This window comes from Delphinus delphis, chromosome 3 (assembly GCF_949987515.2).
Source record: "Delphinus delphis chromosome 3, mDelDel1.2, whole genome shotgun sequence".
In the NCBI taxonomy this organism is placed as follows: domain Eukaryota; kingdom Metazoa; phylum Chordata; class Mammalia; order Artiodactyla; family Delphinidae; genus Delphinus; species Delphinus delphis.
Window position 1 is genome coordinate 22618757 of NC_082685.1, and position 144179 is coordinate 22762935.

The following is a 144179-nucleotide window of genomic DNA, read 5'->3' on the forward strand; positions in this document are numbered from 1 at the left end:
GCGTTCCAGAACTGCGGAATCAAACTGTCTATGTGGGGGCCAAGGACTCTGCATTTCAGCAGCCTCCGCAGGGAATTCTGACACTGCGGTTTGGAAGTGACACCATTATGTCAGTCAGCCCTGCCGTTCGGAGCGGGGCCAGGGGTCTGTCCAGGGAAGGCAGGGAGTCAGTAGGAGCTCTTTTATCAGGAGGCTGCTGGCCCTTGCAGGGCTCTCTATCAAAGGCACTCTGAGGCCACCAGGACATCTTCCACCCTCACGGCTAACCCTGGGCTGCATGGAGGGTTCTTCTCTTAATTGTCTGTTTCACTGAGGAGCGGGGAGGGAGAGGGACAGACGGGAAGCCTAGAGAAGAGAATGGTCACATCAGATTCCCCTCCTCCCTCCACCCTGGGCCCGGTTCACTCTTTGAGGCTGTTTCCTCCCCTTTATGTGGGCAATCATTAGTGTAATGGCTGATAGCTGTTTCATGCTATCTAAATGCTATCAGTTTTTACTTATCTATCCACCCCTTCTGCTAACATCACTTTCCTTTCCTGCGGGAGACTTCCCCATGCGCGGTGTACCAGGATGGGTCAGTGAGAGCCCGAGTTAGAACTTGAGTGGAAACCACGGGGAAGAAGGACATTCCCCTTCCTGACTGGGAACTGTGGCGATGTAGGCTGTGCCAACTTGTCCCCTCAAAGGGCAGTTCTGCCTTGGAAGGAAGCCAGAGTGAGGGAAAGCAGGGCTGAGAGAAGAGAGGCCAAGAAAGCATCAGATGACATCCTGTAAGGCCCTGCCTCAAAGCTAGGCCCACTTCAGTATTGATGTGCCAGTGGATTCCTGTTTTCTGCTAAAGTTCACTTGAGTTGGTTTTCTATTGCCGAGGGAGTGACAGAAGGCCCCAGTAGCTACCAAATCTGATATAACCTGTGTTTGCTGTTAAGTATTGCATGGCTGCTATGCAGTCACTGCTTGGGCACTATTTTGCATCTTCTTTGGCTTCTTATAATTTGTGCTAGATATTTGTTCTTTTTCCCTTTATTATTTCACTCCTTACTGCTTGACCCATGGTAACAGCTGGTAGAGTTAAATGTGTATGCAGGAAAAAGCTTTCATGTAAGTGACAACTCTTTCCCAATTGGCTGCCTGGAGGGCTGGGTTAAGAAATCAGTGGGAAACAATGCAGGGCTTGATTAGCAATGTCTGCCATGGGAGCTGCAATCTAGCGTGGGTGTGCATATTATATTCTTGCCAGTGTGAATTATTCTTTTATTGGTGTTAATTGTTCCAAATCAATAAAAGGGAATTTTAGTGGCTGTGTGCTCCATGATTTCCCAAGTTGGGGCCACTTCTCAACCCAATTCAGAAACTGGAGAATGGGAAGATTTGTGGCCAGAGGTGAGTGAGGGAATTTGCAAAGGACTTGGGGCAGTGGCCAGAAGCCACATTTAGTGCCTGCCACTTGCTGGGTGATGCTGAGCAATCACTTTCCCTCCCTCAGCACCAGTGACTGAATCTGCAGTGAGAGGGATTTGAACCAGGAAGACTGGAGGAGGCCCTGTGACTTGTGTGCAAGAGGCATTGCCTGTGCTGTCCTGCCTCTGGTCTTAATGCTCTGGTGACATTGACCTATGTGTCATTCTCCGAACAAATTGTTTTGTCTCTGTCCCTTTGAGGACGTTTGTCTCCCTGTGAGATGCCACCCTCACGCACTCCTCATAATTCCTCAGCACCCTGCTCAAATATCCCCTCTTCCTCCTCGGACAGAAAGGCTCAGAGCCTCTACTTGGCTTGTTGTTTGTGCTGTGAGCTGCAGGCAGGTACAGGTCGGATTCAGCTTGTGCCCCAGAGCTTGGCCTGTGACCTGGCACAGAGCAAGTGTTCAGACAAGCTTTGTTGAACTCATTAGTAAATGACCGCTTTTCAGAGGCATGAGGCTGCCGAGAAATTGAGAGAAAGGCAAAAATTCCAAGAAGTCTTTTTTGTATTTTTTCTCTGTATTTTTTTCCCCGCCCTCCCCTCCCTTCTTTCATCTCCCTTAAAATTTCCAAGAAGAAAGGGCTTGTGAGATCCCTGTCACCACCTTTGGAGGGGAAACCCCTGACTCATGGGACTGGCCTGGGCTGGCAGGGCTAGACAGGGTGGGAAGGTTCTGAGATTCCTGATCTGCTCTGACCTCCAAAGGCTGTGCAGCCAGGACTCTCCAAAGACTCAATCAGAGCCACTGTTTACATGCTAAAGCCTGTTTCTCTCTGAACTGCCTGCAAATTGGACTGAATGTGCTAAATACATAATGAATCTGCTAAACTGTTTAATGCACTTCCAGTACTTATTGATTTCCTCGTTGATGACATATAATTTGCCGAACTGATTTGGCTGTGTGACTTGAAAGACATTTGGGAGAGATCTCTGCAATTTGTCGCTCAGCTCGCCCTGGACTTTAAAATGAATACAGAATGATACATTAAAAGAAATCTCGGGGCTGCGATCCCAATTACCTTCAGCTGATGGTGCCACATTCAGTGCAGCAATTTTTTAAACTGAGTTCTGATGATATGCCAGGCCCTGTGTGAGCTGCTGGGGTTTCACTGATGGATAGGAGTGCGTTTCTGACCTTGGTGTGCTTACAGTCTATGGGGTGGGGGGTTGGGGGGGGGTAGATGGATAGGCCCACAGGTACTTACCATTCAGAGAGTGGGAGCACAGAGGAGGAGCATATAAACTCATTTGTGAAGGTCAAGGAAATCTTCGGAGAGAATTTGACCTTTGACCTATCTCTTGAAAGATGTGCAGGAGTTTCCAGGCAGGCCAGGTGGAGAAGACGGCCGCTGCTCTTGCCTTCCCAGCTTCCTTCCTCCCTTCACTGAAGACAGCATGCAGGTTTTCTCTGAGAAATCGCCTCCTGCATTCCATATCCCATGAGGTACTAGAGAAACCAGGTGTACCCCACCTCCATCCCACAGCCAAGATATGGGTCCTTCAGACCTTATTCCTGGGACTCTCCATTTGCCAAGGTGTCTTAAAGGGACAGAAGGCAGCTGGAACCAAGACATCCCAAGATGGTCCTTGAATTTCTGCTGTTGAGATTCAGCCCTGTCTGGATTATTTCCTTCTTGAATCTCAGTCTCTGAGATGCTCAGTAGCCAGGGTTGATTTCTGTGGCTCATAGTCAAAAGGCCCTGAGTGACACACTAGGTGTCAAGGGACTTCCCCTCCTTCACTCACTCTGGGGAAGAATTGCTCCTTCCCTTCTGGTGAGACCATGAGCCCACAGCTATGCCTCTATCAGGGCCACGCGCCCATGACTCACATTTATATCTCCATCCTTGTGTTCTCCACTGAGCTGGGAATTTGTATATCCAACTGCTCTACTAACACGGTCACTCGGATACCTAATACACATCCAGAACATCAATCCCTCAATCCCCACTCCCCTTGCCCCCCAAACAATCACCTCCTCCCCATCTAAGTAAATGACATCACTATCCACCTCTGAGCTCAAGCTAGTTGTTATCTGTCTACTTGGTTCTCTACCTGCCCAATCCCATCCACCTGCCAGTCCTGTTGGTTCTACTCTCCTTCCCCTACAAGTTCCATTTTGAACGCATCGTTTTCTTTCTTTCTTTCTTTTAAATTAATTAATTTATTTATTTTTGGCTGCGTTGGGTCTTCGTTGCTGCATGCAGGCTTTCTCTAGCTGCGGTGCACGGGCTTCTCATTGTGGTGGCTTCTCTTGATGCGGAGCATGGGCTCGAGGTGTGCGGGCCCTCGAGGTGCATAGTTGTGGCGCACGGTCTCAGTTGCTCCGTGGCATGTGGGACCTGCCCGGACCAGGGCTCGAACCTGTGTCCCCTGCAATAGCAGGCAGATTCTTAACCACTGTGCCACCAGGGAAGCCCCCTTTTCTTTCTATGTTGACTCCACACCCCTAGACAAAGTCACCCTCTCTCCTGGATCCTGTATTAGCTTCTTAAATCCAATCTTAGACTCCTCAATCCTATATGCCCCTCTGCTTAAAACCCTTCCAAGTCACCTTATTGCAGTTGAGATACAATTCACATTTCCTACTGTGGTCTTCTGGCACATCCTGCCCCATATAGCCCTTTCCCACATTCCTGTCCTCACGTCCTACGCCTCTTCCCTTGTATCCAACCCTCAGCCGACCAGCCTACCTGTTCCTGGCTCTCTCTGTCTGGGTGTGCTTCTCCCCCATCTTTACCTGGTGGCGCCTCCTCATCGTTTTGCATCAGGGTCTCCACTCAAAGGTCTTCGCCTTAGTGAAGTCCATGTTGATCACGCCAGGCACCTCTCTCCCCCACTCCAAGCAGATCTATCCAGTTTTGTTGTTCTCATCGCACATATTGCTGTCAGACATTGTCGGGTTCCTTTGTTCACTTGTGAGGTGTCTGTCTTCCTCACTGGAATGAGGGCTCCAGCAGAGCAGGCGCTTGTCTCTTTGGCTACTGCTGCATTGCTGCAACTCTGCACATAGAGTGTGCTTAAATATCTGTGTTGTGCAAACACATGAGTGAGTGAATGGACAAAAGAATTGAATAACACATATCTGAGTGTTTTGCACGTGCCTTCTCTCCTGCTACTCTGAGCTCCTTGAGGACAAGTACTGGGTCTGTTTTTAATCTCAGTATCCCCAGCACCCTCTAGATAGCTGGCACACAGTAGATATTCAATGAATGTGTGTTAAAAGCATGCAGAAGTAAATGGCATTTGTAGCAGAGGGAACAGGATAGGGAAAAATGCAGAAGCTTAATTTATGTTAAGCAGATTTACATACTCTGTTCTTGGAGAAGCAGTGAGCACAGCTATTTATGGTACAGGAGTGTGCATGTACACACGTGCAGTATTTCGGGGAACAGGTGAGGCAATGGAATTCCATCTGATGAAACCTTTAACGTGAACCCTCCCCTCCCATCTAAAGCAGTCCAATAGAAATGATTTCCAAGGATCAGAGTTCCCAGGGAAAAAAGATAGGAGTCAGGAATTCCCCTGTGAAGGGAAGTGGGGGGAGGGATGTTGAGACTTTGAGAACCATCCAGACTTTGTAAGATTGCGGGGTGAAAAGGGGTTTGATATTCTTCTAGACCAGAAGTTCTCAAACGTTAGCAAACATTAGAATGCAGATTTTTTTTTTTGGTAATAGCTAAATTTCTTTCTTTCTTTTCTTTTCTCTCTTTCTTTCTTTCATTGAAGTATAGTTGATTTACAATGTTGTGTTAGTTTCAGGTGATTCAGCAAAGTGATTCAGCTATACATATATACACACATATATATAAGATTCTTTTCCATTATAGGTTATTGCAAGATATTAAATATAGTTCCCTGTGCCATACAGTATGTCCTTGTTGCTTGTCTATTTTATATATGGTAGTGTGCATCTGTTAATCCCAAACTTCTAATTTATCCCTCCCCCACTTTGGCAAGCATAAGTTTGTTTTCTATGTCTGTGAGTCTATTTCTGTTTTGTAAATAAGTTCATTTGTATCATTTTTTTTAGATTACACATATGATTGATATCATATGATATTTGTCTTTCTCTGTTAGACTAACTTCACTCAGTATTATAATCTCTAGGTCCAACCATGTTGCTGCAAATGTCATTATTTCATCTTTTTATATATATACAATAGAATATTACTCAGCCATGTAGATAGGTAGATAGACAGACAGTTAGATACCGTATCTTCCTTATCCCTAGAATAGAGATCTTGAGAAAGGGGAAGATTCCTGGGGCCCATCCCCAGAGATTCTGGTTCTGTAGGTCTGGGCTAAAGTTTTGATCTGTGAATCTATATTTTGATAATCACCCCCTGGTGACTTTGACATAGGTAAGTCATCAACCCCCAGACTGGAGAAATCCTGAACTGAAGCAAACCCTATCTGTTGTCTTGAATCCTCCCTGTAACATCCCCTCTGAATGCCCTTCTTTCTGCCTGTGATACCCTGTGATGGAAACTCACTGTCTTTGGACATCTAAGACTGTTAGGAAGTTTTATTCTGTGTGCATGTCTGCGTGTAAAGAATGCCATTTGAAGCAGAAGGTACAACATATACAAAAGCTTTTAAGAAGAAGGAAAATTGGGCTTCCCTGGTGGCGCAGTGGTTGAGAGTCCGCCTGCCGATGCAGGGGACACGGGTTCGTGCCCCGGTCCGGGAGGATCCCACATGCTGCAGAGCGGCTGGGCCCGTGAGCCATGGCCGCTGAGCCTGCGCGTCGGAGCCTGTGCTCCGCAACGGGAGAGGTCACAACAGTGAGGGGCCTGCGTACAACAACAAAAAAAAAAAAGAAGAAGGAAAATTGCTGGTTTGTTGCTGAAGGGTGAGTGGTGTAAAGCAGACGGAACATTGGATGACAGGGAGAAGTGCAGAGCCTGGAAGCTGGAATTGCAGATTGGGACCTGCTAAAGAGTTTTTAGCAGAGAACATCTTACCTAAACCAGCACAGATGGGGTATGATTACTGGTGGGCATGACTTGATCTGGTACCCAGTTTCTTTCTCTCCCCTTCTCTTGGCTATGCTTTATTACCAGGCCTCATATCATAAGAAGGCTACAGCAGTTCCAGCTCTTCCACCTTCTCTCCAATTCCTCTCTAGGCAGGAAGAGCCACAGCATATTTCTTAAGTTCACAGAAATGGGCTAAGGGCATCTCATTGGCTCTAAGTTGATCAGGTGTCCATCTCTGACCTAATCACCATGATTAAGGGAATATGACATTCTGATTGGCCTGGCTTAAGTCACATGTCTATGGAAGGGGTAGAGTCAACTCTACTGGAAACAAAGTGATTGCCTGTGGAGGATGGGTGGTCCCCCAGAAGGAGATGTGATGAGTCAATTTAGAATGATTTATTCGATGAGTACAGAGAACTGCTCCACTCTTAGCAGTGTGTTGGGTGGAGAAGTGTGTTTCCCCTCTGTGGCTCAGGGAACCAGGTCCAGGGAACAGGAGGGTGTGAGGTGGAGACAGTGGAGTGGCAAAGGAGGAAAGTTTTGGAGGAGACAGACCGGAGTGCATGACACTTAGCAGGTCAAGTCCTGGCTCAGCCATTTACTTCCTGGGTGGCCTTGGACATATTATGCGTTTCTCTGAGCCTCATTCTTCATTGCTAAAGTATTACATGAAATGTTTCCCTTAGAGAGCTGCTGTAGGGAGCTGATGAACTTATGTATAGTCCCTGGCACAAAATAACTGCTCAAATAACAATCAGCAATTACAGTATTTTCTTGGTTCTATGGAAGCAGTGATTATAGATGAATCATTGATTTAATAGGCTTTTGGAGAGAAAAAAGCTGCCATATCAATGGTATGAAATTTCAGAAATGTTGAAATTTGAAAAAAGAAGTGTCTTTGAATTGAAGAAATGGACAGCAATGATGGTGATGGTGATAATGATGGCAATGATGATGATGACAGTGATGATGATTTTTGGGGGGCAGGTGATCAATAGGTAAGAGCACAGATCTGGAGCACAGAAACCCTGGTTTGGGCCCCCACTAGCTGCCTGATGTTGAGATATGTAAACCATAAAAAAGGACTCAGCAAGCGGTAACTTCCTCTCCTTGCCCACTCGGTGCCTCAGTTTCCCTTTTCACTCTCCTGTCCCATGACACCAAACTTCATGATTTTTATCTTCCTTATACATAGTTGTATTCACCTACTTTTCTACAATTTTTAAAAAAATAATCAAATTGTTTTGATAATTTAGGAAAATTTCTTCTAGAAAATTACAAAGAAAAAATCATCCTATTTCATTCCTGCCCCCTGAAGATGGCTCTTTACTATTTTATTGGATTCCCTTCTATGGTATTTTTCTGAGTATAAGGTTTTGTTGTTGTCAAACTCATAATCATCCTGTAATTTCAATTTTGTATCCTATTCCCCTCCCGGTTATTACCATCTCTCCCTAAATAGAATTTTAATGACCATAATATTTTTCATCATGTGTCTGGAATTGGTTGACTTAATCATTTCTATATTTGAATGCTAAGTAGTTTCCAAGTTTTCACTGGTGTTGATGACATAGGGATGAACAATTTTCTGCAAATATTTATTTCATATTTCTGACATCATGAGGAAACAATCCTGGGTGTAGAAATATTGGGTAAAAGTTGGGACATGTTTTCAGTTCTTGGGTGCCAACATGTTTTTCAAGATAATTTCAACACTATATGATCTGGTAGCTATCTGAAAGGCCTGTTTCAAATGCTTGGTGTGTACACAAATGTGAATGCATGCAGAAAAACACACGTGTGCACACATGTTTAGCATTTGCCATGAGTCACCCGAGGACTAGGAACAGTGGGTCTATGCAGCCAGAGAAACAGCCCTTCAAAACCTTGCCACCCCCCCACTCAGTGTTAAAAGAACCCAGAGAGGCTGACATAGGAGCAGGTTGGCAGCGGCCATTTCTCTTTCCAATTCTGGCTCAGACACTAGGTTTTTGCCATAACTCTGGGGCTTCTCCCTTAAATAAGGCTGAAACCTTCTTTCCCCCCTCCCTACGTAGGGCAAAGTCCCCAGGGTAATTCCTTAGGGCTTAAGTGATTACGTTCCCCCCTATGCTTTCTTGTCCCGGAAATTCTCTGCTGGGCTCTAGGCAGCTACCCTCACCAGGGAAATTTGCTCTCACAGAGTGCAGGAAAGTACACTGGGATGTGAGAATCAACATTAGAAGTTCTCATATTTTTAAAACTTTTTTGTGTTGAAAAATAATACATGTTCAGAAAGGTACATGCAATACAAATGTACAGTTTAGTGAATTGTTCTAAAACCAACATCCATGTAGCCACCACCCAGGCCAAGAAACGAAAACTGGTCAGTGCCGCAGAAGCCCACCCCTTTCCCATCCAAGTACTAACCAGGCCCAACCTTGCTTAGCTTCTGAGATCAGACAAGATCGGGTGCTTTCAGGGTGATATGGCCGTAGACCCTACCCTTTTCAATTACACACCCTTCCATCCCTGCCAAACGTAACCATTGTCCTGCCTTTTATGGTAAGAGCTACATAAATGTTCTTCATACTTCTGTTATTTAGTTATGCATTCTTAAACACTCCAGCTTAATGCCTGCTTTTGAGTTTTCTATAAATAGAATGAAAAATATGTGTCCTCTTATATCTGACTTCTTTTGCTCAAAAATACCTTCTTAAGGTTCATCCATGTTGTTCTGTAACTTTTTTGTTGGAAAGTATTATTCCATTGTATGAATATACTACAATTTATATGATCATTCAACCAGGGGTCTGCAAGCTACTGCCCATGGGGCCAAATCCAACTGAATGCCTGTAGTTTATAAATAAAGTTTTATTAGAACACAGCCCAGCCCATTCATTTACATATTGTCTATGACTGTGTTCACTCTCCGAAGGAGAGTTGATTAGTTGCGGCAGGGAATGTATGGCCCACAGAACCTAAATATTTACTATTTAGCCTTTTGCAGAAAAAGTTTGCTAACCCCTCCCTTCTGCAGTTGAGGTACAGTTGTTTGCCAGTTTGGGGTTATCACAATTATTTTATGCACATTTTTCCTGGTAGGTAGGTGCCCAAGATTTTCTGGGGTATATACTTAAGAGCAGAATTGTTGGTTCACGTGATATATGTATGTTCAAATTTTCTAGATAATGCCAAACTGTTCCAAATTAGTTGTATTAATTTATACCCCTCACTCGTGTATAAGAGCTCTGGTTGTTTCACATCTTCTGAACACTTGTATGGTCAGACTTTTTTTTTTTTTAACGCAACATGAGAAGTTATTAATTATTATTACTGCTGCTCTTAAGGACCTTGCAGTCTAATGGGGAAAGGCCATTGAACAATTATTGCTAGGTTTGCAGAAAATACATGTTATTTTTCCTTAAGTGTTACCTTTCCTGCCACCCTGACTCTTGTCTAACTTTGGTATTCATTTGGGAAATTACAAATACAGCTTATGTTGATCAGATCTAGTGTCTCTGGAGTTTAGATGATGGAGGGAAAGTGCTCTCAGGCAACTATGGGTAAGTTCCTCTTGAGAACGTAAGAAAAGATCACATCCTTCTTGTAGACAAAGGTGCCATTAGCTAGTTGCTCATTTTGGTTCCAGATTCCTTCCTATGTTGCCTCTGTTGCATTTATTCAGCAAGAACACCTCTGGGTTTGGCCTCTGTTTTGCTTGGAAACAGTAGAGGAAGACTCAGTTTTTAGCTTGTTTTTGTCACTACCTGTGACTAGAGGTGTTTCAAAATAAATTGACGGGTCAGATATGCCTTTACAATCTTACTCATGGTTGATAACCTCACTGTTTTACTCCAACTTTATCATGCTAAGGTGGTCAGACTTTTTAAATTTTGCCAATCTAACAGGTGTGAATTAGTATTTTGTAACTTAGTATTTACATCTCCCCGATAACTAATGAAGTCAGGCATTTTTTCGTTTGTGTTTTGGCCCTTTTATTTTCCTCTTCTGTGAATTTCTTGGTCATTTTGCCCATTTTTCATACAGTTGTCTGCTTTTTTTCTTCTTGATTTATAGGAATTCTTTATACTATTCTGTATATCAATCTTTTGTTGGTTATGTATTGCTAATACTTTTTCCCTGCCTTTGACTAATCAATTTCACTTTCTTGTTGGCCATTTTCGCTCAGAAGTTTTACATTTTAGTCAAATCAACTCCTTTCCCTTGTGCTTTGTGCTTTTTTTGTATATTATCCAAAAAAGGTTTTTCCTATTCCACTATTGATGACAATTTTCCTATAATAGTTCTAAACTTTTGTCTGTGGGAGTCAGTATATACAGCATCTTAGTCCTTTAGACAGTTCTGTGGACTGGAGCTTTATGTCCCCAATTTAAATGAGGAAAGAGGTTCAGAGAGGTCAATGACCTGTCCGCTGTGGCACACCTGATAAAAGCCAAAATGGTGTCTGATCTAGGCCTGCCTGCCACTCTCCAGGACACAGCCTCCAGAGTCCTCCCAGAACATCAAATCTTTCCTCCTCAACCGACTGGAGACAGAACACTCTGTTCAATTCCATTGCCCTGGAGGAAGAAGTTGAAGCTCCGAAAGGGAAAGTACATTCAGTGCTTTGTCCAGGGCGGTGAAAAGCATTGTATTTTTATGGGGCAGGCGGCACCAGGGTGCAGACCACAGAAGCACCCCAGTGGCCTGCTTCCAGTGGGTCTCAGAACAGCTGGCCTGAATGCCAGCCCAGGCCAGCTTCCCGGGTGGCAGGGCTGTTTTTAGGCCCCAGTCAGATGTGGCCTGGTCTTGGGGCTCCCTGGGGCTCAGCTGCAGACAACATGCCCATCGCTTTCCCACGATGGGCCTTCAAAGGTGGATGCCTTCCAAAAGGTCCTCTACTTTTCCCAAAAGTGGGAGCCCTGCTTCCCAATCTGCCTGTTCCAGGCAAGAAAGCTCACAGCAAGGTGTTGGGTATGTTTCAAGGACCCACTTCATAGGTCGTAACCACTTCTGCAGGAGGATCCATTTTTGGGTGGCCATTGGGGTCACGGTCCTGAGGATGCGGAATCTGGGTCTGTCTCTCAGTGGTACCACCGGGACACAGAGGTGAATCAGACGTGTTTCCCACCTTGGACCCCTCTCTCCATGGGTTGTGAGTTGTGATGTAACCCCAAGTCCATAAGCGGTCTGGCCCCTTCATGGGGTTGCCTTTGATGATGGGGACCTAAATGCAAAATTTACTCTGGGGTCCAGTATTCACATATTCCCCTCAAACCACAAAAGACGTCCCTCCTACTTGGGCATTTGACCCCATGAGTAAAGAAGTTACGCTTTGGGTTTTCTGTGCATCATCTCACTGAGTTCCCATAACTGGTCCTATGAGGTCCCATTCTACAGATTAAGAAACAGAGGCTTGGGACAGTCAGGCACCTTGACAACAAGGGCACACCCCTGGTAAGCGGCAGATGCACGACAATTTGTTTATTCATTCAACACATACAATTGAGATCTTACTACATGCCAGGTACCGTGCTAGATTCATGCAGAGATCTGTGGGAACAGGAATCTTGACAGAGAGAATAGCCAGCTAAAGGCCTCAAAATAGGAACAAGCCTGGGGCTTGAGGAGCACAGAGAAGGCCAGTGTGTCCAGAGCATGGTGATGAGGGGGAAGAGGAGTGAGGGTGAGGTCAAGGCAGGCAGGGGAAAAAAATCACGCAGGGTCCTGTAGGCCACAGGAAGACTAGATTTGATTCCAATGCAATGAGAGCGCTTTACCTAGGGCAGGGACAAGACGTTATTTGCACTTTAAAAGTAGCACTCTGGGTGCCCAGTGGGGCAAGAGAGGGCTAGTCCCAGGGCCACAACTTCAATTCAGGGTGGAGCTGGCATTAGAGTGTGGGCACAGGAAGTATAGACAGGCCAGGGCAGAGAGAGAACCCTGTATCTCCCAGGGTTCTTTTTTTAAAATTAAGATATAATTTGCATCCCATAAAATTTACCCTTTATGAGTGTACAGTTCAGTGGTTTTTAGTAGATTCACAAGGTTGTGCGACCATCACCACTATCTAATTCCAGAACCTTTCATCATCCCCAAAATGTGTCCCATTCCCATTAGCGGTCACTCCCCATTTCCTCCTTCCCCACCACCTGGAAGTGAGTAATCTCTAGCAATCGGTCTAGTCTGGACACTTCATACAAATGAAATCATATAGTAAATGATCTTTTGTGTCTGGCTTCTTTCACTTACCATAAAGTTTTTAATTCACCCATATTGTACCATAAATCAGAACTTCATTTCTTCTTATTGCCACATAATGTCCCATTGTATGGATATACCACATTTTGTTTATCCATCAATCAGTTGATGGACTTTTGGATTGTTTCCACTTCTTAGCTACTATGCATAAGTTATTCCTATGAACCTGTATGTTCAAGTGTTTGTGTGGACGTATGTTTTCAATTCTCCTGAGTATATTCCTAGGAGTGGAATTTCTGGGTCATGTGGTGACTCTATATTTAACTTTTGGAGAAACTGCCAGATTGTTTGCCAAAGCAGCTGCACCATTTTACGTTTTTATCAACAGTGCTATGAGAGTTCCAAGCTTCCACCTCCTCATGAGCCAACACTTACTGTCCATCTTTTTTTTTTTTTTTTTTTTTTTTTTTTTTTTTTTGCGGTACGCGGGCCTCTCACTGTTGTGGCCTCTCCCGTTGCAGAGCACAGGCTCCGGACGCGCAGGCTCAGTAGCCATGGCTCACGGGCCCAGCCGCTCCGCGGCATGTGGGATCCTCCCGGACCGGGGCACGAACCCGTGTCCCCTGCATTGGCAGGTGGACTCTCAACCACTGCGCCACCAGGGAAGCCCTGTCCATCTTTTTTATTCTAGCCAACCTAGTGGTTGTGAAGTGGTATCTCATTGTGATTTTGACTTACATTCTGTGATAACTAATGATGTTGAGCATCCTTTCATGTGCTTATTGGCCACTTGTATATCTTCTTTGAACGAATGTCTAAAGTTCTTTGCCCATTTTTTAATTGGGTTATTCATATTTTTATTACTGAGTTGTAAGTGTTCTTTATATATTCTAGATATAAGTCCTTTATCAGATATAAGATCTGCAAATAGTTAATCCTATTCTGTGGGTTGTCTTTTCACTTTCTTGATAGTGTTCTTTGAAGCACAAAAGTTTATAATTTTGATAAAGTCCAATTTATCTATTTTTGTTATCGTCATTGTCTGTGCCTTTAGTGTCATGCCTAAGACATCTCTGGCTAGTACAAGATCACAAATATTTACCCCTATGTAAATATAAGAGTTCTATAGTTCTATCACTTATATGTAGGTCTTTGGTGCATTTTGAGTTAATTTTTCTATATGGGGTGACGTAGGGGTCCAACTTCATTCCTTTCCATGTGGATATCTAGTTGTCCCAGCAAAATCTGTTGAAAAGACTATTCTTTCCCCATATCCCAGGGTCCTTGAGAGGACTTGATGAAAAACAAGAGGGGAAAATGCTGCACAGATGAAGTTTTCCCCACAATAACCTATCCATGAAATTCCATCTAGTCCTGGGCTCTCCATGTCTCCCTCAGTTCCTGGGGAGAGAGCACAGTTGACTAGAGAAATGAGCTCAGAATTCAATGGACAGTTCCTTGATGCCTCACAGACTCAGTATGATGTCCCCAGAGGCTGGGACGGGAAGATCTGCTGAGTCCAACAGGCTCACTTTGCTGAGGAAGCATCCAAAGCTTAGAGAGAGGTGACTTGCCCAGGGTCACAGCCAGGTAGCTGTAGCTGGGCCCAGAGCAACCTCAGCACCCTCAGGATGTGATCTCTAAGTGAGTACAGAAAAGGCCCTTCCTCCCCTGCAGGCCTGGAGAGTCCTCAGGGCACAGGGCTACCTTTGAGGACTCTGGGGGAATGAGCTGCATTTTTGGCATAGACTCAGCAGAAAATAAAATAATTATCACTAATTGCAGCATGGAAAAATAATTATGGCTTTTAAAAATGCAAATGTTGAAGTCCTCTCTCTCTAGAAGGAATGTCTGCACTGCTGGTGCTACTGGGCCATCACAAGCAATCCTCCAGGTGGGGGAGATACCAATGGTGGGTGGGAGCAAAGGTTTCTTAGAAGAGAGGGCTTGGGAGGGGGCCTTCAAGGACAAGTCTGTCCTCGCCTGGAGGATATAGTGTCAGGGAGAAGTAGGCACGTCAGTGGAAAGAATAGCAAGGGGGAAGGCAGAGATGGTTCTTCGGTGACATCATTCAGCAGAGACTCAGTTTCCTCTTCTGTAAAATGAGGTGTGTCCATTGAGATGCTTTTGGCTGTGTGAACAAAATACCTAACAAAAGTGGCTAAACATTGGGGTTTTTTTCATGTCCTCGTTTGACAGGAAATCTGGAGGTTGACAGTTCCAGGCTGGATGCCCCAGCTCTGTTTGTCAGGACTTCCAGGCGGCCTCTCTGAGAATCTCTTTCCTTCTCATGCTTGCAATATGGAAGACCTGGTTCTCCAGTCTAGTAGGGCAAGACAGGTCATGATCTATCAATAAAATGCAAGCACATGCATGAATGTGACATGTGATAAGTGCCATGAAAATGGACAGGCCATGGTGGCAGAGAATAACAGGCGGGCTCGACATATATAGGGTGTCAGAGGAGAAGCCTCTGAACGCTCATACTTAGGCTAAGACCCAAAGTAAGAGAAGGATCTAGATGCCAGAATGACTCAGGGAAGAGAGATCCAGGCAAGGGCCCCGATCCAGGCAGAACTCAGCTTCTCACCTTCTTAGCTTGTGACAACTAAAGTGGTACCCCTGGGGGCCATCATGGACAACACACAATCAGGAGCTCTGAAGTTTGGTGCAGGTACCCAGTTCTAAACGGGTCATCCAGGGCCTTCGGAATACACTGGCATTCACTTCCCAGTGATAATAACCACAGACATTTTTAGAGTGCAATAAACAGTCCAGGTGAGAGCAAGGAATCTCTGAGAATAGGGTCTCATGGAAATGCTAGTTCACTGATCTCCTTGTTTCTTGTCCTCCTACAGTTTATTCTCCAACCAGAAACCAGAGAGATATGACATAAATGTCCATTGAGATAATGTCATCCCTTTGCCCAAGGCCCTCCAATGGCCTCCAACTGCACTAGAACTAAACCCAGAGCCTTTCCCATGACTGCTAAGATCCTACAGCATCCAACTCCTTGCCACTTCTCTAATCCCTTCTCTCACCATCCCCTCTCACTCACTCAGTTCCAGCCTTCCTGGCCTGCTTTCGGTTCACTGCTGCCTCGGGGCCTTTGTACGTGCTGTTTCCTCTGCCTGGAATCCTCTTCCCCAAATATCCACACGGCTGACTCCCCACTTCGTCCAGGGGTCTGCTCCAAAGTCACCTGCTCAAAGTCACTCTCTATCACCTTGCCCTGCTAATGTATCATGGAGTTGTCTTTATATTGTCAGCTGCATCAGAGCAAAGTCTTGTTCTCATGTCTCCAGTGCCCAGACAGTGCCTGGCACATGGTAGGCATTCAATAAGTGTTTGTTAAATGACTAAATGAAAAAAACATAGACCCACATTTGAAATCATACAGGTATTTGATATCCCAAGTTATGGTTTCTGAGCATGGCAGCGCTGTTCACAGCGACTGCAGGAGAGGGGAGTAGCAGGGAAAGAAAGATGGTGTGCCTGGTCGGAACACTGTGTGGTTGAGATGTCACTGAGGCGTCTTGGAAGATTATCAGGAGGGTGGGCTGGAGAGGGGGACTTAGGAGTCATGGGAATGATGAGGGTAACGCAAATCACAGGGCCTGCCCATGGGAGTGTGCAAGACGAAATTGGAGCCCCATCTTGTGTGGACTGGGGGGACAAAGAGGAGGGAGGAAAGAGCATTAAAAGGGGGATGAGGAAAGGCAAAAGAAATAAAAGCAAAAGTAAACAAATGAGACCTAATCAAACATGTAAACTCTTGCACAGCAAAGGAAACCATAAACAAAATGGAAAGACAACGTATGGACTGGGAGAAAATATTTGCAAATGATGCAACCAACAAGAGTCCATCGTTTTGCATTTGTAATTTCCAAAATATACAAATAGCTCATATAGCTCAATCTCAAAAAACAAAACAACCCAATCAAAAGATGAGTCAAAGACCTAAATAGACATTTCTCCAAAGAAGACACACAGATGGCCAACAGGCACATGAAAAGATGTTCAACATCACTAATTATTAGATTATGCCAATCAAAACTACAATGAGGTACTACCTCACACTGGTCAGAATGACCATCAACAAAAAGTCTACAAATAATAAATCCTGGAGACGGTGTGGAGAAAAGGGAACCCTCTTGCACCATTGGTGGGAATGTAAATTGGAGCAGCATTATGGAGAACACTATGGAGGTTCCTTAAAAAACTAAAAATAGAGCTACCATATAATCCAGCAATCCCACTCCTGGGCATATATTTAGAGAAAACTCTAATTTGAAAAGATATATGCACCCCAGTGTTCATAGCCAAGCAAGCTAAGTGCCCATCAACAGATGAATGGAGAAAGAAGATGTGGTATATATTCAATGGAATATTACTCAGCCATAAAAAAGAATGAAATACTGCCATTTGCAGCAACATGGATGGATCCAGAGATTGCCATACTGAGTGAAGTAAGTCCAACAGAGAAAGACAAATATATGATATCACTTATACGTAGAATCTAATCAAAATGATACAAATGAACTTATTTACAAAACAGAAATAGACTCAGAGACATAGAAAACAAACTTAGAGTTTTAAAGAGGAAAGTGGTGGCGGGGAGGGAGGGACAAAGTAGGAGTTTGGGATTAACAGATACACACTACTATATATAAAATAAATAAACAACAAGGTCCTACTGTATAGCACAGGGAACTATATTCAATACCTTGTAATAACCTATAATGGAAAAGAATATGAAAAACATATATGTATAACTGAATTACTTTGCTGTACACATGAAACTAACATAACGTTGTAAATTAACTATACTTCAATTAAAAAAAAAGTGGCGGGGTGGTGATGGGGGTGGAGGAGAGCCAAGGAGGCCCAGGGGACAGCGGCAGTGTCACAGGGAAATTGGGACAGGGAGGACTGAGCAGCGGTAGTGCTTTCAGGCACAGTGGGAAAATGAGACCTGGAAATGCATTTTTAAGATCAATTGTTTCAGTTGGCCTTTGGAAAATAAAGTGACATTTCAAAAATAACCATGAGGTTTAAAACTAAAAGCAGACAAGTTATTCCCAGTGTGGAAAGGACTACTTTTAATCAGAGCAATGAGGTTTGGTTTTTTTCCCTAAGTCCCAGATGAAGGGCTCACAAGTTACACTGGATCCACAATGAGACTGTTCAGGGATCTTTAAAAATGCAGAATTTGCTGCTAACACTTAAAAATTGGGAGAGTTTCCATAAAAACCCAATTTCAAGCTTTTTGAAAAATGAGAATATTTGAAAGCACTGGCCTCTAATTCCCATGAAGTATCAGTTAGCTGTCCTCTTTATTTTATATTTAGTTTTGAATGTCTCAGTTAAGCAAATAACAACTTAAAAAAAGACCTTTTTATTATGAAAGCTTTCTAACATACTAAGAAGTAGAGATGAGAATAATATAAGGGCACCTCCCTGTATCATCACACAAATTGACAATTTTTAACATCTGCTTTTCTTGTTTCCTCAATTTCTTTTTTTTTAAATATTTTTTTATAATTTATTTTTATTATTTATTTAGTTAGTTTTGGGTGCGTTGGGTCTTCGTTGCTGCATGTGGGCTTTCTCTAGTTGCCATGAGCAGAGGCCACTCCTTGTTGCGGTGCGCGGGCTTCTCACTGCGGTGGCTTCTCTTGTTGTGGAGCACGGGCTCTAGGTGCATAGACTTCAGTAGTTGTGGCATGCGGGCTTCAGTATTTGTGGCGTGCGGGCTTCAGTAGTTGTGGTGTGTGGGCTCTAGAGCACAGGCTCAGTAGTTGTGGCACACGGGCTTAGTTGCTCCGAGGCATGTGGGATCTTCCCGGACCAGGGCTTGAACCCGTGTCCCCTGCATTGGCAGGTAGACTCTTAACCACTGGACCACTAGGGAAGTTCCATGTTTCCTCAATTTATATCCCAAGCTTTCTTTTTTTTTGGCAGGGGGATGGGAGGGCTGAAATAGTTTAAGTCAAATTCAAGACATCATATGATTCCACCCATAAATACAATAGTATTACTTTCTAAGAGATGAAGACCTTTAAAAATCATAACCACAATGCATTATGACACTCAACAAAATTAGTAACAATTCCTTAATATCATCTAATGTCTAAATTGTGCTCAATAAGACCCACATACTGCATTTGGTTGACATGTCTCCTATATTTCTTTATCTACAAGAGTTCCTTTTCCCTCTTTTCTTTTTCATATTTTCCATTTATTGAAGAAACTGGGTCATTTCTCCTGTAAAACTTTGCATATTCTAGGTTTAACTGTTTCCGCCTGCTGTATTTAACATGCTTGTCTATCTTTGTATTTCCTCTAAACCAGTTAGAGTTAAAGGCTTGGTTAGAATCAAATTTATTCTTTTCTTTTTGTTTGCAAGTGTTACTCATTGGTAGTGCTGTTTATTTCCTATTGCTTTGTGTCATGTCTACTGTTCAACGCTTTTAAGAATGATTAGCAAGTTCAGATGGAACGTGTCGGTGGATCTCACTGCAGTAAAGTTCACCATCATACCATCGATGATTATTGTCTAGACCACGCATTCTTAGTGGGGTGATGATGCAAAATATTGTCCTTGGATGGGGTTAGAAAAAATCTTGTTTTTTCCTATGCATACAGCATAGGAGAACATATACTACATAGGTAGGTATACAGTATATTTGTGGTATTAAAATTTCATGGGAGTAGGGTGTGATTAGGGAGAAAAAAAGTCTAAAAAGACTCCTTAGAGAGGTGATAATGAAAAGTAAGTTGAGAAACACTGACATGGATATGCTATTTCATTAGGGACTGCAAATTCGTGAACTTCTAATGCTATCATTCCTTCGCTATGATTCTTTTATATAGAAGAAATTTTCCATGCTATTTTATTTCCCTGAAATCTAATCCATGCAGGTAAGGCAAGTAAATGCTTAAATCTTATTCTTTATTAGTTTTCAGCATAATGAGTTGAAGGAAACCAATGAGATTTTTATCATTTTGAACTTAGAGATGTCATATATTTTGTGTGATTTCTTTCAATCTATTTCAGTGAATATTCTTACTGCTCAAATTAATCTTGCTTTGGCCAATGAGAGCCCCTCCAGATAGGCTCTTATGTCCATTGACATGCTCCCAATAGTCTGATAGATTCTTGATTTCACAGTCATGACACGATGCCCCAGATTTGTCTTTGACATTTCTTTTGCCAGATCTTCAAATACCTATTTCTCTGAGGAGCACTGGTTCATTTTAGAGAGAAATAATATTTAGAGACCACAGTGAGTGCTAAGGATGCTCATTGCTACTTGGTTGTCAGGGCTTCAGTAGTTGTGGCTTGTGGGCTCTAGAGCGCAGGCTCTGTAGTTGTGGTGCACGGGCTTAGTTGCTCCGCAGCATGTGGGATCTTCCCGGACCAGGGATCAAACCCATGTCCGCTGCACTGGCAGGCAGATTCTTTTTTTTTTTGTTACTTCTTTTTTTTTCTTAAACATCTTTATTGGAATATAATTGCTTTACAATGGTGTGTTAGTTTCTGCTTTATAAAAAAGTGAATCAGTTATACATATACATATGTCCCCATATCTCTTCCCTCTTGCGTCTTCTTCCCTCCCACCCTCCCTATCCCATCCCTCTAGGTGGTCACAAAGCACCAAGCTCATCTCCCTGTGCTATGCGGCTGCTTCCCACTAGCTGTCTATTTTACATTTGGTAGTGTATATATGGCCATGCCACTCTTTCACTTTGTCCAGCTTACCCTTCCCCCTCCCTGTATCCTCAAGTCCATTCTCTAGTAGGTCTGTGTCTTTATTCCCATCTTGCCCCTAGGTTCTTCATGACCATTTTCTTTTTTTTAGATTCCATATATATGTGTTAGCATACGGTATTTGTTTTTCTCTTTCTGACTTACTTCACTCTGTATGACACTCTCTAAGTCCATCCACCTCACTACAAATAAATCAATTTCGTTTCTTTTTATGGCTGAGTAATATTCCATTGTATATATGTGCCACATCTTCTTTATCCATTCACCTGTTGATGGAAACTTAGGTTGCTTCGATGTCCTGGCTATTGTAAATAGAGCTGCAATGAACATTTTGGTACATGACTCCTTTTGAATTATGGTTTTCTCAGGGTATATGCCCAGTAGTGGGATTGGTGGGTCATATGGTAGTTCTATTTTTAGTCTTTTAAAGAACCTCCATACTGTTCTCCATAGTGGCTGTATCAATTTACATTCCCACCAACAATGCAAAAGGATTCCCTTTTCTCCACACCCTCTCCAGCATTTATTGTTTGTAGATTTTTTGATGATGGCCATTTTGACAAGTGTGAGATGATATCTCATTATAGCTTTGATTTGCATTTCTCTAATGATTAATGATGTTGAGCATTCTTTCATGTGTTTGTTGGCAATCTGTATATCTTCTTTGGAGAAATGTCTATTTGGGTCTTCTGCCCAATTTGGGGTTGGGTTGTTTGTTTTTTTGATATTGAGCTGCCTGAGCTGCTGGTAAATTTTGGAGATGAATCCTTTGTCAGTTGCTTCATTTGCAAATATTTTCTCCCATTCTGAGGGTTGTCTTTTCATCTTGTTTATGGTTTCCTTTGCTGTGCAAAAGCTTTTAAGTTTCATTAGGTCCCATTTGTTTATTTTTGTTTTTATTTCCATTTCTCTAGGAGGTGGGTCAAAAAGAATCTTGCTGTGATTTATGTCATAGAGTGTTCTGCCTTTGTTTTCCTCGAAGAGTTTGATAGTGTCTGGCCTTACATTTAGGTCTTTAATCCATTTTGAGTTTATTTTTGTATATGGTATTAGGGAGTGTTCTAATTTCATTCCTTTGCATATAGCTGTCTAGTTTTCCCAGCACCACTTATTGAAGAGGCTGTCTTTTCTCCACTGTATATTCTTGTCTCCTTTATCAAAGATAAGGTAAACCATATGTGCGTGGGTTTATCTCTGGGATTTGTATCCTGTTCCATTGATCTATATTTCTGTTTTTGTGCCAGTACCATACTGTCTAGATTGCTGTAGCTTTGTAGTATAGTCTGAAGTCAGGGCGCCTGATTCCTCCAGCTCCATTTTTCTTTCTCAAGATTGCTTTGGCTATTCGGGGTCTTTTGTGTTTCCATACAAATTGTGAAATTTTTTGTTCTAGTTCTGTGAAAAATGCCATTGGTAATTTGATAGAGATTGCATTGAATCTGTAGATTGCTTTGGGTAGTATAGTCATTTTCACAATGTTGTATCTTCCAATCCAAGAACATAGTATATCTCTCCATCTATTTGCATCATCTTTACTTTCTTTCATCAGTGTCTTATAATTTTCTGCATAGAGGTCTTTTGTCTCCTTAGGTAGATTTATTCCTGGATATTTTATTCTTTTTGTTGCAATGGTAAATGGGAGTGTTTTCTTAATTTCCCTTTCAGATTTTTCATCATTAATGTATAGGAATGAAAGAGATTTCTGTGCATTAATTTTGTATCCTGCTACTTTACCAAATTCATTAATTAGCTCTAGTAGTTTTCTGGTAGAGTCTTTAGGATTCTCTATGTATAGTATAATGTCATGTGCAAACAGAGACACCTTTACTTCTTCTTTTCCAATTTGGATTCCTTTTATTTCTTTTTCTTCTCTGATTGCTGTGGCTAAAACTTCCAAAACTATGTTGAATAAGAGTGGTGAGAGTGGGCAACCTTGTCTTGTTCCTGATCTTAGTGGGAATGGTTTCAGTTTTTCACCATTGAGGATGATGTTGGCTATGGGTTTGTCATATATGGCCTTTATTATGTTGTGGAAAGTTCCCTCTATGCCTACTTTCTAGACGGTTTTTATCATAAATGGGCATTGAATTTTGTCGAAAGCTTTCTCCGCATCTATTGAGATGATCATATGGTTTTTCTCCTTCAATATGTTAATATGGTGTATCACATTGATTGATTTGCATATATTGAAGAATCCTTGCATTCCTGGGATAAACCCCACTTGATCATGGTGTATGATCCTTTTAACGTGCTGTTGCATTCTGTTTGCTGGTATTTTGTTGAGGATTTTTGCATCTATGCATCTATGTTCATCAGTGATATTGGCCTGTAGTATTCTTTCTTTGTGACATCTTTGTCTGGTGTTGGTATCAGGGTGATGGTGGCCTCGTAGAATGGGTTTGGGAGTGTTCCTCCCTCTGTTATATTTTGGAAGAGTTTGAGAAGGATAGGTGTTAACTATTCTCTAAATGTTTGATAGAATTCACCTGTGAAGCCATCTGGTCCTGGGCTTTTGTTTGTTGGAAGAGTTTTAATCACAGTTTCAATTTCATTGCTTGTGATTGGTCTGTTCATATTTTCTATTTCTTCCTGGTTCAGTCTCGGAGGGTTGTGCATTACTAAGAATTTGTCCATTTCTTCCAGTTTGTCCATTTTATTGCTATAGAGTTGCTTGTGGTAATCTTTCATGATCCTTTGTATTTCTGCAGTGTCAGTTATTACTTCTCCTTTTTCATTTCTAAGTCTATTGATTTGAGTCTTCTCCTTTTTTTTCTTGTTGAGTCTGGCTAATAGTTTATCAATTTTATTTATCTTCTCAAAGAACCAGGTTTTAGTTTTATTGATCTTTGCTATCATTTCCTTCATTTCTTTTTCATTTATTTCTGATCTGATCTTTATGATTTCTTTCCTTCTGCTAACTTTGGGGTATTTTTGTTCTTCTTTCTCTAATTGCTTTAGGTGTAAGATTAGGTTGTTTATTTGAGATGTTTCTTGTTTCTTAAGGTAGGATTCTATTGCTATAAACTTCCCTCTTAGAACTAATTTTGCTGCATCCCAAAGGTTTTGGGTGGTTGTGTTTTCATTCTCATTTGTTTCTAGGTATTTTTTGATTTCCTCTTTGATTTCTTCAGTGATCTCTTGGTTATTAAGTAATGTATTATTTAGCCTCCATGTGTTTGTAGTTTTTATGGATTTTTTCCTGTAATTGGTATCTAGTCTCATAGTGTTGTGGTCAGAAAAGATACTTGATATGATTTCAATTTTATCAGATTTACCAAGGCTTGATTTGTGACCCAAGATATGATCGATCCTGGAGAATCTTCCATGAGCACTTGAGAATAAAGTGTATTCTGTTGTTTTTGGATGGAATGTCCTAAATATCAATTAAGTCCATCTTGTTTAATGTGTCATTTAAAGCTTGTGTTTCCTTATTTATTTTCATTTTGGATGATCTTTCTATTGTTGAAAGTGGGGTGTTAAAGTCCCCTACTATGAATGTGTTACTGCTAATTTCCCCTTTTATGGCTGTTAGCATTTGCCTTATGTATTGAGGTGCTCCCATGTTGGGTGTATAAATATTGACAATTGTTATATCTTCTTCCTGGATTGATCCCTTGATCATTATGTAGTGTCCTTCTTTGTCCCTTGTAATAGTCTGCGCTTTAAAGTTTATTTTGTCTGATATGAGAATCAACTTTCTTTTGATTTCCATTTGCATGGAATATCTTTTTCCATCCCCTCACTTTCAGTCTGTATGTGTCCCTAGGTCTGAAGTTTGTCTCTTGTATACAGCATATATATGGGTCTTGTTTTCGTATCCATTCAGCAAGTCTATGTCTTTTGGTTGGAGCATTTAATCCATTTACATTTAAAGTAATTATTGATATGTATGTTCCTATTACCATTTTCTTGATTGTTTGGGTTTGTTATTGTAGGTCTTTTCCTTCACTTGTGTTTCCTGCCTAGAGAAGTTCCTTTAGCATTTGTTGTAAAGCTGGTTTGGTGGTGCTGAATTTTCTTAGCTTTTGCTTGTCTGTAAAGGTTTTAATTTTTCCATCAAATCTGAATGAGATCCTTACTGGGTAGAATAATCTTTGTTGTAGGTTTTTCTCCTTCATTACTTTAAATATGTCCAGCCACTCCCTTCTGGCTTGCACAGTTTCTGCTGAAAGATCAGCTGTTAACCTTATGGGGATTCCCTTGTGTGTTTTTTCTTTTTCTTTTCCCTTGCTGCTTTTAATATGTTTTCTTTGTATTTAATTTTTGACAGTTTGATTAATATGTGTCTTCGAGTGTTTCTTCTTGGATTTATCCTGTATGGGCCTCTCTGTGCTTCCTGGACTTGATTAACTATTTCCTTTCCCATATTAGGGAAGTTTTCAACTATAATCTCTTCAAATATTTTCTCAGTCCCTTTCTTTTCCTCTTCTTCTTCTGGGAACCCTGTAATTCGAATGTTGTTGTGTTTAATGTTGTCCCAGCAGTCTCTGAGACTGTCTTCAATTCTTTTCATTCTTTTTTCTTTATTCTGCTCTGCAGTAGTTATTTTCACTATTTTATCTTCCAGGTCACTTATCCGTTCTTCTGCCTCAGTTATTCTGCTATTGATCCCTTCTAGAGAATTTTTAATTTTATTTATTGTGTTGTTCATCACTGTTTGTTTGCTCTTTAGTTCTTCTACGTCCTTGTTAAACGTTTCTTATATTTTCTCCATTCTATTTCCAGGATTCTGGATCATCTTTGCTATCATTATTCTGAATTCTTTTTCAGGTAGACTGCCTATTTCCTCTTCATTTGTTAGGTCTGGTGGGTTTTTGCCTTGCTCCTTCATCTGCTGTGTGTTTCTCTGTCTTCTCATTTTACTTAACTTACTGTGTTTGGGGGTCTCCTTTTCACAGGCTGCAGGTTCGTAGTTCCCATTGTTTTTTGTGTCTGTCCCAGTGGCTAAGGTTGGTTCAGTGGGTTGTGTAGGTTTCCTGGTGGAGGGGACTAGTGGCAGGCAGATTCTTAACCACTGTGCCACCAGGGAAGTCACAAATCTTTTCTTTTAACTTCCTCATTTCTCTTTCATTGTTTTTCTTTTTTTTTCTCTTTTCACTCTATACTTCTCTAACGGTAATTTTCTATTGTGCCTATTAATTTTATCTCTAATTCATTCTTGGGATTGTCTAATTCTGTTTTATACCATTCTTTCTTAACTGCTATTTTTTTTTTTCAGTTTTCTAGCTCATTTTGAAATATTAGGTAATAGTTTTCCTCTCCCTGGGACTACATATTTCTAATGTGTTATTGCTTTTCATAGATATATTACTCTGATAATTATCTGGTTTTTCTTATTCTTTGACCACAATCTTCCTCTGTTTACTCATATTTAAGCAGGATGGGTTTTCATACATTTTGGAGGAAGTTCTGATGTTAAAAGATGATTTTCAGAAACAGGTAATATCATGACTCTCATGCAGATGTAAATATGAACACACGTTAAAAATTTTAATCTATTTGTTAATCAACAAGGGAACCAGGTGGATGTTATAACCCATTCAAAGAAAAACTCAGAAAAGCACTAATGTATGTGGAGTAAAGGAGTGTTGAAATGAATTGCAAATGAAGACAAACATTTTGCACTTGTGTCGATGGGTATAAGACAGGACAGAATCCATGTGTCCATCAGTTACAAACTACTTACAAAGTTGTAAAAGGACTCCCACAGAATCAGTCTAATAAGGCAAAGGGTGTGCTATAGAATATGCATAATTTTCCACTAAAGTATGAGATTTTTTTCTACGCTGTGCAGGAGATGGGGTGGGCCATCTCTCCCAGCTACTGTGAACCATGGACTCCCCTATAGCACAGAGGATTTGCCCACACCATGGCAAGAGACTTGGCTAAGTCTTAGCCTGGCTTCCACCTGCACTAGGCCACGTCTCAACAGGCGACCCTAGGCCACTGTGCTGAATCTTTGTTCATGTCGACTGAAAAAAATTGCACAATGTGAGAGTTGTGAGTTAGGTTGTTTTTGGGGCAAAATGAGGACTATAGCCCTGGAGACAGCATTTCAGATAGCTCTGAGAAACTGCTCCAAAGAGGTTGGGGGCAAGGCCAGTATATATGTGATTTTGGTGAGGGGGGAGTACATGCAATCAAGCATATATATTTTGCAGAAAGTTGCTGCTAGTCACAAGGAGCAGACGTCACCATGAAGGATTTTAGTGCTTTTCTAGATAAAAGGAGATGCAAGAATTGGCTCATAAAATCTTCTCCTGAAAATATTTAACTATCTGAAGACCTGTTCTGCCAGTTTTTTCCCAGAGCACAGAGTGCCTCATTCCTGATCTCCACCCTGATCTCCTTTCGGGGGTGTTGAAAGACAGGGCCTGCAGCAGCTCATGATTTAATCCTTATAGAAGTAGATGGCAAGTGCTCATTTGTAGTTGGCACTCAAAAAAACATAATACAGCCAAACCACAAAATGTACCTTGTCCCAACCCACATGCTCAAACTATTTTCAGTAATTCTTCATTGAACTCCCTTCTGTGATTTTCCATATCCTCATAGCCCCTTTCTGTTCTCCCTTTAAAAACTTCAGTCACCTTTGTCCCAGTCAGAGTTGAGCTCAGTTTGTACCTGGGTTTCTGCCCTACTGCCCTGGTCTGAATAAAATCTGTCTTGCTGCCTTTAACATGTGTCTGGTACTGTTTTTCTTTGTCACTCCACACTTTTCTCTCTCTTTGCTGTTGCTTCCACAAAGTATTAAAAAGTATTATCTTTCAGTACAGCCAGCTCCCTTTTTATTTTTATTTATTTATTTATTTATTTTTGCGGTACGCGGGCCTCTCACTGTTGTGGCCTCTCCCGTTGTGGAGCACAGGCTCCGGACGCGCAGGCTCAGTAGCCATGGCTTACGGGCCCAGCCGCTCAGCGGCATGTGGGATCTTCCCGGACCGGGGCACGAACCCGTGTCCCCTGCATCAGCAGGCGGACTCTCAACCACCGCGCCACCAGGGAAGCCCCCAGCTCCCTTTTTATTTTCAGAGCTCTGTATCTTCTGGTCACTTCCCTCACAGATAATTAAACCTTTTTTCACTTTTACTCACAAACTTTCTACCCTGGTTGTATTGCGTACTATTCTCAGCAGTTTCCCCCATGACTGACTCTGTCTCTTTCCTGAGCATTTTGGAGAGCTTCGAGGTCCCAGGTTATCTCAGCACCCAGACCCCTTCTGTCCCTGTGCAGCCACCTGCAAAGCAGAGCCTTGTAGGCCTCTCCCAGTTCTGTGTACTCTGGACTGTTTCCGGTGAAAGCGAGGTTCTTGTCTCATCACAGAAAGAATTCAGAAATGAGACGGGGAGATCAAGAAAGTAAAGTAAGGATCTATTTAAGCAAGAATACATTCTCAGAGGGACAGCAGGCAGACAAGCGAGCAGCTGCTGCCCTGAGTTTCTTTGGCAAGCCGGTTATAAGGGGCGTACAAATGAAGGGGCAGAATAGTCATTGCGGAGGAAGAGGTTTGGGGGTCAAATTCCCTGACTTTCATCCCAGCTCCACCTTCCCTAGAGGGAAGGGAAGGCTTTCTGCCCACGATTCAATCGCCTCTTTTATTATGCAAATACTCCTTATTTAGCTTTGATTGATAGTATCATGGCATGGGTGCATGATGGGTACTTTTAGCTGCAAGGCTAATTTTATTGTAATGACAGCATAATGAGCAAAATGTTACATTTGGACACTGGAGATTCCTGCCTTTTCCCACCTTTCTTAGTCTGTCTCTAGGGCACTTATCACCCCCAAATGTGTGGTTTCCTGTCAGTCTGGAGGTTCCTGCTTTTCTTTGTCTGCCCACAGACCCCCGCTGTTCACAAGATGTGTGGTTTCCTGCCACCTGGCTGGTGCCCCCCGCCCCGCCGTTTCTCTGCTCATATGTAGCTACATGCCCGCTGTAACACGTCCACCTCTCAAGGACTCACTGCTGTCAGTCTCTGCAGTGCCTGGCTCTTAGGACGTCTGGAAGTCTTTGTTTTCCCTCTATCTGCTCCCACACAGCTGCGACCCAGGTGACCTTGTTGCCATCAGCGGTGTCACTGCAGCCTCCTGTATTCTGGGATCCTTGGTCCCCTGGTTTTATTAAATATGTTGTCTGTGGCTACTTTTCTTTTGCTCTCCTAGTTATTCTGTGCATGTGTGTAAGAGGAGGCAACTACACTGCCACTATCTCTTCCATCCTTGACTGTGCCCTTTTAGACAGGACACGTGCGGTCCACGGTGCCAAGGTCCCCACCAGGTGGCTTCACTTCCTTACTCAGGACATATTACCCTGCTGGCCTCCAGAGGTCTGTTTCCACATAGCCTCTATTTTTCTTGCTGTATTTCTGACGCTCAGTGTGTGTTTCAGAATCTATCTGCTTATATTTTCTTTATATTTTTTTCTCTTTATAATAGCTAAGGAGTCAATCCCCACCCCCCTTCTTTCTTTGTTCATGTGTTCTTTTTTGGGGGAGGCAGAGATCTGTTTTTGTTTTTTTTTCTATATTGCTTTCTTTGTAGGAAAAACAATGAGATTCAATCCCTTCCTCAAGCACTTTCTTGAAACACCTACACCTCATTTCCTCATCTGTAAAATGAAAATAATATAAACACATCAAAGACTTTGAGAAGATTAAGAATATGGTAGGTCCTCAAGTAGTGCCTTTCTGCCTTTCCAACTGGTCATAATGTTGCAACTCAAGTACATTTCCCAGTGTTTTGTTTGCATTTATCAAGCAGTTTTACATCTTGTTTTGTTGGTTTTTTTTTAAAAAAAGGATGTGAATTCAGAACGTTTTAAAATTCCAGTTTGAAGAAATACCCTTCCCTCACCCCCTGCTGGGTAAGAAGAAGAAGAAAGGAAAAAGGAACCAGGAAATCAGTTCCTTTTCCTTCTGCTGCTGTCAGTCACTGCTGTCCCTGTCTGGGTCAGGGCCCCTCACAGCAAAAAAAATAAAAAAATAAAAAAAAAAAAAATAACAGAGAGAGAGAGAGAAAGAAAAAAGGCTTTCTGCCCACGATTCAAATTAACCCCTTCTATGACCAATTTTTTCCCCTCCTGAATTGGTATCTCCCTGTGACACAAGCTTTAGCCTTTGAAAAAACTGCTAGAAATGATTAGAATGGAGAACAAAAGGATTGCAGCCTCTGAAAGGTAAAGACTGTACACGTTTGAATTCAGTCACCTCTTTTATTATGCAAATACTCCCCCTTGGATTCCGCCTTTCTGTGTGATTAAATGGAGACTCTCTTAGGATAAACAGAGCACAGATGCTTAAATAAAGGACCCACATTTCTCAAGTCCCCTTTCCTCAGAAGCCAAATAACTCTCCTCTCCATAGTCCCAGTTGTTTCTTTGGAAAGTTGTCCATGTTCCCTGGGGGAAGATAAATTTTGAATGACTGTTCCTGGCCATGGGCTAAAGACAAAAACAAAACCCCAATTCTCTGGTTTCCTAGAGACTCCATCATCCAGGTTGAGATCTGGGTGGTGTTTCCTGCCCGATAGAGGAAATAATGGCTCACATTTTTTTTCCCGAGCACTTCCTGTGTGCCAGGCACAGTGCCAAGCCCTCTCTCTCCATCCAGTCCCTCCTTTCCTCCTCCCAACAGCTGCATGAGGTGGGCACTGGTTTGGATTATCTGATTTTGCAGATGGCGGGGGGGGGGGGGGGGGGGGGGGGGGGGGGGCAAGACTTACCCAGGTGGAGTCACTCAGCTCGTTAGCGCCAAAGCCAGGATTGAAACCCACAGGCAGAAACACGGAGTTGGCACCATGTGCAGTGCACTGAATCTCATGGGCTTTAGGGCAGGGATGCAAGCCTGCGTTTTGTGTCCTGGACCCTGAGCTTCTGGAAACAGAGCCAAACGTGAGGACTGGCATCATGTGCTCCAAAGAAAAAGAAAGAAAGAATGAAAGAATAAACGAACAAATGAATGGATACCAATCTAAGAAAAATGCAGGATGATGGAGCAGAAAGAACATGGGCTTTGGGGTTGGGCATCTGGGTGACAGTCTCAGATATGCCAGGGGCTTGCTGTGTGGCCTGGTGCACATTATCTTTCCTCTCTGGGTCTCTCTTTGCTCTCTCAAGGTTGTGGGGAAGATAAAATAAAATTATCCCCAGGAAGCTCTTTGGTAACTAGCATTTTGTAGAGGGGGACAATATATTGTCCAAACCAGGATGACTTGGAAAGGGGTGCTATTACCAAGGACACCCAGTCAACCTGAATGCGGGACCATTCTCTTCTCAATGTGCAAATGATCTCCTGGCTTCCCTGAGAATAGAAGAGAAATCCTGCAGGAGGAGACCCTTGGGAAGTGTTTTTAAGATCAGTAACTCAGCCCTCTAGGCACCTGACTTTGAGTACCTTGCTCTGTCCTACTCACTCACTAGATCTCTGGGTCACTTCATAGAATGGAGCCGTTTTTGGTTTAACTCAGCAGTGGTTGGGATGATCGATGCCAGAGTCTTTCTTTTTTAAACATCTTTATTGGAGTATAATTGCTTCACAATGTTGTGTTTGTTTCTGCTGTATAACAAAGTGAATCAGCTATACATATACATATATCCCCATATCTCTTCCCTCTTGCATCTCCCTCCCTCACACCCCCCCTATCCCACCCCTGTAAGTGGTCACAAAGCTCCGAGCTGATCTCCCTGTGCTATGCGGCTGCTTCCCACTAGCTATCTATTTTGTGTTTGGTACTGTATATATGTCCATGCCACTCTCTCACTTCGTCCCAGCTTACCCCTTCCCCCTCCCGTGTCCTCAAGTCCGTTCTCTACGTCTGCAATGCCGGTCTTACTTTGAATATTTGAATCTCTTACAAGCTGTGAGATCTGGGACAAGATACATAACCTCTCTAGGCCTCATTTTTGTTTCCTGCAAAATGGGGCTATGAATCCCCAAGTGCACAAGTTGTGTGAGGATTGGGTGCTTAGCATGGTCCCTGGCACACAGAAGCCCTCCGTAACTGGTCGCTTCCCTTCTTTCCTTTGCATGGACCCTGGAGGCTGTTCGAGTATTTATTGAAATCCAAGCATCACAGAGGACAAGGAAAATCAGACTGAGTTGGTCATAGCAGTCTGTTATATTTAAGTGGGTAGTGAAAGAAAAAAATACCCTACTATGCATACCTGTTTTTACTAGTAATAATAATGGTAACTGTAACAGAAGTGATCGAAACCCCGCTGTACATGCCCCTGGCCCTCCGGGGTTGACCCGAAAGCTGAGCACCTCCCTCCTCGAGCTTCTGCATCTCTCTTCTCAGCCAAGGGCTTCTCTCCTCATGCAGCTGTGCCCAGATGCGCAGTGGGGCTGGTCACTGCCTCCCAGGGCAGACCCCTACGTCATGGGGGTGAGATTTGGGGTAAACGTCCCAGCCTCCTTCCCGTCCTCCGGGGGGATGATACTGACATGATTCCACACTGTTTCTCAGAGTCTCGCACGAGGGCCTGAGCCCCAGGTGCCCCCAGCAGGAACTTGCTCAAAACAACACCCAGTACTGGCTTGGCTTCTGTCACACTCCTCCCTGGTCCCCCCTGTGCTTCCTGGCATCACCTCATAAAAAAAACCACGAGCCCAAATTCTACTCTTTGATGAACCCCAGATGAGATGGTAACTGCTGTAGTCTGAACGTTTGTGCCCCCAGCCCCCCAAATTCATATTTGAAATTAACCCCCAAGGTGATGGTATTAGGAGGTGGGACCTTTGGGAGGAGATTAGGCCTTGAGGGCGGAACCCTCCTGGTTGGGATAAGTTCTCTTATAAAAGAGACGCTGGACAGCCAGCTCGTCCCTTCCACCCTGAGAGGTTATAGTGAGGAGATGGCCCTCAATAAGGAAGCCAGTCTCCACTATACGCTGAATAAGCCAGCACCCTGCTTTCCACTCCTCAGCCCCCAGAACTGTGAGAACTAAATTTCCATCGTTTATAAGCCACCCAGTCTATAGTATTTTTGTTACAGCAGCCCTAGCGGATCGAGATAGTACCTAACACTTAAGTGTTGGCTGTGTGCGGGGGCTGTGCTTAGCCCTCCAGAAGCATCATTGAACGTGATCCTCCTGAAAACCCCATGAGGCAGCTCCTATTATTAGCCCTATTTTACAAATGAGAAAAACCAAAGCTCAAGAGGGAAGTGATTTATGCAAGTTCACACAGTGACTTAGTAATTTTCCAGGACAGAGATCCTGGGCCAGAAGCCAAGGTTGCACTGGTTGATTCTGTTCTCTGTCTATTCCATTGATTTGATGTGAAGAGCCTCCTTCAGTGGGGACTTTAGAGACCACCTCCAAGGGGATGGGGGAAGAATACCTAGGCTCTAGAGATCTGGGTCATGAGATATTGATGAAAGTGGGGTTCTGAGCCATAGAAGAGCTCAGTCGAGCCCTGGGAAGAGGCCATCCGTGTGTTTTGATGATATTACTAGAGGCACAAAGGAGTTAAGTTCTCTCAGCCATTCTCTGTCTGCTTGACTCTTGGGAAGGAGGTGGGCCTCCTGGAACAAGAGGGGCAGCTAATGCATCATGTCTGTGGTGGGGCAGCTATCACACTGGGAGCCACCCGTGTCATTCTTTGAGGCACATTTCTTTCCTTCCTTCCCTCCCTCCCTCCCTTCCTTCTTTCCTTCCTTCCCTCCCTCCCTCCTTCCCTCCTTCCCTCCTTCCCTCCCTTCCCTCCCTTCCCTCCTTCTCTCCCTCCCCCCTCCTTCCCTCCCTCCCCCCCTCCTTCCCTCCCTTCCCTCCTTCCTTCCCTTCCCTCCTTCCCTCCCTCCCTCCCTCCCTCCCTCCCCTCCCTTCCTTCCCTCCCTCCCTCCCTCCCTCCCTTCCCTCCTTCCCTCCCTCTCTCCTTCCTTCCTTCCTTCCTTCCTTCCCACCTTCCTTCTTTTTTTGTGAGTCTGCTTCTTTTCTGTTGTATTCACTAGTTTGTTGTATCTTTTAGATTCCACATATAAGTGAGATCTTACAGTATTTGTCTTTCTCTGCCTGATTTATTTCACTTGCACAATACCCTCCAAGTCCATCCATGTTGCTGCAAATGGCAAAATTTCATTCTTTTTTATGGCTGAGTAGTATTCTATTGTAGTATACACCATATCTTCCTTATCCATTCACCTGTTGATGGGCACTTAGGTTGCTTCCATATCTTGGCAATTGTAAATAATGCTGCTATGAACACTGCGGTGCATGTATCTTTTTGAATTAGAGTTTTTGTTTATTCCGGATATATGCCCAGGAGTGGAACTGCTGGGTCATACGGTAGTTCTATTTTTAGTTGTTTGAGAACCCTCCATGCTGTTTTCCACATTGGCTGCACCAATTTACATTCCCACCAACAGTGTAGGTTGGAGGTGCATTTCTGATGCAAGGGGTCAGCCAACCCTGCTCTTCCTCTAACCTACAGCATCTCCCAAGCTTGGGTCTTTGGCCTTTGAGGGTTGCCAACCATGGGGAGACCGAGGCAGATCCTCCTCCACTCTGTGCGCACCGAGCGCTCTCCTTCCCACATTCTGACTCACATCTCCAAGGTGGGACTTCTGATGCAACTTTACCAAGGAGAAGCCTTTCATTTCAGCTCTTGCTAAGGAATTTATGACCAGATTACCAGTAAACGTCATTTCCTAATTGGTCAAATTCCAAGAAGGAAAGTGTATTTTTAAAAATCTGGAGTTAAGGGCTTCCCTGGTGGCGCAGTGGTTGAGAGTCCGCCTGCCAATACAGGGCACACGGGTTCATGCCCCGGTCCGGGAAGATCCCACATGCCGCGGAACGGCTAGGCCCGTGAGCCATGGCTGCTGAGCCTGCGCTTCCGGAGCCTGTGCTCCGCAACGGGAGAGGCCACATCAGTGAGAGGCCCGCGTACCATCAAAAAAATAAATAAATAAAAAATAAAAAATCTGGAGTTAATGAGAGTCTGGAAAACATCCAGGTGAGAGGACGGAGCAATGAGAATGCTGGAAAGCTGCTCGGCATCCTCCCTTTGGGAGGGATGCAGACACCATCTCCGAGTCCAAGCCTGGCTCCTCCTCCCATTGGCTTTGGCCCCCCGGGGGAGCCACATAATCTTTCCACTCCTCGGTTTCCTCATCTATAAAAGGGGGATGATACCATTTCCTACAGCCGAGGATTCCTGTGGGGACTAAATGGCAGTGCACAGAGAACATCAGTGCCTGAGGTGTGCTAAAGGCTTGGTAAAAATTAGCAGAGCCACGAGGTTAATGGGCAAAATGCCCATGAAAGATGAAAGGGGGAAGAGGCAGGGAAAGTTTCAGACGGTGGCGCAGCTCTGAAGTTCATCAAGGCAGCATCAAGTTCTAGAGCAAAGGTTGTTTTTAGAAGAATCTACATTGGACAGAAATAGCCAGACCTGAGTACCCATGACCCTCTCCTCCATCCCTCTGCTCTTTTTTTTTTTTTAAATAAATTTATTTATTTTATTATTTTTTACTTTATTTTTTTTTGGCTGAGTTGGGTCTTCATTGCTGCATGCAGGCTTTCCCTAGTTGCGGGAGCGGAGGCTACCCTTCGTTGCAGTGTGTGGGCTTCTCACTGTGGTGGCTTCTCTTGTTGTGGATCATGGGCTCTAGGTGCGTGGGCTTCAGTAGTTGTGGCATGTGGGCTCAGTAGTTGTGGCTCACGGGCACTAGAGTGCAGGCTCAGTAGTGGCGCACGGGCTTAGTTGCTCCGCGGCATGTGGGATCTTCCCAGACCAGGGCTCGAACCCGTGTCCCCTGCATTGGCAGGTAGATTCTTAACCACTGCGCCACCAGGGAATTCCCAATCCCTCTGCTCTTAAACTGTGCCTCCCAGCTTTGGGGAATGAGACAGTGGTCCAACACTGAGCCAAATATGTAACGTCTGCTCTCTTAGCTGCCGAAGACCCAGAGGGACCCAGAAGCAATCACATGTAGGGACTTCCTTGAGGGCATGTCTGTCCTTGTGTCTGGGGGAGGGGAACCCAGGAAGGAATCTTCTTTTGAATGCATGAGAAGCTTATGCTTTAGAAGTCAGCCAAGGTGTGTGTGTGGGCTTGACTTTTTTGTTAGTTAGTTAATTAATTAATGTATTTAGCAGCCACTTATTGAGTGTCACCTATGTGCCAGGCACCTGGAAATTCTCTCAGAGGAAAAAGACACCTACTTGGACCCAAATATGAACACAGAGGCAAGGCCAAGGTTCCTCTCAGAGAGTAATTTAGAATTATCTAGGTCAGGGCCCTAAAGCACTACTTTAGAGAGCACAGACTAAGACATTTCAACTGAAAAATGCTCAAAGATTAAAGTTATTTTATTTTTTTCTAGTTATGAAATAGTTACTCATGTCGAAACATTTAGAAAGCACAAAAAGTATAAAACAGAAATAAATATCAGTCTCACTTCAATATTAATATTTGGGTGTTCTTGTTGGTTTTACCCTGGTCTCAAGAGGGGCCATTTTAACTGGGCTTTGAAGGATGAGTAGGAGTTCACCAGGCATATCAAAGATAGGAAAGCTTTCCAGGAAGAGGAAATGGCATGTGCACAGGCCTGGAGATGTGAAAGTACGTGGACATGGTTTGCAAAAGCCAACGGGAAAAGGACAGGAGGGCCAGAGAGAGGATATTCATTTGCATAGTCTGGCAGGGAGGAAGTCATGGAGGCTCTCACATGTCAGACCGAGGAGCCAGGACTTTGTCAAATGGCTTCAGGGGAGGGTGTGCCTGCTCAGGCAAATGTGGAGGATGGGCTAAAAGAGGGAAGCCTGGCAGCAGGAGCCAGTGGAGGCTCTGGTCCAAGTAGGGGAGACAGTGGTCCAAAAGAGAATGGTAACAGTGGAGGTTCAAAAGATTTACCCCAAGGGATGAGAAGTAAATTTTTAAAAAGTGACCTTTAGATATTTAGTTCTTACAAAGACAACTATATCCTATCCTGGGGAGGGTGTGGGCCCTGTTGCTAGAGTGAAATACCTTTTTGGAGGACAGTCCATTTACTCCTTGGGTGGTTTGGGGCAAGGGTTTCAACCTCTCTAGGCCTCAATTTATTGTGTGAAAAGTGAGGCTAATAAGAGAATTTAGCTTATAGAGTTGATGAGAGGCTCAAATGGGATAGTGAATAAATTGCGCTTATCAGACCTGGCACATCAAAATAAAGGCTAAATACAGTTAGCTTTCATCATCATCAACAAAATTTTAAATGCTCACATCCTAGGACCTAACTAATCTCCCTTCTAGGAACCTCTCTTAAAGAAACAACAGCGTAAGAATATAAAGCTTTGCACAAGGATATTCACAACAGAAATTTTTTTGTAGTAGCAAAATTGTGGAAATAACAGAGGAATGATTAATAAATTATAGGAATTCACGTTTCAGAATTCTATGAAGCTCTTAACAAGAATGAGGAAGATCTATAAATATTACCTAAAAAATAAAAAATTTTATGGGGAAAAGTGAGATTGTAGTAGAATATGTATATTTCATTTGTATAAAGTCAAACCAAATACACTTACAGGTGAGCGCATACATATGCAGTGGCCAGATGAACGGAGATCAAAGTCCACAGCCGTTACCCCCAGAGAAGGTAGCCTTGGGGTTGAGATTAGGAAAGGAGAAGAAGGAAGCCATCTCTTTATACACTTCTGCGTCATCTTAGTTTATTCTTATGAGCGTGTATTATTTTGGTGGGGCTTCTTAGGTCAGAGAGGTTGAGGCAGAAAAGAAGGCTGAAGAAGGAGGAGTGTGAGGCGGAGCCTGACGGAGCCTGGATGGGAAAGGAGGCAGGAAGCAGCCGCGCGCCCAGAAGAGAGCACGCTGCAGGGCTCCAGAAGCTTCATCTTTCACATTGCAAACTCCACTCACGCTGGAATCCTTCCAGAGCCACATTGTCCAGAACTAACAAGCCACTGCGGTCCTGGGCACATCTGTTATTTGCCTCTGGCGATGTTCCAGAATTCTTCTCCCAGGCCTGTGGGAATGGAGCCTTGGTTGTGCTTACCCTGGGGTCAGAGGCTGGCTCGACACTACCCCCCCGCCCCCGCCACCCGCGATGGATGGCAGGCTAAGGGGAGGGTCTGGGCAGGACACATAGGCCGAGGGCGTTCTGCCTACCTCTGCCACGCGTGAGCTGGCTATCTCTGGCAAGTCCCTGAAGTGCTGCAGTTTCATGTGTGAAGTGGGAGCAACTAGAGTCGCAGTTACTTGACAGGGTGTTGTGAGAGTAAATGAGGCTGCGATAGGGTAAAATAATTGCTCAGTGCCTGTTAGCCATCGTTGTCTGTAATGGAGCCTCGACAGTGGTCGAGTGCAAATAAATGATAACCACAGGTCCACACTCCTAGTGTCCACACTCCCGGTTCACTGCGGGACGTCCCGTCCCCACCACGGCAGAGCACTAACCACTGCCCCCGCTCCCCGGCACCTCCAAAGCCGTGGAATCACTTTAACCTACTCTTCCATCTCGAGAACAACAGTTCTCAACCCTGGCTGCACTTAGAACCTGAGCCCTGGGGAGCCTAAAATGCCGATTCCCAGGCCACCTCCGAATATTGGGATGTGATTGGTTTGGATGGGACCTGAGCAATGAGACTTGTGAAAGGCTCTTCAGGTGATTCTGGAGTGAAGCCAAGGGGGGAGAAACCCTACCCTACACCCAAACGGGGGTGCCTTCTTAATGCCCAGCATCAAGGATGGGGGCTGCCCATTGCTGCCTCTTTGTGTCCCCTCCCCCCAAACCCTGTCTTCCCGGCTCTCAACTCCCAGACTTGAGAGTGCTGTCTGCACCTGGTCCAGGCAGCTTTTCTGTCCAGCCTTCTCTCCCTCTCTCCATTATTTTTATTGTCAGCCTCTACTCGGGAGTCCTTTGCTTTGTTTTCTTTTGTTTCCCCATTGTCCAGATTTTGCCTTGCAAAGGAGCCCTGGGAAGCTGGAGGTGCACTGCAGAAGTGGAATCCAGTCCCAGCTTCTCTTTCGGTGACAGCATCCTTTTCCTCCTCATCGGGTCATCCGCACTAGATTTGCCGATGTGACTCACCCCGCCCAGTGAGAAGGCCGTTGGAAGAAAACTTTCTGCTTCTTTCCTATGTCAGCCATCCAGCGGGTAAGCCACCCGGCTGCACCTGAGGCCGCTCCCCTGGGGAACAGGGTTCCCAGCAACCCCACTCCTAGTTCTGGACCGAAATTATTATTCAGGGTTTGTATCAGGAGGTGGCATCCTTTGGAATTTCAATAGCATCGTCATCTTCGTCTCTATTTTTAGCTTTGCGTTATTAAAAACCTTGTTCTCTCCTGCTACCATCTTTCTTGGAGATTGCACATGATTAAAATACATTTTCATCATAAATGAGAATACGAGGAAAGAACTTGTTCTTGATTGCAATCACACATGATGAATCGATTTCCTGGCCCCTGGAAACGTCACACTTGCCAAACCAACACTGTGACATGCTGGAAATGGCCTGCTTGTCTGTCTTTTCCATTTGGTTTATTGCAGAGAAATAAAAGGACAAGGAAAGGAAAGTCACGACTTCAGGTTCTCCATTTACCCATTTTACGCTTCACAGCAAGACTGTAATGTAGGTTTTATTGTCTCCATTTTACAGCTGAGTACACTGAGGATCGGAGAGGGGAACTGGCTGGTCCCATATGACAAAACAGCAAGTGACAGAGTTAGGATCTGACTGTTGTTCCTCCCCGGGACAAAAGCCTCCAGAAGGAGTCCCTGCTTTCAGGATGAAGCCCGCACTCCTTCCCTGGGCACTGAAGGGCCCTCACGACCCTGAGATCCTGGTGGCATCTTCCCCAAAGTTCCCTCCTTTGCACACACCATTCAGCCACACTCTCCCTGGTTTCCAGATCTTTCCATGGAAAGGGAAGCCCATTCCGGTACGGAGAAGCCCTAGTTTTCTTCTTGCCCCTTTTCTCCTCCCAGTGAGAAATTTCTACTCCTCTTCCCGGTATCAGTTGAGATGCCACTCTTTAAAGCCCTCACTGATTCCCAGCTCCCTTTCCCTGAGCCAGCTTCAGGTGTGATTGGCCTGTGTCACAGCACTGATGGCTCCGAGGGCAGGGGTTGGGTCTGGTCTACAATTGTTCTGTGTTCCGCACTGCCCCCCTCCTACCGGGAGTCAGGTGCCCTGTACAATAAGCCCCATTCCTGCTTGTTGGCATCTTTCCAGCTTCCTGAAGCTGGAGAGATCATGTCCTTCTCCTGGCTTCCTGCACCATCTTCCCGACCTGGCCTTGGAAATCCAGAGATGCACTTTCGAGAGCCGCAGTCTGTTGCCTTGCGCCACCTGCCGGCACCTCTGGGGATCGGTGGGCTCCAGCCGCGCGATGTTGCAGGCAATGCTGCTCCCTGGCGGCGTCTCTCGGCGCTGCGGATCTCTCCGGCCTGGAGCTCCAAAACCTCAGGTTCAGGCCTGTCTATAAGGTAGATACTGTTTCCATCATTTCCAGGAGAGAGATGGAATCAAGGGGAGGGTCAATGATTGGCTCGGTAATCCCAAGGCTTGGGAGCTGAGAGGCACCCGCTTCCAAGCCTGAGCTGGGGGTCACTCAACGGCCTGAACTTGACGTGTTTCTGATTTTAGAACCAATACAGGTACATTCCAGAAAATCTGAGAAACAGAAAGCTGTAAAGAAAATAAAGATTACCTGTAAATCCAGAGATACCAACTGTTAACCATTGTGGTATATATTCCTCTAATATGTCTTTTTATACATATCAGTGCATATATTATTATAAAATTGGGACTATAACCTACAGGGTTTTTTTTTTTAAGTAGCATTTAATATGTCCTGAGTTCAGAAACAGAAGAAAATCTGTAAAACTAGAAAAGCATAAAGGAGAAAATTTTAAAATCACTTAAAATCCCACCATCCAGAGATAGCCTTTCTTCCCAAATTAGCTTATATTTGTGGCAATCAACTGTTATTTATCCTTCTATCTTGCAAAAATCCAATTCAGAAATTAAAAAATTCTTTTTCCCAAGGGAAAATTTATTCTTATACTTGGGATTACCCACAATAGTGTACACTTTTTTTTTCCTACCTGGCAGTTTCTCACTATCTTCTGGAAATATTCTCCAACCTCCCCCTTCCTTCACTTCCCCCGACCATTCCATTCATATGGTTCCCTCCCAGGAGTAGACAGGTCTCCTGTGAACCCGAGTGTATCCATCTGTGGGATTAATTCTTAGACGTGAAATTGCTTTAAGGAGGGTACGTGCTTTTATAAGTTTTGAGAGATACACCCAAACTGTCTTGCAGGAACACTGCAGCAATTTGGATGTCTACCAGCAGTCATGAGAGTGCCTGTTTCCCTGTAGGATCACCAACAGTGTTGTCAAACTTCTGGCCCCGGGGATCACATAAGTTTAGCTACAATGCGTTGAGTGTGCCCTGTGCCAGGCTAAGTGCTGTCCATTTATTAATTCTCATTGAATCCTCCCAATAACCCAAGGACGGAAGTGGCATTAACATCATTTTACAGATGAGGAAACAGGTTTAGAGAGATTAGCCTGCCTCAGTTCATAGAACGGAGCTGAACGCGACTCTAGCATTCATCCTAACAACCACGCAGTGGTTCTCAAGTTTGAATGGACTGTGTCAGAGTCACTCAGAGGGCTTGTTAGAAGTTGGTTGGGTCCCACCTTCGAGTTTTTGATTCAGTACGAGAGGGCCTGAGAACATGCATTTCTAGCTCCCAGTGATGCTGATGCTGCTGGACCAGGGACCACACTTTGAAAACCATTGTTCCTATTACTCTAATAGGGGATCCTATCTGGAAATGACCTTGCTGATCTGCCTGTGACCTTGGTTGGGTCCTTACTGGAATTCCGTATGTTCCATAAACCTTTTGTTTGTGGGTGTGTGTGTGGGAACGTGAATACATCTTTTATAATCCTTTGAATCCCCCAAGTTAGGTTGGTGGTAAGTGATTTCACTTCTTCAAGACTGTTTCCCCACTTTTTAAATGGAGATGATGCTCAGAGGAACTGTTGGGGGTATTACAAGGAGTAATGTATGCAGAAATAAAAACACGTTGAAGATTGTAAAATGCTGTACCGAAGCTAATTCTAATTATTCCTATTGATGGAGAAGCTGTGAAGTACAGCGGAAGACACTGGAGTCTGACAGGCCTGGACTGAGATAGCAGTTGGGCCACTGCATGACATTAGACAAATCAGCCCACATCTCTGAGCCTCAAATTCCTTCTCTTTAAAACTGGGCATATCGTGGTCTCCTTGAGGGTTCAACAAGCCCCTATGTGTATTGTCCCAAGCGCTCCTTCGTCTCCAAAAGCTACAGGGGCAGTGGTGTCATCCGTGACGGTTGGGCTGGCTCCAAAACAATGGGTACAATTGGATGCTCATTTTGCCTCTCGGTTCCCAAGGATAACATTCATGGCCAGCTCTGGTCCCAGAAACCCTCAGATTCCCTGTTCTTTCCACATCTTGGTGATGACCTCTCTGTGATGCCAAGTGGCTTCCTTTCCACAACTGGAAATCGGAAATGTGAAGACCCTTCTTCAGATTCCCAGAAAGAGCCCAGGATGAACCCGATGACCATATGGGGACCCTTCGCTGGTGCCAGTTGTTCTAGGTGATGGAGCTACGGCCGTGGACAAAACGGAAATCCCTGCCCTCGTAAGCTTGTTGACCCTACGTCCCTAAGAACGTCAACATTGAAGCTGGAAGCCTCCTTGGAATCTGGTGAGGGGTAAATACGCAAATTCACAGAGTATTAGAAGTTGATCTGAAACTGACCCAGTGAAGCTCGGGTCCCTGGGAGCGTCAGAGATGTGGCACAGCCAGAACTTCTCCAGCTGCGATGCATACGGGGATCTCAGGGCTCCTGTTATCTGGCAGATGCTGGCTCAGCAGGTCTGGGCTGGGGCCCAAGAACTTGCATTTCTAACAAACTTGGATGTTGCTGGGCTATGGACCATACTTTGAATATCTAGAGTTTGATACTTTCTAACATCACTAACAGATGTAACCTGACCTTTCTTTGGCTTTTAGTGAAATTCTGAATACACAAGAATACACCAATTTGAAAAACTAATGTTATTGGACTGTTCCAGTCGTTTACACTTTTGGACAGGGCTGTAGATTCAGGTGTCAGACCTTGGCTGCCACTATAGTTTTCAAGCGACCAGGAGCAGCCTTGAACTTGTACTACTTGAAGCCCCAGCCTTCTCATCTGTGAGCAGAGACTTTCCTACCTCTGTCTCATTTAGGCAAAACCTTAACTGTTGGATGTTTTAAAAGGATGGATTCAAGTGTCTCCCCGTGGCCACTTTAATCTGCTACTTTTAGTGAAGTTGTGGGTTATCTCTGGGGAAGCCGCCAAGATTCTGAAATCTTACCGGTGGATTGATATACTGGCATTTTGAATGCACGTCCAGCATCTGTAGACGATTGGCAATCATCCACTGAATGGTTACTCTGTGCCAGGCACTACGTCAACCGCTGTGCTGGAATTATCTTGTTTACAACAACTCTATGAGGTAGATTCAATTATTCTCTCCAAACAATCTAAACTAATAAAACTGAAGGTCACAGAGAATGTCACCAGCCCAGATATGTTTATTTTAAAAGTGGGTACAACCAAGATTGTACCGGCTCTGACTCCTAGGCCCAAGCTCTTGAATATATTTCAATAATTTAAGTGATAAACAGAGGTCCTGTAGCAACACAGAGCAGAGACGTGACCACGGTGGGTAAAATGCTCAGTTCTTTTTTACGTCTCTTAATAAGGCACTCCCCAATCCTGGGCTGAATTTAGATTTTCTCTGTGAACTATGGTAAACGCTAGTTCCACATTAGAATCTGACAAACAATATAAAAGCAAATTGACCTGACCACATGTGTAAGGGTGTCAGTCATCAGGGTCTAAGGCAGAATCTCATTCCCCCTGTGTCATAATGAACGTACCTGGAATTACGCTGTGTGGGGCTGCCGGGGGGTGGGGGTGGGAGCCTCTATGGTGTTCAAGAAGGTGGAAAACTGGTAGCCAGGACTAGAAATATATTTCTAGTTATATATATTATATATATATTATGCTAAAGGCATATATATTATGCTAAAGGCATAATACAAAAATATCTCTTCATCAGGAGTTACTGATGGTACCCAGATATTAAGTTAGAATGAAAGGTACCATTGAGTATAACATAAAAACTGCATCATCCTTTACATACAAATAAAAGAGAGAATTTTTTTTCATTCTGAGTTTATTTAACATTTCATCCAGTTGAACTGAAATAATACATCGACTCCAACACTGGCCAGACACTGTGCTAATACTGAAAAAAAGCTGCCAGTCATTTAATACTTACAGTCATAATTCTTTATATCATGTTGCTAGAAATATTAATAACTATTTACCTTTACAAGCATATTGCACTTCATGTGAACTTTTCTCCAGAAGAGGTATTCCTAAGAGATCAGCAAAGATCGCCAATCTTGGTTCATTTTGTTCCTTTATATAAACCATGATTCAACTATACAATTCATAGTTCTCTATAAAAGCATCAAGAGTCAGAAGCTTCAACAGATGATGTTTAAAAAGACACATCTCCAGGCTCATTATCCCTTTTGTAATGATCCTTTGGCCATCTCATCCTGGTGTGTATTAAAATTTTGGTCAGTTTGTCAATCTTCCAACCAGGCACTCATTAATTTTTCAACGAAGGTTAAGATTTGGACATGGAGCTGCCACCTGACTGGGGGTAAGCATTCTGAGATTAGCTGGGGCGAGTGGGGTAGGCCTCAAGGGCTTTAGTTTCTTGTTAAAAGTGCCCTTTAAGCACCTCGTGGAGCTCTGCCTTGAATTTCCTGCTTTTACCCATTTTTAAAGAGAAGCATCTATGGCCACAAAAGACATCCAAGGCCAGAATGTCATGGGGAAGCTCTTTTGCTTCAAATGGCTTAAGACAGGAAATCTAAATGAGAATATTCCGGCAGTATATAAAGGAAGGCTCAGAGTGGCCCAAAACCTTCAGGTCCATTCATCGTTTCAGAGAAAAGAGAAACACAGACACGAGGCACACCATTTTTTCTTTATGAGGAAATTCAGTCTGGTCACAGTGTCAGGAAAAATTTGCCCAAACTAGTTTCTACATTCTGAATTACAGATCGAATCGAGTGGTCTATACTCAGTGAAATGACCACCTCACGTATGCCTTTGAACCTCTACAGAATTGAAACATAATCTATTAACATTAAATATATTATATGTGAAGATACTACAGATGATGTAAACAGTGGTCCATGGGTTCATTATTTTCAAACAGGGTGGAATGTAATATACAACATTCAAGTAAAATTCATTGAGTCATTGATTCACATACACATTATTTCCGTATCTTTCTGAACGCCAAAGAGATCTACGAGGATGACAAGAAAAGACATGTAGGCAGAGGGAACTGTTCTCTCGCTTCTAAAAAAAAAAAAAATCAAACACGCCAGATTCAACCCAGTCATACAGCGTTGGTTTCGAATATACTTCCAAAATTTGACATTTGTGCATTTCCGTTATTTGATTAGTTGATTTAAATGATTGAATATAAAGTCAACAAGTGCAAGGTAAGATTGATATCTTCATAAGAATGTAAAATAGAATAAATTTCAAACTCAACCGAAGAAATCCACCAGCAATACGAAAGCATACAGCTGTTGACAGCAGGGACCTTTCACAATTGTCTATCACTCTGACTTCCGGGAGGTGTATGAAGGAGCTTTTATCCTACAAATGCAAAGAACTCATCATCTACTTCGGGTCGCCTCCAGCCCGAACTGGGCAGGAAAGTAAACTGTCCTTAATATTTACGAGTCATTTTCTTTTACAGTTTGGCTTCAGAGCTTTTGTGTTTTCTCAACTCACTACTGAGCTCTCCTTGATTTGAAACAAGAGTAGGATAAAAATTCAGTATTTTAAACAGATTTCCTTTTCATTGACTGACAGTCAATATACTGAACATCTACTCTATGCCTAGCGGTGCTTTTGAAAACTCTGGGTGAGGGTTGGGATATTGTCTTTGAAAAAACAATGACTATAAAAGCTACAGGAAGGGTGTTTCTGTAAATTGTACCATGATTCAAATGTAAGGGGAGGCCACCCCAGGTGCTGTGCTAGAAGTAGCAGCTTGACTCTAAAAGGCTAACGTGGATCGTTAAAAGGTATCTGTCACCTGTCGACCAGAACCAGGATATTCCTTACCAACTTGGCTACACCACACTTGTGGTTGGTAGGATCCTCTGAAGATGTTTCTTTCCCTACTTTATAATCCCTTGTTAAAGTACACGCGCCGTAATTCAGGATGGGTCTCTCGGATCCTGGCTTGCAGCTCGGCCTCCAAGCTTGTCACAGACATGGAACTGGGAGAAGGGAGAAACGACAGGCAGGGTCATTCCACGGGCGGAGGTGGGAATTAGAACCTGGAGAGAGGAGAGAGAGTAGCCCCACCCACCCCCCGTGACTGGGACAACAGAGTCCTGTTTGAAAAATGCTTCACGTGCCCAGAAAACGAGTATCCTGTTCCTCTCAGAAAACTGTCACTAAATATCAAAGAAAGGCACCATCAAAACCCAACACTGAGATACGCTTTTTACCTCTCATCTTATTAAAAGCCTTAAAAACCACTTTTGCCAGCAAGGAGGTATGGTGATGACACTCTTAGACCCTGATGGTATTGGAAAATGACCTGTGGTCACTCCACTTCCCAAGGAAAACAACATAAATGTTCACCGTTAATTAAAAAAAGATATATGCACTCAGTGGAATTTTTTAGCACTACAAATTCACTTGCGTTAATCTGCTTTTGTCCATTGTATAGTAAAACATACTTATTCTAAAACTTTCAGAAAATACTAAAATGTATGAGAAAAAACATCTCTTGTTGACCACTGTTAGTGCTTGCTTTATACATTTAAAAATGTACTTGAATGTTTTATATGTGCATATATATTAAGGATGAAGAAACACTGTCCCGAAAAACTGTGGACATTTTGTTATTGAAAGCAACTCGTTTGCCCCTTTCCTGTTTGCCCATTTCTGTTCCCCTCTAATCTTAAAAGAACCTAATGACAAGGATGAGATCACTAAGCGATTAGCCTAACTCCTGACTTGTGCTGTCCTGAATGCACACCATGCCTTGTCTAACCTGTTGATTCTTTTCCTAGATAAAAAGAAGAATGAAGAAGTAAGCAGTTAAAAAAATGACTAGCTCTCTACCCGCAACGAATCTCCCTAGGCAATCCCGCAGGCAGATCATGGGGCAAGATAACATGTGAAGAGAGTCAGCCAGTCTGCACTCAACGCGACGGAGAATGATGCAGAATCCAACCTCCTGCCTCGATGATTCGCTGAGATTCTTCCCCCTCCATTTTTTTCCCTTTAAAAACTGTCATGGCTGAGCAGAATCATCAGAGCTGGTCTCTGGACACAAGTCCACCCTCTCCCCAGACTGCCAGCTTTTATGATTAAAGCACCTTTCCTTTCTACTGACACTTGCCTCTTGAATTATTGGCTTCTGAGCGGCAAGCAGCCGAACCTGGGTTTGGTAACACTACATAATTAGTCTTTTAAAAAGATTTGTTCTTGGGGCTTCCCTGGTGGCGCAGTGGTTGGGAGTCCGCCTGCCGATGCAGGGGACGCGGGTTCGCGCCCCGGTCCGGGAAGATCCCACATGCCGCGGAGCGGCTGGGTCCGTGAGCCATGGCCGCTGAGCCTGCGCGTCCGGAGCCTGTTGCTCCGCAACGGGAGAGGCCACAGCAGTGAGAGGCCCGTGTACCGCAAAAAAAAAAAAAAAAAAAAAAAAAAGATTTGTTCTTTAATATAGTTGAGATGTGGTAAACTACGAGGTCAAAAAGGTAGGAGGCCTCTTGCCTTCCAAGATGGCCCACGCTCTGTCTATGGAGTGTGTATCTCCCTGAATAAACCTTCTTTCACTTTACTATGTCTTGCTCTTGAATCCTTGCCTGCACGAAGCCAAGAACCCACACGTGGCGGCCATCCCAGGGACTCAGACATGACTTGGGATGTGACCATCCTCTCGCACCCCACTCTCTTTCCTGCAACATCTTTCCTGGCACCCAATGCGGGGCCTCCAAGGCCATAATCTCGATCCACCTATTGGGCTACGGCTCCCCTCTGAAGGGCGGCTGGGACTTACCCTGAGCCATGTAGATTCAAGTAGCCCGTTAAGTGGCAGCTGACGTCGCCTGCAGGATCTGGCAGAGACCAGTTCTCTGGCCGTGAAGAAGCGCACTGAGGCCAAGGCTTTTCCCCTCAGTCTTTCTCATTCTCCTATTGCTCTATCTCTTTGGACTTGAAAAGATCCACCCAGATGACCACCAAACATCCAAATTACGACTGCGTGGCAAGTAACTGACAACTTGGTTGGGTCTAAAGAACTCCTGCCAGGGGGCTTATCTGGTGGCGCAGTGGTTGAGAATCTGCCTGCCAATGCAGGGGACACGGGCTCGAGCCCTGGTCTGGGAGGATCCCACATGCCGCGGAGCAACTAGGCCCGTGAGCCACAACTACTGAGCCTGCGTGTCTGGAGCCTGTGCTCCGCAACAGGAGAGGCCGCGATAGTGAGAGGCCCGCGCACCGCGATGAAGAGTGGCCCCCGCTTGCTGCAACTAGAGAAAGCCCTCGCAGAGAAACGAAGACCCAGCACAGCCAAAAATAAAAAAATAAAATAAATTAAAAAAAAAAGGTAGGATATAGATTTATAAACATATGCAAAAAAGAGAAAAATTATGAATATAGAAAAACACTAGAAAAAAACCACAATGGCTATTTTTTTTCCATATAGTGGGAACTTGGGTAATTTTAAAATCATGTTGCTGATTTTGATACTGATACTGATAATGGGTATGACTTAGTACTCAGTTTCGGGGTCCGACGTTATGCGTTTTAACCCTTATAAAAGCCTGGCAAGTCAGGGATTATCCTAATTTTCCAGATAAGGAAACTGGAGGTGTAACTGAGATTTGAAGTCAGATCTTTCTCGACCCAAATGCCATGTTCCTAAGTCACCGAGCGCAAGGTCAAGGGCTGAACACACATTCCAATGCGATATGCTAATGAAATAAACATGTCTTACCTTAAGCCCTGAGATTCTGGGGTTTGTACAATTAAATAGGTAAGAGTGCTCCTCTTTAGGAAATTCATCTGTACTGGGCTTCAACAGAGGTTCTGAAGGTCCCGCCCTCTTCAAGGGGGGCTTAGCTGTAGGCATCAAGGTGATAAAAGTTCCCTCTCCTTGAAATTTAAATCCCCAACTAAGAACAGTGGGGGTCAAAGGCAGAAGTGAAAGACCGGATAAAAGATGGATTTTTCTATCAGGTAGAGGGACCTGATGAAGTTAGTTCTAGAACAGAATACCTCATCCCAAACCCACTGTGAAAGCCTAGGGCATTAAAGGCCATATGTTTGGGGCCTGCTGGCCCACGAAGGATATTACAAGGGCAGGAGTCTGGTAACACAAACCACAGCAAAACAACAAAATGCTGCTCCTCTATGCCTTGATGTTAGAACAGAAAAAAGCTGAAGCCTTAGATTTATGGGATGCTGATTTCATGCCTGTCAATACAGTTACTACATCAAAGGCAGGATTCAAGGGCAGCTTGTGATGAAAGACACGTGCACAATCAAGCTTTTAAGGCAAAAAAAGAAAAAAAAAAGAAAAAAAAAACCCTAAGTAGGAAGAAGGGAAGCAAATATACCAACCACCAAAGCTAAGTGCATATAACTGCTGTCCCTGGGGGTGGAACTTAAATTCGAATATATCTGCATTATAGACGCATTTGCCAATGGATTGGACATCAAGCCATATTTACATTCTTATAAGAGCAAATTGGCACCAGAGTTAACCTGAGTCTTACACAAGAATAAAGAATTTTCAAATGTAACAGTAGCAGGTAGAAAAGAGCTGGGCAAAGAGAATTTTGATATGAGACAGACACGCATTTCATTTCTGCCTCTTATCTCTTCCTTTTAGAGGCTTGGCTTCATTATCTTTTTGAGACTCAACTTTCCTACTAGTGAAATGGACCTGTGTCTTCAACTGGTTTTTGGGATTAAAACGCATGATCACTCTGAAGAGTAACAAATACATACCTTTTCTGAGGAAACAGAGCACAGCACAGAGGTGTAGCAAATACCAAACTTAAAAAAAAAGGAAACAGATCAGAGCATTTTTGAAATGGTCGACTTTTCAGATTCTTTTTTATTATTTTACTTTGATAACAATCCCCTTTCTTTCTTTCGAGTATTATGCTGCCTCACAAAAATATGTCCTGTTCGTATAATTTTACTACCAAGGACTGCCAAAATATATATATTTTTAAAATCAAAGAGATGAAAGGAGTTTAAAAAAGAATCACACAAATAGCCCCAAATGTTGTTGGTTTCTCTAAAGACAGCTTATGTCTAGCTAATGACTGGGACCATAAGTTCCAGATGTTCTGGGATGGTCTCATTTTCAAAACGTGTGTCCCATATTATCCCTCACATTTCAAATGCTGTATATTTATCTTAAAAAAAAGAAATTAATGACATCAAAGTAATTCTACTCACCAGAAGCCAACTAATCCAACTTGAATAGGCGCGCTCATCCATGGGAACCTCTGTGTTGAGAAATAAATTATTTTGAGTACTTTTTATACAGGCTCTTAGAAACAATTTCTTCTGCTGGTTAACTGGGACAGGAACCTCACCACATTACAAGATCCAGCTGGAATGCGATTAGTGAAATGCAGGGGTAACACTGTAACAGCGTTATAGTTAGTCCTGACTTCCCTCTTTGATCTGCTCATGAATGCACAGGCAAAGATTAAGCGGCTTCTCATTTTTCTCCCTTGCACATATAATCTGAGAGATGCCTGGCTATATGGGAGCTGGAGAAATGGTTATCACTTAGCTATAATTTCTCTCCTGGCTGGGGGTCTGTAGAGCGTGGTTCCAAGGCTGGAAGACAGACAAAGTTGCAATGAAATCTCTGCCCTACCAGTTCATCCCCACCGTGGGAAAAGGGCACGGTCTCCAACCTTTGGTTCCTTCTCTGTAAAATGAGGATCACGACAGCTTCCTCAAAGCGTGTGAGTGAAGATATGCCAGATAACATTCATAAAGCACCTAGCACCGTGCCCGGAACGTAGCAGAAACGCAACAAGTATCCCCCCCCCTCCTCTGCACCTTTCCTTTCTTGGTTTTAGTTGCTGTCGGTATGGCTAAAACTATTGCTGGCATGACAAATTTTTGCCTGTTACTTTTTTGTTAATGGAAATGAATGAGTTGGTTGGTCTTTTAGAGAATAAGTGCTGTTAGATTTTTAGTGTTCAAAAGGGAGTTTTAAAAAAGCATAATATGCCATATAAAGAGCAACGAAATACATAGATTATATCAATAAGGCCCCTGAAAGAGCTGCAACCAAGTTGTGAACTGGCTGTGATGAAATCAGCCAACTTAGTTAAGCGTCAACACAAGCTGTTAAAAGCTCATGACCCCAAGGAGGCTTGTGTGACAGGCATACCCTGGTCCCCGAGGAGACTCCTCTGGCGAAGAGGTACATCACATGGGTGAACGTGAAGGGAGAGAGGCATGGACTGGAGAGGAAGGGAGAGATGTCATCAAGCAGAGACAGACCATGGAGCTCGCACAGAGGGGCCCCACCCCTCCAAGGAAAGCAGGAAAAGGAAATATTGTATCTGGGGCAACTGGCTCTGTCTGATGATGAAGGATTTTCATAAGGAGATGGTAAATCCTCTTCCTAGCACTTCCCAGATGTGTGTCATCTGTGCGGGTACACAGACTTGGTGATGGGAAGGCAAGCTAAGCCCTGAATGAGATCTTGAGGGAAGATGAACCCATGAGAGCCCATCCTCAGGTCAAGTGGACTCTTGAACAGCTGTGTGTAATCTCAACAATGGATGTGTACAAACCAAAGGCTGATGGCGGCTTGTGCAGAGGGTTTTGTTGGAAAGGCTCTCGGTAACGACAAGGATCCTGGAGAATTCTGATCTCTCCCATGAAACCCAACCTGGATGTCATCCCTCCTCCCGACTCCTTCCCAGCATCCCATCCTGCCTCCTTCATCCCTACTTCTTTTTTTTTGCGGTACGTGGGCCTCTCACTGTTGTGGCCTCTCCCGTTGCGGAGCACAGGCTCCGGACGCGCAGGCTCCGGACGCGCAGGCTCAGCGGCCATGGCTCAGGAGCCCAGCCGCTCCGCGGCATGTGGGCTCTTCCCGGACCAGGGCACGAACCCACGTCCCCTGCATCGGCAGGTGGACTCTCAACCACTGTGTCACCAGGGAAGCCCATCCCTACTTCTTAAACAGAAATTAGTCTGAGATTAAATAAGTGAGCTGAGAATGTTTGGTTTTCCCCTAGATAATCACAGAACTCCGTGAGGGAGGGACATAACTTATTTAGCACAGAATTGTGCAAACAGAGGATATTTTAAATGAAAAGTTTAAATGAATTAAAGACAGTAATCACAAGTTTAAAAGATATATATTCAATGAAGTAAGAGCTCAAAAAGTTGATATGAGTAAATTCTTTCTCCTCCCAATGATTTTTCCTCCAACAGCTTTATGAAATACAATAAATTGCACATACTTACTGTGTATGATAAAAGTTCTGACATAAGTATTCAGCTGTGAAGCCATCACCACAATCAAAATAATTAACATAGCCATCATCCTTCATGTTTTCCTTGTTCCTTGTGCCCTTGGCAATTCCACCATCTTCCCTAAATCCTGTACCCATTGCCTGGCAACCTCTGATCTACTTTCTGTCATTATATACTAGGTTATAATTTCTAGGATTTTCTATACAGTATCTACTTTTTTGTGTAATTGTTTTGAGATTCATTCATGCTCTTGTATGTATCCATAGTTCAGGACTTCTTATTGCTGGGTTAGGTATTCCACTGCATAGAATGTATTGCTTTGATACTCCATTCATTCTCCTGTTGAGGAACATTTGGATTGTTTCCAGTTTTGGGCTATTACAAATAAAGCTGTTTTGAACATCTGTCTTTTATGGACATATGTTTTCATTTCTTCTAGGTAAATACCTAGGAGTGAAATGGCTGGGTCACATGGTAAGCATAGGTTTAACTTTTTAAGAAACTGCCAAACTCTTCTCCAAAGTGGTTGTATCATTTTACATTCCCACCAGCAGGGGATGAGAGTTTCAGGTCCTCCACAGCCTTGTCAACACTTGTTATGGTCAGTCTTTTTGATTTTAGCCATTCCAATAGGCGTTTAACGGTAGCTAATGTGGTTTTAAACTTGAATTTCCCCAATGACTAAAGATACTGAGCATCTTTACATGTGATATTATTTTATATCTATATATACTTGGTGAAATGTCTGTTCAAACCTTTTGCCCTTTTTAAAAAAAAAAAAAAACTGGTGGGATAGGGAGGGTGGGAGGGAGGGAGACGCAAGAGGGAAGAGATATGGGAACCTATGTATATGTATAACTGATTCACTTTGTTATAAAGCAGAAACTAACACACCATTGTAAAGCAATTATAATCCAATAAAAAAAATGCAAAAAAAACCCCAACTGCGTTGTTTTCTTTAAAAATTATTGAGGACTCTTTATATATTCTGGATACAAGGCCTTTATCAGACACATACTTTGCATAAATTTTCTCCCAGTCTGTTTCTTGTCTTTTCAATCTCTTTACAGTTTTCAAAAAACAGAACTTTAACCTTTTGTTGAAGCCCAATTTGTCAATTTTTTCTTTTATGGACTGTGCTTTTGGTGTTATGTCTAAGAAATCTTTGCCCAAGTCTAGATCTCAAAGATGTTCTGCTGTATTTTCTTCCAGAAGTTTGACAATGGTAGATTTTTACATTTAGATTCCATGAACTATTGGGAGTTGATTTTTATATATGGTACAGTCAGTTCCCTACACGTGGCCCACATCCCAGGCAACCTGACCATCTACAACTCTCCCAACAAGCCATGCTCTGTGTCTTCTCTGAGTTTCTGCAAAGCAGATGTCCCTGGCCAGTTGTCTTCAAGCCTCTGCCCACCTAGGGCAGTTGGGGGCGAAACCTCTTCTATGCTCCCTCTGTGCCTCACGCTGTACTCACCATGTATTGGAACCATTTGCCCTGTGCCTCTCCCCACCACCATGCTATATGGTCCCTGAGAGCAGGGCCCAAGCCCTATTTCTCTGATGCTAGGACCTAGCACATTGCTTGGCATGCAACAGGCAGTCAACAAAGGGCTGCTGAATAAAATAAATGAATGAACAAATAAATGCCACATTCACACTCCATTAGCAGACAATCCTGAAAATCTACTGAGTAGACAGAGCCGTCCACTTTTATTAAAGAAAATATAAATGAACTAGAACTTAAGGAACGAGCAGCTCTTATCTGACCCAGACCATATCAACTTTATTCCCAATGAAAGTGCCAGCAAAGTAGAGAGACCACAGGAGCTACTCTTCAAGAACACTGTTGGGAAAAGCACCAGATTTTAAGCAGTGAACTTTTTGGTTTTACTGCAAAGATTTCTGTGAGTCACCTGCCCACGGCTGATACTTTTTGCCAGCGCTCCATTTGGGAAAAGATAAAGCGTGGGGGGAAGTATGAGTCATGCCGAAGGCTCCCCGAGCTCACCGTTTAAAAAGGCCAAGAACATTCAATTCATTTCATGTTTGCAGAGGAGTCTGGTCATATTCAAGGTAAAAGCCCAGATAAGTACATCCTTGCAGAGAGGCACATCTGGCCGCTGGAGCTGCGGGAACAATCAGAGGGCTAACCGACCCAGGCAGATGCCACCCACGTGGACATGAACGGCTGAGGAAATGACCTCTAAGCCTTTGTGAAAGGGCTCAGAAAAGCCTGCCCTTCCAAATAGCATGTGAAAGTGCTTTGCAGATGGAAACATATGGATAGGAAGATAAGCTGCTCTGCCTATGCTTTTGTAATGGCCATAGGTATCAGTGAAGTCCTACAGTCCTCGCTACATGGGCAAAATGCAATATTTTGGTGTAACAGCAACCCTGAACATGGGAGTGGGATGTTATGTCTGAAGAGCTCAACGTTTAGCCATTGCTTTTTCAAAGCATCATCCTCCACAGAAGTCCGAACGAGTTCAGCTGCAGCCAGACCCTGTGTAGCTAGCGAGGTGCTCGGACTGACCCATGAGCTATTCTGACCTCCTCCCCCAACCCTGCCCCATGGCTTCTGATGCCAGCGGCCCCTTCCGGTTCCACATGAGGCCCTTCAGTAGTGGAGTGGGGCGGGCAGAGGGGAATCGAGGTGGCACACCTCTCTATGATTATTGAAGGGTACGGTACCAAGCAAAGCTGAAAACCACAAACAAAAACAAGGGAGGAAAACACAATATTTATTCATGTATTGCTGTGAAAAGCCTAGGGCAGTGTGGCAACAGTGGCTAACCGCTTGTATCATCTGCTGGTTGCTTCATGGAAGAAAATGCCAGGCTGTATCTACAGCAATTTCTGTCTGTCCCAGCAAGAAAATGATACAATATGCCCAGCTATGTCTCCTGCCCAGTGTTTGTCACCAAGATATGAGAGTAACCGTGGCAACTTTTCCAACAACACTGAGACCCCAGGAGTTCAAAGGCAGTTGGGAGAGTAAAGGACCAAGTTCATTTCACATGTCTTCCCCAGTGACCTAACTCTTTAGCATGAATGTAGGGTCGAATGCAGACTTTCCTACCGAATTTCTGGAATCCCACGCCATGATCAGCTCACATGTAAGCAGCCACGTGTGCTCAGTAACCAGAGCCTGGAGTGAGACTCCGGGGAATAATGTCCCACCAGCAGTGGCAGCTGGCAAGATTAGGAGTCTCCACTCCAGAGCCGGGCTGCTGACATACCTCTGCTAACTGGGTGCTGGGTGACGTTTGAGAGGAAGAGAGAAGGGGATGGGAAAGCTTCAATGGTGGGGACACACTGTCACTGAAGGTGGCCTCCCAACTGCTCTCACAGTCACCTGCAAATTCACGACAATCATATGTTATTGATGGAATGACCCACACTTGCAAAAGTATTCCTCTCTTGCCAAAGTTCACTTTTATGCCAGACACACTAACATGATGAGATGACAATTTCCAAGCCTTGTTATCTACCCAGAAATCTGGTCTTGCTTTAAAAACCTGATTTTGCTTAAATTCCATGGGAGGGGAAGTTGGGTTTATTAAACACGGTTTTTGATTCTCCATTGTTCCCAAGGTTGGCATGCCAATACCTGAAGAAATTAACAACCAGGCAAATCCAAAGGTTGCCTGGGTCAACATATGCCCTTGCAGAAAGACTATAATCCTAATGACTTATCAGATCAAGAGCCAGCAGAGAAGAACCCAGGGCATCAATTCCATGTCTGCAAAGTTAAGGATCCACTGGACGGGTCACTTCCTATTAGCATCCTGGAGGCTAATGTTGATGGCCCCCTTTCTAAGTTCATTTGATAGGTTTTCTCCCTCAAAGCCTAAATTACGTTCCATAAGGAAAGCAGGGATGGATAGAGGAAGGAGCATTAATTTTCTTTTTTTTAGATTATTTGAAAAATCACTGAAATGTCAAAGTTGGTGAGTTTTAGGTGTTTACATAATTTAGTAGTTTTAAGATCTAGTCACTGTTCAAGCACATACACTAATTCCTTTGGCAGCTTTAAAGAGTTCATCTGTTTACATAATTTGGTAATTTCAAGATCTAGTCCCTGTTCTAGTACATAAACTAATCCCTGAGCAGCTTTAAAGAATTAATCTTTTCTAAAATTTGCAGCAGAAACAGACTTCAGCAAAGCCTTTTCATGAATCCTCAAAATAAGGGCTCATCGAAGTAGGTAAATCATGTCAAATGAGGTCACATTTACATTTCGGTCATCACTAATAGCGTTACTGATTAAATCAGTGTAACTGTTTTATATTTTTGTTTAATCTTACACTTAAGGCTGTAGAAACCCTCACAGGAGATGGGACGGGGACTCAGAGTGCATTTGAGGATGCAGCCTCCTGGGGTGGACCGGGGGTCTGTGGACACCCCTGGGAACGTTCCCAGGAGCAATGGGATAGTTCAGTCACTACAGAGCCACTGTGACACCCTATCTTGCCATTCACATCGACATGTAAGATTGCCAGAGGAAGAAGCTCAGGGAATACAATCTGCTCACGTACCCAAAGCTCCCAGGGAAGACTGGGAGGGGGCTGCTGAAGAGAGGGTCCCTTTCCCTCACACGGGGTTGGTGCGTCGACATGCCGGTCAGATGAGGCACACAACACTACTATTTTTGCAAAGCATCCTTTCTTGGCTTATTTTTCTAAGAATGTGATTGTATTGAAAGTATTTAGTGTTGGCCTGGACGGAGCCCACAGGGTGAATAAAGGTCAATGAACATTTACCTGTTGGACACTTAGAATTCTCCTAATCACAGAAATCATTCAGGAAGTGTTTGGTCTGTGAACCATGTCCTTTTTTCAAAGTCCGATACCGTCCTCTCAGTGTGACGGTTCTGTCGCTAAGACTCAAAACAATTCACCCCAAGAGAGTTGCAGTGTTTACAACACACCTGCTCCTCCAGCAAGGAACTGGACCCATTCCTCCCCGCAGGTGTAATGGTGTCAGTTTCTAGATACAGCAGGAGCCAAACGAGTCACCCTATCCCACCCTTTCCTACTTGTTACAAGAACTGGAAAGCTAAGATGGAGCATACATATGATTGCATTAAACCATGGAAGTTACAAAAACAATGCAGACAGTGCACAGAGATTTCTCAGTGACAGTTTCATCCTGTAATATTTTCAGACCCTGAGGAGAGGCGGCTGATAGATTAATAGATTATTAGATATGATCACCAAAGAAAAATACATCAGGGCTCTAAATTCAGTGTTCTGTGAAGCTACTACTCCAGGTTATTTCTTCCTTTCTGATAGTATGTATCGGGACTTACAAACACATCATTCCAAATTCACACCATCTCCTCATTATTGTCTAGCTAGGGATCCGACTGCTGACTACGATGACTGTGTACCCGGGTTATAACCTCTCAAGAGGAGTGGGCAGCATTCAATAAATGAAGATTTATGAGAGCTTTTTCAAATATCTGATATTAGAAATAAAATATTCCCGGAAGTGCCCAATTGCCACTGGCCTTCAAATTCTTTACTCACTATTCATGTGGGAAATACTTCAATTTGAAGTCTGAAAACAAACTGAAAGGATTGAGACAAGGATAAATAGAAGTGGGGCTTACCTTGAGAAAGGCTTTCTTTTCCAAAGTGTTCATGATAAAGGGAGGGATGGCTGGAAGTAAAGATAGATCCACTTAAATCTTCATGTCTATTTTCAGCTCACTTTTTTTTTGTTCCCCCCAACAATTTCACAAAAGGCTTATATTACTTTTAGGCTATTTTCACACTGGCAGAGTAAAAGTAATTGCAATAATTCTTTAAAATACCTTAGTATTTTTTAAAAAAATCCATTGTTTCCATTCTCTAGATTTTTGAAAAATAACACAATGCTCTTTGCCAGCCAGAAAATTTTATGACATTGAAGAGAACTTTATATCTAACATTAAATACACAGCAGTACAAACATCAGGAACTTCTCCCTCCTATACCAATGAAACAAATGCAGCCTTCCTGGGGTGTCCATCCCACGTAGAGTCCAGTATAAAGATTCCTGCTTTGAGTCACGCAGACCACTTGCTAGCTGGGTGAGCCTGGAAAACAATTCTCTGAGCCTCAGTTTTCTGTTTTCCTCATCTATATAATAGGCACAATTGTATCAAACTAGCCAGGATGATTAGATGCAATGATGCACGTAAAACACTGGATAGTGTTAGTTCATTTATTCATGATTTTTATCAGACTAAACTGTCACATCAATTTCAATATATGAATTACCTTTAGAGATTTCGCTGGGATAGAAAGATTGCGTTCCTTCTCCGGGGACTAAATAATGTTTAAAGTAACCAAGCCACTGGAAACAAAGTTGTTGGGCCGGCTGAACTTCAAAGAGGAGCGTCCTTATTTCAAAATGGGAAAGAACAAAACCAAAAGCCCACCCAGGGTAGAAGCCAGAATGGCCACCTTGATTTCGGCAAACTGGAAATCTGGGCTCAGCAGGTGTTCTGGGGCTGCCTCCCCAGCCTCCTCGTAGGTTACTGACAACGTGCTGGTCCCGGACTCAGGGGACTCCTGGCCTACAGTTCACGACTGTGGTTTCCACCATTCACTCACCCCTACGGTGCACACCGCTGTCTCATGAGGGCACTGAGGTGCTTCTTTGTTAAATCACTTAATGGTGGTTAAATCAGATAACCAATTAGCTGGAGTGCAATTGGCTGGAATGCGCCTCCAAGTTTTCTTTCATGCCCTTTTCTTCACCTTTCCTTTGCCCACTCCTACTGTCTGCTGATGAGCTTTCCCAGTGACAAAAGGAATTTAAAGACAACAAAAAATATTAGTGAGAAAACCTGACAGCACTTGATTAAGTATGCTTCTTTTGAGAGTTTAGTTAATAGCCAAGTGCTGTTTGCATCTGATTTAGACAAGGAAAGTAAACATACTCATTTCTCTCTGTAAAATATAGATTTATATTTTTCTGCAAAGAGTTATGTACTCCCGGGCCCTCTGATTTCTGAGTAAGTCTGAGAACCTTCTCGAGAGCCCTGGTCTGAGGGTAGCTGAAGAAGCCTTAGGAGTGGACGAGAGATTCTCAGGGGAACTAAATCACCATGGAGATTTTCTGCTTTTGGTTATGTTGAGTCCAGGCCCTAGGGACAAAACTGAGTCACATATTAATAGCTCCTATAAATAACCCAACTTGGTTCATGCTCTAAGGTTTTCCCATTGATACGAATAAATCTTCAGTAGAAGTTATTCCTATTCAAGAACTTTTGGAAGTTTCTTTTCAAGATTTACAAAGATCAAATTCTTTCCCTTCAAATTGTCATCACCTTCACTGTCACTGCCCTGGTCCAACTACCATAATCTCTTGCCTGCAGCAGTCAACAGCTTCCTGAACAGTCTCCAACCACCATTCTTGGTCCCTCTTCAGCCTACTCTCAACGCAGGACCCTGAGTCACTCAGTTAAAACCTAAGCCGGATTATTATTCCCACTCCTGTGCTCGAAACCCTCCACGGCCTCCTGCCCCTCAGACTAAAAGCCAGGGCTCCAAACGCTTGCAGGGCCATCTGCGTTCTGCCCGCTGGGGCCTCGTCTACTCCGTTCTACTGTTCCCACACCCTTCTCTCCCCTCCCGCTGCACCTGCCTCCTGTGATGCTTCCGTCACACTGGGCACAGCTCCCTGCTCTCCTGCTGTTCCGTCTGCCCAGAATATTCGACCCTGGAACCACTTGGCTCCCTCGCTCCCATCTGTCCAGTCTACTTCTGTAACCAAGCAGGACCGCACGGGGTCTTCCTGGGACAGACCCCTTCCCCATATCCTCTGCTGCATCTCCTCTCTGAAGTACCCAGCTAACAGTACCTCATGGATATTTCCTGAGTTTTTCAGATGCTAAAAACCACCACCCAATGGAAGAAATTAACTGTTTGATGATCATGAGCACGTAGCCCCCAGACCTTCTGGTGCCTAAGGATTGATAATGTTAACTGTCCTGTTACCTCGCCATCAACCAATCAGAGAATTGTGCATGAGTTGATCACACACCCTGTGCCCCCCCTCCCTCACCTGGCCTTTCAACATGCTTTGCTGAGACCGTTTGGGGGTTTCTGGGGGCATGAGCCACCCGTTGTCCTTGCATGGCCCTGCCATAAATCTTTCTCTGCTCCAAACTCCCAACATTTTGGTATCATTTGGCCTCACTATATGTGGGGCACACGGACTTACGTTCGATAGCACTTCCACCCCAAGATCCCCAACCCTCTTCCCCACCCCCCATCGCTTAGCTCTATAACCATCTCACCTATTCATATTTTACTTATTTTTGTTAGTTTTCTGCCTCCTCCACCAGAAAGTAAGTTCCACTAAGGGAAGGGATCCTTTGCGGTTATTGCTCACTGGTGCACCAACGCTTGTTTGATTGAAACGTACCGAACAAATGAATGGATGGCAAAGCTCTACTCACCCATGCCGGGGGCCGCCATGAGGATCCTGGAGACAACTACTTGCGTGATGGCTTGTTTAGCGGCGTTTGCCGACTCGCCCAGGCGGTTCCCGTTTTCATCTGTGACAGGAATGCCAACTTTGAGTTCCCTAGAGAGCAAGACAACGGGCAAAGAAGTTCACAGGTGCCTTCGCGGAATGGCTGGAAACAGCACTGAAGCTGTGAAAGCCCAAGTCCCTACTTAATCCAAAAATCCACTCCGGTGTCATTTTTGGCACTAATAAGTCTATTTTTAAAACCACAAACATGCTTAATCCTCGTGTGATAGACACACAAGTAAAATAATGCTAGGAAACTTTGTAAGAAAAAAAAAGGTGTAGCATTTTGAACAACAATAGGACTCAACAGGTGAATATGCTAACTGAGAGATAAGGCTGATTTCTAAGCTCATGTGCAAATTTGAGCAACTTTCCAAATGAGAGATAGATATAATTACTAAAAAATAAACTAACTGTACTGACACAGGCGTCACAAGTACACGGAACTATTGCATATTTAACTATGGTCACTACTGCTACAATTATAGCTCCTACTGTTACCCTGTTTTTCGTTATCCATTCCAAAATGCTTTTTTCTCGTTTTTTCTTCTCCTTTAATTTTTGCCAGCACTAAAAAATACTTCCAGAGATATAGATTAATATTACTTGAAACCCCAAGAGAAAATTTGGGGGGAAGGGGGGAAGAACCTATTGTATAGAAGAAGCTTTCTAGGCCTAGACGTAAGTTTGAGATCTATTTTTTAAACTTTTTATTATACAGAGGTAGAAAGACTATTCTAAACCCCATACGGCCATCAGCCTGCTTTAATAATCAGCAACTCAGAGCTGACCTTGTTTCATCAATGGACCCATCCTCACCCCCAAAACCAGATTATTTGGAAGCAGATCCCAGATCTCATAAAACTTCATCTGTAAATATTAAAATAAAACAAATTTATTTAAGTTTCAACAAAGCAGATTATTATAAGACCCTACTGTCAAGCACAAGTGTTCTCTAAGAGGGCATATTAAGCTTACCTTTGCCTCATTAATGGAATATTAATGCAATTAGCAGCAGCTACCGCAGCGAAGGGAACAAAGCGTCCTATGAGCGGAGAGACATGCTGCAGAAAAGATAATTCCAAAAGCAAGATCTTATTTTTCCTGTAGTACTGAATGCAAGTACTTATTTCTTCTTGAAAACCTCTACAAATGCAGAGTCCTATTTGTATAGAAACTTGGGCCAAGAGTACGTTCAAAACTTGGTTTCCTAGAGGTACTTTCTATTTCCAGCCTGGGCACACTGGGACAAGGCAGACTTCCAAGATATTTTGATGGCTTTATGTGGCTGATGGAGCAGGAGCTTTGGAGTCCCACAGTCTTGGGTTCAGATGCTGACTCCTCTACCTCTTCAGGGCAGTGCCTGGAGGTACCCAGCCCGGCACCCAGCCTCTGGTGGGCTGTATGGATGGGTGAGCATTTAGCATTGAATACACAGTGCCAGGTACAGACCAGGGTCTTGGCAGACGTTATTAGTGACACTCCTTCCCAAACGTATTGAAAGATACACTTTAAGAAAGCAGTCGGAGATAATGACTATAATAAGAGAGTCATAGGACTTGAACTATTTTGAGAAATTAACAGAGAGACTTAGAGCCAGGCAGGTGAGAACAAATTAAGAAGCTTTACTGCTATGGAAATAAAAATCTGAGTACCTTGGTTAATGCATTGAGTCCTAGAGCTGTCGCTACAGCACCTGTTGTTGCAGAAACATAAGCTGTTCCCAGTTCACTGAAAAGAAGGAAAATGGTACATAAACAACAAGTGTGCGTCAGAAAACTCAAGCCCAACATTTTTGGAAGAAATCAAGATTAAGAATAGAGATTCCATAAAACATGACACAAATGAACTTATCAAAGAAACAGAAACAGGCTCACAGACATAGAGAACAGACTTGTGGTTGCCAAGAGGGAGCGGGGTAGGGGAGGGATGCGTTGGGAGTTTGGGAATGGCAGATGCAAACTATTATATATAGAATGGATAAACAACAAGGTCCTACTGTCTAGCACAGGGAGCTATACTCAACATCCTGTGATAAGCCATAATGGAAAAGAATATGAAAAAGAATGTGTGTATGTGTTAACGAGTCACTTTGCTGTACAGCAGAAATTAACACAACATTGGAAATCAACTGTATTTCAATAAAATAAATTTTAAAAAGGAGATCCCACAGAACAACATTCGTCATCACTCTACAAGTAGAGATATTCAGAGAAAAAGCACGCAGACCCACACAAAAATGGCATTCTTCACATAGAACCTAACTACCACGCCAAACGAGCAGACAGAGAGAATACGCATGCGTGGTGGTTGGGGGCAGGAAGCAGGGACTGTGCAGCAAGCTACAAATGTGGGAAAATGCATATTAGCTTAAATGGTTGTAGCATATTTGCTTAAATAAAAAAATACTTCTCAAAATATCACTATACATACTGAAAGTAAAAATGCAGTGCCGCCATTCTAAAAATGACATCTTATGGTATAAAAAGACTAAAAGTCTCATCCTCAAAATACAATTAAGCCCAAGCCGTTCTCTCTTGCTTTAAAATAAATTCCAATTCAAGGATTGGATGAAATGAAGGTGTGACCGGCACTGCTGGGTTGCAGATTTCAATATTCTTTGTTCCCTAGGATGATAATAGAAGACTACAGATGGTCAAAAGCAATTTGAGAGTTAAAACAAAAAAGAAAACGCTTTGAAGTGTTACTAAGTTAGGCTCAAAGTTTTGGTTAACTAATCACTTTAGTCTATCTGAACATCTTTTCACAGGAGGCAAAATTTTAAATCCATTCACTTTCTTTTGGGTTCCGGAGGCGTCCTATTTTAAAGACAAATCAGATACAAAATTCCCCTGGATTTCTGCAGAGATCACACTGTTGATTCTGCTACTTTTGATGTTGGTATCTGTCTACACCCACAGGGTGGTTGGGGGTACAGTGTGTCATGTCACACAGGCCAGCCCTGAGCTGCCTGCTGTGTGTTCTGCGGGGGCGAGGCGGGGATGCGCCCTAGGGTGTGGGAGCCATGTCCTCCTACCAGAGCCACTAACGGCCTGGATGATGTCTGGAAAGGCAGGCTGCAAAAAACCGTTACCTACATAGAAAGGGAGGAAAAGAAACACTACTGAAAAATATGCTCCCTAGGATTCCAAACCGTATAAACAATTTGTACAAATATACTTTTTTAACCAGGAGAGCATCACCAGTGAATCAAATGAACCCCAGAGAAGTGCAGAGGACAGTTAAATCTTCCAGTCTTACTTTACAGTGAGGGGAGCATCTCCACTTCTGTTGGTGTAATTGACCACGGCATTGAAGGACTGGTTGATCCACTGCCAGAACAGCACTGCCGGTGTGGTCCTGAAACAGATCGATCCATCACATACCCACCAGCGCTTGTGAATCAGCCGCCATGCAGAATGGACAACATGAGCACCAGTAACCCGAGAGGAGATGGACTGGAGAAGGGAGAACGCTGGGTCCAGGACTGTGTGTTCTGGGTCAGAGGCCGAGGACCGGTGTGGCTGGGCAGATTTTTACCTTTTCTGATTCTCAGTTTCCTCATTCGTTAGATATGGATAGCAACAAACTCAGAGGGTTAGGGTGAGGATGGAGATAACTTACTTAAATTTTATCTTAAATTTGTAAGGGAGCCCAGCAAAGAGTGGGCACCCAATTAATGTGATTAATGTCAGGTCCCTTCTCTTAGGGAAAAAAGCCATTTGTAGGCTATTTCTGGTCCCTCCTCACTACATGTCTACACCTACACCTATACTTATACCTATAGCATATGAATGGATTAAACAGAATCTGCTTAGAGGATCTTTTTATTTTCTTTCTCATTTTCTTTTGGGTCTAAGATTTAGGGAGAAATTCAACCTCCTTTTGGGCAATAAGGAGAGTTCTACTCAACAGAGGGAAAAGGTAAAACAACCCCCTAGAGTTGCAACATTTATACAAACTGAAACGCCACATGAAATGACATTTATTTCGATTAAACCACTCACATAAAAAAAATGTACTTTAAGCTTCTGGAATATAAAGCAAACAAACTGTCGTTACATTGCCAGAACTCACCTATAGAATGTCATCATACAACCTGTGATGGTCATGTTCATTGGAACCTGAGCTGACATCCTTCCTATCAAGATCATCTTTTCACCAGTGTCGGGATGAAAAGCTGAATCATAGATGTACTTGGCTCTCCATAACTCATTTTCTGTGAGACCCGGAGGAACAATTCCTTGCCTAGGAAAACAGCAACAAATAACATGGTGATTGTTCATTCCAAATATCTCACCAGTGCTCTGGAGACATGTAGCTAGAATGTTCTGGAGTTTATGTTTACCTAGAACATCTGTGTCTGGATGGAGTGACAAATCTAACTATTACAGAGTCAGGGAAAATTCTAATAACACAAAAGACAATAAACACTTAAAATGAGCACATCAAACCCATAAACCTCAAATTGCCTATAATTTGGAAAAACAAAAGCATCTTGTATAATAGGGAAGTATTCAACTTTGAAATAGTCTTTGTTTTAAATGACATTTAAAAATGTACTTTGAACTCTGTAAATGCTAAGATATTTTTAACTCGTTAGACAAAATCTGTAGCAATCAAGAATGTGAATTCATTTTTAAACCTATAGTTTGAAAACCTAGATAAGAAAGGCTCACTATTTTTCCTCTTTATCAAAGAAACACATATTCATTGCAAAAAATTTAGAAAATACAGGAATTCATTAACACAATTAAAGTCATTCAAGCCTCTCCCAACTTAGCACCACTAGCAATGCTTTGGTAAATGCCCTTTCAGGCTTTTATTGGATCTATTATACATGATATTTTTATTTAAAGGCATTGTATCAAATCACCTTTTTTATTCAATAATATTTTGTAAACATTTCTCTATATCTTTAGATATTCTTCTATATCATCTGTACTGGGTTGAATAGTGTCCCCCCCTAAAATTCTTGTCCACCTGGAACCTCAAAATGTGACCTTATTTATAAACAGGGTCTTTGCAGATGTAATTACATAGTTAAGATGAGGTCATGCTGGATTGGCGGGGGCGGGAGGGAGCAGATCAAATGATTGATGCCTTTATACGACCAAGTGCAGCCACGCAAAGAAGGACATGTGATGACAGAGGCAGAGATTTGAGTGACGTAGTTACAAGCCTAGGGCCACCAGAAGCTGGAAGAGGAAAGGAGGGGTTCTGCCCTAGAGCCGTCAGAGGGAGCAGAGCCCTGCCAACACCTTGATTTCAGACTTCTAGAGTCTGGAACTGTGAGAGAATAAATTTCTCTGTTGTATTAAGCCACTCAGTTTGTGGTAATGTGCTATGGCAGCCTTAGAAATTATACCAATCCCCTACTGTTGGACATTTTAATTGCTTTTAACCTTTTCCATTGGTAAGGGATAAGGAAGTAAATATCCTTATAAATAAAACTTTTCCCCCATCCAAGATTATTTAGAAAGAAATGAGTACATTTGCTGAGACAAAAGCTATGTAAAATATTAAAACTGTAAATATATCTTTTATCCTTTTCCTCTACTTGAGTATGTCTTTTTTTTTTTTTTATCCTCAGCAGCAGTAGCATCATTATTATTTAGGTAACCTGTTATATTCTTTATACAATGTGGATAATTTTGTTTAGTTATGTTATCTGCCACCCTGAAAATTTTTATGATTATGCAGTCAGGTAGGAACAAATGGAGTTCCTGCCTAGAAAGGCGTGACCCACTTCAAGATTATAGGTATGTTCACCTATATAGTTCTTTGCATTTTCCTAATAGTTTTTTTTTTTGGTCACAGTTTTAAGCTATTTGAAATTTATCTTAAGATATGAATATGTGAAATTGCTTAATTTTAGATTCCAGTTGGCTGGTCTGCCCTTCCAAGACCAAGATTTCAATGCTATATTTACCATCATGAACTTTTGTGAATGTTAGGCTGGACTTTCTACAGTGTGCCCATCATCTACACCTCGTGCTGCCAAACCCACCATTTTAACTGAGGGTCCCTTTGAGTATCTGGTAGAGCAATGGTCCTTCACTCCACTACTCTTCGTCTGCTTTCTCAAAAGTGCCTTACTTACACCCAGTAATTTGTTCTTCCAGGTAACTCTTACAATTATTTTGTTAATGTTATAGGGGATCGCAATTGTATTTTGACCAAAACTATATTAAGCTGAAGAGAACTGCTATCTCTACAGCAATAAGACTTTCTATCCAGGCCTACCACATATTTCTCCAGTTACTCAAAGGCATCTTTTAATGTCGCCCAGTGGTCTGTACTTGCCTCCTACTTCTGGGTAAGTTAATTCCCAGGTATTTTATATATATATATATATATATATATATATATATATATATATATATATATATATAGTTCTTAGGAATGAAATTGAAAAACACTGTCTAATAGAAAACAAACCTATGGTTACCAAAGGGGAAAGCATCTTTTTGTGTTCTATGTCCCCATAACATTAAAAGAAATTAAATCTCTTTATTAAGGTATCATTTAAATATTATAAAAGTCATTCATTTAAGTATACAATTTGATGAGTTTTGAAAAATGTACACGGTGGTGTAACCACCTTCAGAATCATGGTATAGAATATTTTCATCTCCCCCAAAGTTCCCTCAGGCCCCTTAGGAGTCATTCCCTGCACTTCCCAGCAACCATAGATCTGCTTTCTACCACTACAGTATTGCCTCTGAGAATTTCACATGAATGGAATCATACGAGCAAGTAGTAGTATGTGTCTGGCTTCTTCAACTTTGCATAGTGCTTTCAGATGCATCTTTGTTGTATCAGTGACCGGTTAATTGCTGAGTGGTACTCCATTCAATGAATGGACCACAGGTATTTATCAATTCTCTTTTTAGCCATTCTAGTAGGTAGAAAATGGTATCTCATTGTGGTTTTTGTTTTGTTTTTCATTTTTAGACATTCCAATGTATACTCTTTTCTTCCAGTTTCGTTGAGATATAGTTGACATACAGCACTGTCTAAGTTGAACGCATCCAGCATAATGACTTGACTTACATACATCATGAAATGATCAGCACAATAGTTTAGTGAACATTCATCATCTCATACAGATACAAAATTAAAGACAGAGAAAAAAAATATTTGTCCTGCTGATGAGAACTCAGACTTTACTCTCGTAACAACTTTCATATATAACGTACAGCAGTGTTAATTCTATTTACCATGTTGTACATCACATCCCAAGTACTTATTTATTTTATAACTGGAAGTTTATACCTTCTGACTGCCTTCAGCCAATTCCCCCTCTCCCAACCCCCGCCTCTGGTAAGCACAAATCTGACCTCTTTTTCTATGCGTTTGTCTGTCTGCTTGTTTGTTTTTGAAGTATAATTGACCTACAACACTATGTTAGTTCCTGGTACACAACACAGTGATTCGGTACTTCTGTACATTTCAAAGTGATCACCACGATAAGCCTAATTACCATCTGTCATCTTACAAAGATATTAAAATTATAGTTATTGACATATCCCCACACCGTACTGTACCTCTTGTATACCTGTGACTCATTTATTTTGTAATTGGGAGTTTGAACCTCTTAATCTCCCTCACCAGTTTCTCTCCTCCCCCAACCCCCTTTCCTATGGCAACCACCTGTTTGTTCTCCGTATCTATGAGTTTGCTTTTGTTTTCTGTTCATTTGTTTTATTTTTTAGATTCTACATGTAAGTAAAATCATACAGTATTTGTCTTTCGCTGTCTGACTTATTTTCACTTAGCATAATACATGCAAGTCCATCTGTGTTGTTGGAAATGACAAGATTTCGTTCTTTTTTATGGCTGAGTAATAGATGTTTTACATATCTATATATACCACATCTTCTTATCCATTCACCTATTGATTGGCACTTACGTTGCTTCTATATCTTGGCTATTGTAAATAATGCTGTAATAAACACAGGCGTACATATATCTTTTTCTAATTAGTGTTTTTGTTTTCTTTGAATAAATACCCAGGAATGGAATTGCTGGATCGTACGGTAGTTCTATTTTTAATTTTTAAAGAAACCTCCACACTATTTTCCATAGGTGGCTGCACCAATTTACATTCCCACTAAAAGGGCAGAAGGGTTCCCTTTTCTTCACATCCTCGCCAACAGTTGTTATTTGTTGTCTTTTTGATTCTGACAGGTGTGAGGTGATATTTCACTGTGGTTTTAATTTGCATTTCCCTAGCAACTAATGATGCTCGGCATCTTTCCATAGGCTTACTTGATATTTCTATATTTTCTTTGGTTTAGTGTCATCAGCCTATTCAAATCTTTTGACCATTTAAACAAATTGGGTTGGAATGAAAAGAATTCTTTACCTCTTCTGGACATAAGTCCTTTATGAGCTATAGGTTTTGCAAATATTTTCTTCCAGTCTGTGAATTGCATTTTTGTTTTCTAAACAGTGTCTTACGAAGTGGAGAGACATATCTTTTCCCTTATTGTTCATGCTTATGTCTTATCTAAGAAACCTTTGCCTATCGCAAAGTCATACAGATTTTATCTTGTTTTCTTCTAGAAGTTTTACAGTGTTAGCTTGTATATTTAGGTCTATCATCTATTTCAAGTTATGTTTATGATTTTGTTTAAAGATTAATACTCTTTTTTTATGTGGAAATCCATTTTTTCCAGAACCACTCATTGAACAGAATATTCTTTCTCTATTGAATTATCCAGACATCTTTATTTAAAAATCAATTGACTATATATGTTTGAGTCTATTTCAGGATCCTCTATACTGTTCCACTGATCTATATATCTATACTGTTTTGATTACTTGAGCTTTACAGTAAGTCTTGAAATCATGCATTTAATATTTTTGTTGCTACTGAAAATATGATTTTTAAAATTTCAACTTCCAGTTGTTAATTGTTACTATCCGGAAACCCAACTGATTTTTGTATATTGATCTTATATCTTGTGACTGTGCTAAACACTCTATTTGCATTTTTGGTAGCTTCTTTCTATATAGATGATCATGTTTTCTGTGAATGAAGAGAGTTTTAGTTCCTTTCCTATCTGTACATCTTTTATTTTTGTTGCTCTTTTTTTCTTATTGGACTAGCTATGCTAGTCCAATGCTGAATAAATGTAGTGAAAGCTGAACTCCCTGCCTTGTTCCTGATCTCAGGGGGAAAGTTTTCATTCTTTCATCATTAAGTTTGGTGTTAGTTATAGGCTTTTCTTAGATGTACTTTATTCCTTCTATTCCTAGTTTGCTGAGAGTTTTATCATGAAGGGATGTTGGATTTTGTCTGTTTTTTCTGCACTTATTGAGAAGACTGTATGTTTTTCTGTCATAGTCTACTGATACAGTGATTTCCAAATGTTAAAATGAACTTGCAGTCTTGTGACGAACCATATTTGGGTTCTGCTTATTTTGGGTATTATCCCTTTTAAAGATGGCTAGATTTAAGTTGTAAATTTTGTTGAGGAGTTTTTGTGTCTATGTTTATGAGGGATATTGGTCTGTAATTTTTGTCTTGTAATCCCTTTGGTTTTGCTATCAGTGGTCTCATAAAATGGATGAAGAAGGGCTTCCCTGGTGGCCGAGAGTACGCCTGCCGATGCAGGGGACACAGGTTCGTGCCCTGGTCCGGGAAGATCCCACATGCCGTGGAGCAGCTGGGCCCGTGAGCCATGGCCGCTGAGCCTGCACGTCTGGAGCCTGTGCTCTGCAATGGGAGAGGCCACAACAGTGAGAGGCCCACGTACCGCAAAAAAAAAAAAAAAAAAAAAAAAAAAAAAAAAAAAAGGATGAAGAAGTCTTTCTCCCTCTTCTATTTTCTGAGAGAGTTTGTGATGGAACTGATATAGTTTCTTTCTGTGAAGAAATAATTTCTTTCACCTGTGATGCTAATTGGCCTTGGAGATTTTTGTGGGAAAGTTTTATTTTTATTTATTTATTCTGCCATCTTGCTCTTTGTTTTCTGTTTGTCTCATCTCTTCCTTGTTCCTTTTTTTTCTCTTTCCTTGCCTTATTTTGGATTGAGTCAATTTTGGTAATTTATATATTCATAGAAGGCTAGACATTTCACTTAATATTTCTAAAATTTTTAGCAAAGAGCTACATAGTAGGCTTCATTTTTTTAAAAAAATTAACTTATTTTTAGCTACGTTGGGTCTTCGTTGCTGCGCACGGGCTTTCTCTAGTTGTGGTGAGCGGGGGCTACTCTTCGTTGCGGTACACGGGCTTCTCATTGTGGTGGCTTCTCTTGTTGCAGAGCACGGGCCCTAGGCACATGGGTTTCAGTAGTTGTGGCTTGCGGGCTCTAGAGCGCAGGCTCAGTAGCTGTGGCACACAGGCTTAGCTGCTCTGCTGCATGTGGGATCTTCCCCAACCAGGGATCGAACCCATGTCCCCTGCACTGGCAGGAGGATTCTTAACCACTGCGCCACCAGGGAATCCCCTTCATTTTTATATTTCTATTTCTCACAGGCAACTTTCTTATCTTCTTGTTACATACTTTGAGTTTTATTTATTTATTTTATATTGATTAGACGTGCCAGAGGCTTATCTTTCTCTGGGCTTATCAGAGAACCAGTTTTTCATGTATTTTTCAATTCTGTTAATTTCTGACCTTAAAAAAATGACCTTCTCTCTGTTTTCTTTGAAAGACAGTCTATATAGTGGTTAACAGCATGAACTGTGGAGTCAGACTGTCTGAGTTCCTATGCTGGCTCTGCCACTTAACAGTGGCAGGACTTTGACTTTTCTGCCTTAGTTCTTTCATCTGAAAAATGGGCATAACGAGAGCACCTACCTTCAAGGGCTGTTGAGGCTTAAATGAATGTACATGAAGTGCTTCAGGCAGTATCATTACACAGCATGTGCTATTGCTATTTTCTTTCTATTATTTTGTGCTGTTCTTTAATTTCTTAAGCTGAAGTCTCAGTTCGTTTGTTGTAAGCCTTTAACGTTTAATCAGAGAGACATGTAAAACTATAAACTTCCACTCAGAGTACAATTTTGGCACAATCCCTTAAGTTTTCATATTAATTTTCTCATTATTTTTACTTTGTAATTTTACTTTTGGTTTTTCTTTTTGTACAGTTAAAGTACTGAACAATTCTGATGTGATTAATCAAGTTCTGTCTGTATTTCTAACAGTCTTTTCTTTGTATATTTTGATGTAACATTAACTAGTTCATGAATACCAAACATGGTCATTTTATAAATATCAAATTTTTCTGATCTATTCGCCCTGAACTGAATTTTGTCCGATTTTCATACAGCTTCCTTTTTATTTGCAGTTACCTTCGTCCTGCTTTGTAATGTTAGCCATTTTTATTACCTCCCTTTGGATTCATACTAAAATAGTATGTTGGTATCCCATGAGGACTATAGATTATTGGTATTCATATTCCTTGAAGGTACACTGTACATGATACTTCCTTGACTCCAACTAACCCTTTGAGCTATTCTCCTCTGAGAGTTCACAGCTAATTTGTCTCTTAGTGGGTAGGGGGAGAACTCTGGGGTATTTCTTATCCATTAATTCACAAATTGGTTTTACTGATGAATATATAGATAAAGATATAGATGTAGATATATAGATATATAATGAATATAAAAGCAGCATTACCCCTAATCCCCAGTGGAGCAATTTATGACACAGACTTTAAGGGTTTTATATTCCTTAAAAGGTGAAGAGAAAAGAAGGTGAGGTGCTCAACGATTCTTGGAGGAAGTCATTGTATTTTTACATGCACAGTGACCTCATACAGAGATTAGTCATGTAGCTAGCAACCCTCATGCATTCTGATTGGGATGTCATGTCACTGTTGAGCTTTTTAAGTGTTTTTACACAATTTTAAAGTCTCTGATTTTAATAGAGGGTTTTAATCCCTTTTACACATACTGCTATTACTAAGCTGTCTGGCCTCCTCCATCTTGTTTTACGTTATTTTAAAAGCTTCTATGACAGTTTTTCGGTTTTACCTTTAGTTATACTTACTACGCTGTCTTTGTTTTTATGCCTTTGGGGTTTTAGAAGATATATACTAAGATTTAACTTGACTAGTGGTTACCATTAAGATTCTCAAAACCGGGCTTCCCTGGTGGTGCAGTGGTTGAGAGTCCGCCTGCCGATGCAGGGGACACAGGTTCGTGCCCCGGTCCGGGAAGATCCCACATGCCGCGGAACGGCTGGGCCCGTGAGCCATGGCCGCTGAGTCTGCGTGTCTGGAGCCTGTGCTCCGCAACGGGAGAGGCCACAACAGTGAGAGGCCCGCGTACCGCAAAAAAAAAAAAGATTCTCAAAACCATTCTAAGATACATTTCTCTAACATGGTAAAGAGCCAAACCACACATACTTTTGAGTCCACCTCCTATTTAAGGTAAATATTTGGTATACTTTTAATTCCCCCTCTTCCTTTTTTTAATTAAAAAAATTTTTTTTGATACTACAATCTAGGGCTTTAGATTCAGATAGCTATTACTATTTTTTACAAAACACTTAAAACTTCTTTTTGCCTATACATTGCTTTATAACTAGAAATGTAACAACTATTTCTATTTTAACAGTTTCGACATTCATCACTAGTCTATTTATATTACAGCTTTCTTTTTTTTTTTTACTGTAATACAGTATATAACATAAAGTTTACCATCTCAACCATTTTTAACTGTACAGTTTTGTGGTACTAAGCATATTCATGTTATTGTCCAACCATCCATCTATCTCCAGAATGTTTTCATCGTCTCCAACTGAGACTGTATTCATTAAACAATAACTCCTGATTCCCCGGCCCCCCAGGCCCTGGCAACCACCATTCTATTTTCCGTCTCTATGAATTTGGCTACTCCTGGCACATTATTTAAGTAGTATTGTACAATAATTTGTCCTCTTCTGACTGGCTTATTTCACTTAGCAGAATGTCTTCAAGGTTAATCCATGTTGTAGCACGTGTTAGGATTCCCTTCCTTTTTAAGGCTGAATAGTATTCTATTGTGTGAATAGACGACGTTTTACTTTTCCATTCATCCATCCATGGACACTTGGGTTGCTTCCACCTTTGTCTATTATGAGTAACGCCACTATGAACACGGGTGTGCAAACATCTGTTCAAGACCCTGCTTCCCATTCTTTTGGGTATATACTCAGAAGTAGAATGGCTGGATCGTATGGTAATTCTATTTTGAATTGTTTGAGGAATCACAATATACTATGGATTTCCTATTTTTGAACTCAATTTTGCTTCATCTCCTGACCTCTCAAGAAGGATTTATGAGGAGTTTATTTTTGATGTTGTTATGTATTTTTCTGTTGCCTCTGTAAACAGAGACACTCTGGTATAAAATTCCTGGGTTACATGCTTTCTCCTGGAAACTCCTCGGCACACGTTCCTTTACTGTCCTCTGGCACTCAGTACATAGATAAGAAGATTGAGACTTCTCCGTCATTTGTTCTTTTTTAATAACTTTTTTTCACTGTTTGAATGCTTACGAAATTTTTAAAAGTTGCTTTGTAGAAAAAAGAAAAAAAAAATCTCCCTATGTGGGTCTCTTTGCCTGAAACAGGGTGAGCCTAATTTGTGGATGTCTGTCCTCACTACAGGACAATTCTTTTATCTACTTACTATGACATCTTTCGCATTTTTCTAGTTTCTCCTTGAGAAGCATCAATAAATTATATCTTCACTCTCCATCCTCTAGTCCCCTGAAATATAATCCTTTTCACACTCTCACCTTTTCATCTATATCAGGAGTTGACAAACTACAGCCCACGCCTATTTCTGAATAGCTGGTGCGCTAAGAGTAGTTTTTCCATTTTTAATGGGTGGTGAAGAAGCAAAACAACAGAGAATGAGACTGTAGGGCCTGCACAGCTGAAAATGTTTATCATCTGGCCCTTTGCAGAAAAAGTGTGCCGACCTCAGATCTTCATCCTTGGAGAGTGACTCAGGTTTATCCCCAGCATCTCTGTTTCCACTTTTTTCTCGGTACCATTGATGTCATTACTTCTCCACCGCTGCCTCCAGTGAAGATTTTAATTTTGCTCTTACAAGTTTAGGGGCTTTGCAATCGCTTTTATGGCTTCTTTTCAACTCCTCTAGCTGTCTTTACATCTCCACCTCTCCTCTTTTTATGGCTTTTATTCCAGCATCATGGAACATTGACTTGCCGGAATTCTGAAATGCGCTTCTGCCGTCTTCCTCTGCCTCGTTCCTCAGGACTTGCTCGTAGGGCTCCAGGACGTTCTGCTTCCCAGGGAGCCCTCTTTCTGCACGGCTGCACATGCTAAGACCTGGCCAGACTCACTGTTTGGTAACAAAGTTTATCGACCGCCCTTGGTGGCCTCGCTGACTACCCATGTGACAGTCAAATACGTGCCTTGCATGGATTATTCTTGGCATGTTTAGGCTCACAGCTCCCACTAATCCAATTCTCAGCGTATGGCTGACTTTCCCTGAGAGCAGGAGTCAGCAAACTACTGTCTGTGGCCTGTATGGCTGGCTAGCTAAGAGTGATTTTTACATCTTTTAAAGGATTGTAAAACAACCAACCAAACAAAAAGCCCTGGAAAACAAACAAACAAGCAAGCAAACCCCCAAGACACTAAGAAGACTAGGCAGAACATTTAGAATAAGACAGAAATCCTCTGTAGTCCACGAAGGCTGAAATATTTCTTATATGGTCTTCTATCAAGAAAGCTGCATGTCCATCAACAGATGGATGGCTAAAGAAGATGTGGCACGCACACACACACACACACACACACACACACACACACACACAGGAATACTACTCAGCCATAAAAAAGAATGAAATTCTGCCATTTGCAGCAACATGGATGGACTTGGAGGGCATTATACTAAGTGAAATAGGTCAGACAGAGAAAGACAAATGCTGTATGATATCACTTATATGTGGAACATATACATATATATACAACAAACTAGTAAATGTAACAGAAAAGATGCAGGCTTAGGCTTCCCTGGTGGCGCAGTGGTTGAGAGTCCGCCTGCCGATGCAGGGGACACGGGTTCATGCCCCGGTCTGGGAAGATACCACATGCCTGAGAGCCATGGCCACTGAGCCTGCGCGTCCGGAGCCTGTGCTCTGCAACGGGAGAGGCCACAACAGTGAGAGGCCCGCGTACCGCAAAAAAAAAAAAAAAAAAAAAAAGATGCAGGCTCACAGATACAGAGAACAAACTAGCGGTTATAGTGTGGCGGGGCAACATAGGGGTGGGGGAGTGGGAGGTACAAACTATTGGATGTAAGATAGGATCAAGGATGTATTGTACAACACGGGGAATATAGCCAATATTTTGTAGTAACTGTAAATGGAGTGTAGCCTTTAAAAATTGTATTAAAATATTAAATAAATTAAAAAAAAAAAGAAAAGTTGTGACCATTGCCTTAGAGCATGTCTCTTCTCTCACCTCATGCCTGGCTTTTTGAACTGACAGAGTCCATCCCAAACCTACAAACTGTGTCACCAGCATCCTTCCCATCTGAGCTACTGTATGTGGGGTTTATTCCCTGGGGCTTAATCTGAGAAGAAGCGAACAACCTACCCTAATTCTTGACAACTTGCTTTTTGTCAGATGCAGTCTCTATCTGGAGACAGAAAGTTGTGGATGCAGGTGTGGTTGTATTGTCGAGCAGAAGGCAGGGCTCTAGAAAGGGGACCTCACGGATTCGCACCTATGAGTTGGAGGGACGGCTGGCTTATTTTCAGGTTACTACGAACCCTGGGTATCTGTGTTAAGTGTCAACAATGGGGAATGAAACACGTCTTCCTATTTCTTACATTTTTTTTTTTTTATAAAAAGGAATCAATTGCAAAAAAAATGTTGAAAAATCACTAAGGGAAGGTTTAAAGACAATAGGCTAACATGATGATCTATTCATATATTAAGCCCCAAAGCATACTTGTTAATGTTACCTGTAATCATGCACTACTTTCCTTGCATCCTCTAGTTGTTCGTTGGTTAACAGAATATTCCTGGGATCAGTTACAGTGAAGAAATGACTGGCTCGTCCAATGAAAGTGCTTTGATCCCATCGAGGTTCCTTGATGTTAATGTTTGGTGGAAGTTCTCCAGACATTGTCCTGGACTGTAGAGGGTCAAAAGGACAGGCCTAGTTAAGACTTACAAAGTCACTACACATTGAGAAACTTTGTAGTCACACTAATCTTCAAATAAAGAGTTATTTACATTACATTCCTATTTATGAAAATAATTTTGCTATAAATGGCAGAAAGGTTATTTAAATCCAAAGCTAAATTTGTCTGTAAATCTCAATTTATCTTAACCAAATTTCAGTGATTTCCCACATAGTTCTTTTTATAAGGACATAGTATTTCATCATCCCTTACTTTGGAAATCTATTCTTCAGAAAAAAATAAAAATAAGAGTTAAAAATAACATTAACAATAACAGTGTCTGAAGTCTGAAACACTTTTTCTGGATGAAAGAACCAACGTCAAACTACTGCGGCATTTTGGTTTACTAAATTTGTTTTTCCTACAAGTAGAAGTGACTAATTATGCCAAAAGGCTTACATGCTAAAAAGTCTAGAATTAAAACAAGATTCAGATTCATTCAGCCTTATTCAGCGTATGAATCACCAATCAAAAATGAAAAATTATTCTCCTCAATCTAACAGTCATAGTGGGAAAAACACATTTGGACAACCCCATAAATAGTAATAACATAGAGCATATTATTTTCCTCATAAAATACTTATTTTCTGGCTAAGAACCATTACTTCTTTCTAAAGTAACTAGTTTCTTTCGCTGAGTAATATACGCTTATTTTTAGAGCTGCTTTGTATTGCTGTAATACGTGCTTATTGTAGTATTTTGAATAATATAAGCTTATTGTAGAAAATAAAGAAACAAAATCTGCTATAATTTAGCCATGCTGAAATAACCATTGTTGATGTTTTGATATATTTCCTTGCAGACATTTTCTATACATATTATCCTCTAACTAAAAAAATAAAGTTGATATCATACTCTATATTTTAATATCTTGACTGTTTCCTGCTGTACTTATTTCACGAGCACTCCCTATGGCACTAAATATTCATTTCAGGTATTTAGCAACACCTTCAACCTTTATGTTATTTTCAGTTTTTCACCATGAAAAATAATGCTGTATCCTTGTCTATTAATTTTTTTCCTCATAACTGGTGACTTCCTTCAACTAGATCTCTCTATGTGATATTAGCAGGTCAAAGGATCTTATCACTATAAAGGCTTCAAACCATTGCTTTCTCATACCTCTTTCCTCTTTCTATATTTCTAATATTGGTTCTTATAGTGGCTTTCTTTTCCAGGTATTTTTCATGAAGTTATTTTTCAGTGCTTCACTAGATCATAGGTCTGTTAAGATGTCAGGTGCAGACGCCTGCCATTTGAACTTTATCAGAATCTCAAATTAACACATTTCATGGCCCACTGGATCAAAATCAAGCATGTTAGGCCCAGAGATGTGAGGAATCTAGTATATGTAAAACAGCTGGTCAGTTGAGAGTAAGAAAGTAAAAATCAGCCCCATTATTCATAAAGCAGGCTGGGATGACAAACACAGATAAAGTCAGCTGCAAAGCTAATAGGAAACCGTATTTCTCCCAAGGTCACACTGAAGCTAAAAGGTGTCCTAACAACCCCCTTCTTTGGGTGACCACTGCTTTCTTATCTCATTGAGAAACCCTGTTCTCCACAATCACAGACTGTCAGAAACTTTGCTGTTTGAAATCATACTAGGAAGAATGAATCATCCCACTTTAACACAGAAAAGGAGCCTGGATTTCCAGCCCAGATGCAGAGTTTCAGATTAGGGAGTTTCTGGACACAACATTCCACGTCTTTTTTCTTTTTTTAAAAAATTAATTTATTATTATTATTATTTTGGCTGTGTTGGGTTTTCGTTGCTGCACGCGGGCTTTCTCTAGTTGTGGCGAGCAGGGGCTTCTCTTCCTTGTGGTGCGTGGGCTTCTCATTGCGGTGGCTTCTCTTTGTTGCGAAGCATGGGTTCTACGTGCATGCGCTTCAGTAGTTGTGGAAGGCAGGCTCAGCAGTTGTGCCTTGCGGGCTCTAGAGCACAGGCTCAGTAGTTGTGGCGCACAGGCTTAGTTGCTCCACAGCATGTGGGATCTTCCCGGACCAGGGCTTGATTGAACTTGTGTCCCCTGCATTGGCAGGAGGATTCTTAACCAGTGCGCCACCAGGGAAGTCCCTTCCATGTCTTTCTTAACTCTGTAGTTTCCAAGGAAACTTTGTAGTTTCCAGGTCATGGGCTACTTCACAGTTCAGACCTTTACACCCAGCCCTGCTTTGAGCCAATCAAAATATTGCTTCATTAAACTTCCCTAAGTTCCACCATTCTCCAAGATGCTCTGAAAGACCTATCTTTTCCTTTGTTGGTGAGACACTCCCAGTTCCTCCAGTGTGTGGTCTCCCTCATTGAAATACACATGACTTTGTTTAACTAAGGTTTGTCCCTGCTGGTTTTCAGTCAGCTGGGCTATGATAAGAGAAGTGTCTAAATTTCAAACTAGGACACCTCTAAGCCATGAACGTCAAGTCCGGGGATGTAAGGATATAATTTTCACTTCAAAGAGCTGTGTCATTGTATGAAGAAATGTCTCAATTTTGAATAAGAATGTACCTAATGTATTATTTATAAAACATACAAAAAGTCAAACAAAAACTCTAATTCACACCCAGGAGAACAGTTTTCAGACTTGTGTGCAGGGACCTAGGGCTCTGCTGAGGCATGCTAGTGACCTGCAGGGAGTGGAGGGGATTCAAGCAGGTGGGTTCTGAGCCCCTGCGTTTATAGTCAACTAGAGCAGGTCTGCTTTCATCTGCTCTCTACATCTGGGTTTTATGGCAATGATCATTTAAAGGGAGGGTTCTAATGCTTGAGGGTTGGGCGGGGGGGAAGAAAAAGCAAAAAAGAAAAAAGTTGAAAATCACTATAGGAGAGGAAAATCTGAAGATCTATGAGACGATTCATAAAGGTCCAGAAGGTTTCAAGCTTTCTTTTTTTTTTTACACCAGTTTCCTAAGTCAGCCCCGGCATCCATTTGATTAGTGCCTCTTCAACTATGTCCGGTGAAGGACCTGCTTTGGTTGTTCTAATTTCCGGTCCCATCATGAACCAATACTTTTGTAAACTATATTAAAAATAAATTTTGAAAAAATGAAATAAAAAAGTGGGACACATATAAAAGCCCCCATTTTTATTATTAGGTTCAGCAGATATACTAGAACTCTATCATATTGTTATGAAAGTTCCTAAATGCTTACCCCCAATTTCTGTATTTTCCCCAATATGAGGACATTGGCCTCGTCCAAGGGTCATAATTTGAATTTACACTTAGGCGTATAGATCACAATTTGTTTCTATACTTAAACGTCACCAAATAAATGCTACATATAATCATGTAACTAGAAAAGACAGATAATCTGGTCTAACTCACTTCTGTTTTTGAATGGACCACTAGAAGGTATAATTCTTACCCTCAAGTAGATCGCATACTAAATACAGAACAGATGAAATTCTGACCAGGACAAAACTTTTAGCTTTGTTTTTTCTTTAAGGTCTAGAAAGTGCTCCTACCTTTAGTGTTCACTGACTGGGCACCCACCACGTGACAGATTCTTGGGCTAAATCAGTGAACAAAAGACAAAAATTCCTGCCTTGGTGGAGCTGATGTCGGGTGCTGGCAATGGAAAGCTAGACAGACAATAAACAAGGTAAGCCAAGTATCCACTATATTAGTAGGTAATAAATGGTTTGGGGAAGAATCACAATGGGAAGCATCATGAGGACAGACTGCATTTTTAAACGGGGCAGTTGGGGTAGGCCTCATGGAGAAAATAACAATGGGGCAAGCTCAAAAAGAAGTGAGGAACTGAATCATGTGCGTATCCAGGGGAGCAGCATTCCAGGGAGAAGGAACAGACATTGCAAAGGCCCTGAAGCAGGTGTCTTCAAAGAACAGCAAGAAGGCATGCAACTGGGGTGGAGAGAGGAAGAGGGAGGGAGACAGGAGATGAGGGGTCAGAGAGGTATGGGGAGGGGTTTAGTTGGAATCACACTGTTTGGCACCTCGTGGCCACCGCGAGGCCTTTGCATTTTACCCTGAGGGAAATGGGAGTCATTGGTGGGCTCCAATCAGAGGACTTACAACTGAAAAGGATGTCTCTGGCTGCTGTGTGGAGAACGCAGTGGGGCTATCAGAGTGGATGCAGGAGGAGCAATTGTAAAGCTCCTGCAGGGATCCAGGAGAGGGCTGATGGTGGCGCAGGTGGCAGCAAGGAGGGGCCAGAAGTGCTGACGTTCTGGATACTGTGTTGATGGAGCCAACAGGATTTCCTGAAATCTTGGATTTGGGGTGTGAGAGAAAGAAAAGGCATGACTCCTAAGATGTTTGACTGGAGGAGAAGCAGGTGTCAGGGATCAAACAGCAAGTTCAGGTTTGGATAGATGGAGTTTGTGACGCCTAGGGGACTTCCAAGTGGAGATGTCCAGGAGGCAGTTGCGTACGAGAGTCCAGAGTTCAGAGGAGAGATTTAGTCTGCAGATCTTCATCTGTGGGCAGAGACAGCTGAAACTCAGGCAATGGGAAAGCGACAGACAAGTGAACGTAAACAGAGAAGAGATCCAAGACCTCCAATGTTAAGAGGTCAGGAAAGACTAAGTTATAGCAAAGGAGGCTGAGAAAGAGTGACCAGTGGGTAGGAACTCAGCAGAGCGTGGTGTCCTGGAGGACAGGTGACTACCTGTAGTCCCATCGGCCAAAAGGAAGAACACCTTGGTAGTTGGTTACTCCCATCTTGGGCTAGTGAAGAGGGGGATACAACTCCTGAAGGGCCATCTAGGGAATGGGAACGCTACAAAGATGGTTATCTTGGCAAATTCTAAAAATTCTTAGCAATGGTGATGGCAAGTAGGGAGTGAATGCACAGCACATTAAATGCCCCTTCTTCGGGGCACTGTTTATTCCTGCAAGGTCACCGGCACAGACCGGTGGTTCCTAACCAACAGAACGCATTGAAATCACCTGGAGAGCTTCTGAAAAAGACAAATACTATCGCCGTTCTAGAGATGCAGACCTAGGAGGTCTTACATAAGGCTGGGCATGTGATTCTGCAGGCGCTCTGGGTCTGGACCTCCAGCTCTCTGGGCACCAGGCTGGGACTCTACATGAAGCTGGGAGCTGTTTCCTTCCCTGCATCTTTCTCTGTGCCGCCTATGGCTTCCCCCAGGCCTGAGCAATCTGCAGTGCTTCCCAGTGGATATCTGATACTGATTTTTTTCTCATAAAATTGAGTACCAAGCAATATATCTTCCTTTTAAAGTATAATTCTCACTATTTCCCCTTCACACTTAATATATATAACAATAGCACAAACAAAAAATTAAAATGTAGCTTTCATAGAATTGTAGTCCTTAATAACCAACCGTCTCCAATTTGTTAAATATAGGGCAAGCTTCAGGTCAAGCTGTTGGACACATGATCTGGTTTTACAACATGGTGCTTCATAAAATAAAGATGTTCTATTGCATAAGAGCTGGAGAGGATCTTAAAAATAATCCACCCAATGTTCTCATCATGTAGGAAACAGAGGCACAGAGGGGGACATAACTTGTCCAGGGTGTGCTCCTGGTGATGGTGGCAGAAGGAAGTGGGCGAGGATGCAAAGCCAGACTGAACTCCGGAGCACTGGTCAACCAGTTTACTCTTTCTACTCTATTACTCTCTTTTAGCTATTCTCCTCCCCCCCCCCCCGCCAAAGTACAGCAATTAATGTCTGCACAGAATTGGTATCTTTGAAGCCCTCCTTTTCTCCTTTCAATAAAAACAGCTTTACTCACACCACGAAGCTCTGTGCTACGCTAACCCTCTGGTGCCTCCATAGTGTATGTGAGAAGAATGCTGTGGAGGCCTCACAAAGTCTCTTTTTTGTTTTTAATTGAAGTACAGTTGATTTACAATGTTGCGTTAGTTTCTGGTGTAAAGCAAAGTGATTCAGATATATATATATATATATATATATATACACCTATGTATGTAAGTATGTGTGTATGTGTGTGTGTGTGTATGTGTGTCTGTACTCTTTTTCAAATTCTTTTCCATTATAGGTTATTATAAGATAAGGAATACAGTTCCCTGTACTATACAGTAGGACCTTGTTACTTATCTATTTTATATAGAGTAGTGTGTACAAAGTCGCTTCTTAAAAAGGCAAAGGAAAAGAAGATAGATGGGGAAAGGAAACCCCACATTTTCGGAGTTTCTATTGCATACAAGGAACTGGGCTGGATGCTTGCCTAAGAGTGCAAGCCCCTACTATGTGCCAGTGGCAGAAGAGTCTATGTCAGTTTTCGCAACGCTGTGCTTTACGCATATTGTGCACACTTCACAGAAGAGGAAAGTAAGATTCTGAGACGTCACTCACAGCTACCCCCTTATCTCCCGGCAAGGGAGGAAGCAGGCTTATCATCAGACTACAGGCCAAGCCCACCAAAACCCCAACACTGAACGCTTATACTGATCCACTTCGTATAGACTTGGGGTGGGCAGAATCGTGCCCGCCCAAAGATGTCCACCTCCCAACCGCCACAGGATCTGGATCGATTACCTTACGCGGCAAAGGTGGTTGCTGGTATGATTAAGTTAAGGCTCTTGAGACTAGGAAACCACCTTGGATTATTTAGGGGGGCCTGTTAATCACAAGGGTCTTTATAAGAGAAAGAGGCAGGCAGGAGAGGCAGAATCAGAGAAGTAGATGTGACAAGGGACAAGCAGAGCTTGGAGTGATGCCACGAGCCAAGGCAGGTGCACAGCTTCTGGAAGCTGGAAACAGCAGGGAAACAGATGCTCCCTTGGAGCCTCCAGAAGCAATACAGAACCATTCAGGCTTCTGGCTTCTGACTTCAGAACAGTAAGCTAATACACAGTTGTTTTGTTTTAAGGTACATTTGTGGTAATATGCTAAATAGCAATAGGCTACTAATTCAGCACTCTTTTACCCTACTTAAAAGGATTTTATTTTGTAAATAAGTTCATTTAGAAAACAAACTTATGGTTACCAAAGGGGAAAGGAGGGGGGGCGAGGGAGGGATAAATTAGGAGTTTGGGAGTACCATATATACACTACTATATATAAAATAAACAACAAGGACCTACACCTATAGTTCTCTGTGTGTATAGCACAGGGAACTATACTTGGTATTTTGTGATAACCTATATGGGAAAAGAATCTGAAAAAGAACATATATATATGTGTGTATATATATATATATATATATATACATATATATATATCTGAATCACTTTACTGTACACCTGAAACTAACACAACATTGTAAATCAACTATACTTCAATAAAAATAAATAAATAAAAATATTTAAAAAGAATTTTAGTAGAACTCTATACTGGTGTAATACCAACTAGACTTGAGAGCCTGTCCTGCCCCCACCAATTTCAAAACCATAAGGCTAATCAGGAATACCATATGAACATTCTTACAAAGACAGCTGATCTCAAACCAGATAAAATTTTAATTATTGACTAGGACTCCCATGTTCCAATTAGACAAGCATTTTCACACACCAACCTTCAAGCCCAGGAACAGTTTTCACTTTTTTCCCACTCTAAAAAAATAACCCGTTTCTATAATTAGGGGTCCAGTTTTCAAAAAAAATATTTCTTATTTTGCACTAAAAAAACAGTGCATCCAGGCGCTGCTGCCCTGGATCACTGGTCTCCCTCCAGTTGTGGACCTGGGAGCAGCTCTGCACATCCGGCCAAGACGCAGGGGGCCACGGCTGGGGCTCCTGACCCAGTAGCGGCCTCCGGGGCCAAGGCACCCCCATGGCCTTGGTTGCTATGCGGGGGTCCCTGGGGTACATCACCTTCCTACCTGCCTTATCGCCAGGGCTTGGTGGGCTGGTCACTTGGTCGGTGACCTGCAGCATCCAGGACGCCCACCAGCTGCCGGGGTCTGCGCTTTGGGATCATCCACCCCACAAACTCGGTACCGAGCAGTGGGCCAGGGGCTGGGGCTACCGCGGGCACCTTCGTGGGAAGGAAGCGAAGTCCCAGGGGTGGTAGGGGAAGAAATGGATTTGGTTTCCCCACTGTCTGGTTTCTGCATGAAGAGCACAGCCATCCCTGAACTTGTGGTTTCTGGACTTTCCTCTCTGTCTCCTCACCAAGGCTGACATTGGTCAAAGATCAGATACCTTTCCAGAGAGTTCTTAAGCACCACTGACCACGCAGTTCTGACAGTATTTCATGACAATGTATGGTGACAGTTTAGAACAAGTGCTTCTCAGCTAAGAATTTCTGCAGTGTTGACTGGGTAAGTCATTCTGCTGTACAGCCCTAGCAATGATACTGGGGACCACGCGGATGATTGCAAAGCCACAATGGCTCAAAAGAAAGATTCAGAGAACAAAGTATATATATGTATATATACATACATACATGTATATACCGTCCAATTTCAGGGGTGGCAGAGATAAGGGAAAATGCCACACCTCCAAGGGACAGACTGCGCGGGACACCAAACAATGTGTTCAAGGAAGTGCATGTGTATCAGCTTTACGACAAGCCATGCAAGTGAAAGATGCCATGGACAGACTTAGAAGAGATGAGTGGGAGGATCTTCTCTCTGCCACGTCTATCTGAGGCTTTGACAGTTATGCAGAAGGGCGGAAATATCTTCAGAAATTTAGAGGCTATAGAAGGAGAGACAGGAAAGGTGGAAATCTCACAGCTACAGATTGATTAAGTGAAGAGCTTCCCAAGGAGAAATTTACTAACCAGTGACCAGCTGATTGAATAGCTGCAGATGGTCAACTGTGGAATGTTATGGTTTACACATAATCATATCAGTAGATTTCTGATGTTCAACAAACTCAGTTTCCATGACCTGAAGAAATGATGGAATAGGGGGTGTAGAGAAGCAAAGGAGGCTGGAAGATTCTGGAACAGAGGCGTTAACAGGAACTGACCTGTGAAAGGAGGTGTCTGTATATTTAAATAGTTATAATGTTGCTTTTTTTTTTTTTTTTTTGCGGTACACGAGCCTCCCACAGCCGCGGCCTCCCCTGCCGCGCAGCACAGGCTCCGGACGCGCAGGCTCAGCGGCCATGGCTCACGGGCCCAGCTGCTCCGCGGCATGTGGGATCCTCCCGGACCGGGGCACGAACCCGCATCCTCTGCATCAGCAGGCGGACTCTCAACCACTGCGCCACCAGGGATGCCCTATAATGTTGCTTTTTGACACTTGACCAACTGAGGTGTTAATTCTGACTTAAGAATCTTTTTTTAAAATGAATGATTTCAAAGAAAAATTTGGATTGTAAAGGTATGAAAATATTTTTTTTGTATGAGAAAAAAAGTGGGATTCAAAAAAAATTTCTGTAGTGACTGACATCACTTATGCTAAGAAATAAAGTCAAGGCTTTCTTACCTAAAGACAAAATCAATAAACTAAGAATGACAGCTATCTGGGGCCATTAATAATTATAGCATTAGATTGCATTTAAATGAGTCATTCCTAAAGATATTATTTTACAGATTATATACGTTAATACATTAATTAACCCCTCAAAGGGGATAGAAATAATCTCTTAGAGGGGAAAAAAAATCCTGTTAAAATTCAATCTCTTGGCTAAGGGGTTTTTGGTAAATATAGTATCATGAAGCCTCATCAAAACTCATCAAAATGAATTTCTCCAAGTTTTCCTTATTCACTCATTCATAAACGAAATTAATATATGCATTCAGTATGCACTGAAGGCCTCTCCTATACCCAGCACTGGCTTGGCCCTGGATTTGGAAAGACCCACCATGCGGTAAATAAACTGAAAGGCAAACACATTCTAATGAATACAGCCTAAACTTCCCCAAACGTACTTACAGACACCCTTCTCATATAGAGCTTATTATGGGTGGACATCACCCACCTCTGTCCATGCAGTCTTCAACTGAGTTATCAGATTACTAACCTGGGTAAACCTTATTGAAGACTGTGATATGAATGATTCTCATATCCAAATCTGTACACACTTTTCAAAAATATCTATTATTTCAGTGAAGTAAACCTGGTTTAACATCCACAATAACTCAGTCACAGAATTTATAAGCTTTTAAAGCCAAAATGAGTGCCATGACAAAGATTCTCTAGTCATAATATTGTATTACACATTATAGGCCTACTGGAAATGGTACTTAACTCCATCTTTTTTCAAGTCATTATTTAAGTTATATCACAACCTTCATCACCAATTCTGGGAGGGCAATACTGTCTCCCTTTTAGGTTAGATGTTACACAGTCAGTGCACAGCTATGCAAGGGCGAGGACCACCCCCTGACTCAGAGGCCCAGGACCACTTCCCACCACATACAAGCCTTCATGGCTGGTAAACAGTCTGCTCCAATTAGACAACGGTGATCAGTTTCATTGCCAAATAACTTTACTGAACCAGTTGGTTAGTGGAACTTGAATTTCTGGCTCCAAGCCGCACCTCCCTAACTGCCCTGTAACCTGGAATCCTCCGATGGAGGTGATGAGGGAAGGGGTGTGTAGTGGTTAGGGGCTTATGCTGGTGGAGGCAACAGACCTGAGTTCCAATGCCAGCTCCACCGACGACTCTGGGACCTTGTACACATTATCCCACTGCCCCAAGTTTCTGCATCTTTATCAGCAAAATTAGGATGCTGCTTAATAATAACACTAATGTTTAATAACCACATATCATAAGAGCCCTCCTTATATGACCCCATCTAACCCTCATAAGGGTTTGGTTACAAGGAAGCGGTGCTGCCAGGGTGTGACGTTTTATTACCTGGCTCCAGAATCCCTGCTCCTTGGGGAGGTAGTGCTGACCTGGAAAGCGGCTTCCTGGAAATCCTGATTCAGTAAAGCAGGGGTGGAGCCTAGGAAGGTGATCCTTAAGAAATACACCAGGGGTATCCTATGATCAGCTAAGTTTGGGAAACACTATGTGGGAAAGGATATAAAACCTATAGATAAATAACCAAATGCCCTACCAGCTAAGGGAAGATTCTTACCCTCTTTCAGGGGCAACAGAAATATTTAGATGACTCCATGGCCATTCAGGCTGGTTGCTGGCTGGGTCCTGTCGAGGAAGGCTCCCTGCCCTGTAGCCTGGTCTGCTGAGTACCTACCCTGCCAACCCACGGAATTGAGACCTGGACTTGAACCACTGCAATCTGGATTAGAGTCCTGACTCTGTCTCTTCCTTTCTAAGCATGTCACTGGGTGAGTCATCTCCCCTCTCTGAACCTCAATTTTCTCGTCTGTAAGATGGAGATGAGAGTTGGCTGACACAGTTGGAAGAATTAGGAAACTGAAGTGTGCAAGAGGGCTTTATTGACCTTTATTAACTGTAAAGGGCTAAACAAAGGTAGGGTCATTACTAACATGTCATTCTCCAAGCAAGGAATCTCCTGCCCTCATTGGCTCAAGTCCTGCACAGAAACACAGTGGCTGGTAGTATTGGTGGGGTTGGTGGTGGGGGGAGGGTGGGGAATGCAAGGGCACTTGGCTTCCTGAAGATGATGCCTAAGAAAAATGATTTTCCCTGAGATAAGCTTTATTTCAAACTTTTAGCTACATGCCAAGAAAATGCTTAACTACTGGAAAAAAAAAAAAAGAATTTTCTAAAACTTCACAGAAAACAAACTAGCAGGGAATGTGCTTTCTCAGGAACTTGGTAAGAAAGACCTTTAACCCTGGCTAAAGATTAACAACGCTAATTAAATTATTAAACTGGAAACTTATTGTTAGTTATGTTTTAACTAACATAATGCAGTTGTTTACTGCATTTGAAAGAGTTGAAAAAGAGTCTGGTTGCTCTTGGTTTATTTAGTTAGGGCCAGAGAGGTGTGATGTACCCTATCAAAGTCACTATAGGGGTACATGGCTGAGCACCCATTGTGGGCCAGACACAGGGTGTTCCACGCGTTACTAGACTGCTAAATTCTCACTTCAGCTAAGAAATTTCCCCCTACTTTGCAGAGTTACTCAGAGAAATCAAGTGCCACGCCCAAGAAGGCAGTTTGGCCTGACTTTATACCCCACTTCTGACCCTTGCGGGGCCAGAAGTGATGTGTCTGGCAAGGGCAGTCACGTTCATTGAAGGCACACATTTCCTCATTTGGCTTTGTGATGGTCGTCCACACACAGCATTTCTCTCTTATGGGCATGGCCACACAAGAGATCAAATTATAGATCAGAGGGGCTTCCCTGGTGGCGCAGTGGTTGAGAGTCCTCCGCCTGCCGATGCAGGGGACGCGGGTTCGTGCCCCGGTCTGGGAAGATCCCACATGCCGCGGAGCGGCTGGGCCCGTGAGCCATGGCCGCTGAGCCTGCACGTCCGGAGCCTGTGCTCCGCAATGGGAGAGGCCACAACAGTGAGAGGCCCGCGTACCACAAAAAAAAAAAAAAAAAAAAAATTATAGATCAGAAAGTTGAATCCTGTGCTAAGAAGCAGATTCTTTCAAAGGGCATTTCCACTCAGCAATGGCTTTCTGTTGCATACCCTCCTCTATTCCAGGGACAGGTCTGCATGGAGACATGGGGCCTGTGTAGTAGAATCAGGAACCCATGGGGAATGACTGCCTTCTGTCTGTCTCCCTGCCACCATACTCCCTGCCTCCACTCCCCATCCACATGGCAGATCCCATTCTTCTACGAACTTTAAAACACCCAGGTAACAATACAATCATTGTTCATATTCTGGTGAACCTCAAGATCAACTTTGGGTTTCTTAATCAATTTCTTATGATGAGTGAAGTTCTTATCCATTTTTTAAAAAAAATTCTATTAGTTTTTACTTGAGATGGTGGTATCAGCCTGTAAAAATAATAAAGTACTCCCAAACTGTAGTATTTTGGACATATTCAGTTGAATATTTTCCCACCTACTTTAAAGAATCAAGTAACAGATTATATATACTGTGTATGAAAATATTTCACAAAGTAATAGCAGTTAACTAAAAACTTAATAACTTTGAACTTTGTATAATTAAGTATAGGTTTGATATGTATTCTGACAATAATTTTTCACTGTCTAGGTAAGAGTCAGCCTTTTAAAAAAATGACTTAGTGCTGATTTCTTACCTTTAACCTCAAACAAAAGGTTGGTTCTATTCACAATTATACTCCAACCGAATGCATCTAACCACGGCTTGCTGAGTAGGATGTAGATGCCATATTTCATTCTAATGCATCAGAGAGCAAAGAAGTTTTATGATGGATCTGCTCTAAGGGTCACTGCTGCTCTGGTTGTCTTCTCAGCTTCCTCTGCAGGAAGTGAGGAGGGGGAAGGGGTCCCCTCCCTCTGACAACATCTTTCTATACTCATCCACATGGGATTTCATAAAACTTTTACAGAATATTAAAAGCATTCTAAATATTTTCCTGATCCTGAATTACATCTACCCCTTGCTATACAGCTTCTTCTCTGACAACTGCAAGCACAGATACCCCTTTCCTGAAAGCCCATGGGACTTAAATGCTTGCCTGCTCAAGCAAAGCCTTGAATACATACTTAAAGCAATCATATGTTAGAGCTGGATAGAAACCGATATATCCTCCTCTCCAAACACCATCATTTTTTGCAAACTAGACAACTGCAGTCCTGAGGCGAGAAAGGAGCTGCTTGAGGTCCCAGAACCTCCTGGTGGAGCCTCCACTCATCCTCCCAGATTTCCCTCTCAGCTTACAGCTCTTACATGGCAAGTTCAGCACCACAAGAGCTGCAAAGTCTCCTTATTTACCTGTATACCCGCCTTGCACCTATTACAGTGCCTGGAACATGGAAGCAGCTCAGCAAACTGCGGATGGGCAAAGGAAGAGAAAAGCTGGAGACACGCAAGTAAAAATCTAGAAGATGAGGCAGAAGAGAGATTATGACTGAGAAAAGTAAAAGCAAAATGCCATGGGGCTTCAGAAGGCAGTTGCCCATGGAGTGGTTAAGTGCCCGAGCTCTAAAGTCACTCATACTGAGCTTTCTCATTCAGGCACTCAACAAATATTCAGTGAGGGTCTCCCTGGTGCAGGGAACAGACAGATGAGCAAGACAAACAGAGGCCCTGATCACAAGCAGAGAATCAAACAAGCAAGTAAACAGTTAATTTCAACTGGTGACAAATTCTCTTAAGGAAAAAATCACAGGGGTAATCTAACAGAGGATGTGTGCATGAAGGGGCAATTTCAAACAACACAGCCAAGGGAGAGCATCTCTGAGGAAGTAACATGTAAGCTGAGACTACAGATGACCAACTGTGTGACTTTAGGCAGGTTACACAACCTCTCTGAGCCCCCGTTTCCTTCCCCATCTGGATTAGGAAGGCAAGGCCAAGTACCTCATGCGGCTGGAGGAATGTAAAAGTAGATGGACCTGAATCACCTGCAAACTCTTAGTAGGCATTGTGTCTATTGTCATTCTGAGAAGGTTAGAGGCTCGTGACAAGTGGGAAAGCTCAGGCGGTCAGCACGGAAATGCAAGCTCCGGGCAGGATCACTCCTGTTCCCATTACCTGCTTTTCTCTTCCCTACTAGATTGCGAGTTCTAGGGCAGGGGCCAGGTGGTCTCTGATCTCCGAGCCCCCCCCTCTGCGCCAGGAGGAGAAGCCAGGAGCTAGGAGCTTGAGGGGCGTGGGGGTCGGTGCCACCGAACCACCGAGCAATCGCTCGCGCCAGTCCCCGCCGTGGCCTGTCCCCGCGGCAGCCATCTTGGGTGTCCTCCCCGCGGCGAGTTTCGTCACGCGGCCGCGGGGACAGCGTGGCAGGGCGCGTGCGGGCGTGGATGGGTGAGCCCCCTCCCATGCCGGGAGAGCCACTCCACCGCGGGGGCTCAGGGGGAGCTCGGAGGAGGTCAGGCTGCTAGAGACGGGGAGCTCAGGCATTGGGATGGCAGGGGTCTCCAAGGTGTAGGGACCCCCTGGCACGGGGAGTCCCGGGCATGGCGAGGGGGCTTCTGACCTCCCAGCCCCGGTGTCTCCTGGCAGCCGGCCCGCGGGAGCGCGCCCCCGCTCCAGCCCGCGCCCCTCCGTCAGGCTCCCTGCGCGTTTCCAACCCACAGCACCCGGGTCCGCGGCCCACGACTCACCGCTCCCCCCCGGCCACAACCCGCGCCGCTCTGGGGACCCGCTCAGCGCCGCCTTCGCCACCACCGGAAGCGCTTCTCCCGCCACGGCGGCCCTGCGCGCCGCCGCCGTCCGGAGCGCGCCCTCAGAGCGCGTCCCCGTGCGGAGCCCAGAGGCCCGGCTGGGCTGGGCGGCGGCCGCGCGCGGGAGGCCCCGGACGCGCCATCGCAGTCGCTGCGCTCTGGAAGCAGCCTCCGCCTGGTCCAGGCGCAATCCTCTGTGCCCGCGCTTTTGCTTCTGGCTCCATCATGAACTCCGAAGTTCACCCTCACCGCGGTGCGGGCTCCGTGCCATGTTTCCCATTTTGGTTTCCCCGAGACCGACCCCTTACTTGATCATTTCTCAGTTCCCAGGGTCTTACATAGTCAGCATCCTCTCATTCATTCATTCAAACCATTGTTTCCCAAAGTGTGGAATTTGGCACCACTGGGGCTACAAGGCGATTTTAGGTGGTACAAGGGCCATGACCTGATTTATGTCTAAACAAGAACCATCATCCTGGCTGCTGTGTGAATAGGCTGTAGAGGAGATGACGTGGAGGCAGAGGAGCCAGTAGGGAGGCTACCCGGGGCTAACCAGGGGAGAAATGACGGTGGCTTGGACCAGGTTGGTAACAGGAGAGGCGGTGAGAATTATTGGATTCCGGGTATATCTTGGAGACAGGTGAAATTTAATAAGTAGTGAAATTAAATCATGTTCATGGATAGGAAGATTCGATTTTTAAAATCGTAAATTCTCCCCAAATTAACCTAAAAATATAATGCAATACCAAACAAAATTCTGTCAACTCTAGTGGGTATAAGAGTTTGGTGTATAACTTGACAGGGTGACTGTAAAATGTATATGAAAAATAAAGAGCCAGAAATAGCCAAAACTATTTTGAAGAAAAAGAGCAGGGTGGAGTGACTCATCCTGTGAACACAGAGAGGTTGTGTGTTTGTGCAGGGATCAACAAATAGTGCAGGCAAATAAGAGGTACCAGACACACACCCTGCACATACAGAAACCTTCTATTAGCTGCATCCTAAGTGAACGGGAAGGTTAGATATTCATTAAATGACGCTGGGGCAATTGAACCCCTACCTTAAACCATATATAAAACTGAACTTCAGGCACATTAAAGACCCAAATATGAAAAACAAAACTCCCAACTTTTTAGCAGACAATATAGGAGGGTATCTTTATGACTGGGGATAAGGATGCATTCTTAAATAAACACAAAATGGATGGAATATAAAGGAAAGATTGAAAAGTTAAACCTCATTAAAACTAAAAAAGTCATGCTCACCAATGACAGCATAATAAAAGGGAAAGAGTTCACAGACTGGCAGGAAATATTTTCAATACATGATCTGGCAAAGAATACATATGGAGAAAATATTAAAAAGGTTTCAAATTAATAAGAAAAAAGAGAAACAATCCAATAGATAAACAAATAAAAAACAAGAAGCATGCAATTCACGGAGACAGAAAAACAAATGACCCTGATACCTAAAAAAAAAATCAACCTGGCTAGGGATTTGGGCACTCAGCGTAGGTTTCACAGATAGTTTTTTTTTTTTTTTTTTTTTTTTTTTTTTTGCGGTACGTGGGCCTCTCACTGTTGTGGCCTCTCCCGTTGCGGAGCACAGGCTCCGGAACCGCAGGCTCAGCGGCCACGGCTCACGGGCCCAGCCGCTCCGCGGCATGTGGGATCTTCCCGGACCGGGGCACAAACCCGTGTCCCCTGCATCGGCAGGCGGACTCTCAATCACTGCGCCACAAGGGAAGCCCTACAGATAGTTTTTTGGTGGGACTCCTCATTCTCAGAATTCCTAGGAACGTTTAACCGGTTTCTGTTCTTTACTACACTCTGTGCCAAGTGTTGGGCTCAAAAAGATTTAAAAAAATTCCTCCCTCAAAGAGCTTAGTGTCAAGGAGATATATATATATGTAAACAAGTAGTTACAATAGATGATTACAACTCAGTATAAACATTGCAACAACATACTTTGGGTGATGTAAGTGCGTAAGCACAGGAGGGATGCCCCACTCTGCCCGCAGAATGGTGATGTGAGAGAGGTCTGGTAGATACAAAGTGTATCCGTTATCTGTTGCCACGGTGATGCTATAGCAGAACCACAAAAAACCTCAGGAGTATACAAAAAAAAAAAAAAGGTTATTTTTGTTTCTGCATCTATGGGTTGGCTGGCGGTTCTGCTGATCAGAGCTGGGCTCTGCAAGGCCTCCTCAGTTGGTGGCTTTGTGGGTCTTGGCAGGGTTTTCTCACTGTCTGAGTCTCCAGCTAGGACAGGTGGACTGACTTGGCTCTGTTCCAGGTCTCATTTTTCCAGCAAAGTTACGGAGAGAGAATCCTCAAGGCTGCCTTCACTTCTGCTTTAGCCTATTGGTCAAACCAAGTCACAAGACCAGCCCAGATTCTTTATCTCTTGATGGGATGAGCTGCAAAGTGACATTATAAATAGATGTGATATATAGACAAGTGGAGACTTGGGGGCTTTCTTTTTCTTTCTTGTGTGTATTTTGCCTTCCCAGCTTCCCAGTTTCTTTTGGGGATCTCCTCTCTCTCACTTCATTTGATCCTGGTCAGATTGTCAGTCATGGGACTTTTATCTTCTCACGCCTGCCACTGCCATGGGTATGTGACCCAAGCTTGGCCAAACAGAATCCCGCTCTGAATTTATATGTAGACACCGGGAAAAAGAGAAGTCATTCCCCTCCTCTGACCCTATAGGGGTTGCTAAGCTGGGAGAATGTGGATCAGGGGCTGCCAGGGCTGCTCTTTTTGCCTGTTTGCAGAATTGAAAGTAAGCTGAAAGAAGGCAAGAGAGAGAGTTCAGATGACATAACTGCAGGCCCTGGGCTCAGCCAATCCTGAAGCTAGGTCTACCTCCTAGGCTTCCAGTTATAAGAGCCAATAAATCCACCCACATACAGTTTTTGTTTTTGTTTTTGTTTTTTTAAATCATAAGCTCTGTTGAGTTGGGGTTCTGTCTCTAACTGACTGGGGCTTCATTTTTAAATCATAAGCTCTTTTGAGTTGGAGTTCTTTCTCTAACTGACTGGGGGCTTCACAGAAGTGGTGACATTTGAGCTGAATGAAATCAAATTTGAAAAATCAAGGAAAAGAAGGAAGATGAAGGAAGAAGAAATGAGCTAAGGTTTAAAGAATAAAAAGCAGGTGTCCACATGTGTTCCTACCATTGTTTTAAATAAACGTCTTTCAGAAAGAGCTTCCAAGGAAGCTAAAGCAGTATTTTTCACCTTTGTTGATAAGGAAACTGAGGGCTTGGGAATTCTTGCTAGTCTAGCATTGACAAAGGTTGCAAAACTCTGGCATTTTAATATGGACTTTGAACTGTTCAGGGCATGGCAAAAACGAAACAACGCTTAAGTCAGCAAAGATAGGGGGACATTTCTGAGCATAGCAAAAGTTCCGTGAGCTGAGCAAAGATCTTGCAGAATATATCACAAGGTGAGAGTTTCCTCATGGTAGAACAGGGAATTCAGTGAGACTTAATATGTTTCTTTTAAATTAATATTTAAATGAAAACCTTAAGTTACAGATTCAATTAGCAAATTTATTTGTGATGATAAAGGAAATGCATAATCATGAATTTGAGAGGTGTGGAAAACTTCATGTACACACTCCATGCTGTTCCTCAGCTCTCTCCCTGGGAGATTTTTAGTATGTTTCCTTCTAGGATTTTCTTTTCTTTTCTGACCTAATCAAACTTCTGTTCTTCCTGAGCCTTATAGGAGAAGGAACATAGGGGAATAACAGTCATTGAGTGCCCACTGTGAGTTGGGCACATAGTAGACACTTTCACAAACATCTTTTCTAGTCCTCAGAGAAACACTGAGAGGTTAACTACTTGTATTAGTCAGGGTTCACTGAGAGAACAGAACCAATAGGATACATCTCTATCTTTATAGCTATCTATCTATCTATCTATCTATTTTTCCTAAGGAATTTTTTCACATGATTGTGGGAGCTGGCAAGCCTGAAATTTATAGGACAGACCAGCAGGCTGAAAGCTCCTATTGATGTGTTGAAAGGCTGAACTTCTCTGGGCAAATCAATTTTTGCTCTTAAGGCCTTCAACTGCTTAGGTGAGGCCCACCCACATTATGGAGGACAATGTTCTTTATACAAAGTCAACTGATTACAGATGTTAACCATATCTACAAAATGCCTTCACAGCAGCACCTAGATTAGTGCTTAATTGAATAACTGGGTTTCTAGACTAGCCTAGCTAACACATAAAAGTAACCATCATATTACCCTTCCCCTGATTTTATATCTCCATTCACTCTTGCCTCTAACAATTCATCCCCTGATCTTTTGAAAATGTGAATCAGATCAATTCTTGTCCCGCTTTAAAATCCTCAATGGCTACCAGTTTTATTTACAGTTAAATTTGAACTTTCCATCATGGCCTATGGACCCTCATGATCCGTCCTGTACTATTTCTGTGGTTTCATGTTAATATCATTAAACTTCCTGACTTCTGAACAGGCCAACTTATTCCTACCTCAGGTGCTTTGTATATGCTGGTCCAGCTGCCTGGAATGCTTTCAGGTCAAATATCACCTCCTCAGAGAAGCCTTCCTTGACCACCTGAGTAGGAGTAGCCCCTCCCACTTCCCCTGGAGCTCATCCCTCTTTTATTTCTTTTACTGCACTATTACTATCCAAAATCACCTTGTTGACTCATTTGTTGACTTGTTTCTTCTCTGTCTCTTGCACTAGAATGTCCCACCGTAAGGGCAGGGGTCCTGTCTGCCTTATCTGCCACTGTATTCTCAGCTCCTTGAACAATGCTTGCCGCAGTTACCCTCCCCGCTCAAATCACGCCACAGCACCACTGTGGTGAGGATCCTACGGCCTCCACCCCGGATGTCGGACCCTGCAGCTTACACAAGAGTTACTCATGCTCCTGGAACTGCTTACTACAGCCGCTGCTGGAACGGATGCTCCACCGCCTGGGCAGGCGCGTCTGATTGGCTGAGCCGCGGTCACGTGCCAGCGCCACATCAAAACTTTTCTGTAGATGTCTAGCACTATTTCTAATTAGCTTTGTCTGTTCTGGAACTTGAGCTAAATGGCATCATATAGTATGTGCTTTTTTGCATGTGTGTCTGGTTTCTTTCACTCAGCATGTTTCTGAGATGTATCCATGTTGTTGGATGTAGCTGTAGCTTGTTTTTTCCTAATGTGTAGAATTCCACTTCATATGAATAGACCACAATTTTTGTGTCCATTTCCCAATTGATGGGCATTTACAGTGTTTCCAGTTTTTGGTTATTATGAATAAAGCAGCTGTGATATAAACAGTCATGTACAATCTTTTTATGGATAAAAGAGCAGTTCTTTTTTTGCATTTAGTTCACATGTTTGGGGCATGTGTCTTCACCGAATTTCTGCCTCCAGAGTGATGTTACCAAGATCTGAAGCTCACGTCACTCCCCATGTGAAAGTTGGTTCTTGCCTCCTGATAAAGTCCAACCTCCCTGGTATGGTATTCACAGCTTTTTGATACTGACCTTAACTTCCAATCCGTTACATCTTTTGCCTTACACCCTGTTACAGGCACATCGACCAACTCACTGTTTCTAGAATGTATCAGGTTGTTTTCTTCCTCTTGGCCTTTGTACAGCTTTCGTCTGGAATGCCTTTCCCCAGAGAGTCTTGATTCCTGGACAAACTGTTACACATCCCTCAAAACCCAGATGAAAGACACCTCCTCTAGGGAGCTGTCCTTCAGTTTGTCAGGCACTTTATTGTACTCTCCACTGGGTACACACTTTGGTATAAATGTTTGGTATTAATGTTGTAGGAGGACTTATTTCATCACATAAATTTCTATGATCATGGTCTGTCTCCTCTTCTTGTCTGTGAGCTCTGGAAGGCAAAGAAGGATGCTCAGAGCTGTGAAGTAATGTACCTAAACGCCACGCAGCTTCTATGACTGAAGGTTTGCCTGATTCCAGGTTAAATGCTCTTAACACCACAGTGCATGGTGGAGTACATGCTCATCGCCATGTGCAAGGTTAAAGGAGACCAGGGATTGGAGCTCAAAGGGCCTGAGGGTCTTGGTCTTGGTCTTGGTGATGAGAACAGAAGAGAGCATGGAGCTGGGCCGAGTGGTCGGGGCGTATCTGCTGGAGAGTGCAGAGTCCTCCCAGCCCAGCACATTGTTGCCATGGTAGTATGAGCTCCGAGGGGCCACATCTACTGATTTGTTTCAAGAAAAACCAGAAATCCACAAAAGATGTAGAGTTTCCTAATTTTTGAATGTTGCTAAGTTATTTTAAGTACAAGGTAAGACAATCCAAAAACATCTGTGGGCTGGATTCAGGCCATTTTTCACACATTTGCTTCTTGTACTTCAAACATCGTCATGCAACATCTGCATTCTGATCATTCTTACTTTGGAAAGTTAAAAATAGGAATGTTAAGTGACTGCTTGTAGCCCAAACAGAGATGCACCTGAAAACCAAGGCAAATGTCCTAGTTTTCTCTGACGTCCCATTTGTTTGTTGGTTTACTCACCACGTTGTCTGATGCTGCATCAGGTTAAGGCCCATGAGGGTACAGCGGCCACCGAGGTGAGTTAGACACTGTCCATCTGCTGGTAAGACACTCAGGGCCCAACACAGGCAGGGCCAGGTGGTCTCAGCAGCAGACATGGAGCCTGGAGGAAGGCCCAACTGGCCTTTTCTGTGTACATGTTGGGGAAGGGTTCCTGACAGAGGTAATAGGTGAACCAGGGCTTAAGGGACAAGTAGGAGAAAGCAAGGTAAAGGGGCAGGAAAGGACATTCTTTGCAGGGGGAGCAGTATGTGCAATAACATAGAGGCCAACTGGTTGGGCATGGGTGGGAGAGCTGTGGCCGATGTGGGGAACGATGGGCGTGGGGTGGGCTTGCCTGTAGATCTCAAGGGGTGGGGATAGGTGGAGATGAGACACCCAGACAGGAGAGGGGTGCATTGCTAGAGGGCATGTAGGAATCCTCCCAGGGAGGGGTGAGGTCAAAGCTGGAAAGAGTATCCTCATGGGTTCCTTCATTGGAGAGATTAGGGAGAGAATGGGGCCAGGGCCAGGGCCCAAGAAGGGAAAACTAAGGGACCAGCAAAGCAAAATGGACAAATGAGCAGCTTAGGGCATTTACGGAGGCAGAGTGCTGGCAGAGCGAGATTTCATGCTGTTTGCCTAAGTCCTACCAGGGTCCTTTTAAAAGGCTGCAGCTTGGAATCACCTGGGGATCTTCCCAATTTTATCCAATTTCCTGGGCCACAACCCAGATGAATTACATCAGGATCTTAACAGGCAGGACCTGGAATCTGGAGTTTTTTTTGTTTTTTTTTTTTGCAGTAGCGGGCCTCTCACTGTTGTGGCCTCTCCTGTTGCGGAGCACAGGCTCCGGATGCACAGACTCAGCGGCCATGGCTCACGGGCCCAGCCGCTCCGCGGCATGTGGGATCCTCCCGGACCAGGGCACGAACCCGCGTCCCCTGCATCGGCAGGCGGACTCTCAACCACTGCGCCACCAGGGAAGCCCTGGAATCTGGATTTTTAATGCTTCAGTGTGAAGCCAGGGATGGAGGGTCACAGCAGTAAAGGATGGACCAAACAGCAAACCCACAGAATCATCCTTCAGTTGATTAAAAGTGGCCCCTCCTGTTCTTGAGGTGAGGGTAGTTGGCTACAGGGATCTTTGTGGGTAATTGCAGAGTTGACCTGCCATCTGCCCAAGATGGGGGCTGGCCTGTGGGCAGCAGGCAGACAGGCCTTAGGCTTCTGTACCTCAAATATGCAGACAATAATCCTGAAAGCATTCTTGTTTGGGAGTGAAAACTCAGTGTGTCACACACAAAGCATCTGAAAAACACATCATGAATTGGCTCTGTTTTAAAATAAAGCAACGCTGAATATCACTTGGAAGCCAATTATGTCTTAAACAGGTTCTGGAGGCTAAACACAATGTTGATTATTCTGAGAAAGCTGAGTCACTCCATTATGCGTTTTAAGAAACTCGTTCATTAGTCAAATTAATCTTAACATAATAGGAGAGAAATAAGGGAGAAATAATACTTCACATTTCTTTTTGCTCAGGTTAAGGACTTGCCGTTCCTTTTCCGTAATTTTTCTGAAAAGAATATGACATCCTGCTCGTCCTTTAGGTCCAATCCATTCATCCATCCAACGTACATCTACTGAGCATCTATTCTGTGCTGGCACTGGACAGGCACCAGTGAGTGAGAATGAGTCCCTCGCTTGGGGGAGCTTACACTCCCATGGGAGACAGACAATAATCCAATACATACAGGATTTCAGGGAGTGAAAAGTGGAATGAAGAAAGCTGGATAAGAGGACAGAGTAAGGTAAGGATGGAGAGGGGGCTGATTTTAGAGGGGATGTTCAGGGAAGGCGTCTTTGTGGAGGTGACATTGGAACAGGGACCCTGATGAAGGAGGGAAGGAGCCAGTCCAGATCAGGGAAGAGTGTTCCAGGCAGAGGGAAAGGCCAGTGAAATAGCCTCAGGACTGTCCTAAAAGCAGAGGCTACAAAGAAACCTTTGAGTTGATACGTGAATTTCTGATAATGTTGATCAGTCTGAGACTCAGGGCCCCAGCTGGCACGTATAATACCTTGGTAGAAGTTACAAAAGGTCACTCTCTCTGGCAGACAAATTACTAAAAGGCTCTCCTACCTGTGATTAAAGCAGCTCCAGGTTGGCCCAGCTTATAAGCAGAGCCCCTGATGGATTCTAGCTCCCCCTCACTCCCTTGCCCAGGGGCATCTTTGTGCAGTGCACAGACTGTACAACTGCATGTAGCAGCCCTCACTGAGGTTCATTTAAAACAGACTCACCCAAGCCATAGGAAAATGATAAGATGGAATAGACTTTCTTTTTCTGGATATTTTTAAAATTTATTTTACTGAATCATAGTTGATTTAAGATGTTGTGTTAATTTCTGCTGTATAGCAAAGTGATTCAGTTATACATACACATATATATATACACACACACATGCATTCTTTTTAATATTCTTTTCCATTATGGTTTATCACAGGATATTGAATATAGTTCCCTGTGCTACACAGCAGGACCTTGTTGTTTATCCATTCTCTACATAATAGTTTTTATGGGTTTGAAAATGCTTACCAAGAAGACTGAAACTGTTGCAGTGGGATAATATTTTGAGAGGTCAGCTGGTTAGCTGATTAACCGGTCTCCTCCACCAACCTCCTTTCTGGTCCCCTTCAAATGACTAAGTTGTTCTGGGCCAACTTCCTTTATTCTTTTCCTTTATTTCTTCCTTTATTCTTCTTTCCTTATTCTTTTCCATTATGGTTTATCACAGGATATTGAATATAATTCCCTGTGCTATACGGTAGGACCTTGTTGTTTATTCATTCTATATATAATAGTTTACATCTGCCAACCCCAAACTCCCAATCCATCCCTCCCCCACCTCCCCTCCCCCTTGGCAACCACAAGTCTGTTCTCTATGTCTGGGAGTCTGTTTCTGTTTCAGAGATAAGTTCATTTGTGTCGTATTTTAGATTCCACATACAACTGATATCATATGGTATTTGTCTCTCTCTTTCCGAGTCACTTCACTTAGTTTGGTAATCTCTAGGTCCATCCATGTGTGCATATCTTTTTTGTTCCTTCTAACTGTGGATACAATTCCTTGGAGTAAAGCCACAATATTTTACTCATCCGCTATCCATGATGGGCACCAGGGTGCCTTCTACTTCTCAGTGCCGCAAACAACTCTGTGATAAATGCCTTCTCGTATGTCCAGTAATGGTCCTATTTAATAAAGACTCTGGGAACGTATGGAGGGGTGAGATTTCTGCACATACAAGCACACTTAATTTAGATACGTACTGCCAGAGAACTCCCCAGAATGGCAGCAATATCTAAACACTCACCAGCAGTGTGCAAAAAGGCCCCTGTTCCTTACATCTCACCAAGAATTACCATTATCCTTCTCTCTGATCTTTGCCAGTCTGATGGGAATAAAGTTCTATATTATTGTTTTGATTTGTAGTTCTTTGGTTATCAGTGATTTTGAGAATCTTCTCATCTACTTAGCACTTGCTTGATCATATTCATTGCCTTTTTTTTTTTTGCGGTACGTGGGCCTCTCACTGTTGTGGCCTCTCCCGTTGTGGAGCACAGGCTCCGGACGCGCAGGTCCAGCGACCATGGCTCACGCTCCGCGGCATGTGGGATCTTCCCAGACCGGGGCACGAACCCGTGTCCCGTGCATCAGCAGGCGGACTCTCAACCACTGCGCCACCAGGGAAGCCCGCCTTTTTTTTCTGAAAGCAGTTTTTCTGTCTTTGTTCCTTTGCACGTGTTCCGAGTCTGTTGTAAACACTGTGAATATCTTCTCCCAACTTGTCATCCTTCTGTTAACTTTGTCTACAGTGTGTTTTGTTGAACAGAATTTTTTTTCTTTGTCTGAAGGTTTTATTTTATTTTTATTAATTTTTCTTGTAGTATAGTTGCTTTACAATGTTGTGTTTCTGCTGTACAGCAAAGTGAATCAGTTTTATGTATACATATATCCCCTCTTTTTTAGATTTCCTTCCCATTTAGGTCACCACAGAGCTTTGAGCAGAGTTCCCTGTGCTATACAGTAGTTGAACAGAAATCTTTAATGTAATTAAAGATTACATTAATCTTTAATGTTGATGTAATGAAAACCACTTACTTGTTACCTTATGTTTTTAGCTTTTGAGGTCTGGTTTTAGAAGGTCTCCCCCAATGCTAGGTTGTAAAATTACTCTCCAATATTTAATTCTTTAGTTGTGTAATTTTATGTTTCACACTTAGGTCTTTAATCAATCTAGAATCTACTTTTGTATATAGTGTGATGTAGGGATTCAACTTCATTTTTCTCTAAAGAATGAGCCTGTTTTCACTACACTGTCTACTAAACGGTGGATCAGGGGATTTAAGGAGTGTAGGATTTACTCCTTCCCCAGACTGGGAATGATTTCATCATGCTTAAGGAAGAGGAGAGAAGAAGAAGAATGCTGAAAATCCAGATATTAATATGTTCCAGGGAGAGGGAACCTGCCTCTTGCTTCCCTGGCAGACTTTGATGAGTCTAGGGAGATGGAGTCTTAGCTTCATAAAGATTCTCAGGCTCTCAGGTATGGGTTATGGAAACACAGCTAATAGATCCAAAGAGTGCTGGCAGACAGAAATGAGGGATATATAAATATTGACATTTACATAGGGGTATGTGAATGTGAAAATAGCAACCTCTTTGAATTAACGAAAGATTGATGGGCCCTTCTAACCTGCCTTGGAACTTAGATTCAACCCCAAGAAAATGTGAGGGTAGGTGAACTTTTAATTAACTAAGATAAAATTTCAACCACCTCAGTGGAATGGGAGCTTGAGATAGAGATTTAGTTCATTTACAGAAATTGCTCACATTATTGCCTGAGTGAAGCTCAAATATACATCTTTGTTGTTTCACTTTTGTCTTAATATATCAATCAATAACTTTTTAGAACTAAACTTGCTGATCAGTTACAACCATAGTTGGGCTAAGAATACAGGAATTTGGTAAAAATCAATGAAACATCTTATGAGAATCAGTTGCCTATGTGATATAATAAAGAGTATTGTATAATTTATTGTAATTTTAAAATTTTCTTCTACACATCCTTTGTATCAGTGTATTTATAATAAAATTATTTTATATATGTATATATATATATTTCTCAGAGTACTGGTTGTTAAACATATAACCTACACCTCTGGCTCAAGTCTCAATTTTATTTAACTATCTACTCTCCCCACATGTCACCCAGGAGTAAGTTTTAATTACTCTAAGCCATTATTTGCTGTTTCAGTTTCTCTTTTTGCTGAGGATTGATTCCATATGGCCATGTAACTCTGTTCTGGCCAATGAGATATAAGAGGAAATCGGCCGGGAGGCTTCTGGGAAAAGTTTCCTTGCACCAAAAAGAGATTTTTTTCACCAAGTACTTTTTTCTGTGTCTGGATCTGTAATGCCTGTGTGATGTCTGGAATTGTGGCAGTCATCTTGTTGCCATGAGGAAAACGAACTGAAGATAAAGCCGCATTCTAAAGAGGGCAGAGTGGGGGATTCCCTGGTGGCACAGTGAGTAAGAATCTGCCTGTCAATGCAAGGGACACGTGTTCGAGCCCTGGCCCAGGAAGATCCCACATGCCACAGAGCAACTAAGCCCATGCACCACAACTACTGAGCCTGAGCTCTAGAGCCCGCAAGCCACAACTACTAAGCCCACGTGCCACAACTACTGAAGCCTGTGCACCTGGAGCCCGTGTTCCACAACAAGAGAAGCCCACGCACCACAATGAAGAGTAGCCCGCGCTCACCACAACTAGAGAAAGACTGCACACAGCAATGACACAACACAGGCCAAAAAAAAAAAAAAAAAAAAAAAAAAAAAAAAGATGGCAGAGTGGAAAGACCTTAATCCCTTATGGCAATATTGAATAGTTGAATTAAGCAATCCTGGAGCTGTTGGGAACTTGTATTTTGGTGAGTAAGAAAATTTTGTCATTGTTTAAGCTAATTAAGTTAGAGGTTTTTTTCCATTGCTTGCAGCCAGACTGTTCTCACTGATACCCTGATCATGTGAATTGTTTGTGTGCTAGTAATTATCTCTCTGTACAGAACCCAATTTTTCTGTACTCTGCTTTGTGATTCTGGGACTCTGCAAGCCACATTTCTGCTTTGCCAGGGCCTGGGGAAAATGAGAGGCTGAACAAGGAAGGAGGGACATGTCCCTTCCTGTTTGCTTCCTATTCTTTTTGGCATCACCACAGCCTTGCTTCCTCATCTCAGAGGCCAAGTGTTTTAGACACTCCCAGACTCAGACTCATTGCACCTCTTCAGAGATACTAGCACTGCAGATGGGGTGCCCCTCCTCAGAGTTCTGGGTCAAGCTCCAGGAGCCATCTCCTCCAAGCTCTGAGATACCAGCAGTATCCAAGCTGTGCTCTCTCCCCCAGTTCTCTAAGATTTAATGAATCCAGACCCCTCCCTTCATTCCCCCGCTGCATAGGGCTGAGGCTGATTCCTGCAGTGGCTACATTCTGATGGCTTAGTGTTCCTTTTTCCATTCCACTGTTCTAATACCCACCCAGTTAAAAATTCTTTAGATTCAATCCTCTCTGTTAAACTAACGTGTGTAGCTTCTGTTTTCCTGAATGAGACCCTGACTGATAGAATGCATTCAGTGGACATTTGATAATTGCCTTTCAATATCCATTGTCCTCCTTCTGCTGAGAGTACCCTGATTTGGAACAGTTACCTGTTTCATAGCAGCCATTTGTTTCATAGCAGCCATTTGTTTTAGGTGGGATTGAGTCAGAGTTCAGCTCCAGGGTGATTGTCTTATCAGCATACCACATCCCCTTAGCGAGAATTCTTGGCTCAGGGATAAGCATGGGTCCCAATTTGAAACACAAGAGAGTGCATCCAGGATGCTGTGTTGTGAGAATGAGGCCCAAAGAGAGTGGCTGGAGCTGCTGGGAGGGAGTGGACCGTGTGGAGACAGATGATGAGGCTGGATGTGGTTGAATACAGAACAGAGAGAGGGAGAGAAATCCAGGGTGTAGTATGGATGCAAACCCTCTGGACCCAGCCTTCCCTAAAGCCAGTGCTCTTCAGCTGTTCGGCCAATAAACTCCCCTTTGCTTAAATAAGTTAGGTTGTATTGTCTTCTACTTGCAGTCAAAAGAATCCTCATTGATGGAATGGAGAAAACAAACCAACATATTGAGCACACGCCATTTGCCCAGCTCTAAGCTGGTTACTTTCGAATAAGCTGTGTTGTATAACTTTCCCTGTAATACTGTTTCTACGTTACACATGTGGACCCTGAGTCTCAGGGAAGTGAAGGATCATGCTTGATGTCACACAGAAAGTCAATGGCAGACCCTACTTTTTTTTTTTTTTCAGAAAAATGTTAACATAGCATTTTGTGGCAAGGATAACTCTCATTCAGATTTAGCTGACAGCAAAACTGTCTCTGCTCTCAGAAAGGTGAAGGGGCATGTATTTGAGAGGAACAAGTAGCAAGGGGGTTTTCACATAGATTCACACAGATTTCACATAGATGACACCCATCCTGCTAGGAATTTTTGATGGGCATGTATTTGAGAGGAACAAGTAGCAAGGGGGTTTTCACATAGATTCACACAGATTTCACATAGATGACACCCATCCTGCTAGGAATTTTTGATGGGCATGTATTTGAGAGGAACAAGTAGCAAGGGGGTTTTCACATAGGTTCACACAGATTTCACATAGATGACACCCATCCTGCTAGGAATTTTTGATGGATTTTATTTAGGTATAATTGATACAGAATAAAATGCACAGCTCACTGAAAGTTGTATAGCTTGTTGAGTTTCCATAGATGTATAGTGTAGTTACCACAACAATCAAGATATAGAATGTTTCCATTGACCCCCAAAATTTCCTTTGTGCTCATTGGCAGTCAAGCCCTCACCCAGACAACCACTCCTCTGCTTTTTTATTTTTATTTATTTTTCTTTTCTATTAATCATCGATTTTACACACATTAGTATATACATGTCAATCCCAATCGCACAATTCATCACACCACAACCCCCACCCCCCGCCACTTTCCCCCCTTGGTGTCCGTACGTTTGTTCTCTGCATCTGTGTCTCTATTTCTGCCCTGCAAACCAGTTCATCGGTACCATTTTTCTAGGTTCCACATATATGCGTTAATATACAATATTTGTTTTTCTCTTTCTGACTTACTTCACTCTGTATGACAGTCTCTAGATCCATCTACGTCTCAACAAATGACCCAATTTCGTTCCTTTTTATGGCTGAGTAAAGTTCCATTGTGTATATGTACCACATCTTCTTTATCCATTTGTCTGTCGATGGGCATTTAGGTTGCTTCCATGACCTGGCTATTGTAAATACTGCTGCAATGAACATTGGGGTGCATGTGTCTTTTTTTTTTTTTTTTGTGGCATTTTTTTTTTAACATCTTTATTGGGGTATAATTGCTTTACAATGGTGTGTTAGTTTCTGCTTTATAACAAAGTGAATCAGTCATACATAAACATATGTTCCCATATGTCTTCCCTGTTGTGTCTCCCTCCCTCCCACCCTCCCCATCCCACCCCTCCAGGCTGTCACAAAGCACCGAGCCAATATCCCTGTGCCATGCGGCTGCTTCCCACTAGCTATCTACCTTACTGCGTTTGTTACTGTGTATATGCCCATGACTCTCTCTCGCCCTGTCACAGCTCACCCTTCCCCCTCCCCATAACCTCAAGTCCGTTCTCTAAGAGGTCTGCGTCTTTATTCCTGCTTTACCCCTAGGTTCTTCATGACATTTTTTTCTTAAATTCCATATATATGTGTTAGCATACGGTATTTGTCTTTTTCTTTCTGACTTACTTCACTCTGTATGACAGACTCTAGGTCTATCCACCTCATTACAAATAGCTCAATTTCGTTTCTTTTTATGGCTGAGTAATATTCCATTGTATATATGTGCCACATCTTCTTTATCCATTCATCCGATGACGGGCACTTAGGTTGTTTCCATCTCCGGGCTATTGTAAATAGAGCTGCAATGAACATTTTGGTACATGACTCTTTTTGAATTTTGGTTTTCTCAGGGTATATGCCCAGTAGTGGGATTGCTGGGTCATATGGTAGTTCTATTTGTAGTTTTTTAAGGAACCTCCATACTGTTTTCCATAGTGGCTGTATCAATTTACATTCCCACCAACAGTGCAAGAGGGTTCCCTTTTCTCCACACCCTCTCCAGCATTTGTTGTTTGTAGATTTTCTGATGATGCCCATTCTAACTGGTGTGAGGTGATACCTCATTGTAGTTTTGATTTGCATTTCTCTAATAATTAGTGATGTTGAGCAGCTTTTCATATGCTTCTTGGCCATCTGTATGTCTTCTTTGGAGAAATGTCTATTTAGGTCTTCTGCCCATTTTTGTATTGGGTTGTTTGTTTCTTTAATATTGAGCTTTATATTTTGAAGATTAATCCTTTGTCCATTGATTCATTTGCAAATATTTTCTCCCATTCTGAGGGTTGTCTTTTCATCTTGTTTACGGTTTCCTTTGCTGTGCAAAAGTTTTGAAGTTTCATTAGGTCCCATTTGTTTATTTTTGTTTTTATTTCCATTACTATAAGAGGTGGATCAAAAAAGATCTTTCTGTGATTTATGTCAAAGAGTGTTCTTCTTATGTTTTCCTCTAAGAGTTTATAGTGTCTATTCTTAAATTTAAGTCTCGAATCCATTTTGAGTTTATTTTTGTGTATGGTGTTAAGGAGTGTTCTAATTTCATTCTTTTATATGTAGCTGTTCAGTTTTCCCAGCACCACTTATTGAAGAGACTGTCTTTTCTCCATTGTATATCCTTGCCTCCTTTGTCATAGATTATTTGACCATAGGTGTGTGGGTTTATCTCTGGGATTTCTATCTTGTTCCATTGATCTATGTTTCTGTTTTTGTGCAAGTACCATATTGTCTTGATTACTGTAGCTTTGTAGTATAGTCTGAAGTCAGGGAGTGTGATTCCTCCTGCTCTATTTTTTTCCCTCCAGACTGCTTTGGCTATTCGGGGTCTTTTGTGTCTCCATACAAATTTTAAGACTTTTTGTTCTAGTTCCGTAAAAAATGCCACTGGTAATTTGATAGGGATTGCATTGAATCTGTAGATTGCTTTGGATAGTATAGTCATTTCCACAATATTGATTCTTCCAATCCAAAAACATGGTATATCTCTCCATCTGTTGGTATCATATTTAATTCTTTCTTCAGTGTCTTGTAATTTTCTGCATACAGGTCTTTGTCTCCCTAGGTAGGTTTATTCCTAGGTATTTTATTCTTTTTGTTGCAATGGTAAATGGGAGTGTTTCCTTAATTTCTCTTTCAGATTTTTCATCATTAGTGTATAAGAATGCAAGAGATTTCCCTGCATTAATTTTGTATCCTGCTACTTTACCAAATTCATTTATTAGCTCTAGTAGTTTTCTGGTGGCATCTTTAGGATTTTCTATGTATAGTATCATGTCATCTGCAAAGAGTGACAATTTTACTTCTTCTTTTCCAATCTGTATTCCTTTTATCTTTTTCTTCTCTGATTGCTGTGGCTAAGACTTCCAAAACTATGCTGAATAATAGTGGTGAGAGTGGACATCCTTGTCTTGTTCCTGATCTTAGAGGAAATGCTTTCAGTTTTTCACCATTGAGAATGATGTTTGCTGTGGGTTTGTTGTATATGGCCTTTATTGTGTTGAGGTAGGTTCCCTCTATGCCCACTTTCTGGAGAGTTTTTATCATAAATAGGTGTTGAATTTTGTTGAAAGCTTTTTCTGCATCTATAGAGATGATCATATGGTTTTTATTCTTCAATTTGTTAATATGGTGTATCACATTGATTGATTTGCATATATTGAAGAATCCTTGCATCCCTGGGACAAATCCCACTTGCTCATGGTGTATGATCCTTTTAATGTGTTGTTGGATTCTGTTTGCTAGTATTTTGTTGAGGATTTTTGCATCTATATTCATCAATGATATTGGTCTGTAATATTCTTTTTTTGTAGTATCTTTGGTTTTGGTATCAGGGTGATGGTGGCCTCATAGAATGAGTTTGGGAGTGTTCCTTCCTCTGCAATTTTTTGGAAGAGTTTGAGAAGGATGGGTGTTAGCTCTTTTCTAAATGTTTGATAGAATTCACCTGTGAAGCCATCTGGTCCTGGGCTTTTGTTTGTTGGAAGATTTTTAATCACAGTTTTAATTTCATTACTTGTGATTGGTCTGTTCATATTTTCTGTTTCTTCCTGGTTCAGTCTTAGAAGGTTATACATTTCTAAGAATTTGTCCATTTCTTCCAGGTTGTCCATTTTATTGGCATAGAGTTGCTTGTAGTAGTCTCTTAGGATGCTTTGTATTTCTGTGGTGTCTGTTGTAACTTCTCCTTTTTCATTTCTAATTTTATTGATTTGAGTCCTCTCCCTCTTTTTCTTGATGAGTCTCGCTACTGGTTTATCAATTTTGTTTATCTTCTCAAAGAGCCAGCTTTTAGTTTTATTGATCTTTGCTATTGTTTTCTTTGTTTCTGTTTCATGTATTTCTGCTATAATCTTTATGATTTCTTTCCTTCTGCTAACTTTGGGTTTTGTTTGTTTTTCTTTCTCTAATTCCTTTAGGTGTAAGGTTAGATTATTTATTTGAGATTTTTCTTGTTTCTTGAGGTAGGCTTGTATAGCTATAAACTTCCCTCTTAGAACTGCTTTTGCTGAAACCCATAGGTTTCAGATCGTCATGTTTTCATTTGTCTCTAGGTGTTTTTTGATTTCCTCTTTGATTTCTTCAGTGATCTCTTGGTTATTTAGTAATCTATCATTTAGCCTCCATGTGTTTGTGTTTTCTATGTTTTTTCCCCTGTAATTGATTTGTAATCTCATAGCGTTGTGGTCAGAAAAGATGCTTGGTATGATTTCAATTTTCTTAAATTTATCGAGGCCTGATTTGTGACCCAAGATGTGATCTAACCTGGAGAATGTTCCATGTGCACTTGAGAAGAAAGTGTAATCTGCTGTTTTGGGATGGAATGTCCTATAAATATCAATTAAATCTATCTGGTCTCTTGTGTAATTTAAAGCTTGTGTTTCCTTATTTTTTTTCATTTTGGATGATCTGTTCATTGGTGTAAGTGAGGTGTTAAAGTCCCCCACTGTTATTGTGTTACTGTCGATTTCCTCTTTTATAGCTGTTAGCAGTTGCCTTATGTATTGAGGTGCTCCAATGTTGGGTGCATATATATTTATAATTGTTATATCTTCTTCTTGGATTGATCCCTTGATCATTATGTAGTGTCCTTCTTTGTCTCTTCTAACATTCTTTATTTTAAAGTCTATTTTGTCTGATATGAGTATTGCTTCTCTAGCTTTCTTTTGATTTCAATTTGCATGGAATATCTTTTTCCATCCCCTCACTTTCAGTCTGAATGTGTCGCTAGGTCTGAAGTTGGTCTCTTTTAGACAACATATATAATGGGTCTTGTTTTCGTATCCATTCAGCAAGCCTGTGTCTTTTGGTTGGAGCATTTAACCCATACATGTTTAAGGTAATTATCAATACGTATGTTCCTATGACCATTTTATTAATTGTTTTGGGTTTGTTTTTGTAGGTCCTTTCCTTCTCTTGTGTTTCCCACTTAGAGAACTTCCTTTAGCATTTGGTGTAGAGCTGGTTTGGTCTTGCTGAATTCTCTTAGCTTTTGCTTGTCTGTAATGCTTTTGAATTCTCCATCGAATCTGAATGAGATCCTTGCCGGGTAGAGTAATCTGGGCTGTAGGTTCTTCCCTTTCATCACTTTAAGTATATCATGCCACTCCCTTCTGGCTTGTAGAGTTTCTGCTGAGAAATCAGCTGTTAACCTTATGGGAGTTCCCTTGTATGTTATTTTTCCTTTGCTGCTTTCAATAATTTTTCTTTGTCTTTAATTTTTGCCAGTTTGATTACTATGTGTCTCAGCATGTTTCTCCTTGGGTTTATCCTGTATGGGACTCTCTGCACTTCCTGGACTTGGGTGGCTATTTCCTTTCCCATGTTAGGGAAGTTTTTGACTATAATGTCTTCAAATATTTTCTCTGGTCCTTTCTCTCTCTCTTCTCCTTCTGGGACCCCTATAATGTGAATGTTGTGTTTAATGTTGTCCCAGAGGTCTCTTAGGCTGTCTTCATTTCTTTTCATTCTTTTTTCTTTATTCTGTTCCACAGCAGTGAATTCCACCATTCTGTCTTCCACGTCACTTATCCGTTCTTCTGCCTCAGTTATTCTACTATTGATTCCTTCTAGTATAGTTTTCATTTCAGTTATTGTATTGTTCATCTCTGTTTGTTTGTTCTTTAATTCTTCTAGGTCTTTGTTAAACATTTCTTGCATCTTCTCAATCTTTGCCTCCACTCTTTTTCCGTGGTCCTGGATCATCTTCACTATCATTATTATGAATTCTTTTTCTGGAAGGTTGCCTATCTCCACTTCATTTAATTGTTTTTCTGGGGTTTTATCTTGTTCCTTCATCTGGTACATAGTCCTCTGACTTTTCATCTTGTCTATCTTTCTGTGAATGTGGTTTTTGTTCTACTGGCTGCAGGCTTGTAATTATTCTTGCTTCTGCTGTCTGTCCTCTCCTCTGTTTTCTTGAAGTAGATATTAGTTAAACCTCCTGTAGGATGTCAAATGAATGGAGTAATATACTACTAGCCTTTTGTGTCTGGCTTCTTTGGCTCAGCATGACTGTGGATCCATCCACAGTGTTTCATGTATCAGTACTTCATCACTTTTTATTGCTGAGTAGTGTTCCATTGTGTGAATATACTACAGTTTTTTAATCCAATGAACAGGATTTTTGAGACCAGATTCTTGGGAGACAGGAAATGCTATATCTGCAGCCCTACTGGAGTAGGGGCTTTTGATCAAGAGGTCTTGGGGTAGCACCATTGTGTCTGAGGTGTCCTGGGGGTGGTGCGGTCCTGGTGTGCTGGGCAAGGTTCTTCTCAGATGGCTCCTTCAGGGAGGGGTGGCCTCTGAGCCTGCTCTTTGTCTCAATTCAGTGGCCTTTCAGATCACTTCGTCTTAGCTTCCTGGTTGTCAGTTTTTTCAGTGAATTCCTGACATTGACCCTGTGAGGTGGGAGAGGAGGAGACAAAGGTTGGGGAGGAGTGGCAGGGCCACTTTCTCCCCCTTGGAGCATGCCTTTCCCTCTCATTAATTTATTACTGTTCTGTACAACATCTGCACCAGCACAGGAAGAGGTCCTTACTATGATGAGCTTGCAGGTCAGCCCTTGATGTTCTTAGCTGTTGCACAGTATGGAAAAATCACTGGAAGAAAATTGTCTAGGATTTGCTTGTGGTGGTCCAATAGGGAGAGATGACCATATTTTTTCTCTGACTTACATTAAAGACTGAAAAGAGATGTTTTCAAAAGGGCTCATGAATAAAAAAAATCTTGTGAGCAGCTTTTCTGTGTTGTAGCTAAGTCCACATTTCCAGCACTATTATTTTGCTTTGTTGAGAGATGCTGAAGTTAATTTACATCTAGCTGGAAAGAAATTCTGGCTCTTGCAAGGAAATTTCTAGCAGACCTGAAAGCATCTAGACTCTCTTAACCAAAACACTGTGAGGTGTGTATCTGATTTTTAAAATATTGTCTATACGCTGCAAAGGCCAAATTGTGTGTGATTCAGTTAGGAGGAACGCCACTCTGAAGTGTGCCAGAGCTTGGGAAATGCCTTTGGATCTAAGTTCCATTTCCCTGCTGAATGGTTCATGTGTACCCTTACAGTCTAGTGTACTTTACCCAGTACCATCTCTCTGAGGATTCTCAGTTGCAGACAACAGAGACCCCTCCTCCTATTTTAAACAGAAGGGCATTTGTTAAGGGATGTTAGAAAGTTTGCACGCCTCCAGGGTGTTTGAAGAATCAGCCTTGGGAAGGCATGTCCAGGAAAAAAACGCAGTTGGGAGAAACAGATCAAGGACTGTTCTAGAAAAAACCCTGTGGTGCTGGGGACTGACAGCCTCTGCCACAGGGCTCACCAGGTGATCCTCTCATCTGCTGGCAGCCCACCTTCCCTTACTCACTGCAACATCCACGTCTAGGGATATAACAGGCAGGCTGAAAAGAGGTCACATACCTGTACCCTATCAGCAAAGGATTTTGGGAAATGTAGTTTTTAGTTCTTCATCTGCTACAGCCCAGAGAGAGAAGCTATAGGAGGGGCTTGGGATGGGTGCTGGCAGTGGCTGCTATAAGTACTAACCAGAACTTGACAGACACCAGGCCATTAGAGGATGGCAGCCAAACTCTATGTACTCTCACTCAAAGAAAAGTTTCAAAGTAAGATTTTTGAGCCTCTATTCCCTAATTTGTAAGACATGTCTAAAACTCCAACCTTACAGGGCATGGTGCCCTTCTTGGGTCTCCCTTCAAAAAGAATTTGTTATTTTACTGCAAGGAGTGAATGCAGTTGACAGCCTCTAGTTAGAGCCTTTAGGATCTGCCTTCATGTTCAAGCAGAGGTCACACTCTTTCTGGGAAGATGACCAAGCACAGTGGGAACACTAGGGACTGTCTGTTTCTGCCCAGTGCAGGATTCCTGTGATGGGAAGTCTTTGTTCTGAAGCTCCCCATTGGGTTGAGTGGGCTGCAACTTTGTCAGATCTGCATCACAGTCCTTACTCTGTCCAATTCTGCTTCCTTCCCTTTTTATCTTCCACAGGCATTCCCTCTATTGTATTCCTAATCCCAACTCAGTGTCTGCTTCCCAGGGGACCCGACTGACACACAGAACCACAGGACTCCTGTGAAGAAAGCAATTCTTCATGATAGCATTGGATGGAGTGCTTGATGTACAATTTCAATAATTTCCTCTTTAATTCCTCCCTTTCCTTTTTTTTTTTTTTTTTTTTTTTTGCGGTACGCGGGCCTCTCACTGTTGTGGCCTCTCCCGTTGCAGAGCACAGGCTCCGGACGCACAGGCTCAGCAGCCATGGCTCACAGGCCCAGCCGCTCCGCAGCACGTGGGATCCTCCCGGACCGGGGCACAAACCCGTGTCCCCTGCATAGGCAGGCGGACTCTCAACCACTGCGCCACCAGGGAAGCCCCCTTTCCATTTTTAAAATTTTATTATTTATTTTTTTGGCTGCACCGGGTCTTAGTTGCGGCATGCGGGATCTTGGTTGAGGCATGCAGGATCTTTCATTGCAGCATGGAGGCTCTTCATTGTGGTGCGTGGGTTTCTCTCTAGTTGTGATATGAGGGTTTTCTCTCTCTAGTTGTGGTGCACAGGCTCCAGGGCACATGGACTCTGTAGTTTGTGGCATGCAGGCTCTAGCTGAGGTGTGTGAGCTCAGTAGTTTGGGCATGCAGGCTTAGTTGCCCTGCAGCATGTGGGATCTTAATTCCCTGACTGGGGATCAAACCCACGTTCCCCTGCATTGCAAGGCGGATTCTTTACCACTGGACCACCAGGGAAGTCCCCTCCCTTTCCATTTTAATCTATGTCTAACCCAATAAAAAAATCATGTCCTTTCCACCTTCAAAATGAATCTTGAACATGGAAACAGCCCAAGTGTCCATCAACAGATGAATGGATAAAGAAGATGCAGTATAAACACACACACACACACACACACACACACACACACACACACACACACAGGAATATTACTCAACCATAAAAAAGAATGAAATAATGCCATTTACAGAAACATGGATGGACCTAGAGAACATTATACTTAGTGAAGGGAGAAAGACAAATACTCTATGATATCACTTATACGTGGACTCTAAAAAATAATACAAAAGATTCTATATACAAAACAGAAGCAACTTCACAAACATAGAAAACAAACTTATGGTTACCAAAGGGGAGGTGGGGGGAAGACATATTAGGAGTATGGGATTAACATATACAAACTACTACACATAAAATAGATAAGCAACAAGGATTTACTGTATAACACAGGAAATTATATTCAATATCTTGTAATAATGGAATATAATCAGAAGAAATTGACAAAAAATTTACAAAGTGTATCTTGAATTTATCTGCTTTTTATACCATCCCCAAAGCTATCACTCCAGCCCAATATACCACTGTCTCTGTCCTTATATTCGTTTTCTGAGGCTGCATAACAACATACCACTGACTGGGTGGCTTAAGCAACAGAAACTTACTGTCTCAGAGTTCTGGAAACTAGAAGTCTGGGATCAAGGTGTTGGCATGACTGATTTCTTCTGAGGGCTGTGAGGGAGAATCTGCTCCATACCTCTCCCCTAGCTCATGGTGATTTTCTGCCAGTCTTTGTCATTCCCTTACTTGTAAAAACATCGTCCCAACATCTGCCTTCCTCACATAGTGTTCTCCTTGTGTACGTGTCAGTATCCAAATTTTCCTGTTTTATAAGGATACCAGTCATATTGGACTAGGGCCCACTCTACTCCTGTATGACCTCATCTAAACTGAACTAATTACATTTGCAATGACCCTATTTCTATACAAGGTCACATTCTGAGGTACTGGGATTAGGACTTCAACATATAATTTTGGGGGGAACACAATTCAGAAAGAACACAACTTTAACAGGACAACGCAATAGCCTTGTACTTGGTGTCCCTGCTTCCTTTCCTGCTTTATAGATTATAGGGAAATCTGTTAAACACTTGAATCTGATCACTTCATTCCCCTGCTTGGAATCCTTCAGCAGCTTCCTATCACACATGGAATGCAATCCAGCCTCCTCCCTTGGCTCCCACTTCTTTATGCTCAGCTCAGACATCTCTTCAGCCTCATCTCTCACCACTCTCATCAGCTCCTGACACGGAGGCCATGCCAAGTTCTTTCCCACTTTAGGGCATGTGCACTGCCTGTTTTTATCCTTGCTGGGAAGCTCTCCTCTCCTGCTCTTTACCTAGCAGGATCCTGCATTCAGGACTCATCTCAAATGTCACTTCCTCAAAGAGGTCTTCACTGACCACCCTCTAAGAGGGTATATAAGTCAGGGTAAGGTATGTTATGCTGCACTAACAAGTGAGCCCCAGATCTCAGTGACTTACAACAAAGGCATGTCTACCAAGGGTCAGCTGCAGCTCTGATCCACTAGGGCTTCACTCTGGGACAGACTGATCACAGTCTCTACCTGGGACACTGCTGGACTCAGGGGAGAGAGAATAGAGATGGTAAACCCTGAACTGGTTTTAAGGCATCTGCCTGACAAAAACACACATGACTTCCAGCCACATTCTATTGGTCAAAATAAGTTGCATGGACACTCCTGAGTACAACAGGGTGGGGATGTATAATGCTCCCCTAGGGAAGCACCATAAGTCCCAGGGCAAGCCTAAAGTAAATGAGCTGGGGAAATGTAATATTCTTCCAGGGAAAGGCAGCAAATATTTGGAAGAACAATATAATCTACCAAAAAGTTCATTCCCAATCTGTATTCTCTTTTATTTCCTCTTTTTGTTTTCTTTCACAGCAATGACTACAGCTGTAAATTGTAAACAAATCCACATTTATCTAAAAACAGTGTGTGTGTGTGTGTGTGTGTGTGTGTGTGTGTATGTGTGTGTCTGTATGTGTGTATCACAGAGGCCTGGCCCATGATAGATTTTTGATAAATCATTATCGAATGAATGACCACATAAACATGAAAAAACATAGAAAGAGCCCATGCTTTTCAATCATATAGAATGAGGGGTGTGTGAATCCCAGCTGCCTTTTATTAATATGTGATATTACTGTGCTCCACTTTCTTCATATTTAAAATAAGGCTGATGAAACTTTCACCAGAATTGGCCCATAGATGGCACTAAAAACGTTAGTTTCTTTCCCACGTTGTTGCTTTACTGGCTCTCATTCTTTTGGTGTGTGTTTCATTTTAGCACGTATGTGTGTGAACCTGACATTTACTGTATTGCAGCAAATACAAAACAACATTTTTATACTGGTGTTGATTCAGAAACCTTCATTTGGCATTGGCTGTGTTTTGTGATTTTGAACCCAAGAGGACCTTAGTGATCTCTGGCTCTGCTACTGTGTCTCATATTCTCTAATTAACTTGCTAAATCTGGCTTTTAAAAAATGACATCTGTTGATATATTGACTGTTTTGTTTCATTTGATGAATTTGCTTTTTATGTTTTAAGTAAAGAAATCCAATTTTTTAAATAATGAGTCCTAGTCCCAAGCCAATGAATGTGATTTCAGAGAATTAGCCCTGACTCTTTTGTATTTGATGCAATAATTACCCCTGATATACAGAACATCAGCCATCCTCTATCCAACATAGAGAGATTATGGTCTTTGGAGTCAGACAGGGCTTGCAAGACTCTCACTCTACCATCTCGTGCATTAGGTGGCTTTGGACAAATCACTTTTCCTCTCTGGGCTCCCATTTATCTTGGGTAAAATAGGGATCATGTTTGAATAGTTTCTTTTTTTTTAACATCTTTTTTGTAGTATAATTGCTTTACAATGGTGTGTTAGTTTCTACTGTATAACAAAGTGAATCAGCTATAGATAAACATATATCCCCAGATCTCCTCCCTCTTGCTTCTCCCTCCCACCCTCCCTATCCCACCCCTCTAGGTGGACACAAAGCACCGAGCTGATCTCCCTGTGCTATGCAGCTGCTTCCCACTAGCTATCTATTTTACATTTGGTAGTGTATATATGTCCATGCCACTCTCTCACTTCGTCCCAGCTTACCCTTCCCCCTCCGCATGTCCTCAAGTCCATTCTCTACTCTACGTCTGTGTCTTTATTCCTGTCCTGCCCCTAGGTCCTTGAGAACCTTTTTTTTTTCTAGATTCCATATATATATGTTAGGATATGGTATTTGTTTTTCTCTTTCTGACTTCACTCTGTATGACAGTCTCTAGGTCCATGGGTGCTGACTATTACGTCATGTCCAAGAATTAGGACCAGTGCAAGTTGGTAATTTTTTCTGGCCCATGGATTGTGGTGCCTGTCATCTAGGGAGGTGAAGAGGGGAAAGAATATTGGAGAGAAACCAATACAAAAACATGAGTGTACTGTCCAAGAAATCTTCAGTTTAAAGACCCCGGACATGCAAGGTGACCCTGGGTCAGGTACAGGTGAAAACAGAGTGGATAAAGGATGCTCATCTAATGGCAGATAGTCTTTGTTCCATAGAATAAATTAGCAATGCTTCCTCATAGGCAAATAGCTGCAACCGTTTTTTGCAGAATGTCAGCATTTCAGTTAATATCTATTGGCCAAAAGAAAACTATCCTGGATGCCTTAGGCTAAAAGAAGACTTCAGAGTGAGGATAATGGGAGTTCACAGACTGGAAAAGAGAGCTCTGGTCCAGCTTTCCTTGGAAGGTCTAGGGAAGCACTGGAGCTTCAACAGCAGGAACTCACAGACCACCCTCTGGAGGCTGCCATCTAATGGCTCAGTTCTGATCTCCCGTGCTCTTTATTGTGGTAAAATGTACATAATACAAAATATACGATTTTAAGGATTTTTAAGTGTATAGTTCAGTGGCATTAAGCACATTCACATTGTTGTGCACCCATTACCACCATCCATCTCCAGAACTTTTTTCCTCTTCCTCACTTGAAATTCTGTCCCCATTAAGCAATGACTTCCCATTTGCCCTCCCCCAGCCCCTGACAACCACCATTCTACTTTCTGTTTCTATGAATTTGACTAGCCTAAGTATCTCATATAAGTGGAATCCTGCAATAATTTTCCTTTTGTTAACTGGCTTATTTCACTTAGCATAATGTCCTCTCTGCTGTAGTATGTGTCAGAATCTTTCCTTTTTAAGAATGAATAATATTCCATTGTATATATATACCACATTTTGTTTATCCATTCATCTGTCAATGGACACATGGGTTACTTTCTTTTTTTAAAAAATTTATTTATTTTATTTATTTATTTTTGGCTGAGTTGGGTCTTCGTTGCTGCATGCGGGCTTTCTCTAGTTGCGGCAAGCAGGGCTACTCTTTGTTGTGGTGCACAGGCTTCTCATTGCAGTGGCTTCTCTTGTTGCAGAGCATGGGTTCTAGGCCCACAGGCTTCAGTAGTTGCGGCATGTGGGCTCAGTAGTTGTGGCTCGTGGGCTCTAGGGCACAGGCTCAGTAGTTGTGGCTCACGGGCTTAGTTGCTCCACAGCATGTGTGGTCTTCCTGAACCAGGGCTCGAACCCGTGTCCCCTGCATTGGTAGGCTGATTCTTAACCACTGCGCCACCTGGGAAGTCCTACTTTCATCTTTTAGCTATTGTGAATAATGTTACTAAGGACAGAAGTGTGAAAATATCTGTTTGAATCAATTTTTAGGGGGCGTGTAAGTATCTGTTCTCAATTTTGGGTGGGGTATATGCCCAGAGGTGGAATTGTTGGATCACATGGTAATTCTATTTTTAACCTTTTGAGGAACTGCCACAATATTTTCCATACTGGCTGCACTATTTTTATTTCCATCCGCAATGCAATGCACAAAGGATCTCCATACCCTTGCCAACACTTGATATTTTCTGCTTTTTGATGATAGCAGTATCTCATTGTGATTTTGTTTTGCACTTCCCTAAAGATTAGTGATGAACATCTCTTCATTTACTTATTGGCCATTTGTATCCCTTCTTCAGAGTAATGTCTAATTAAGTCTTTGTCTATTTTAAAATTTGAGTTGTAGGAGTTCCTTATAGATTCTGGATATTAATTCCTTAACAAATATGATTTGTGAATAGTTTCTTCTATTCTGTGGGTTGCTTTTTTAATCTGCTGATAGTGTCCATTGATGCACATGTTTTTACTTTGATGTATTCAAATTTATCTAGTTTTTCTTTTGTTGCCTGTGGTTTTGATATCTATTGTCAATCCACTGTCATGTGTTTTCACCCTATATTTTCTTCTAAGAGTTTTATAGTTTTAGTTTTTCCTTTTAGATTTTTGATTCAGTTGGAGTTAATTTTTTTATATGGTGCTAGGTGAGGGTTCAACTTTATCATTTTGCATGTAGATATCCAGATTTCCCAAAAACATTTGTTGAAAAGACGGCTCTGACTTCTTTGTGTTCCTCTGTGTCCCCAACTCAAATTTCAGATGCCTGAGAAGAGTCTGAACATGGTAGTGTAGGTCCTGTGCTCGTCCCATGTGGTCAGGGGAAGTGAGTGCCATGATAGGCAGGGGAGGAAAGTGCTGGGTGAACAAAAACTAGAGGTGTCAGTACACCCAGAGACAGAACCCTAATCATGAGCATTCACTGTTTGAAGAAAAGGAATCCATCAGATTCATCCAATTATTTGCCTTTGTAACAAAGAGACAGGGTTGAATTTTCTGGTTGAATGTTCTTTCTGGTAAAGAACAATGGCAGTTTATGGACCTGACAGGAATAATAGATACCAATTTGAAGAGTGTGCCTGATGATGGCCAATCACTATGAAAATCCTTGAGAGATTAAAAGCGCATTCAACAGGAAAGACCCTGAGTCCAGGTATCTCCAAAGAGAATTTTGTGGACAATTGAGGGCCCTTGCTGTTTTCTAAACAGAGAACTGAGTTTTATTCTTTTTAAATGTTTTCTGTCTCCATATTTATCTAAACTTTTTTCCCCAAAGGCTGTACTGTTTAGGATTTTATCTCCAAGTGCAGCTACACCAACTTTTTTTGTTGTTGTTCCTTTGCTTGAATTAGGAGGGTTTCTTTTGAAAAGCTGCAAGTAGAATTCCTTTTGCTAGAATTGAATCCAATAAGGTGATGCTTAAAGAAATCTAAGAGCCAATAGAACATATACAGAAATAATATATTTTAAAGAAAAGGACAAGTAATGTATGATATTTGCTACCATATCCAGTAGCATCAGGTAGGAACATGCGAGGAGCAATTAAAGGTTCTGCTCATCCCTACTAATTCCATTTCACAAGGTGTCTCTGAAGACTAGAGACACATAACCCATGACTTAACAACTCATTAAGGTATATACTGGGATGATGATTGGGAGGCTGGTTGCATTAACCAAGTGAGAAATATTGAGACCTGGATTAGAACAGTAGTTTTGGAAACAAAGAGAAGGGAGCAGATGTCTCCATGGATCTCAGAAAAAGAATAAAAAACAGTCTATGATCTTAAATGGGAAGAAGAAGGGAATAAAGACATCAGGTAATGTGTTGGCTTCCATTGTTGTATCTGGGGGAGGAGAGGTGTCTGTCACCAAGAGAAGAATCACAAGGGGAGCAGCAAGGAGGAAGATGATGAGTTTAATAAAGGACACAATTATGATGACCTGGTGGAGATGTTGAGTAAGCAGTTGGTGACATAGTAGTTCCAGAGAAGTCGGTGGCTGGAGACTGGGGCCACACAACTTATAGGTGGTATGGAGAGGAAACTTTTTTGGTCAAGGTTGTTGACCATTCTCTGGACCCTTCTCCATGTTCCCTATCTCTTCCAAATTGGAGCTACTGAGTTATGGGGGACTTCTGCCTCTAGTTTCTCTGCCCCATGAACACAAGTCCTGTTGCTTATATTTGAGACCCCCCCCATAAGCCTCTAAATAAAAGGATATTGACCTTAAAATTGCTTGAGCTTCCAAAGCAAAGGTGGGCCCTCCTCTTTATATTTCTTCCAATCTTCCAAATTCATCTCTCATCATTCCCCGCACCCTCTCCCATCACCATCACTCACATATATTGTCCCCTCTGCCAAACATACCTTTCCCTCCTTCTTCATTTGGATTATTTCCTTCCTTTCTTTTAAGATCAGATTAGGTGTTGTCTCCTCTGGGAAGTCACCCTTGGTCCCCCTATCTACATTCCTGAAGCTGGGAAAGGTGCTTCTACTCTTTGGAGAAGTAGCCAATCAGGTAACTCCCAGTGTCCAAAATGTGGGCATTGAGTGCCAGCTGGCCCCAAGGATGCCAGGTGGAGGTGGCCAGAGCAACTCTAGAGATCAGGGGCAAGGTGTTTCCCACTAGGAGCAGGTAATGCATTGTATTGTTCATTTAATCTGTTGAATATCTTGGTTATAGGGAATGAAGGCTGTAAATGAAATAAGTCACTGGGAGGACTCATCACTTTACAAATTAAATGGGCTCTTTCGTTAGTTAGGAAAAATCCTGAGACCTCTATGTATAATTTGTCTCCTTGCTGGCTAGGCAAGTAAAAATGGTGGCTCTAGTTGATTTGAATCCAAATAAAACATAAAACATGTTTTTTTTCCTTTTTATTCTGCTGATCAAATAGAGCTATCTGGTTGTAAGCAACAGAAATTCACTATGGCTAACCTAAGCAAAAGGAAATTCACTGGAAAGGTAACACTGAATAGAGGGGAGGCCATAGAAACAGGCTTGGGAATAGACAGAGAGCAGAGCACCCATGGTCCTGGAAGGAAGAGTTATAGGGATAGTCTCACAACAGAAGCAATCTGGTCAAGGTGATGCTGATGGGATGAGTGACAGCCAAATGTTTTCAGTCTCTTTGTCACTCTGTGTAAGATTCAGATCTCAGGGGCGAAACATCATCAGGTCATGTGTTCATCCTCTTAGCTACAGAGGGGCAGTCTACCTTATCAGACCACTAGAATGTAGTCAGTAAGGAACACGTAACCAGCCGCCCCACCCCCCCTGCCCGCTCCTCCGAATCTGGGATGTTTTTACCAGGAGAAGGTGAAATGTGTGCTGGGCTGGTAAACCCAACAAAAGATGCATGACGAACAGCCTTTGCTAGGACAGAATGTAAAGCGAGGTAACATTTCCTGATCTTTATCTACCTACCTGATATTTCATGGACAGAATCTCATTCAATCTTCTTAACAGTCTTGCATGGTAAATAGTAGTATTTGCATTTTCAAGGAGTAGAAAAAAGAGGTCAGAGAGGTGAAGAAACTTAACTAAGTTCCCACAGCTAGCTATTACAATAGTAGAGTCAAGGTTCAAATCTAGGTCTGTCTGACTCAATTTCTTTCCACTGCAGCCCCATGTGACCTTCTCATAGAACTGGGACACATGAAGCTGGGGGTTTAGATTGACCAGTGATTACGTTGTCAGGAGGGACAATAACTTAACCAATGGCAGAGATAGGCTGGGAGGAAAGGCCTCAGCTCATGAATTCTTTTGTGAATTGAAGGATGCTCTCTGGGGTCCTCTAATCATAAATTACCTCATAGGCCCAACAGACGAATTAGCATCTTTTGTGTCTTCACAGAGCATTGATTTACAGCCTCAAGAGCCTGCTTCAGCATTTTTTTCTGCAAAGTCTCTCCCCTGGGCTTTGTGTTTTCTGTAAATGGCCTAAAGAAGACTCTCCAAGGTGACTTAAATAGATTCTATATTTAAGCAGTGTAAACAATTTTTCTGAATGAGCCCATATTTTATCTTAGCTTAGGTTATGATTTTGCCAGTAAGGGCATTCATTTTTTTTCAACAAAATTGAAACTCATGGCAATTGAAACAATGGCAATTCTATCTTGTGTTGTACAAAAGACATTTATCATTTAGCACAGGAATATAAATGTTACGAGGACAGGAATGTTTATTTTGTACAGTGTTGTGGTTCCAGTGCCTAGAAAAGTACCTGGCCAATAATAGGCACTCAAGAAATATTTACGGAATACATGATGGCATTTGTAACCATTCCATCTCTTCTCAGAGCATTGACTCTGTCCACAACCCCAGAAGGCCAGGCTGGGCCAAACTGACTCCATATATCTCTCAAGACTGAGGGATTTAGATGGGGGAAGAGGGAGAACACTGGAGTCATAATATAGGTGGGCCAGTAGCATAAAAAAAAGAAGAAGAAAATCAGTATTGTTGAATCAATCTTCATTTCCAACCCCAATTTCCCTTTCTGGCTTGATTCCTTTGCCTTTTTAGACTTAAAATTTTTAAAGTTGAGACTTCTATTTCCAGACAGGATAGAGTAATAGGGACTGGATTGATCCTCCTATCTGAAACAAGCAACAAAATGGGCAGAATATATGAAATGATGGTTTTCAAGATACTGGACATCATACAACAAAGGATGGTGAGCTCTCAGAGCAGGTTACCAAGTGAGGTGAGCCTTACAACTGCCCCAGCTTACTGACTCAAGAGAATTTCCAGGTCATGGTATGGGGAAGGGGAGCAGAGATGGAGTCTGGTGGACTCCTGGAGTTGAGGAGACAGAATTGAGAGTCCAGGGACACCAAGGCAGCTACAGGTCACAGAACAGAGTACTGGAAAGGAGAGACCTGGAGGGAGAGAGAGAGAGAGAGAGAGAGAGACAGAACTCCAGAGATCTTCAGAGTCCCTTAGAGTATTCAGCAGGAAACTAATCAGTATATGATGTGAGGAAATGGGAGTGTGAGGATTATAGGAACAGTGCTTGTTGCCTCCAGCCAGACTGGAAAACCTCATAATTCACAGGGCATTGGGTAGAGTACACAGAAGAATCTTGCCCCTGTCATGGAAAATAATTAGTCCCAGACTGAACACTGCTCTTGTTCTACATAACAAGTCTTCAAAGCAAATACGTGATAGGATAAAATTGTTTTTAAGTAATTTAAATCTGTTCTAGAACAAAGCTCAAGAATATTTGTAGGAATATAAAAAGATCCAGTACCCAACAAGATAAAATTCACAATGTATGGCATCCAGTCAAAAATTACCGTGGATGAAAAGAATTGGAAAAATGCAACCCATCATAAGTAAAAGCAATCAATTGAACTGACACAGAGGTTGGAATTAGCAAAGAGGGACAGTGAAACCATTATTAGAACTATATTTCATACATTCAGAATGTTACATAGAAACATGGGAGATATAAAAAAGACACAAAATGAACTTCTAGAGAAGAAAACTACAAAACTTGAGATAGAAAATTCACTGGATGTGATTAACAACAGGTTAGACAGTGAAAAAGAAAAATATTAGTGAACTCAAGGATATAGCAACAGAAACTATCCGAAATGAAAATGCAGAGAAAAGAGAGGAAATAAAATAGAATAAGCATCAGTGAGTTGTAGACCAACCCCAGGCAGTCTGATATACATATCATTGAAGAACCTGAAGAAAATGAGAAAAGGGGAGACAGAAAAAAATACTTGAAAAAAATAATGGTCAAATTTTTCAAATTTGACAACAACTATAAACCCACAGATCTAAGAATCTCAACAAATCCCTAGAACACCAAGGATTTGAAGAAAACTACACTAAAGTACATCATGATTAAATTGATCAAAATCAATGATAAAGAAAAAAAACCTTAAAAGTGGCCAGAGGAAAAAAGATGTGTTCCATATAGAAGGACAAAGATGAAGGTGACATCAGATTTTCCCCTGGAAACAATGCAAGTAAGGTAACTGTGGTCCAAGCTTTTAAAACACTAAAAGGAAAAATCCGTCAATCCAGTATTCTATCCCTAGTAAAAATATCTTTCAAAAACAAAGGCAAATTAAAGACTTTTCAGAGATATAAAAGCTGAAAGAATCATCCCCAGCAGATCTGGACTACAGGAAAAGTTAAAGATCATCCTTCAAGCAGAAAGATGATAACAGATGAAAATATGGATCTAGTTACAGAAGAATGAAGATTGTCAGAAGTGGTACATAGGTAACTATACAGGTAAATATATAATAGTTCTTTCTTATTATTTAAATATCTTTACAAGATAATTGGCCATTTATTTATTTAAAATTTATTTTATTGAAGTATAGTTGATTTACAATGTTGTGTTAATTTCTGCTGTACAGCAAAGTGATTCAGTTATACATGTATATATACATTCTTTTTCATATTCTTTTTCATTATAGTTTATCACAGGATAGTGAATACAGTTCCCTTTGCTATACAGTAGAACATCGTTGTTTATCCATTCTATATATAATAGTTTGCATCTGCTAATCCCAAACTTTCAATCTGCCCCCACCTCCCTTGGCAACCACAAGTCTGTTCTCTATGTCTGTGAGTCTGTTTCTGTTTCATAGATAAGTTCATTTGTGTCATATTTTAGATTCCACATATAAGTGATATCATATGGTATTTGTCTTTCTCTTTCTGACTTACTTCAATTAGTATGATAATCTCTAGGTCCATCCATATTGCTGTAAATGGTATTATTTTATTTTATTCTTTTTTATGATTAAGTAGTATTCCATTGTGTATATATATATATATATATATATATATATATATATATATATACCACATCTTCTTTATCCATTCATCTGTCGATGGACATTTAGGATGTTTCCATGTCTTGGATATTGTAAATAGTGCTGCAGATAATTGACTATTTAAAGAAAAATTATAACAATGTATTCTGGAATTTATATCATGTATAGAAGTAAAACGTATGACAAAAACAACATAAAGATTGAGAGGGAAGACATGGAAAAATTCTATTGTAAGTTTCTTAACTAGACACAAAATGGTATCAAGTCACTTGAAGATAGTCTGTGAGAAAGATGTATAAGATATGACATAATTTATATCTTACATAGATCTATAATATATGTCATACATATGTCTGATATAAGATGTATAGAGGTATACTTCAGAGTTATTGTGGGTTTAGTTCCAGACCACCACAATAAAGTGAGTATCGCAATAAAATGCGTCACATGAATTTTTGGTTTCCCAGTGCATATGAAAGTTACGTTTACACTATACTGTAGTCTGTTAAGTGTGCAATAATAGCATGATGTCTAAAACAGCACTGCACATACCTTAATTAAAAAATACTTTATTGCTAAAAAATGGTAACCCTCATCTGAGCCTTCACTGATCACAGATTACCATAACAAATACAATCATAATGAAAACCCTTGAAACATTACAAGAATTACCGAAATGTGACACAGAGACACAAAGTGATCAAACACTGTTAGAAAAATGGCACCGAAAGACTTGCTGGAACAGAGTTGCCACAAACCTTCAGTTTGTAAAACATGCAATATCTGTGAAAAGCAGTAAAACGGGGTATGTCTGTACCTATATCTTATATATCTTCACATGTATATGATGTCAACCCTAAAGCAACCATGAAAATAGCAAAACGAAGAATTATAGAAAATAAGGCAATGAAGGAGATAAAAAGAAATCATAAAAACTACTCAGGTAAAGCTACAGAAGTCGGAAAACGAGGAAAAGGAAAAAGCGAACCAAGAACGGGCATGACAATAACAAACACACATTATGCCTGCTGGACTACCTCTCAACCTCTACTCAAAGCGATATTTGTAGATTAAAAAGTTTTTAATAGTGTTGATTTTTGAATCATATAATAAGCTTATAGGAGAAGAAAATCCAACACGGGATCAGGAATTTCAGAGGTTATATTTATGGTCTAAAACAAGCATTCTAGTTACTCAGTCAAGGTGAGCCAAGCTTTATCTCTTTTCACTAACATTATAAGCCATCATTTCGGGTATAAAATTAGCTTTAATAATCCTAAAGCCTCCCAAATATCTCATTTGTTATACTTGACAGTTCAGTTGTTTTATTTAGTCTTTTATGAGCTTAAGCTCCCCTGTGATAGCGTGCCTTCTGTATTCATTTACTTTTACAAACTCCAATAAAAATTTGTTGAAAAGCATCATTTTAACTTCCCCCTCCCTGCAGCGCATAAATCACCATACAGCTTAAAAGACCTGCCAATTTGGGAAACAAATGTGCTTTTGTGTTAGGGTTTACATTCCCAGCATGATCTAATGCTAATACCTGCTTGCATTTATATTTGGTTCCTGATGCTTGTGGGGGAGATTTTTACAGAACAAAATGGAAAGTTTTGTTTCACCTGGGCTTCAAGAGAGAAAATATGGAAAAAACCCCAAACCTCTAGCCAAATTGTTAAGTTCGTCTGAAATTCACTCTGCAACGTGAAAAAAACCCTGAGATTTAAGCTACATTTTACTTTTTCCTGTTCCCTCAGCAATGACGTTCAAAAATCAGTGACCTAAGTTTGCCAGAAAGAAAACTCAAGGGTCTGTCTTGGAATCGTAAAAAATTGTCCCACTCTTTTGTTTTTTAAGTGACAGGAAACAAAATTATCCTGTTAGGTGTTCACAGAGACTTCCCTCCTTCTGTAGCTGCATTCCTGAGCTTTTTTCTTTTTTTTATGTTATGGGGAAGGAGGAAATTGGATGGTCTAAAAGTAAAAATGGCAGAAACTTACTTGTACAAGAAATACCTCTCAACCAGTACAAAAGTGAGATATGCTGATTTGATCACCTAGACCTATCAGGTGAATGAGTTGAGAGAAAAAAACGCAGGTCAGTGTGGGATAGTTTGGAAAGAATTTAGGGAATTTTTCAAGCAAAGAAAAAAGGCTTTTTTTTTTTTTGGAACAGCTGTTGAGCCTGAGAGTAACAAGGATACGAAATGTGTTATGAACGTCATTTCCAGCCAACAAGGTTTCGGTTCATATTTAAATTTCATGTCAAATATCTTTTAGCTGTTGAACTGTGTTTCATTGAATGTGATGCCACCTGAGATCAGACCGGTTGTCACGGGGCTTTAATATAAAGAGCAGTGGGCAGGGCAGTGCCAGGATTATTGACTCTGGGAGGACTCGGGCATTGGCGGTATTTCTCAGGGGAATCATTAGACAGAAATTTTACCCCTCAAACTGGCCTTGTTCTGGCCTCCAGGCCCTGTTACCCCCATCTTGTAGTGTGTTCTTTTGGGGTTTCTTTCCAGATGAAAAATCCCAGGGAGACCTCCTTCCTTCAGTTCAGTCCTATCTCCCTTTTATCCCGGAGAAAGGACCCCCATCCCCCAATCTTTCCTGCCTTCCAGGGTTAATGCTGAATTTCTGCTACCTGTGTATTTCTGGGTAATTGCAGTGGAAACACTCCAGGATGGGTGGGTAGAATGTGAGGAGTTAAACATTAAGGCTGACATGACTGTCTTGAACCAGAAGCATATTCTTTCACTTGTGTTTGTTAGTAAAAGGGAGAGAAAGATGCAATAAAGCCAGGAAGCTTGGGGAATGACTACCTTAAGGAAAATGATCTGGAAGTGTTATGTTAAGCATTGCTTTAAGACTCTATAAGCATGTGGTTCTTTGGGCAGGTTTGTGGCAAAAATTGTAACTGTGACCATGACTCATGACCCATGGTGTCAATATGTGTGACAGTAGGGCTGAGGGTGGAAGAACAGACCTGGTAACAGAGGCACAGGAGGGTCTGCTGTCTGTAATGCGGTTCTTTCATTTAAAATCAAGGTGCAGTTTGAACTGGCTAATTGAATGGAATTATTATTTAGGGTCAGGGTTTTTACAGAGAAAATTGTGCCTTCCAGTGTGATGCGAGGTTCTCAAGGAGATAAGTCTATAGGTTTTCTAACGAGCCCTCAGGGGTGCCTACCTGGAAAGGGCTGACTGGGTCCTAGGCTCCGTGCCAAGCCCTGTATAAACATCATCTCATTTAATACTTATAGCAATCCTGTTATGTCATCACCATTTTACAGGGGAAGAAACCAAGCTCAGAGAGGATAGAGGGCACACGTAGCCAGCAGCGGCAGGGTAGGGACAGGAAGCCTGGCAGTCTGACGTGGAAACTGCTTGCTTAACGGATTCCCCACGCCTAGGAAGGCACGGCAAGGCGCCGTGATCTCGCCATTTACAGCAGTGAAGTCTGTCCTGTGAGGCATTGCCCAGGGCAGCAGGGGAGGGGCTCAGGGACAATCATCTCCACCAGGCCTTCTTGCTTCCATCTTGTCCTTTCCTCTATTTTAGCTCTGTGGGTAATTATTTAGTTCGCCGGATCCCGCACTAGACTCAGAGTTCCCAGTAGGCAGTGGCGTGTAGGTGAAAAGAACACGCGGGTGGGAGTCAGGCAGCTGGCACCGTCATTAACTCTGTGCAACTTTGGGTAGTGTTTTGAACCTGATTTTCCACTCCGGCAAAGTGAAGATGAGGAGGCTTATGAGGAGGGATTCTTTAAAGGGTGGACGACATAAGGCGAGTTCTCTCTGGTTTACTCTTTGAGAGTAAGGCTTGTATCTTGCTTACCCTGTCGCTCTTGGTACGTAGTGAGGCTCAGGAAAATACAGTGGCTCAATGAATGCAGTGCTAGCAAAAGAAAAATTTTCACCTTTGTCAGTTTTTAGGGGATTTCAAGCAGAGGAGTCCTCTTTCCCAGGTTCTGGCGGTCATAGTCAGGGAAGAGTGGGTCCAGGCGCGGGTCCCGCGTGGATGCTGGAGCCCATACCGGTGAGGTTGGTGCCTGAGAGAGCGCAGTCGGGGCACTGGAAGCCAAAACCGCCGGCAGAGGGCGCCCCGGGCCCGCTGAGCGCGTGGCTCTGGGGTTGGGGCGCTCGCCGGGCGCTGGACACTGGCTGCAGTCTGGCCTTGACCGCAGCCGTGGACGAGCCCACTACCCCAGCTGAGCGCGAAGTGAGAGCCCTCTGGGCGCAGCGGAGCGCACCGGCCAGGCGCGCTGCTGCGCGGAGCCCTCCCGGCGAGCGGTGAGTAGAGGCGCCCGCAAGGCACATCTCACCCTAGTTGGGGGGCACTTGGAGGCAGCGCCTGTCGGACCTGGGCGCGCTGTTCTAGTGGTTGGTGTCCGTGGGAGAGTGAGCGCTGTCCCTGCTTCCGTTTGGTCTTTGGGAAAGGCTTCGGGTTGACCCCAGGAGGCGCTGAGTGTCGGGCGGAGCTTTGCTTTCCGGCGACTAGGGCTCATTTGAGGTTTTAACATCGGATCTTTTCTCGCGGGCCCCTGTCGGGTGCTGTCCCGAGTGCCAGGGGCCCGGGGTTCGGCGGGGTAACCCGGGGCGGGCGAGCGCTCACCTGGACGTCCCCCACCCCTTTCGCCCGCGGCACCAACCGGGGGAACCACGTGGGGCTGTCGCCTGTAACTCTGCCTGTCAAGCGAAGCCCGCCTCCAGGGCAGGGGAGGGCACAGGGGGGGGTGGGCTGTGCCCCGAGGGAACCTGGCCAGCCCGTGCGCCCGCCGGTGCCAGCTCGGCTTTCCCTGCCTCGTGTTCTCACGGGCTCCTTGGCAGGTAGCGGGCAGTTCTGCGGGAAGGCGCAGGGCTCTTCCCCGAGGGACCAGAGGCCACTCGAGGGGCGCCCGGGCGCTCGTTTTCCGGAGAAGGGAAGCAAAGAAGCTGCCCAGGTGACTAATACTGGGGGTGCCCTCTCTCAAGGAAGCTCCAAGCGTCCGGGGGCATTTTTCGGGGTCTCGTCCGCTTTGAACCATCTCTAGCCAGTGGGGGCAGCGCCAGCTCTCTGTGGACCTGGCCCAGGATCCTTTTCCCAAACCCGCTCCGGCGACTGTTGCGCATCGGGAGCAGAGCCCCAGCTGCGCGCGCAGGATAGGACTGAGGCGTGCCTCCCGGGCGCCTTGCGAAGCCCGCTCTCCCCGAGCTCCTGGGGGCTTGGAGAGAGACAACCCCAAGGCAAGGTAGGTGGTTCAGAGGGGGTTGGATTGGGCTTGACAGTAAAGATGCGATCTGCTTATCTTGGCAAACGTTCTTTGCTTTCTCTTTGCTTTCTAGAGCTTTGGGGGAGCTGGTGCAGAGCCAGGGGCTTGGAGGAGCAAGGCATGTATTTTCAGCTGCGCCTCAGAAGGGGAGAATTCTCTGTCACCACCAGAAAGACAACAGCCCTGAAATGTGACGACAATTGACTAGCTCGTCAGAAGACTGGGAGTCTCTGGATTGATAGCTTAGAATATGCTAAAAAGCCAGTGCTTTCCATGGGGCATTGAAGGGCCAACTGGTCCCCGTGACAGTGAATTGGAGCAAGGGAGTCAGAAGTCAGTTGTAGAGAGCAAGAGGGAGCTTCCAAGGGGCTGATCTGGACTGCCAAGGGCAGGCTCCTGCCACACAGTTGCTGCACCCCTCTAATGGAATGCTGGTGAGGTCCTCCACCCAGGGGAGCAAGTGGGGCTGTGCAAGGGGCTGCCTGACCAGCGAGGACTCCTGCAGGTCTGACCAACCCCTAATCCCTGCTTAGGAACCTGAGGGGTGTCCGAGCCCCCTCTGCACTCTCCCTCAGGAAGATGAGGACTCTGAACACCTCTACCATGGACGGCGCCGGGATGGTCGTGGAGAGGGACTTCTCCTTCCGCATCCTTACAGCCTGTTTCCTGTCGCTGCTCATCCTGTCCACACTCCTGGGGAACACGCTGGTCTGTGCTGCCGTCATCAGGTTCCGACACCTGCGGTCCAAGGTGACCAACTTCTTCGTTATCTCCTTGGCCGTGTCGGATCTCTTGGTGGCTGTCTTGGTCATGCCCTGGAAAGCGGTGGCTGAGATCGCTGGCTTCTGGCCCTTTGGGTCCTTCTGTAACATCTGGGTGGCCTTTGACATCATGTGCTCCACCGCGTCCATCCTCAACCTCTGTGTGATCAGCGTGGACAGGTATTGGGCCATCTCTAGCCCCTTCCGGTATGAGAGGAAGATGACCCCCAAGGCAGCCTTCATTCTGATCAGCGTGGCATGGACTTTGTCTGTTCTCATCTCCTTCATTCCGGTGCAGCTCAGCTGGCACAAGGCGAAACCCACAAGCCCCTCTGATGGGAATGCCACTTCCCTGGATGAGACCACCGACAACTGTGACTCCAGCCTGAGCAGGACATATGCTATTTCATCCTCCCTAATAAGCTTTTACATCCCTGTGGCCATCATGATCGTCACCTACACCAGGATCTACAGGATCGCCCAGAAACAAATACGGCGCATCTCGGCCTTGGAGAGGGCCGCAGTCCATGCCAAGAACTGCCAGACCACTACCGGTAACGGAAACCCCGTGGAGTGTTCTCAGCCGGAAAGCTCCTTCAAGATGTCCTTCAAAAGAGAGACTAAAGTTCTGAAGACTCTGTCTGTGATCATGGGGGTGTTTGTGTGCTGCTGGCTCCCTTTCTTCATCTTGAACTGCATGGTGCCCTTCTGTGGGTCTGGGGAGACCCAGCCCTTCTGCATCGATTCCATCACCTTTGACGTGTTTGTGTGGTTTGGGTGGGCTAATTCCTCCTTGAACCCCATCATTTATGCCTTTAATGCTGATTTTCGGAAGGCATTTTCCACCCTCTTAGGATGCTACAGACTTTGCCCGGCGACGCATAATGCCATAGAGACGGTTAGCATCAATAACAATGGGGCTGTGGTGTTTTCCAGCCATCACGAGCCTCGAGGTTCCATCTCCAAGGACTGCAATCTGGTGTATCTGATCCCACATGCCGTGGGCTCCTCTGAGGACCTGAAGAAGGCGGAGGCTGGTGGGATAGCTGAGCCCTTGGAGAAGCTCTCCCCAGCCCTGTCTGTCATTTTGGACTATGACACTGATGTCTCCCTAGAGAAGATCCAGCCCGTCACACAAAACGGACAGCACCCGACCTGAACTCCAAAATGAATCCTAGCAGACATGCTCATCCCAGAAGCTAGAGGAGACTTCTCTGGGGCTTGCTGTGAAGAAACTAAGGTGTGGTGAGACTCCGATGTCGGGCGAGCCCTCCTCTGCTGCTTCCCCTCAACACACAACTAACTACATTTTAATCTACATGCCAGTGTGTTTTCTGTGTTGTTCATAGCGAATCAAGAGGGACACAAGTGAAGCGAGTGTTCATAAGGGACGTGTCTTTGGCTCCAAAATTATTTTTAGAAACTGAGCCTTATCTTAGGACTTAAGAAACAGGGCAAAGAATCAACAATGAACAGCTTCACTTAAATATTAAATCTTTCCCAGAAGGAAGTGAGAAGGGTTGAGTTTGCTGTGTACAAACAGGTGCTAACACTGGTCCAAGCAAAGTTTTCAGATTGTAAAGGTAGGTGCATGCCTTCATAAATTATTCCTAAAAAATAATTGAGCCTTACAGTAGGAATGGGATTTTTTTTTTCCAGAGTTGATGCTTTGTTGATATTGGTTTATTTAGTTATTGTATTATATGGATATTTTTAATTTATTATAATAAATCTATATTTATCATATTTAATAGGGTAAATGAATGAGTTATCTGAAATCTTACAATAGCATTTTTGTCCATTTAACTAGTACTTTATAAGCTGATGAAACAAACACATAGACTCTCTGAGAGTCTAAATGCTCATGTATAACTTCCAGAAACACAGCAAAGTCTAATAGAAAAAAAACAAAGAAGTTGTGATGATTCCTTAAAATTCATGGGAACAAATAAATACGAGGTGAGAACTGACAAATGCTGTGATTGCTTTTTTTTTTTCTCCTCAAAAGATTTTGAAAGATTTAAAAAAGCATAGCTACTCTTGTGTTCAAAATTTCTTAAGGGACAAAGACTTTCCCAGGAGAATGATTTGCAGTTCTGTAAATATTTGAAATAAAAGTTAGCTTAAGAAGAATCCAACTTGAAATATATGATCTTAGGTGGTAATAAAAAGTATATGCCGCTTTGTATTTATGTAAAATAATTGGCCTTCTTTGTCTTTTCTCATTTCCTGTGTCAGGTAGCTTTTCTGAGCCAAATAAATGACTGTCCTGGTTAGAGATGTGTAATGAAGGCAGTGAGTTTCCTTAGCTCGTGTGTCACAACAGTCTTACCCATGGACAAAAGTCAAATCCTGCATCTCCGTCTTACCAGCCAAGCTACCCAGTGGGGTTCCTTTTTGTAGTGCTTTAATCTGAACTTAGAATTGATTTTTTTAAAAAGTCTAAATGTTAATGGTATACTAACTAACAGAGGGCGCCTCAATGTCATCCTTGGGCAAGACTCTTCTGTTGGTAGAAAAGACAGGAGACCCCTTCTCTTTGCGTATGTTAAGCACACCAAAGCCAGCAGCATCTCTTTTGACGAATGTTAGCCCTTTCTCTGTGCTTTGGCATCAAGTTTCTGTGTCATCACCTGGACTGTAAAAAGTATCCTAAGGCTCTATTGCCAGATACTAATTCATGTGGGACAGTTCAAGAGAATGTTTTGGAAATGTTTACAAAGTATTCTTGTTGATAAGCAACTGACTTAACATTTAGATGAAATGGGTAATAAGAAAGATATCTACTGAAAACTATCTCCTGCATCAGGTCTGTGTTATTTATGCATTGTGAATGTTTTCTTAATTTTATTGCCTGTATGCTTTCTTACATATAATAAAATTATTTTGTGAACTCAAATCAACCACGAATGAGTTGTGTTGCATTTGTTAAATGTGTTTTAAAAACTAGGATAGTTCAGATCTACACGTAAGAAAACATGGGCATTTTCAAGGATACGTTACTTTTCTTTTTTCCTTTTTAGTGGCAATCTCTCCTATTACGTATGCCTTTTGTTGCCTTTGAATACTTAAATAGGAAGTTGATTGGGGCTATATACTCTTGTTTACCTTCTGTCTCAAAAAAAAATTTTTTTTCCCAAAAAGAAATCCTTCTTTGCTCGAGGAATTACTCTTCATTTCCCAGATTTGAAAGATTTCTAAAATCTCTGTTTTTACTTTCTAAGAGCCCAGAGGTTTTCAATAACCTACAAATTACAGAAAATAATGTGGCTGGCTTTGCGTGATCGTGGACCCTCAGCTTAATGGCAACCACTGTATGTGTAGTGTTTAAGAGTAAAATCTAACAAGAATTACTTTTAGGAAAAAATATACAGGTTGTGAGGCTGGGCTGAGCAAAAAGTCTTACAGGTCACTTTCATCGATCCTGCTAAACCTGCTTAGTTCATGTGCTAACCGCCCCCTTTTCCTTTCATCCCAAAGAAGGAGAATGACTGAACAGCAGGTGATGTAGAAATTAAGGGTTAAGTTTATAATTTGGAACATCACACAACAGATGGTGTCTTTTTGAATTCCATATTTGCCTTCCCCAGGCTTTGGCAGATAATGAACATATCTAGAATGAACACGCATAAAGCATGATGCCTTTTCTTTCTGCTTCCTAACTTTCTGCACATCTTGATTCTCTGCAGTTTAATTTTGTTCTGTAATTAGTGGTCCGGCAACATCAGCTAAGATGCTCAGGGCTGTCATGGTCCAACCAGTGAAACATGGGACAAAAGCCTTCACCATGTATTTCATTGGCAGAGTGAAAAATAAAGACACATGTAGAAATTATATTAAATAATTGTAAAATTCAGGACACTGTGGATGAGACTGTATTTTGGGTTTCTGGCATGTTGGATGGATAAAGGGTATCTTATGAAATGTTGATTTGACTGACAGCATCTTTCAGAGAATTTAATTTACAACCATAAAAACAAAATTCAAGTATGACATTTCATTTCATTTAACTATCGTGACGAGCCTTCATAATGCTAAATATATGTAAGCCACTTTAGCAAGACAGAGACAATTTAAAAGAGGTGTTCTTTTTCTCTTTCAAGCTAAGAAGATGCTTTTCCTGGTCAAATAAATATAGAGCTCTTACTGGTGATAGAATAACAAGAAGCCTTAAGGAAGGGATGCTGAGCCCTGGGCTCCCATTGGTAGATTTGGAGTTTCTGTAGGAAAGTCGTGGCTTTTTTGGGGGATCTAAGCAAGTCATGGTCTGTGAGCCTCAGTTGTCTTGATCCATTAAATGGGAAGAACAAAACCTCTGCATGAACTTCTTCAGTGGAGGGGGTCACTCCAAATAGAAACTGGTATGTAGTCTAATCTCAGGGACTTTCTGAACTCTGTACTCTCTGGGGGCTCCATCATGATTTCTCCCCAGGTTTGCACCAGCGGCATTTCAGCCTGATCCTTCCACCTCCTAGGATCCAGTCCACATGAGGGGGCCTGGAACAAAGAAAGTCCAGAATTTGTTTCAGACGGAGATGTGTTCACATTGTAGCTACCACTTTCAAGCTGTGTAAGAGTTAAACAAATGTCTGTACCTCTCTGAGCCTGTTTGCCCATTTGTGAAATGGAAATAAACATTCAGGTTCTTGTGAGGGTTGAAATGAAGCTAATGTTTATAAGATCTTTGCGCTCACCGATTCTTTGCAGGATCTCTACTTGGAAGGGGTTGATGACAATATTTACTGCATTACTAATAATGGAGCTGCTATGCATTTGAATTCTTGCATGTTTGCTTGAAGCAAATGGCAATGACTTTTAGAGTGCATGTAGTTTGGAATTCTCCCAGACACCATTCTCTTTTGCTGTGGTTATCTGATATTCCAGAAGCAAGTAGATTTTTATATCTGCATGGCTAAGACAGTTGCCTTAATTTTTTCCCACTAGATATCAACTAAATATGTCTGTCTACGATGTTTTAGTCTATGAAATCTACTTACCTTGCAGAATTTGTTTCAGGAATGATGAGTTGATGGCAGCCTAGCTCTGGGCTGTTAAAACTGGGACCTGCTGCTCTGCACAATATGCTGACCATGGTCATTTGAAGGAACCAACCCAGTGGATCATGGGATTGTAGCATTATATAGATTAGATACACCTCTGTGGATTTCTTTGAGATTTCCTGGATAGAAACATGACACAATCAACCTGTTTATTTTCATGGAGGATTGAGGGGATGGGAAGCATTACAGCACAGAGAACCCCTCTAAGATCTTGTTACCAGGCCAATCTAGTCATGTTGCCTTCTGTCATGTTAAGTAACTACCATGTGATGTACCGAATTAAAAAAAGCAGCATTTGGACTTGAGTATGTTACATCATTCAAGATTTGGGAGTTGTAATTTAAATAGTATTAGAAGCTCGGAGAATAATCTGTGGTTTAGAAGGGTTTAACTTTTTAATCACTATGAGAAAATGGACAAAACCAGTTAAATTTTTTCTCAAGCTCATAGCATATATATTCTACCAGCTCTCAAAATGGGTAAATATTTTCAGTCATTGAAGAGGATCTGCCCTGAGCTATGTCCATAGAAATGAGCCCACCTCGCAGAAATGCCAGCAAAGTGACAGGTGGTAGCGAGACCTAGAAGAGCTGAATTGTAGGGCAGAGTTTTTAATTTCATTAAATAATTTTTTAAAAGATAAGTAGTTTGGAGAAACTACCTTATAACCCTTGAAAATAAGTTTTTTCATCTCTACAATAAGTGGGTTAGAAGAGATGATTTCTAAGATTTGTTTTTTTTTTTTTTTTTTTTGGCTTGACAATACTAGATGTGAGATCCATTACTGGTAAAAATATGAGTCTGATAGATTTTCCAAGTCTGTTCTCTTTGCTGCTAGAAAGCTAACGAAGTGATATTTCCGAAATGCAAATATTAGGTTATGCCCTTGCTTAGCATTCGTCAATGACTCCCAGTTACTTTCAGGAAAAACAAACAAACAAACTCATGTAAGGCCCTTCATGAGCAGAACCCTGGTGGTCTATGCAGACACATCTATGGCCACTACCCCACCAGCACTCTCTCTACAGAGGTTCTGAACTTCATACAGCTTGTGGAGTGTACGAGGTCCTTCCTTGTCTTTATGCTTTGCGCATGCCGTCCCCTCTGCCTGGAACACCCTTCCCTGTTACCTCTGTTTGCTCGTTCCTACTGATCTTTTAAGACTCAGTAGGGCGTAATTGCAGAAGGCCTTCCTTGGTAATTTCTTCTTGCTTCTACTACTTCTCTTATTTCTTTCAAAGAGTTTACCGTGCTGGAATGAAATAATCTCCTTACTTCCTTATCTCTTTCCCTAGATTATGAGTCTCTTGAGAGCAAGAGACGACCTTACTTTGTTTCCCTTTCTCTCTATATTCCACTGCTTGGCTTATAGGAATTGCTCGTTAGAACTTCGTTGAATGAATGAAAGAACAAGCAAGTCAAAACAGGGAAGACGGGAGCCACGGTTCTAGTGACATTTATTTCTGGAGTGCTTGGTGTATGTGTGCAGGTCTGCTAGGCTCTCTCTAACATCTTTGGGTAGAATCCCCATGTGGTCTCAGAGGCCTGCAGTTCCCTGGGGTCTGAATGGTTGTACAGAGGTCATTGCATACACACAGACACTGCCCCCCCATTCTTATGTGTGTTTATGTATAGAATCGATGCCATTTACCATCAGTAACCTTTGTGAGTACTTTTTGTGATTCAGGCCATGTGCCCAATGCTGGAAATGAATCAGACACTATCCCAGTGTTCGAGGAGCTTAAAGTAGAAACATGTATGCAAATAAACCATCATCAAAGAGTGGTTTAAAAGTAAAGTATAAGAAGAAAGAAAATGTTTTCTTCCAGGTGATGCCAGTAGCACCATTCTATTGAGCCCCACCTGGCATCATGCCACGTGCCTTTCATTTATTATCTTATTCCATTCTCACACCTATCCTATGAGGTGGGCACCATCATCAACATCCCCAATTTTCAGATCAAGATAATGAAGATTTAGAAAGGGCACGTAATGTGTCCAAGTTCACACAGCTGGTGAATGATGGGGTAGGTTTAAATCTAGGGCTGTCTGACTTTAAAGCTTATTCTTTTAATCTAGAACCTGTTCTGTTTACCAGGAACTAGCCCTAACCGAGCAAGTAACTTGTCAAGGGGCTTCCACATCACCTCGAATATCGGTGGGTTAAAAAATACTTTTTATTATTCACATTTTCAATCATGTGCAAAAAATAGAGAGGATTGTATGATAACCCCCGAGCACCCATCCTGTTCCCCAGATTGAAACATTCGCAAGACTATGGTTGGTGATCTTTAAGGAATAACAGGGGCTCCATGTCTTTGGATAGAGCACGAGGTGGAAGTGAAGAGGACGTTGCAACTTCAAAAACGTCACCTTGTGGAGTTCAAAGATAACAGAATGGGGAGATGGTTTATTCAAATGTCAAGACACTCCATGTTCTGGGATCAGTTTGATCAGGGCACCCTCACTCAGTTTAATTCAGCGAACATTTATCTATGCCTGCCTGGGCCTCAGTGCTGCTTTGAGAGGGGGAGTGAGGAGGGAAGGACGAGAGAACAGGGTGGGGAGGGGGAAGATGCTTAGTGAGGGAGACAGTGCTGCTGGAGGGGCATGGGGATGGGGTAGGGCTGGGAAGGACATGGCATTGGATGTGGGCTTGAGGGACGGACCGGACAGGACTCAACCGGCAGGGAGTGAGAACGGTTGAGGTTGGAACTCCAGTACCTGCAAACGTGGGGCTGAGGAATGGGCACTGGGTGGCTTTTCTGGATACAGGACTTGGGGCAGAGATGAGCTGAAATGCACTAGAAGGTTTGATCCAAATGAGGTCCCACAGGCTGTCAAAGAAACTGCTTCGGGGTGGTCTCCATACTCTGCAGGGGCGAATTCAGTGCATCTGCATGACTAACCAGATGGTCAGGTGATAATGGCTCACCCCTCCCTTCCTCACATCCTCCCGGCAGCTTTGCTCACATCTTACCTGCTCTCAAATAGACTCTGCTGACACCCCTTTCCTCTCTTTCCAGCTGGGACTCCCTTCCTCCCGTCTTCTGTATGAGCCTCATCTCAGGTGTCAGCTGTACTGGAGCCCTTCTCTGGCCCTTCTTCCCCCCGGGCTGGTGGCCCACTGCAGGGCATGCAGCCTGTTGTGTGCCGTTTGTGTCCCCTGTTTCTCGGGGGAGCTCCCAGAGGCACAGAATGTGTCCTTTTCAACACTCTCTTCCCAGTGCCCAGCATACCCTGGCACACTAGGAGTACCCAAGTTAATATATTTTTTAAATGAATGGGTGAATTAATCACTTTATGAAAATGAATAACTGCTTATACACATACCTTAATTTTCACCATGGGGTTGACTCTGCTGGGCTTATAAGGGCTGATCTCTGCTAAGTGTGGTTTCTCCAATACTGATACAATCGCAGGTAAATGATTGGAATAGGATTTAAATGGCAAACTAGGGCTCTCTCTCCTGTCGCTGTGCACGGATAGTGAGTGATCAACCCTTTCCTACTGGAGGGAGAGGAAATGTCAACCAAATGCCAGCAGTGTGTTCTGAGATTAGCTGCATGCATGCTGTTCTGAGGCTGATTTTTTAGGTCAGAAGTATTTAGCATTATAAACATGTTGACTCATTTAGATGATGTCCAGCCCCATTTGTAAGATGCTGCTTTCACACACACTGCTGTTTACTGTCAAACTGGGAGGAAGGAAGGAGCTCCATGCTAATTCTGCCCAAACTGCTGTGGGTTTCTCCTTGCTTGATGGTGGGGTCCCTATAAAACTGCATGTCCTTGACTGTTACAGGGGAGGATTAAAGGGGATCCACTCTGAGAGGGGACCAGGGGCAAGAAGGCGACAGTCACTTTAGATAGCCTGGTTGTAATATCAAGGCAAAAGTAAATTTTAATGCCATTTTTAGAAAGCATCCATTGCACCCATATTGAAATGAAAACTTATTTGCTTCTCACAAGACCGTGCAATTTAGAATGTCACCCTTTTCTTTTCCTTTTAATTTGCCTTTATTTGGTACCCAGTTCTGTGTATAGAAGTTTGTATTTGAGTGTTTTTTAAAAATTAATTTTATTGAAGTATAGTTGATTTACAATGTTATATTAATTTCTGCTGTACACCAAAGTGATTCAGTTATATATATATATATATATATATATTTTTCATATTCTTTTCCATTATGGTTTATCACAGGGTATTGAATATAGTTCCCTGTGCTATACAGTAGGAAATTGTTGTTTATCCGTCCTATATATAATAGTTTGGATCTGCTAATCCCAAACTCCCAATCCATCCCTCTCCCACCCCCTCTTTTCCTTGGCAACCACAAGTTTGCAGAAGGACAGAAGCAGAACCTCCGGGTTAAGGATGGGAAATAGCCACCCTCCTGCCTGCTCACAAGAATGTAACTGACATTGTGCATACAATTCGACCCAGCAACTCCACTTCCAGGAATCTGGTTTATGTACATCCTTACCTGTATGCTCAGAGATGCCTGTGTAAAGGCTGCAGCCTTGCTTTAAAAGTCCGCTAAGTGAAATGAATAACTAAAATGTAGGATGTCCATGGTGTGTGGTAGTTACAGAGAAAGGCGGATCAGTATGCACTATTATGGAAAGATATTCATGAAACGAAAAAGAAAGTTAAAAAACAGTATGGACGGTATGATCCTTTTTATTTAAAACAGTGTAAGAAGTATATATTTCTTATGTCTGTACATCGAAAAAAGGTGTAGGAAAATGCCCACCTACCTGAAAACAGTGGTATCTCTGGGGAGAGCAGAGCGGGGTGGCTTTCGCTTTTTCCTTTTTATGTTTCTCGGTTTTTACAAGAAGCTTGCGTTTATATAGATCAGGTGTGTAGTTAAGATATTTTTTTAGAAGCATACTGAACCGGGGGTGAGGAAAGTAGAATTCTAGTTGTGGTTGCTGGGTGAGTCCTTGGAAGAAGGTCAGTGGGAACAGGAACTTCTGGTCTGCCTGCTCCAAAGCCCCTCCCTTTCCCCCAGGACAAGACCTTCCTCCACCCCATGGGGGGGGGGTCTTAGTTTCCCACACAAAAGGTCCTTCCACAGAGCCCATATTTGGAATAATTTTGTTGATCAAAAGCATCTCATTTAGGGAATCATAGTCTGTGTGGCCTTTTGATAGGTTCAAGCATTTTCTCTGTTCAGCTTTTGAGAAATGATAGAAAGGACTCATGGTGGGGTCCTTGGGGAACCTCAGGTTGGGGGTCACTAGTGAGCGGCCCTCTGAAGTCCTCTTTTCAAGAACTAACTCCTCTCAGGGGTCTGGGCTATTTTACAACCTTTATGGACCCTAAAGGGTCTTATTTGTGGTATCCCAGTGCACATCACCTCAAACATATTAAAATGCTTCTTAAATATAATTTTACTGCTGCAAAACAGAAGGATTTTTAAATGTCTTGAAATTATTTTGATTTCAGTTTTGCAGTTACTTGGTCATATTTTGGAACGAATGCATTTTCCCCGTCTGGTCTCAAACATTTCGTGGTGCTTTTGAAAAGCTCAGAGCCTTAGGGACCTCTAGTCCCTCTGCCCTGAACAAGCTACAGCCAGAATTTTCTCCAAGTTTTGAGAGCAGACATGCCATGTGCTTTTAGGCACAGCAGGAGAGGAGGCCACTGCCGTTTTCCCTGTTGAAATCTCTCTTGTTCTCTAGCTGGGTTATTACTGCTCAGATGTTTAAGGGCCTTGTCTACGACAGTGATACAAATCACTTTGGATTACTTTGAAACTGAAAAAACACCCTAGCATTTGTTCTTAGGTTTAACCTTTTGGGAGGTTTTCAAATTCTATTTTTCTCATCATTGACATAGATATTAAATGTTTTAGTGATATTTTTATGTTAAATGCTCCCACACGCTCATTTTAGATGGTAAATTCAAAGTGTGAGGATAAAAGCAATGAGGGCTGGATTGAAGAAAAAGACAGGCTTCCTTATTTGATCTTTTATTCTAAAAGGAGGAAGAAATTTAAGTGTGAAGGCTTGGATTCTATAACCTGTAAGAGACTTGAACAACGAGTCACAGGCAGAGGAGATGCTGAGGCCAGATACTGGTCAGGGAGAGTGACTAATCGTCACATGCAGACTGAGGTTGTTGAACTGGGAAACTAAGTTATTTCAGATGCAACTTTGTATAGGAAAGAATCTTTGGGGATCTGGTCAGAGCATCAGTTCCCATGAATGGCTTATTGCTTTGGGGAGAGGAAGGTTACGTGCCGTATGACCTCTGCTCAGACTCCCTCTGGCTTCACAGTAAAGAGTAGTGAGGAGTAGGTAGTTAGCTTTACTTCTCTTGTTTTCCACCCTGACAGTTATTAAATTACAGATATGTATTTGACAGAGATTCCAAATTCAATAGCGAGAGGGGTGGAGGGAGGGGGGATGGAGCAGGAGGGGAGAGCTTGAGGTTTCTCAAGAAATTAAATTCGGGCATCTCACTTTTTTAAAATAAAAATTTTATTTTAGAAGAGTTTTAGATTTATAGAGAAATTGCAAAGATAGAGCAGAGAGTTCTTATA

At 42.6% G+C, this 144179-nt stretch overlaps 2 protein-coding genes and 1 pseudogene across 5 annotated transcripts; 2 read left to right on the plus strand and 1 right to left on the minus strand.

The window, feature by feature from the left end:
- Positions 1–44452: 44452 nt before the first annotated feature.
- On the minus strand, positions 44453–91866 carry SFXN1 (sideroflexin 1). 4 transcript variants are annotated; one of them, XM_060008363.1, is made up of 11 exons: positions 91768–91862; positions 76536–76708; positions 64665–64835; positions 63849–63947; positions 62243–62318; positions 61566–61651; positions 60511–60638; positions 57670–57719; positions 49995–50044; positions 49536–49583; positions 44453–45784 (listed from the first exon to the last, which is right to left on the minus strand). In XM_060008363.1, the coding sequence occupies exons 2-11, from the start codon at positions 76697–76699 to the stop codon at positions 45688–45690; spliced, it is 969 nt and encodes a 322-aa protein (XP_059864346.1). In that variant the 5' UTR covers positions 76700–76708; positions 91768–91862; the 3' UTR covers positions 44453–45687. The 4 variants fall into 4 exon arrangements, with proteins under 4 accessions (XP_059864346.1, XP_059864345.1, XP_059864348.1 ...); XM_060008362.1 differs by lacking the exon at positions 91768–91862 and adding an exon at positions 80227–80328; XM_060008365.1 differs by lacking the exon at positions 76536–76708 and having other exon boundaries at positions 91768–91866.
- On the plus strand, positions 85107–85553 carry LOC132422366 (nuclear transcription factor Y subunit beta-like; annotated as a pseudogene).
- A 40518-nt stretch (positions 91867–132384) lies between the features above and the next one.
- DRD1 (dopamine receptor D1) lies at positions 132385–135459 on the plus strand. The gene has a single exon (XM_060006784.1). It carries the CDS (start codon positions 132385–132387, stop codon positions 133723–133725), a length of 1341 nt encoding a protein of 446 aa, XP_059862767.1. The 3' UTR covers positions 133726–135459.
- The last annotated feature ends 8720 nt before the right edge of the window (positions 135460–144179 follow it).

What these genes read in the sequence shown, in the direction of transcription:
- SFXN1 (XM_060008363.1), bottom strand. Translation starts at nt 76,699, where the DNA reads ATGTCTGGAGAACTTCCACCAAACATTAACATCAAGGAACCTCGATGG. An exon ending in GATGCTCCCCTCACTGTAAA is followed by an intron (nt 62,319 to 63,848) that starts GTAAGACTGGAA and finishes CCTTCTTTTCAG; the next exon opens with TGAACTGGGAACAGCTTATG. An exon ending in CATGGCGGCCCCCGGCATGG is followed by an intron (nt 57,720 to 60,510) that starts GTGAGTAGAGCT and finishes CTTTACTTCCAG; the next exon opens with CCATCCCTCCCTTTATCATG.
- DRD1 (XM_060006784.1), top strand. Translation starts at nt 132,385, where the DNA reads ATGAGGACTCTGAACACCTCTACCATGGACGGCGCCGGGATGGTCGTG.